Source organism: Carassius auratus, chromosome 8 (assembly GCF_003368295.1).
Source record: "Carassius auratus strain Wakin chromosome 8, ASM336829v1, whole genome shotgun sequence".
Lineage (NCBI taxonomy): Eukaryota > Metazoa > Chordata > Actinopteri > Cypriniformes > Cyprinidae > Carassius > Carassius auratus.
The window spans coordinates 28,089,398-28,233,576 of NC_039250.1; the positions used below are offsets into that span (position 1 = coordinate 28,089,398).

The 144,179-nt window shown below is 38.4% G+C and overlaps 6 protein-coding genes and 1 long non-coding RNA gene across 15 annotated transcripts; 4 read left to right on the forward strand and 3 right to left on the reverse strand.

Annotated features, from left to right (window-relative positions):
* Positions 1 to 7,898: 7,898 nt before the first annotated feature.
* On the forward strand, positions 7,899 to 16,628 carry LOC113107847 (cytosolic sulfotransferase 3-like). The gene is made up of 8 exons (XM_026270630.1): positions 7,899 to 8,161; positions 8,742 to 8,880; positions 9,824 to 9,952; positions 15,156 to 15,256; positions 15,608 to 15,734; positions 16,027 to 16,124; positions 16,203 to 16,377; positions 16,458 to 16,628. The coding sequence occupies exons 1-8, from the start codon at positions 8,138 to 8,140 to the stop codon at positions 16,568 to 16,570; spliced, it is 906 nt and encodes a 301-aa protein (XP_026126415.1). The 5' UTR covers positions 7,899 to 8,137; the 3' UTR covers positions 16,571 to 16,628.
* A 12,333-nt stretch (positions 16,629 to 28,961) lies between these two features.
* LOC113107851 (cytosolic sulfotransferase 3) lies at positions 28,962 to 44,969 on the forward strand. Its single transcript, XM_026270637.1, has 8 exons — positions 28,962 to 29,153; positions 29,515 to 29,653; positions 36,787 to 36,915; positions 39,094 to 39,194; positions 39,905 to 40,031; positions 44,193 to 44,290; positions 44,380 to 44,554; positions 44,673 to 44,969. The coding sequence occupies exons 1-8, from the start codon at positions 29,130 to 29,132 to the stop codon at positions 44,783 to 44,785; spliced, it is 906 nt and encodes a 301-aa protein (XP_026126422.1). The 5' UTR covers positions 28,962 to 29,129; the 3' UTR covers positions 44,786 to 44,969.
* An 888-nt stretch (positions 44,970 to 45,857) lies between these two features.
* Positions 45,858 to 59,851, reverse strand: LOC113107848 (proline-rich transmembrane protein 3-like). The gene is made up of 5 exons (XM_026270631.1): positions 59,480 to 59,851; positions 51,906 to 52,003; positions 50,993 to 51,814; positions 50,383 to 50,643; positions 45,858 to 49,128 (listed from the first exon to the last, which is right to left on the reverse strand). Exons 3-5 carry the CDS (start codon positions 51,738 to 51,740, stop codon positions 47,141 to 47,143), a joined length of 2,997 nt encoding a protein of 998 aa, XP_026126416.1. The 5' UTR covers positions 51,741 to 51,814; positions 51,906 to 52,003; positions 59,480 to 59,851; the 3' UTR covers positions 45,858 to 47,140.
* Positions 59,852 to 64,384: 4,533 nt separating this feature from the next.
* On the forward strand, positions 64,385 to 95,188 carry LOC113107849 (glutamine--tRNA ligase-like). The gene is made up of 24 exons (XM_026270633.1): positions 64,385 to 64,406; positions 77,064 to 77,299; positions 77,467 to 77,617; positions 78,803 to 78,912; positions 81,022 to 81,097; positions 81,177 to 81,241; positions 81,326 to 81,379; positions 83,118 to 83,172; positions 86,248 to 86,319; positions 86,413 to 86,498; positions 86,999 to 87,085; positions 87,159 to 87,258; positions 87,753 to 87,831; positions 88,896 to 89,135; positions 89,216 to 89,308; positions 91,479 to 91,616; positions 91,705 to 91,792; positions 92,374 to 92,520; positions 93,094 to 93,195; positions 93,297 to 93,389; positions 93,976 to 94,103; positions 94,187 to 94,253; positions 94,487 to 94,612; positions 94,708 to 95,188. The coding sequence occupies exons 1-24, from the start codon at positions 64,400 to 64,402 to the stop codon at positions 94,756 to 94,758; spliced, it is 2,451 nt and encodes an 816-aa protein (XP_026126418.1). The 5' UTR covers positions 64,385 to 64,399; the 3' UTR covers positions 94,759 to 95,188.
* On the reverse strand, positions 70,792 to 76,173 carry ogg1 (8-oxoguanine DNA glycosylase). Of its 3 annotated transcripts, none has more exons than XM_026270636.1 (8): positions 76,064 to 76,173; positions 75,545 to 75,700; positions 74,752 to 75,110; positions 73,645 to 73,824; positions 72,082 to 72,260; positions 71,604 to 71,751; positions 71,175 to 71,224; positions 70,792 to 71,057 (listed from the first exon to the last, which is right to left on the reverse strand). In XM_026270636.1, exons 2-8 carry the CDS (start codon positions 75,652 to 75,654, stop codon positions 70,893 to 70,895), a joined length of 1,191 nt encoding a protein of 396 aa, XP_026126421.1. In that variant the 5' UTR covers positions 75,655 to 75,700; positions 76,064 to 76,173; the 3' UTR covers positions 70,792 to 70,892. The 3 variants fall into 3 exon arrangements, with proteins under 3 accessions (XP_026126421.1, XP_026126420.1, XP_026126419.1); XM_026270635.1 differs by having other exon boundaries at positions 75,545 to 75,697; positions 75,863 to 76,146; XM_026270634.1 differs by having other exon boundaries at positions 75,863 to 76,146.
* A 1,328-nt stretch (positions 95,189 to 96,516) lies between the features above and the next one.
* On the reverse strand, positions 96,517 to 106,242 carry si:dkey-75a21.2 (uncharacterized). Of its 7 annotated transcripts, none has more exons than XM_026270645.1 (9): positions 106,102 to 106,242; positions 105,097 to 105,309; positions 104,666 to 104,784; positions 104,239 to 104,508; positions 100,472 to 100,515; positions 98,210 to 98,281; positions 98,036 to 98,098; positions 97,802 to 97,834; positions 96,517 to 97,706 (listed from the first exon to the last, which is right to left on the reverse strand). In XM_026270645.1, the coding sequence occupies exons 1-9, from the start codon at positions 106,168 to 106,170 to the stop codon at positions 97,324 to 97,326; spliced, it is 1,266 nt and encodes a 421-aa protein (XP_026126430.1). In that variant the 5' UTR covers positions 106,171 to 106,242; the 3' UTR covers positions 96,517 to 97,323. The 7 variants fall into 7 exon arrangements, with proteins under 7 accessions (XP_026126430.1, XP_026126429.1, XP_026126428.1 ...); XM_026270644.1 differs by having other exon boundaries at positions 97,802 to 97,831; positions 98,036 to 98,101; XM_026270643.1 differs by having other exon boundaries at positions 98,036 to 98,101.
* Positions 106,243 to 106,696: 454 nt separating this feature from the next.
* On the forward strand, positions 106,697 to 116,037 carry LOC113107856 (uncharacterized). Its single transcript, XR_003292715.1, has 6 exons — positions 106,697 to 107,823; positions 108,114 to 108,366; positions 108,898 to 109,069; positions 111,160 to 111,388; positions 112,117 to 112,254; positions 114,750 to 116,037. It is a non-coding gene; the product is annotated as an uncharacterized LOC113107856 (long non-coding RNA).
* The last annotated feature ends 28,142 nt before the right edge of the window (positions 116,038 to 144,179 follow it).

The following is a 144,179-nucleotide window of genomic DNA, read 5'->3' on the forward strand; positions in this document are numbered from 1 at the left end:
TTGGAAGTGTATGTCGCTGCTATCGCAGCGCATCACAATGCAGTGGACGGCTGTTCTCTCTGAAGGCATGGCCTGATAGTTACCTTTCTCAGGGGTGCCAGAAGGTTGAATCCTCCTAGGTCACACCTGAGTCCTGGATGGACTCCAGAGGGGTCCCTTTGAGCTGCTTGAGTCAGTTGAGCTGAAGTTCCTATCTCTCAGCACTCCTGATCACGCTCACTTCCATCAAGAGGGTCGAGGACCTCCAAGCATTTTCAGTAAGTGAAGAGTGCCATGTATTTAGGCCACCCTACTCTAATGTTGTCCTAACATCCCAGCCAGGATACATGTTCAAGATTCCCATCACTCCCTTCTGAGACCAGGAGATGAACCTACAAATGCTGCGCCCAGAGGTAGCAGATCCAGACTTGCTGTTGCTGTGTCCCGTAAGAGCACTATGCATATATGTGGACAACACCCAGAGCTTCAAAAGCTCTTAGCAGCTCCTTGTCTGCTTTTAAGGCTAGCAGAAAGGAATAGCTGTCTCTAAGCAGAGGTTGGCCCACTGGATAGTGGATGCCATCGCCTTGGCATACCAATCCCAGGGTGACCCATACCCCCTGGGTGTGAGAGCTTACTCAACTCAGAGAGTGGCGTCCTCTTGGGCATTGGCACATGGTGCCTCTCTGGCTGTGCGACACCTAACACCTTTGCAAGGTTTTACAACCTTTGTGTAGAGCCAGTTTCTTTCTATGTGTTGGGTAACAGATAAGTGGTGGGAAGGACTGGTTCAGTGTCATGCTTGTCAATGTCATGTAGTACTGCCCCCTGGGTCTGTCCATATCAGTATCACCACGTCACCTCCTTACGGGTAGGATGTGGTCTCCGTAGTGACCTTTTTTCTTAAGGCTGACCTTTTCACTTGCCCATCATTCTGCCAGGCTGAAAGAAAAAAAAAAGTAGGAAAGATTTGAAGCAATCTTTCACTGAAGGTTGAAATCCCTTCCAAAAAGGTTTTATGTGGATGGAACATCAGCATGGCTTTCGTCAGCAGTGATGTACTCACCCTTTGGTCCCCTTCAGTAACAAGGTCAGTGAATTTACACTCGGTCGTTGGGAAGGTTAGACCTTAGTGTAGCTTTTGTGACATGCTTGTCAAAACTTGCAGTGCAACGTTTCAGGTTTGGAGTTTTCCATGGACCCCATATGTTGTTCGACATAACTCATGGTGTATGACAAAAAGGGAATGTCTCGGTTACGTATGTAACCCTCATTTACTGATAGAGGGAATGGAGATATTATGTCCTCAGGCCACAACCTTGAACTATTCTCTGTTGTCAGGACATGTTCTTGGTTCCTCAGCATAAAACCTAATGAGTGGATGTGCGCTGTCGCCTTATATACCCGTAGGCACAGAAAGTGGCTCAGCGTATAGATAATTAAATAACAAAAAATAAATATTCAACTGTAACTATGCTTCCACTATTTGAGCTCACTGATTGGTTTAAGAATAAACCGCCAATTTATCGTATATATTTTTGCTGCATATGCTACAGAATAACAAATTCAAACATGCATAAATGGCTGTCAATATGTTCCTTCCTGACTGCTTGCTCCACTGACTGTCTACCCACTGCCGAGCTCTGCCTGGATCTGGTTCTCCAGTTTTGCTGAGCGGTGCCAACCGGAGTTATTTTCTTTTCATTGCCAGTTCATTCAATAAAGACAGTTAACAATCTAGCTTCTGAGTACTAAGTTATTAACCCAACAATAGCGGGGTCAGTTAATTATTTTTGCAGTGGGCCGTGCAAACATATGTGCTTGGTTGTGGTAAAAACCAAGCACATAGGCAGAGGCAGAATGTGAATCCATCTTTGAGAGACTCTCTGAATTCCACTGTGGCGTTTTCCCCGGACACCGCGATCTGAGGTATTGTCTGAAAATTCGCGTCGGCTTACAATGGCATTGTTAAATGTCAGATCAGTGGTAAATAAAACTGTTATTGTTAATGACTTCTTCTCTTCGCGGAAATTGGACTTCTTGTTCATTACAGAATCTTGGCTTACTACTGGGGATCTTAGCCCTTTCTCAGAACTTTTACCTCCAAAATGTTTGTTCTTAAATTCACCTCGTAAATCTGGTCGCGGTGGAGGCTTGGTTACTATTTTTAAAGACACATTTTCTTGCCGCCAAATTATGATAAATGACTATCAGAGTTTTGAGCTGCAGCTGTTTATACTGGACATGAATTTCCCACTTTTGGTTGCTCTGATATACCGCCCCCCAAAAAGCAGAACACAAACTTTTTAAACGAGTTTGCAGACTTCCTGGGGGAATTTATACCAAAATATGACAAATTGTTGATCCTTGGTGATTTTAATGTACATGTATTTGTTGTTCTACTAAATGCATTTGATCTAGAACAACATGTGAATGTCCCCACTCATAAAATGGGACATACACTTGATCTGGTGCTATCATATGGCTTTTCTCTGTCGGATCCTGAGGTGTCTGACAATGTGTTTTCTGATCATAAATCTGTCTTGTTTTCTGTTCCTTGGGTTTCTAATATTCCAAAAGTCACTCAATGTACCCGTAAATCTCGATTAATCACCTCTACCACCAGCAAAGCCTTTTCATTAGCTTTCTGTGACGCTTTTAAATCAGTAGATGTCAGTAAATGTGACTTGAGTGCAGAGGACCTCCTGTCCAGACTTAACTCCACATGTGTAGATGTCTTAGACTCAGTTGCTCCTGTAACATCCACAAAACTTAAACCTAGATCTGAGCCTTGGATCGATGAAAACATACGTTCTCTGAGGCAGTGTTGTAGGAGAGCGGAGCGAAAGTGGAAAAAGGACCGGCTCCAAATTTCATTTGAAATTTTAAGTGACTCACTATCAAAATTTCAGAAGTCAGTGAGAGCAGCTAAATCCAGGTACTCATTGAAAAGAATTACCATAGACCTAAAACACTTTTTACTATTTTTAACGCTGTTGTTAATCCAACTATTCGTGAGCACCCAGATGCGTCAAAAACTATGTGTGATGACTTTCTTAGATATTTTATAAATAAAATCAGTGATATCAGGTTAGGGATAGTCCCACCTGCGTTTGATCCTTCAATTACTACTTTTGGTTCTGCTGAGTTGAACCAGTTTGAACCTATCTCTCTTATATATCTTCAAGAAATAGTGTGTCAGTTAAAGCCGTCTGGCTCCTCTATTGATGCTCTTCCACCATATTTCTTCAAACAAGTTTTTGATGCTGTGGGTCCTTATTTTGTGACCATGATAAATCAATGTTTGGAAAGTAGTATTGTACCTGATGTGTTAAAACATGCCACAGTTTATCCCTTGCTTAAGAGGCCGAACTTAGATCCTTCTGTTTTAGCCAACTACAGACCCATTTCTAATTTGTCTTTTATTTCAAAGATCTTAGAAAAAGTAGTTCTGCAACAACTACAAAGCTTTCTGGATGAAAATAAGATCCTTGACGTTTTTCAATCAGGTTTTAGAAAACAACACTCAACTGAGACTGCACTTCTGAAGGTTTTAAATGATATTTTATTAACTGGTGACTCTGGGGATCATGCTGTGCTAGTGCTCCTAGACTTGAGTGCTGCTTTTGACACTGTGGACCATGCCATCCTGCTAGCTCGTTTGGAACACTGTGTAGGCATAAAAGGAAGTGCTCTTGAATGGTTTAACTCTTATCTTTCAAATCGAAGTTTCAGAGTTAACATAGGTGAACATTTTTCTGAGGAAGCTACCTTGTCCTGTGGTGTTCCCCAGGGCTCCATTTTAGCTCCTATTCTTTTTTCATTGTATATGCTCCCTTTGGGTTCTATTTTTAGAAAGCATGGCCTGTCATTTCATTGCTACGCAGACGATACTCAAATCTATTTGCCCTTAAAACAGAGCTCAAATGGTTTGGAAGCACTTATGTCTTGCCTGTCTGATTTGAAAGCCTGGTTGTCTTTAATTTTTTTTCATTTTAATGAGAGTAAAACAGAAATAATTGTGTTTGGTCCATCAAATTCTTTTACTGTGCCTAAAGTAACCCTAGGTGATAAAAATCTATCTGTGAAGCCTTGGGTATAAAATCTGTGTGTTATCTTCGATGATGGTCTAAAGTTTGACAAACAGATAAATTCAGTGGTTAAATCATGTTTCTTTCAGCTTCGACTACTAGCAAAAGTTAAACCCATTTTATCTACTAGAAATTTCGAAAAAATTATTCATGCTTTTATTACATCTAGATTGGACTACTGCAATTCGCTGTATCTAGGGATTAGTCAGTCAGCCCTATCTCGCTTGCAGATGCTAGGCTTTTATCGCGCTCCAAAAAATGGGAGCGTATTATACCGGTTTTACGCTCTCTACACTGGCTACCCGTGCGCTATCGAGTTAATTTTAAAATTCTACTTTTAGTGTTTAAATTATTAAATGGTCTTGCCCCTACTTATCTTTCTGATTTATTGACTGAACACCGACCCCTCTTGTCTCTCCGGTCGTCCAACCAGAGATTATTATGCATCCCCAAGTCGAGGCTGAAATGTAGGGGGGACCGCGCTTTCTCGGTAGCTGCCACTAGATTGTGGAATGCATTACCCCTTTGTATTAGATCTGCACCTTCACTATCCTTTTTTAAATCTATGTTGAAAACGTACCTCTTTGATTTAGCATTTTAAAACTGCGAATTTTCTACTGTATTGTTTTATTGTTTTTATTGTATTATGTTTTGTCTTATTGAAATGATTTTATAGTTGTTCAGCACATTGGTCAACCAGTGGTTGTGTTTAATAGTGCTATATAAATAAAACTGACATTGACATTTGCAGGAGTTTATTAAAGGAAGATCGTACATTCAGAGTCGTGTTACCAGGCAATGTGTCAATACGGGGCAGTCCGATCTTTCAACATACACAGGGGTTATCCAGTAGGCAGAGACGAGTAGGCAGGCAAACAGGTCAAACACAAACATCAGTCCAATCAAGCAATATATCCAAAGGGGCAATCAAAGAGACGTGAACGAGATAACAGGCAGAATCTTGATGTCACGGTTCATGAATCGGCTGTCTCACACTGAGGTGTCTGTGTGGGTGTGGTTACTCATTGTGTTGATTATTGTCACCAGCTGTCGTTGATTTCACCTCCCTTTATATGTCAGTAATTTCCCTCTCATGTTGTCAGATCATTGTGGTTGTTCACTGGTGTGCGTCAAGCCCTTGTGTCTCGTCAAGCCCTTGTGTCTCGTCAAGCCCTTGTGTCTCGTCAAGCCCTTGTGTCTCGTCAAGCCCTTGTGTCTCGTCAAGCCCTTGTGTCTCGTCAAGCCCTTGTGTCTCGTCAAGCCCTTGTGTCTCGTCAAGCCCTTGTGTCTCGTCAAGCCCTTGTGTCTCGTCAAGCCCTTGTGTCTCGTCAAGCCCTTGTGTCTCGTCAAGCCCTTGTGTCTCGTCAAGCCCTTGTGTCTCGTCAAGCCCAGTTCTCCGTTGGAATTCGTCAGTTCTTCAGGTTGTTTGAATTTCGTCAGTTCCTCGTGTCGTCTGGATGTTCCACGGTTCCTGGGTTTCTCTTCACGCTCTTCATCGCACTACCACCGGATGGCCATCTCGTCCCTGCTTCACCACCACCACCTGATTGTTTGTCCCCGGCCTGTGTCTTTACTCTGACTCTCATTATTATTAATCTGGTTAACTTGCATCTTGCATCCTCTCATTATTCATCACACGTGATCAAACGGGCAGTCAGAATGCTCACAAGGAAAACGCTCGGTAAGGCAGGCTAACTGGCAATACTTCGCAGTGAAGTGACATGCTAGCACATGTTAAATAGTCCCAAACAGGAAATGACTGTAGAAGCAGAGGGTGTGCTGGTGTGGCGTTACACACATGTTTTGTGAACATTTATTTTTTTCTGATTTCACAGGACCACAGTAGAAAAATAACAACATCATTGCCATTTCATGCTGAGCTAGGATGGATATATTTCCACTTGTGGCACTGTAAAATCAGAATAAAAATGTTCCCAATCATCTCCACAAAGAGTTTTTGGCAAGATGTTGGTAAAATGTCTTTAACCATTTTAATGTCAGAATATAAATGTTTACACAAATATAAAATTTACATAAACACTGGGAGAGTAAAATATTTGATTCCACTATTATGTGCAACCCCTACATTACCTGAATCAAGAAATTTGCCTCTGAAGAACATCCAAAATTTTGTTTGGTCTTTAGTACGACCATGTCAATGGATGGTGGGAGACAACAGACATATTTTAACCAACTGTACATGTTCTTTGAGAAGATGGCTGAGGTAAGTTTAGTATATAAAATAAAAATTTTAGCAAACATATTAGCATATGTTCAGTAAGGTATGTGGATGTGTATGTCTTCTTCAGGACACTGGTCATAAGGTGGCGCATTTGTAATCCTTCTTGGGTTTGTCCACTTCAGCTGTATAGTCATAGGAGAAAATAATAAAAGTGGTTCAGTTTGATGCCATGAAACAGAACAAGGTTATTCTAACTAATTTAACTGTGGCACAAAATGAACAGTTTGGTGAGGTTTACAAATAGAAGATGAAGAACATCACTTTCAATTTTCAAAGAAATTTACAAAGAATTACTTTTAAATATTAACAAATGTAATTAAACTTTGATTATTATTATTATAAATTTTTTTTTCCTTTTTTTTTTTTTTTTTTTTCATTTACAAATGTTGTGGTGGGGAAAAAAGTTTAATTAGTAACCTTAAGCACTCCACACACTATTCATGTTAACACATTATTCACATTTTGTTTGATGTATAGTGTGAATGCAGACTTCTGCTCTCTCCATTTGTTATTGTTTTTCAGTACTCATTTGTTGAAACTTTTCATCATTTGTAAATGTTAATACATGTTTACTAATCATTCAGTACCTTTATGGATATTTGACTTTTAGTCACTTTAACAAGGTCTAGTCGTGAGTCCGGGCCCTGCATTTCACCTTCTCACCCCCAGAGGTCACCATCTCCTGTCCTCCTAGAATCCATTCCCCAAACTCTCAAATATACCCTCAGCTGTTCCTCATCATCATGGACTATTTACACACAACACTCCCTCTATCCGGCTGGCTGAATTGTATTTGTATCTGTAATCGTATTTGTATGGTTATTTATTGTTTGTAGGTTGTGGATGCAAGTACCTTTGGTTGTCGTATTTGTATCCCAGTGCTCTGTAGACCCTGTCAGATTTTACTACCTCCCATTAAAACAGTGAAACGAAAAATGCTACTTGTAAATTTATGGTTTATTAACATGCTTACTGCAACCCTAAGCCTACCCTTACAGTAATGCAAATACAGTAATTATGTGCTATATTCATAGTAGAAGCTAGAAGAGATACAGCTACAGAAAACACAGTAGGTAACAAATGAATAAATAACTTTCTACCTATTAGATTGTCTTTTATTAAAGTCTACTCCAATCCTAAGCTTAGACCTACCGTTACAATAATGCAGATACATTAGATGTTGTTTAGCATGAGAAAAAGGACACAATATCGATGCGTGCATGCGCAGTAAACCCTGGTAGGAAAATCTGACGGGTAGGATAAAATGTCAGGACACTGGTCCTGTTTTTGTTTGAGTGTTTTCTAAGAACTTGTTTGATCTGTTTCTGTTTTGCTTTGTCTGTTTTTGTTTATTACATTTTCTTTCACCTGCACCCAGACTCATTTTTTTCACTGTGCTCTCTTACCAGGGGTAGTCTGTAAGTAATCTGGGACCACTGGGATAAAGGGCCCGTTCACTTCCTCCAAGTCTCCAAGATAAACACACACAGTTCCTTTCGGCTCAACACTAACTTCCTGTAACAACAAAAAGCCAGTACTTGAGGGGCCCTAGGCAGTGTCCTTTGTGTTACTTTTACTGAATGAACATGCATAACCTGTTGTTTGAGGTTGAGTACAAAGTACAGTGAGAGGGGTGGGGGAGGGATAGGCAGGGGAAGAGAGAAGAAAAAGATAAGCTGTGATTTGAAGACATGAGCATTGCACGGTGCTATGGAATGTAGTTTAACAAGGAAGAAGCTATAAGAAACATTTGAGAAGAGTAAAATCAAGGTGGATAATAAGGGGGAAAAAGATTGTAAAAAACGGTTGCAAAGGAATCAGGATAATGGAAATCCCTGACTCATCATTAGTGAGTAAAATATGTTAAATATTTAACCATTTTAAGGAAAACCACATTAACTAATCAAAAACTGTTTCTTTCGCGCTTGGGTTTGGTAATTAGGAACGGAAATTAGCTTGTTATAAATTAGATAATATGCATAAACAAAACCTGTAATGTAATGAAAACGGAATATATGGTTTAGAAGGTAGCTGCATTTAAAGGCACTTTAAAAGAATACATTTCAGATTCAGGTTGTTCTGGGCAAACAAAATATTATATTGTAATATCACCATAAGCAAACATTAAAATTGTAATATTTATTGGCCAATGATAAGCTTTATGTTGTCATTATTGCTGTTGTTGTTGTTGTCTCTGTTGTTTAAGGTTTAAATTAATCTAGAAAATAAACTGAATAAATGTAGGGTACTAAAGGTATATGCATTTGTAATCTTAAAATATGTACATATAATATATATGTATGTATTATTGTTGTTGTTTGCTTGATAATGGTTTTTAGCATTGAATGTTTATGGCCAATAATGATTCAATAATGATTATTCAGTCCTGTGAAACCTCAACAATACATTTACACTTTTTAATACTCTAGATGAAACAACTTAGTCGGCCTGAACTGTTTGATTTTGAGGGTGTTTCTATGGTCCAGTACTTCACTGACAACTGGGAAAAGGTAAAAAACTTTCAAGCAAGACCTGATGACATTCTAATCGTCACTTACCCCAAAGCAGGTGAGGGCACTGCATGTTTAACAATTTTTCCAGAATGTCATGTGACCACATAACTCATACAATATGTTCTATTTATTTATCTATTATTTTCCTCATTGTGCATTTTTTTATATCAGTAATGATTTCTCTGGACTTCATTTTCAATTACAATTTGTTATGACTTTAAATTCCCTCATTATTCACACACAAGCTTTACTGTTTGCCAGACTTCACTATATTTTACACCACTTCTGGTCCATCCATTTATTCTCCGAACTGCTTGACCAATTTAGGTTCACTGGGTGACTAAAGCATCTCAGACCAGAGCTGTTCTGGTGTTAGGAATAATAGTGAGCATATATAGTTGTGCTTACTAAGTGTGTCACTTTTTTGCTTGCTGCTTTATAATTGTTTGAAACTTAGCAAACTGGCAGCTCCACAGTTTTAAAAATGGATGAATGGACATCTGCAGACACCATCTTCTGGTGAGATGTGAGAACCCCTTTAGCATGACCCTCACAATGCATTATGGGTATTTTCTAGCCAATGAGTGCACATCACTCATTATTGCGATGCATTATGGGATTGAATAAGCCCTCTTGATAATGTCCACTATGATTTGTATGACCACTACAAATGGCTGCCCCCTCAAGTATTGCTCTATTTAGTGGTACTTAGGCCGATTTTGGACACAGTCAATGTCAAATTCATTGTCACAGTTTTACATTCCTGTTACAAAACTGTGTATCATGTACAAATGATAAAAAAAAAAAAATGAAATTTTCTAAAACCTTAGATCTAGACAGTTCCATGCAGTAAGGAAGATGCCATCCAGAAATCTTGTTATACTATAATACTGATCATCTTGATTTTTTTTTTCATGTTTTCTGGTGGTTGTTGTTTTACTAATAGAGGGTTTGGCATCACACAATAATTCCTACACTCCATTCTTCATTCATTCTAGGTACCACCTGGATTTCATATATTCTAGACCTTCTATACTTTGGTAACGATGCTCCAGAGCGTCAAACTTCCCAGCCTATCTATATGAGAGTGCCATTCCTGGAGTCATGTTTCAAAATGATGCCACCAGGTCAGAGACCACAGTATAATAAGACTTTCACATTTTCATTTTTTTTTTTTTTTTTTAGCATATTATGTTGATTATCGAGTTTGTTTGTTTGTTTGTTGTTGTAATAAATGAGCCATGCCAAGATGTTTTTTTGTTTTTGTTTTGTTTTATCTAATACACATGTACATTATGCGTATGAGAAAAAATTATTTGATAACCGTGTTCCATGAAAATATAGAAACATGTAATAAGTAAATACATAATATATATATTTATATATATTAGGAATTTTGCTGCAAAACTTTTTACTTATGGAAACAAGTTATAGATGATTTGAACAAACAAAGAGTTTTGCAGTATTCCATGAGTAGTAATAAAAGCATCTTTTATTAAAAGAATCTTCTCTTGAAGATCTAACTAAAAAAAAAAAAAAAACGCCTACCACCGCATTTATTTTTTAGTTACATTTTAAGCTGTGATCATAAAACACACTTAGATTCTTAATACATGATAAAGTGAAATGGTCAAGGAAGTCAAGGTCAATACATCTGTCCCTATAGTTCTCTTACGAGAATATTTAATTTTTGCATTTATTTAAAATACATTGCTGCACAAGCAGATCTAGGCGAGACGGCTCGTGCGCCTATTAGTTGCTCTGCAGCAGCTGCTGTAACCTATCGAGGGACCAGGTTACCACACAACGCCCGCTCCTGTCCTTCCGGAAACTCCACGAGGAGCTAACTAAAAGCTGGAAGGCACCATTTTCAGCTAGGCTGCGGTCTACTGTCTTGTTGACGCTCTCCCATGTGGATGGCAAGAAAGACAAAGGCTACCTCTCCATTCCTGCTATCGAGGAACCGGTAGCACATTTTTGTCCACCTTCTGCTGGATAGCGGTCAAAGCCCTCGCTGCCCTCAAGAGCCTGCAGGACAACTTTGGCTTGGATCGGTCGCATTTACACCGCCGCTGGTCAAGCCACGTCAGTGCTTCATACCATGGCTGTGCTACAGCCATGAGACACTTGTGGCTGACTTTGTCCGACATGAAAGAGTCTGACAGAGCCACCTTCCTCGACGCGCCTGTGTCTACAGCCAGTCTCTTTGGCCCAGCAGTCAAGGGCTTGACGGAGAGATACTCTGAAGTGCAAAAAACCTTGCAGGTCATGCGGCACTTCATACCGGAACGCTCTAATTCCACGACGGGCCGCTCCAAAAACAGCCACCCAACTGGAACACATCGCCACCACAACTCCGCCACTAGCTTCAAAGTGCTGAAAGTTTCAGCAACGCTCAAGCTCTTCGAGCCGTCACAGACCGCCTCCCCCTCGGCAACCCAAGCAGAGGATAGCGCTTATACCTGAGCCCTCAAAGTCTTCCTGACCACACTAGGAAAATGAAGATGGTCGAGTTTTGCTTTGGCCAGACCGCCATCAAAGATAGCGCATGCCGCTCTCTCAGTTCCCTCAGCAGAGGTGACTGGAGAAGTGTATTTTACAGCCAACGAGCCTCTTACACAACCCGCTCACCTGTACCCAAAAGCCGTTTTCGTGGCCACCCAGATAAATCTCAAAAAGAGCATTATCTCTGTCTTTCCGGCTCATGCCGAAGGTGTTGTAAATGTAGCAAATGTGCCCATGTCCCAGTGCTCACCCCTAAACATAAGCATGGCCCGTTCAGTGTCGCACACTCATTCATGGCCAATATCAATGAAACAGGCTCACATCGCATGTGTTTTAAATGTAGGAGATGTGCCCGCTGTACAGTGCTTACCCCACTCACAAACAAGGGTTACTCTGTAACACTCACTCACTTAGAGCCCCTATCAATAAACAAGAAACACGTTCTGTGTGCAGAAAACCCATCAGTAGACACGAAATGTTTTCTGTGTGCAGAGAGCACGCACGCCTCCCTGAGTGTACGCACATGAGCAAACACTAAATGCTATGCGCTGCACACAGCAACCAGAACATAGATACCATTCTTCCCCTACCATTAAGCATAAAAGCATGGGAAATTATCCTGGGCGTGTCATATTGGGTAATATAAAACGATATAAAATTATATAAGGATATTCACTGCAGTTCGCTCGTAGACCCCTGCCCTTTCGAGCCAGGGCCGAAACCACGGTGAAAGAAGAATAGCACATCTACTTCATGCCGAGATTACAAACTGCTGAGAAAAGGTGTTATAGAAAACATCCCGCTGATCCAGAGCGATGCAGGTTTATACAGCAGATATTTCCTCGTCCCAAAGAAGGATGGCGGTCTCAGACCCATCCTAGATCTCAGGAATTTGAACAAAGTCCTCATGCAGAGATCGATCAAAATGCTCACGGTTCTTGCACAAAGATGCCCAAGAGACTGGTTTATCTCAGTGGATCTGAAAGATGCAATGCTCAGCAGCGGTTTTCATGGCCGGCAGCATTTCTCAGCTCAAGAGGATTCAGGGTCTTATGGATTCAGCCTTGGCAGTGCTCTGGGCTTGTTTTACATGCGCCCTCTACAGCACTGAAAACACGGATTCCGCGTCGAGCGTGAACCTCTGGCACAATTCGCCTCAGTGTGACTCAGAACTGTGTGACAGCACTGGAGCCCTGGAAGGTGGCAGACTGGTATCAGTCAGGCATGGATTTGGGGATGATCTCGAAACGAAAATAATCTCGACAGATGCTTCCAACTCAGGTTAGTACACCCTCTACGAGGGTAGCCAGTATTCGGCCTGTATGCAGCCCAGGAAGGGCATTTACACATAAACTGTCTGGAGATGAAAGTAGTCGAGAATGCTTTGGGACATTTCCTCCCCTTCTTAAAAGGCCACAATGTCTTAGTCTGTATGGACAACATGGCAGTGGTATCTTACATAAACTGCCAGGTCGGTCTCAGATTACAGAGCCTCCACACACTGGCAGAATGTCTCCTCATGTGGTAGCAGCACAACCTGCGCTCGCTGAGAGCAGTGCACATGCCAGGATGTCAGAATGTGGGTCCAGACATGCTGTCCAGAGACAATGTTTCCCCAGGGGAATGGTCCCTGCACTCCCTGGTAGACCAATTATTATGGGACACCTTTGAGAGAGCGAAAATCAATCTCTTTGCGCTGCCAAAGAATGAGCACTGCCCAGCACTTTTCACGAAAGATAGGGACGCTCTGGTGATCAAGCGAATCAGGGAGAATGAATGCTCTGTGCTCGTCGTGGCGCCGCTCTGGAGGAACCAGGTTTGGTTCCCAGAGCTGATGCAGCTAGTGAACACGACCCCATGGCCCATTCTGGTGAGGAGGGATTTCCTCTCTCATGCCAGGGGATCAATTTGGCATCTGCGCCCCGACTTATGAGCCCTGCAAATCTGGGCCATCAATGGGTAGCCGCAGACATCCCAGGGGGAGTGCTGAACACTATTAAACAGGCGAGAATGCCTTCTACTAGAAGGCTTTATGCTTCAAAGTGGTCAGTGTTTTCTGGCTGGTGCTCGGGTCAAACCATAGACCCTCAATGCTGTAGCACTTCGGAGATTCTCTTCTTCCTACAGGAGCTGTTGGTCCCCATCCATGCTCAAAGTGTACGTTGCTGCCATAGCAGCGTTTGTCAAACCTATGCTTGGCCAGCCACTGGGAAGGTACGATCTCATCATTCATTTCCTGAGAGGTGCTAGGAGATTAAACCCTCTCCAGCCCCCTCTGGTTCCTCTCTGGGAACTCTCCACTGTCCTAGACGCTATGAAGGGTGGCCCCTTCGAACCGCTGCAGTCCATGGATTTGCGGTCTCTTTCATTTAAGGCCACTTTCCTTGTGGCTCTCGCCTCGGTTGTGCGAGTGGGTGACCTGCAAGCACTCTCTGTGAGTGCTATGTGTATCGAGTTTGGACCTAACGACTCAAGTCAAAGCAGCTCTTTGTTTCTCTTGGTGGCCACACTAAGGGACTAGCCATGTCGAAACAGAGCTTTTCCAGATGGATAGTTGACGCTATCGCCTATAAGTCTAAGGGTCTTTGCTGCCCACTGGGCATCAGAGCTCATTCCACAAGAGGCATGGCCTCCTCATGGGCATGGTCCAGTGGAGTTTCACTCCAGGACATTTTAATGATGGCAGGCTGGGCCTCCCCATCTACATTCACAAGGTTCTATAAGCTGGAAGTTCCTGTCTTGCATGCTAAGCTGTTGTCAGTCTAGGTGTAATATCCACTGATCTGACCGACGTGGCGTCGTGCAGACAGTGTTTCGTGAGCGTGCTACTAGCACGGGTCTAAGACTAACAGATCAGGCTGACTTAGGTCCTCCCTGACTGTAATTCTACAATCATATCTGTCCCTCTGGCTCAGATGTCCATCTGATGTTAGCCTTGCTTCTATGCAGTTCAGGCTGACTCATGTTGTTCCTGACTGTTATACTGTGATAAGCACCCATGTCCTTCGAGATGGTCATATTATATTCTCAGACCCACGTTTGTTGGTCTGGATTTACCCACTATTATGTATAACCCGGGCACATGCCCTTGGGAATATGTGTGTGGACATTACTAAGTACACACAGTGTTTTAAATTGGGTTCCCGTAGCATAAGCTAGCTTACGCAAAGTAACCTCGGTCCTCTCTAGATGAGGGAATGAGTGTTGTGAAACCCTGCCGTGCTTATAGCAAAGCTGGTAACAGAGAAAATAACTTTAGATCTATGATTACTTTTTGCAATTAATTTTGAGATAATTTAGACTTTGCAGATTTCACATTTTTGTACATTTTGTACATACGATATTTGCAGTTTTTCCTTGGCATGGGTGGTGGCATTATGACATGGCTTTTTAGTGAAGAATTTTTAGTGAAGAAGTCATACTTCACTGTCATTAGAGGTTTAGAATGACAGCACACATGAATATTAAAATCACCAAACAAAATAATATGATCATTCTTATACATCACCCACAAATGTATTCAGTTAATTCATAAAATGACAATAAAATAATGATCATACATTATTAACAACTTTAGAGTTGCTTTTCTCACAACAAGTCAAGACAAAGTACAGTATTGTGTATGCAAACACAACTGCAATTTCTCTGTCTGGAGAAATCTATCTGGAAAACACCTAAACACACAAAAGTGTCTAATATTTCACTGTTTTTATATAGGCATTCACATACCTCCTGTATTTGAAGACAATAAATCATGTCTTGACTGCACTGCAAAGAGACTAGGATACTTTTAATTTAGAGCCACACTTTATTACTAACTTTCAGGAACAGAACTGGCTGATAATCTGCCCACTTCTCCTCGTCTCATCAAAACTCATTTACCTGTCCAGCTTGTGCCCAAGTCCTTCTGGGAGCAGAACTCAAGGGTAAAGTAAATGGGATTTTTTTTTTTTTTCTGTGATGTTTTGATTTTAGGTGATAATGTCATAAATCTTCCACAACAGAATGAAAATGGTGTAAAAACTAATTTCATGTAATCATTTTATGTGATTTACTTTAGTCAAAAGTTCTATCTTTATTTAATTTAATTTCATGTTTAATAGACAGTGTTATTGAAATGCAGTTTATTTAAATGAAATGTTTGGCAGTTGTGGTTGGTAAATAAACGAATACATTCTTTAAAATACATTATTATTACATAGAAATAAATAATTTCGTACATATTAGCAGTGAGAACCTTTTTTTTTTCAACTCAATTTTTTCCCCACTCATTTTAGATTGTGTATGTAGCTCGGAATGCAAAAGACAATGCAGTTTCTTATTTTCATTTCGATCGAATGAACATGGTACAGCCTGAACCAGGAGACTGGAACACTTTTTTACAGAAATTTATGGAAGGAAAAAGTAAGTAAAATAATTGTCATATATATATATATATATATATATATATATATATATATATATATATATATATATAAATATATATATATAACCATATAAAGCTTTCTGGCCAGTTACATTCTGAAACATTTTAATATCACAGGAATATATTACTGTAAATATAATATTATCACTACAAGAACATTGAGAAAGTAAAAAAAAAAAAAAAAAAAATTCCCATTATCAGTAACCCCAACATGAATCAAGATAGCTGCCCCAGATTAAAATATTTTAACATCAGACTTTTTTATCCTAGATGTGTTCGGCCCTTGGTATGACCATGTCAGTGGATGGTGGGAGAAAAAACTGACTTATTCTAACCTACTGTACATGTTCTATGAGGATTTGGTGGAAGTAAGTTCAGTAACATTTGAGAGTAAAATCAATATATTTAATGTGTCAAAAGTGTATAATTTACTGTGACCTTTTCAGGACACAGGACGTGAGTTGGAACATTTGTGTTCTTTCTTGGGTTTGTCAACCCCAATTGAAGAGAGGGAGAAAATAACAAAAGGGGTTCAGTTTGATGCCATGAAACAGAACAAAATGACCAACTATTCCACTGTCCCAGTCATGGATTTCAAGATCTCACCCTTCATGAGAAAAGGTTAAAAAAAAACTTCTTATAAATTCTTATAAATTATGTTCTTTCACTTGCTTATATATATAATTTTATTATTCCAAAAGGTAAAGTTGGAGACTGGAAAAATCATTTCACTGTGGCACAAAATGAACAGTTTGATGAGGTCTACAAACAGAAGATGAAGAACACCACTGTCAAGTTCCGCACTGAGATCTAATATTGATGAAAAATTAAATGATATCTGATGTCTTGATGAAATAAAAATTTAGCAAAAAGTTTGTTTGTTTGTTTGATTTTGTAGGAATACAGTATTGTTCAAAATAATAGCAGTACAATGTGACTAACCAGAATAATCAAGGTTTTTCGTATATTTTTTTATTGCTACGTGGCAAACAAGTTACCAGTAGGTTCAGTAGATTCTCAGAAAACAAATGAGACCCAGCATTCATGATATGCACGCTCTTAAGGCTGAGCAATTGGGCAATTAGTTGAATTAGTTGAAAGGGGTGTGTTCAAAAAAATAGCAGTGTGGCATTCAATCACTGAGGTCATCAATTTTGTGAAGAAACAGGTGTGAATCAGGTGGCCCCTATTTAAGGATGAAGCCAACACTTGTTGAACATGCATTTGAAAGCTGAGGAAAATGGGTCGTTCAAGACATTGTTCAGAAGAACAGCGTACTTTGATTAAAAAGTTGATTAGAGAGGGGAAACCTATAAAGAGGTGCAAAAAATGATAGGCTGTTCAGCTAAAATGATCTCCAATGCCTTAAAATGGAGAGCAAAACCAGAGAGACGTGGAAGAAAACGGAAGACAACCATCAAAATGGATAGAAGAATAACCAGAATGGCAAAGGCTCAGCCAATGATCACCTCCAGGATGATCAAAGACAGTCTGGAGTTACCTGTAAGTACTGTGACAGTTAGAAGACGTCTGTGTGAACCTAATCTATTTTCAAGAATCCCCCGCAAAGTCCCTCTGTTAAAAAAAAGGCATGTGCAGAAGAGGTTACAATTTGCCAAAGAACACATCAACTGGCCTAAAGAGAAATGGAGGAACATTTTGTGGACTGATGAGAGTAAAATTGTTCTTTTTGGGTCCAAGGGCCACAGGCAGTTTGTGAGACGACCCCCAAATTCTGAATTCAAGCCACAGTACACAGTGAAGACAGTGAAGCATGGAGGTGCAAGCATCATGATATGGGCATGTTTCTCCTACTATGGTGTTATCGCATACCAGGGATCATGGATCAGTTTGCATATATTAAAATACTTGAAGAGGTCATGTTGCCCTATGCTGAAGAGGACATGCCCTTGAAATGGTTGTTTCAACAAGACAATGACCCAAAACACACTAGTAAACGGGCAAAGTCTTGGTTCCAAACCAACAAAATTAATGTTATGGAGTGGCCAGCCCAATCTCCAGACCTTAATCCAATTGAGAACTTGTGGGGTGATATCAAAAATGCTGTTTCTGAAGCAAAACCAAGAAATGTGAATGAATTGTGGAATGTTGTTAAAGAATCATGGAGTGGAATAACAGCTGAGAGGTGCCACAAGTTGGTTGACTCCATGCCACACAGATGTCAAGCAGTTTTAAAAAACTGTGGTCATACAACTAAATATTAGTTTAGTGATTCACAGGATTGCTAAATCCCAGAAAAAAAAATGTTTGTACAAAATAGTTTTGAGTTTGTACAGTCAAAGGTAGACACTGCTATTTTTTTGAACACACCCCTTTCAACTAATTGCCCAATTGCACAGCCTTAAGAGCGTGCATATCATGAATGCTGGGTCTCATTTGTTTTCTGAGAATCTACTGAACCTACTGGTAACTTGTTTGCCACGTAGCAATAAAAAATATACTAAAAACCTTGATTATTCTGGTAAGTCACATTGTACTGCTATTATTTTGAACAATACTGTATGTTAGCCTTAAGGGTGTAAGCCTTAAACTGGTGTGCTCTGAAACATTGACAAAATTCACATTTATAAGATATAAGCATTCCAAACTTACAGTCTCTATTTGGATCAATGATTTTGCTTTTATCATTCTGCACTTCATCTAATGAATAACTGGCAGGAGTGTTGGCAGTTTTTTACTGTATGGACACGAAACCACTCAGCATAACTGCAGGACTGCGGGTGTCACTGTTGGACAGTGTTTTCTCTACTTCCTGTTGAGCTGCTGGCCTTGCTGTAGCAAATCGTAGCTCTGTGTAGCTGTTTTTTTCTTTTCACGAAGGCCATTGCCCAGGAACTGTTCCTCCTCTTCAGTCGGGTCGGCATCCCCTCCCAGATTCTGACTGACCAGGGCACCCGGTTCATGTCCGGGATGATGGCAGACGTCTGTAAGCTCCTAAAAGTCCAACAGCTCCGCACCACGGTGTACCACCCCCAGGCCGAAGGGCTCATCGAGCGCTTCAACCAGTCCCTTAAGCAGATGTTGTGCCAAGTGGCGGCCAAAGATAAGCGGGACTGGGACCAGATGCTGCCCTACATGCTCTTCGGTATCCGAGAGATCCCTCAGGCCTCCACCAAGCATTACAATCAGGCGGCCCAACCACGGGAGCTCCAGTGAGGAGACCACGTCCTGTTGCTGGTCCCCACAGCCGCCTGCAAATTCTTAGCCACCTGGCAGGGGCCCTACACAGTCACCGAAAAGGTTGGTCCCGTTACGTACCGTTTGCGGCAACCAGGCAGAAGGAAGGAGGATCAGCTTTACCACGTCAATCTTCTGAAGCACTGGGTCGGGACTGGGCCCCAGCTCTCAGCATGAGACACGTGTAGCTGTTTTTACTTTTTTTTCTCTAGAATCTTTATCTTACTATCACTCTCTGTTTTTTAAAGTAATAAAATATAACTTAATTCACACCATATTACTGATATTATCGATCAATATTATCAGATTAATTTTGATGTTCACTTTTATTTTATATCCTACAGTGAAATACACCTGCAAAGCGTTAGCACTCGTTAGCTTGTCATTAGCATTTTCATTCGAACCTATCGCTGTTTTCTTTTCTCCTCTCTCTTGCTCCAGTTTTTCACAAGTTCATCAAACAACCGCAGTAAGAATATTTAATCAAGCACGGTGAGTAATGGCTTCTCCTGCTATTGTTATTTGCACCTCTTGCCACATGTACAGTTTATCTATCTCTGTTGCTGATGAGGGATTCACATGTGATAAATGCAGGGAAATAGTTAGGCTGACAGAGAAGATTTCAGAAATAGAGACACGCATCCAAACTTTAATTGAGGACAGTAAGAATGTTAGGGCTTTAGATACGGCTTTGGATGCGTCTAGCTCAGGGATTCCTGTACATTGTTCGGTTCCGGAAACAGAGTCCCTGCAGCAGGGCAACTGGGTAACAGTGAGGCAGCGTAGTCATGGGTCAAAACACCGCTCTTCTGTTCTGATCAAAACATTAAACAGGTTCTCCCCACTCAGTGATGCACCCACTGAGAAACCTGATGAAAGTGCTCTTGTTATTGGTGATTCTATTGTACGGAACATGAATATAGAGACACCAGCCACCATGGTCAAGTGTTTACCGGGAGCCAGAGCCCCTGACATCTTGGCAAATTTAAAAGTGCTGGCTAATGCTAAACGTAAATACAGTAAGATTGTTATTTGTGCTGGCGCTAATGATGTTCGACTTCGCTAGTCGGAGATCACTAAAAATAACATTAAAGAGGTGTGTGAACTTGCAAGCACGATGTCAGACACTGTAATATGCTCTGGTCCCCTGCCTGCTTACCGTGGTGACGAGATGCATAGCAGATTGTCATCACTCAATGGCTGGATGTCCAAGTGGTGCCCACAAAATAAGATAGGTTTCATAGACAATTGGACAAGCTTTTGGGGCAGACCTGACCTGTTGAAAAGAGATGGTCTACATCCATCCTGGGGTTGCGCCACTCTTCTCTCTAGAAATTTTGCAAATAGTCTTAGTGTTTATACTTGACTAACTGGGACCCAGGTCAGGAAGCTGGCTAAACCGACTGTCTGCTATCTGCTTCAAGTCACAGAGGTTAGCTAATTCTCAGCGCATAGAGACTCTTTCACTTAGATATCACACTATAGACTTCCGGTTATGGCGTGGAGATAAGCGGTAACGTTATATTGCGTCTTCTCCACTTTCATCTAATTTCATCAATAATCGCTCTTGCATTACTAATAGAAAGTATTTACTGATATTTCATATATTCTTAACAAATATGGCACCTAAACTGTAGAAAAATAAAGGAGGAAAAACGTCTAAATCAGATGAAGGGCTTTCCGCCTTCGAAGACCACAAGGAGGTGAAGTTATCGGGTGTTACACAAAGTTCGGAGGCCGAGTCTTCAGACGCAGAGACATCGAGGGAAAGTAATCCTGCTAACTTGGATAATATTTTTCAAGCAATCATCTCATTAAAGTCTGAGTTTTCTGCTAAATTTGAATCGATGTTAACCATCTTGACGGCATTAAGAATCAAATAGGTGACTGCTCCGCTAGACTGATAGAAGCAGAGGAGAGAATATCTCAGACCGAGGACAACGTTAACAAGCTACAATCTACAGCTAAACCGTTGGAAGACAAAATAAAGTCGCTGTCTGCTAAAACAGAAGATCTGGAAAATCGCAGTCGGCGTTCCAACTTACGGTTGGTGGGGCTGCCGGAGAAAGCTGAAGGCAGGGACGCGTGTGGCTTTCTGGAAAATTGGCTTCCTGACGCACTGGGGATGGAACCTCTTCGCTCTCCGCTGATCAATGAATGAGCTCACAGAATCGCAAGTGTCAGATCAGACGACTAAGCACCGCCGAGGGCATTAATAATGAAGTTCCTCAATTACAAAGACAAAGTCCGGGTATTGAATGCGGCCAGAGAAAAAAAAGAGGTTCTGTACAAAGGCAAGCGAGTGATGCTCTTTCCTGATTTTTCAGCCGAGGTCAGCAAGAAACGCCAACGCTACAACAAGGTCAAGAAAAAGCTTAGAGCAAAAGGTTTGGATTATAGATTCCTCTTCCCCTCACGGCTACAGGTGTCTTTCAATGGAACATTATATACTTTTGAGAACCCTGGAGAAGTTGAAACCTTTTTGGACAATCCACCAGAGTAGAGTCCAATAGAAATAGGGTGAGTCACTGATGTAATGAACTGGATTAAAAATATAATGCCAGAGACTTTAGACTTTGATAATGCCCACTTTAAACACTTGTTTTGATCATTTTTATTATTACTATTAGTCGACCATTCATTTATTTATTTAATTTTTGCATGGGCGTGGGTTTGAGACTGAAAGAGTGCAAACGTAATTGGACAATGTTCACACCTGTGTGGGGAAATTTATATTTTGCCCCCCATCCTGTAATTTAATTTATTTGTGAATTCTATTTGATTTTTTACTGACATTTTTTTTTTTTTTCGCATAACCTATCAGTGTAAATAGTTAGCTACATACTAAAGAGCTTAAGTACGGAAGTGATGGCGCAAGTTGACATAAGGAATACGGTTCCTCGGGAAGAGAGAGTCGGTGGACCCGTGTTGTTTCTAGTGAGGTTAAATTCAGGGAATAAGACTGGTCGAAAAGACCTGGGAAATGTGTTCATTTAGTTTAATACGTATTTTTTTTCTTCTTTTTTATGTCTAATTGTTCAACTAGGGGCTGCTTTTTATTTTTGGTCTATAATTTTACGAATCTGTTCATTTTGGTGTATTTTGGAGACATTCAAGTGTTAAATAGAAGAAAAGGGTGCATTGCATACATAATTAATAACAATGTCTAGAGAAGTAAAGCTTAAAATTACATCCTGGAACTGTAGGGGACTTAACAGTATTACAAAACTCAAGCAGGTCATGCTCCGACTCAAACAATTGCAGTGCAAAATTGTGTTCCTTCAAGAAACACATCTAAGAACAGAAGATATAATAAGGGTTAGAAGGAGATGGCCTGGACAAGTTTTTTCTGCATCTTATAGTAGCCAAGCACGAGGGGTAATTATCCTGATTCATAAATCTATACCATTTCAGGTGTCTGAGGTAAAACACGATACTATGGGGAGGTATGTCATTATAAAAGGAACCCTTTTGTCAGAAACACTAAACTTAATTAGCGTATACGGTCCCAATATAGATAATGCAGCATTCTTTACTAACCTATTCTTAACTATTTCCTCATTTCAGGGTCATTATATAATGGGAGGTGACTTTAATTGCACCCTAGATCCGGGTAAAGATCGATCTTCTGGAGTCGATCACTCACACAATCAAACAAGAAAAGTACTAAAATCTTTTATAAATGACTTAAATTTAATTGATATATGGAGAAACCAAAAGCCCACAGATATCCAATTTTCATGTTACTCAAGTACGCACAAGACTCACTCAAGAATTGACTATTTTCTTATATCAGCACCTCTCCTGTCAAAGATTCAGGACTGTTGGTATGATAGTATGGTACTATCAGATCATGCTTCCATATATCTGATATACATGGATGCCAATTTAAGAAGTGACCCACCAAATTGGAGATTACATCCAAAGTGGCTAGGAAATTCAAAGTTTATTGAATATATGAAACAACAGATTGACCTATATTTCGATATGAATACTTCAGAAACATCAGCTAGTACTAGGTGGGAAGCATTTAAAGCCTTTATTAGAGGTCAGATAATTAGTTACACTAAAGCAAAATCAAAATTATGTAATCAAAAGTTAAATCTTCTGGATTCTAAATTGAAAGACCTAGAAAAAGACAATTTCAAAATCAAATTAATGATACAAAAATTGATCAGGAAATTTTATTTCTTAGAGCCCAGTATGAAGAGATGTCCGCCTCTAGAGTGGCAAGCAGTATGATGAAACTGAAACAAAGCTATTATGATCAGGGCGAAAAGCCAGGGAAACTTTTAGCATGGAGAATCAAACAGTTGCAATCCGAAAGTGCTATCAATTCTATTCAGGAAGAGGGGGGAGATGTTATGACGGATCCTGTTAAAATAAATAATGTGTTTAAAGATTTTTTTAGCTCTTTATACAGCTCAGAATATACAGAAGATCAGAAACAACAAGATTTTTTTTTAAATGAGATTAAAATTCCTAAGATTTCTAATGAGGTAAAATACAATCTTGAAGCAGATTTATCAGAAGAAGAAGTTTTAAGTGCTATTGAGAATCTGAGAGGTGGTCGAACTCCTGGACCAGACGGAATTCCTATAGATTTTTATAAGAAGTTTAAGAAAAAATTAGCCTCTCCTATCTTAAATATGTTTAAAGAGTCATACCAACAAGGTGCACTCCCACCATCTTTAAGAAGTGCACTAATTATGCTCCTTCTTAAACCCAACAAATTAAAAACAAAGTGTGAATCTTATCGTCCAATTTCATTATTAAACTCTGATACAAAGATACTTAGTAAGATACTGGCAAAAAGACTAGAAAATGTCTTGCCAAATATAGTGGACCGTGATCAGAATGGATTTGTGAAAGGCCGTCAGGGATTTCACAATGTACGGATGTTGTTTCATATTTTACATCATAAAAAGCTTTCTCCAGATACAGCAATTTTATCTTTAGATGCAGAAAAGGCCTTTGATAGGGTGGAGTGGACTTTCCTTTGGGAGGTTCTACAAAGGTTTGGTTTTGGGGAAGTATTTTGCACATGGATTAAGCTATTGTATACACACCCTACAGCAGAGGTTCTGACCAATGGAATAATTTCAAGGCCTTTCAAAGTAAACAGAGGCACCCGGCAGGGATGTCCTCTGTCACCACTTTTGTTTCTTTTGGTAATTGAACCATTTGCTATTGCAGTACGGGATGAAAGCAACATTAGTGGAATTGAGATTGGCTCAATAACACACTGCATATCCCTATATGCAGATGATGTTTTATTATTTCTTACTGAGCTCAGCCAATCTATTCCAGCTTTACTCAATCTCATAAAAAGGTTCGGGAAATTTTCTGGCTATAAGATAAATCAGTCTAAATCCTCTATTTTATTTCTCAATCAAGAGGAAAAGTCAAAATTATCATACTTAACTTCCAATCTTAATGTTACAGATTCATTTACATACTTGGGATTCCAGATTGTGGCAGATATAGAAAAAATAACCTCATTGAACTACAATGCCCTAACACATTCAATTACTAAGTCTGTAGATAGATGGTCAGGTTTACCAATCTCATTAATCGGTCGCATTAATATATTAAAAATGAATACACTACCCAAAATAATTTACTATTTCCAAAATATCCCTTTGCCCCCCATTACCTCATTTTTCACCATTCTACGAAGAATGTTTATCAAGTTTATTTGGAATAATAAACACCCAAGAGTCCGGACATCTTTGCTTTACCTACCATATGATAGGGGAGGATTGAAACTCCCAAATATTCAAGCATACTATTGGGCATCCCAGTTAAGAGCGATAATGTTTCATTTTTCGGCAACTGCTCCTCCTAAATGGCTAGAAATAGAAAATTTATTTGTGAAATCGAAGATTCCTTTTAACCTTTATCTTTATTCAGGCAATATAAAAATTCTACAGAAAAATTGGAGTGCAATATCATTTATTTGGCCGGCAGCCATATCACCCTGGAGCCCAAGACCGGTTTCCCACTGAAGCTAAGCAGGGCTGAGCCTGGTCAGTACCTGGATGGGAGACCTCCTGAGAAAACTAGGTTGCTGCTGGAAGAGGTGCTAGTGAGGCCAGCAGGGGGTGCTCACCCTGTGGTCTGTGTGGGTCCTAGCGCCCCAGTGTAGTGATGGGGACACTATACTGTCAACAAGCACCGTCCTTCGGATGAGACATTAAACCGAGGTCCTGACTCTCTGTGGTCATTAAAAATCCCAGGATGTCTTTCGTAAAGAGTAGAGGTGTGACCTCGGCATCCTGGCTAAATTCGCCCATTGGCCTCTGACCATCATGGCCTCCTAACAGTCCCCATATCTGCTGATTGGCTTCATCACTCTGTCTCCTCTCCACCAGTAAGCTGGTGTGTGGTGGGCGTTCTGGCGCACTATGGCTGCCGTCGCATCATCCAGGTGGATGCTGCACACTGGTGGTGGATGAGGAGATACCCCTTGACTATGTAAGCGCTTTGAGTGTCTAGAAAAGCGCTATATAAATGTAAAGAATTATTATTATTATTATTATTATTATTTAATCCAATAGTACTGAACATGATTAATGTCTGGGGGAAAGTACGAATTCATCTAAAGGAAAAAGAGTCTCTATCTGTTTTTAGCCCAATATGGGGGAATGATAATTTTATACCTGGTCGAAAGGATTTAGGCTTTCGACTCTGGGCTCAGGATGGTGTGTGGAAAGTTAAAGATCTATACAAAGATGGCGTTCTAATGTCATTTACTGATATTAATGATAAGTCCAAAATCCCTAAAAAAACATTATTATAAATATTTGCAAATTAGGAATTTTATACGTACTGCCCGGGGACAAGGACTTGCTGAGCCAGAGCTAACTAATCTAGAGAAATGTGTATCTAAACCAAGCCTTGGAGGAGGACACATATCTTGTTTATACAACATGTTATTGTTAGGCTCTCAGGAGTCATCTACTTCCAGATTAGCCATGTGGGAACAAGACCTTGGATTAAAGATAGATAAGAAAAAATGGGATCAAACATGTACAAAAGCTCAAACTCAGACAGTAAACAGCAGACTAAAACTGTTACAGTACAATTGGCTTATGCGTACTTATATAACTCCGGTAAAACTAAATAAAATTTATAGCAACATACCAGATACTTGTTTTAAATGTAACAGTGCAAAAGGCACGTTGATTCATTGCATCTGGGAATGTTATCAAGTAAAAGAGTTTTGGAAAGAAATTAATAATATGATATGGCATATAGTCTCAGTGAGATTGCCACTGGATCCTGAGATTTTCATTATTGGTATTCATCCAGATAACTGGATAATTACAAAGGACACTCAAATATTGATAGATATGTGTATTCTACATGCTAAACGGCTCATTGCCATTTATTGGAAAAAGATAGAAAGGCCTACTATAAATCAATGGTTAAGAGAAATATCTTCATGCATTGCAGTGGAAAAGATAACATATATTCTTAAGGGTAAAGAAGACCAATTTAAGAGGATTTGGAGTCCCTTTTTATTATTTATTGAGCAAGGGGATATAAACAATATAATAGAGGAGGAACAAAATGCTTGATTAGGTATTATATTCATTTGAAAATACATTTTAATTTGCACTAATCCTATTTTATTTTATTTATCTTATCTGTGGCTATTATTGATTGCAGTGTACTGTTAACTTTGTCTTCTTATGAGCAGTATTATGAGCCCCGGTGTTTGTTTGTTTGTCTTTTTTTTTTTTGTTTGTTTTTGTACATTATATGTGATGTTACAGACATGTGATGTACATTGTTGTGTAAGTGTTTAAGAAAATGCAATAAAAACAGTATTACGCAAAAAAAGATATCACACTATAGAGACTGTGTCTGTTCCTCGAACTAGAAAATTACAAAAAACGTCCAAACCAAGTTAAGATTATCAATTTAATTGAAGTTCAACAAATAAAAAAATAGATGCTATATGGATAAACAAATGATAAAGCTTGGCTTATTGAATATCAGATCCATTTCTACGAAAAAAACTTTTTGTAAATAATATGATCACTAATCATAATATAGATGTGCTGTGTTTGACAGAAACCTGGCTAAAACCTGATGATTACATTATTTTAAATGAGTCCACCCCCCAAGATTACTGTTATAAACATGAGCCACATCTAAAAGGCAAAGGGGGAGGAGTTGCTTCAATTTATAACAACGTTTTCAGGATTTCTCAGAGGGCAGGCTTCAAGTATAACTCATCTGAAGTAATGGTGATTCATATAACATTATCCAGAGAAACAAATGTCAATGATAAATCCCCTGTTATGTTTGTACTGGCTACTGTATACAGGCCACCAGGCCACCATACAGACTTTATTAAAGAGTTTGGTGATTTTATATCTGAGCTAGTTCTGGCTGCAGATAAAGTTTTAATTGTTGGTGATTTTAATATCCATGTCGATAATGAAAAAGATGCATTGAGATCAGCATTTATAGACATTCTGAACTATATTGGGGTTAGACTACACGTTTCATCAGGACCTATTCATTGTCGAAATCATACTCTAGATTTAATACTGTCACATGGAATTGATGTTGATAGTGTTGAAATTACGCAGCCAAGTGATGATATCTCAGATCATTATTTAGTTTTGTGCAAACTTCATATAGCCAAAATTGTAAATTCTAGCATATCCAAAACCTCAGAACAACTTGACGATGTAACAGAAACTATGGACTCTCTCTAGCATTTTAAATACAGTTGCTCCTTTACGCTTAACCTGTTGGCCAGCACTCCCCATTATGGGACTCATGGCTGACAGTGCTCTACCTAACTTATAATTGTAACAGTTTCCTACTTCAGTGTCTTACAAACATAATTTTAGCAAAAACAATGAAATTAATCATCATTGTCTTCTGAATAAAGACGATTGAAGAGAAGACAATGCTGAATAAAGTCATAGTTTTTGCTATTTTTAAACCAAAACGTATTTTCGATATTTAAAAAAATTCTAACTGACCCTCTGATGTCACATGGACTACTTTGATGATGTTTTTCTTACCTTTCTGGACATGGACAGTAGACCGTACACACAGTTTCAATGGAGGGTTCTCTGACTAAATCTAAAATATCTTAAACTGTGTTCCAAAGATAAAATGAGGTCTTACTGGTTTGGAACGACATGAGAGTGAGTTATTAATTACATAATTTTGATTATTGGGTGAACTAAACCTTTAAGCTGTTAACTTTTTTAATGAGGCTGACACTCCCTCTGAGTTAAAACAAACCAATATCACGGAGTAATTCATTTGCTCAAACAGTAAATGACATATCATAATGAAAATTATGAATTAATAATATTCAGAAGAGGACTTCTGGAAGCACTTATTTTAGTAGTTTAGATGGAAATCCTGCATAGTTTCAGCATAAAAACACAGCATAGCTGGAACTAATCTGGAACCACTGGAGGAAAATGCCTATTCACTTCCTGGAGTCCTAAAGAAAAACACACTGATCCTCTGAGATCAACACTGACTTCCTGTAACAACCAAAACTGGTATTTGAGGGGCCCCTAAAGCCCTGGAAAATGTATTTTGTAGTATTTTTTGTAATACTTTAGTGATTGTCATAAAATTTACATGTTTACATTTACATATATGCTTTTAGAAGATGCTTTTATCCAAACTGACTTACAAAACAGACACAAAACCAATTTCTTAAGGAGCAAATTTTTATAGGTGGGAAAGAGAACAGTAAGATATAAATAATATCCTTAGCTCAGTATAATAACAATTGAAATCAATGGAATGTACCCAAAAACATAAAATATAAAAATATTACTCTTTTTGAAAATGCGAAAAGGGTGTTACAAAAGACAAAAATAAAGTTTGTACAGTATAAGGATCATTATATCTATGGACAAAAGCTTAACATGTGTTCGTGTGAGATGGAGAAAGAGAGAGAGAGAGAGAGAGAGAGAGAGAGACTGAGACTCAAGGACTCGACTTACTGTCATTATGATTGTGGAGAAGTGAATAGAGGGAAGTCTGTCTAAACTTGCATAACCGGTTGAGTTCAAAGTACAGAGAGAGAGAAGATAAGCATAGTGTTTGACACAGAAGGGCTGCAACATTTTATAAGAGCAGAAATATTACAGGATTTACAGGAACAACATTGTTTCAACATAATGGAAATCCCAGACTTGTCTTCAGTGAGTAAATACATTTCTTCTTCAAATATAGATATTTAATTAAAATTTAATGTGAATAAATAAAGGCAAGTTACAAATTATAGAAAACATAATGATTTGGAAACACAGAAATCACATGACTGCAGTGTTTAAAGGACTTATATAAAGTACCGTACTTAGAGTACTGTTATCTAAGTTTTAGTCTCTCCATTATTCAACATTAGAAATATGAGTTTTATGAAATCCGTTTTCAATATAATACTAAAGGCATGGGTTTTTTTTTCCTCCATGATTTTTTTTATCTGATTCTCTAATGATAATTCAGTGATAATTCAGCATTAAACATAAGTAAAATATAATAAAACACTTTTCAATGCTTCAGATGAAACTATCTAGCCGACCTGAGCTGTTTGATTTTGAGGGTGTTTCTATGATCCACTACTTCACTGACAACTGGGAAAAGGTGAAAAACTTTCAAGCAAGACCTGATGACGTTCTAATCGCTACTTACCCCAAAGCAGGTAAAAGCACTTCATGAAATTTTACAGGCTGCAATGTGACCAATAGGGTTCAGCGAAGTTCAACAGTTTGAGAAAGACAAATTAAATTAGTTGAAAGTGACGGACCCTCTTTCTATTAAGTGGCCTTAACTACTATGTACTTACATTTTAATTAATAATCTAGTACAATGTACTTATTGTGTACATACATGTTTTTACATTGTACTTATATTTAAAAAAAAACTACATGTAATTACATCTGTATTTAATTTCTGTAATTACATTTATAATTACACTGTTGACCCATACATTACACTTTAACCCACCCTTAAACTTACCCATACCTCCAACCCTCTCCCTAACCTTACCCCTATCCCACCTCAATAGCAGCAAAAGTGTTTTACAATACAATATGAACACAATAAGTACATTGTACTTACTTTTTTTATGCAAGTACATAGTAGTTAATGCCACCTAATATAAAGTGGGACCAAAGTGACATCAAACACATAATGTTATTAAAGGTCTTTATTTTAAATGCTGTACTTTCTATTCATCAAAGAATCCTGAAAAAAAGTTTCTAAATTTTCACAAAAATATTAGGCCAGTGCAAATACTTTCAACTGTGATACAAATAAATAAATAAATGAAAAATACACGATGCTTACTACTTTTAATTGCACTAGAGAGTGAAGTAAAAGAGGCAGCAAAAAACAAATAATAATAATATGTTTGCCATCAAAGGAATATGTAAATTTTGCATCAGTTAAAATTAAAATAACTGTTGCCATTTAGTACATAATTATTTATATTTAAACCTATTTAATCTCTCTCTCTCTCTCTCTCTCTCTCTCTCTCTCTCTCTCTCTCCCTCTCTCTCTCTCTCTTTCTCCCTTCATGTCTTTTTGTGTGTATAAGGCATGTTTCTTGCAAACTTTTTTTTTAATACTTAAATTCGTTTTTTTTGGGGTTTTTTTTTTTTTGGTAACACTTTAGAATACTGTTTCTTACTGCATAACTAATAGGGAATTATTGAAGAACTAACAAGTGACTATTCATTAACACTTAACTCACTACTGTTAACTACTAAGGAAGATGTGTTAACTAATCAACATGTAATATAATTTTATGATTGTTTTAAGTAACAGTTAGTTAATCAATAAGTAATATATTCTGTCATACCTCCTGAAGAACTACTATTAATTATCTACTAGTTAAGGTTCAAGAAAAATTACTTAAGAAATAACTATTACTGAACAGTTATACGCAAATAGTCACTGCAATAATAAGGCTGTGGCCCACAAATCAAGTATAGTAATTGAGTAAAAGTACAGATACCCTAATAAAATGTTACTTAATAATTTTAAAATTATACTAAGTAGGCCTATCCATTTTCAAAATGACTTGAGTAATAGGACAAAGTACAAAGTACTACTACAGTAGCAACTTTGTTACAGTCCACTCATTAGCCTATAATGGAAATGAAATATGCATTTTGTTTGCTTCTAAATGTTTAACTTTTGATTATAAAATGTTTGTTAAATTAGTTTAAATTTGGGATGTATACATTTAAGAGTGTTAGTTTGATGTAATGTTTTGATGAGTCAAAATTATGTAGTAATTATTATTTACTAATAGGTTCACTTCTGAATACTGTTTTAGGTTCTAAGTAATTCCTGTGGAATTATCTGATAATTATTTATTAATTACTGAAGGGTTCACTAGAATTTCACTTTAGAATAGGCCAACAAACAATATTTTTTGAACTTTAACTAATAGATAATTAGTAGTTCCCTTTCAGTCAGTCAAGTTCAATGTTACATCAGTGACTGACAAATTGGGATCTCGCTAGAGAGATGAATCGCCTTCAAGTGTTAACAAAACAAGCCAATGAATGTTGGCATGCGAGATTTGCATTTTGGAGAGCAGTCGCAGATTCAGCTTTTCACTTTGGAGCCAAGCCTTTCAGCTTCCTAAAGCGAGTGTCATCAAGACAGCCAACGAAGTTTTGGTGTTACGGCGCGTCAGCAGGAGTTGCCAGTGCTGCTTTGAGCCAGGGTGACATGAGGATACAGTGAGGGCTTCCCCGCCGAGCGAGTCTCCATGGGCCCCTCACTCTGGATGCTGGTGCCTCGGACAGGGCGGAGCCCAGCACTTCATCCGGTCCACCAGCAGATGACTTGATGTCAATCACTGCATCGGGGGATGAGCTAGGCTCAGGAGATGAGGATTCGGCTGCATTGCCCTTAGCCCGTGGTTGGACCTTGCTTTTCTACAGACAGGGGTTCCCCTAGTGCAATTGTCCAGGCATGTTGTTGTTTCAGCAGATGCCTCTGCCACCTGGACAGGGCCTCGAGTTGCTGGCAGTATGGCTTGCTCTGCGTCGCTTCAGGGTGGTCTATGCTCCCATCGCATGTCGCAACTCGCCCACCTTCTCCTCCTTTGGAGTCAGAATATATATATATATTTTTTTTTTAAATATTGAAAACGCTAATGGAAGTGAATAGAAATGTGGATAGAAACGTGAATGTCAAGCTAACCAGCTAACGAATGCGAAAGTGCTGTAGACTCACAGCACTCACGATTTAAAATATATTAGTCAAATCAGATTAGTCAAATTAGTTTGATAGATAATATCGGTTATATGGTGGGAATTAGGTTTATATTTTATCATTTTAGACAACAGAGAGTGATAGTAAGATAGAGATTCAACAGAAAAGCGGAGCTACAATCACAAGCCACTCTGCAGCATGCAAACAAATTTAAGAGTAAGAATTTTATTGATGTTCAACAAATTAAAAACAGATGTTATATGGATAAACAAATGAATTACAAAATAACTTTTTCTAAATGATATGATCACTGAACATACAGAAACCAGGCTAAAACAAAATGATTACATTATTTTAAATGAGTCTACCTCCCAAAATTACTTTTATGAACATGATACGTGTCCAAAGGGTAAAGGGGGAGGATCTGCTACAGTTTCTAAAAATATTATTTCTCAAAGGGAGGGCTTCAGGTATAAATCATTTGAAGTAAGGGTGCTTTATATAACATTATTAAGAGTTAATGATAAATCCCCCGTTATGCTTATTAGAATTTACACCATACAGAATTTATTATATTATATTTACAAGAATTTGCTGATTTTATATCCGAGTTAATGCTGGCTGCAAATAAAGTTTTAATTGTCTGTGATTTTAATATTCATGTTGGTAATGAAAAGATGCAATGGGTGTCATGCTTGGTGATACAGGAAACACAGAGCGATCCAAATGTAGGTGTGAGATTTTATTAAAGGGCAAATCCAAAAGGGTAAACAGTCCAGGCAGGGTCAAAACCAGAATATCCAATAACATAACAAACAAAAACAAGAACACACGGCAAGAGCAGACTCAGGAAAGTATCACACATAAGACAAGGACTCCGTGACACAGACTCAGACAGACCGGGTATAAATACACAGAAGGCTAAAGGGGGAACAGGAGACAGGTGGGGAAATCAATTAACTAAAACAAGGAGGAAGGTGACCAAGTAAGGGAACAGAAAGTGATAAGGTGACAGACACCGTGGAAAAGGAGGACACCTAGTGGAAACCCAGGGAACACAACCCAGACACTGTGACAGTACCCCCCCTCTATGGAGCGGCTCCCAGACGCTCCACGATAAACACAAAACAGAGAACAGGAGGGAGGCGGACAGGTGGAGGCTTAGGGGGAGGGATGGAGGGCCAGAAAAGAAAAACATGGGGAACAGGTACCAGAATGAAACACAACATAGGGAGACCAGGAGGGAGGAGGACCGGAGGAGGTTCAGGGGGAGGGACGGAGGGCCAGACTAACAGGGGAACAGGGACAGGAGTGAACACACAAAACAAACAATAACATGAGGCCCCCCCAGGGCGGAGCAGAAGACCACCATGTCCGTGTGGTCAGAGCGGAAGCCCCCCAGGGCAGAACAGAAGACCACCACGTCCTCGTGGTCGATGCCAGAGTCCCCCAGGGCAGAGCGGAAGACCACCACTGCTGTGTGGTCAAGGCGGAAGCCCTCCAGGGCAGATCAGACCTCCGTGCGGCCGGACCAGCGGAACGACGAAGCTCTGGTAATCCTCTGGTGTTCTTACTGGACTCCAGAAGATCGGTGCTGGCCTGACTCCTATCGTGAAGATCATTGGTGACTGGCACTTGTTCATGACCGGTGACTTGACTCAGTCCTTGACCATCACCGGAGACTTGACTCAGTCCTTGACCATCACCGGTGACTTGACTTGACTCTGGAAGGTCATCGGTGACTAGCCCTGACTCTGGAAGGTCATCGGTGACTAGCTCTGACTCTGAAGGGTCCACGAACACCTGACTCAACTCTGGAGAGTTCACTGGAACCTGAGTCGACTCTGGAGGGTCAACTGGAACCTGACTCGACTCTGGAGGGTCAACTGGAACCTGACTCGACTCTGGAGGGTCAACTGGAACCTGACTCGACTCTGGAGAGTTCACTGGAACTTGACTCGACTCTGGAGGGTCAACTGGAACCTGACTCGACTCTGGACTGCCCGTGGAGACGTGAGGCGCCTCGGCTTCGGGCACCGCTTCTGTAACGGCCTCGGGCACCACCTCGGTCACGGCATCGGGAGCGGCCTTGGGCACTGCCTTGGCCTCCGGTACAGCATCGGGAGCGGCATCGTGCACCGCATCAGGAACGGCCTCGGGCACCGCATCGGGAATGGCCTCGGGCACCGCCTCGGCCTCTAGAACAGCATCGGGCACCACCTCGGCCTCCGGAACAGCATCGGGCACCGCCTCGGCCTCCAGAACAGCATCGGGCACCGCCTCGGGAACGGCGGCGGCCTGCTTGGGAAAGTCCTCCTGGACGGCAGCGGCCCGCTCGGGAACGTCATCCTGGACGGCAGCAGACCGCTCGGGAATGTCCTCCTGGCTTTGAGGAACGGTAGACGCCTGTCTCTTCCTCCTCCGCCCTCTATGATGGCAAGTATACATCAACAGAGTTGCCCTATGGAGAAGGGCGGACCAGCTGCTGGTGTGCTATGGTCCCCCTAAGAGAGATATTCCAGCTACAAAACAGACCCTCAGTCGGTGGATAGTAGATGTCATCTCTATCGCTTATTTTGTGGCCTCCAAGTTCTTCTTGGCAGGTGTCTCTATGCAGGACATCTGCGATGCTGCAGGATGGTCCATGCCCCTTACCTTTGTCAGGTTCTATGGCCTAGAGACGCGAGCCATTCCTGGCTCTTCTGTTCTCTTGCCTTAGCTGTGCAGGCTTCCACAATAGGCAGAGATTTGAAAGTCTCTTGGCATGGGCATTCTCGTTCCCAAAGTGTTCGCTGACACAGCTCGAGCTCCTGAAGAGGAACGTCTCAAGTTACGAAGTGGCACACTTCCAGTATCTCTTGCTTCACTCCTGGAAGCTGATACCGGTTTCACCTCACCTGCTTTTAAGCTTCCTGGTCGCTTTCGTCACCCGCCTATGAAGTCTCGCCCATCTATTGGACTGATTACCATGGTTATATACGTAACAGATGTTTCTGCTGCACTGCTCTCTTGATTTAAACATTTTATCCATTATTATTACTGTTAGTAATTATAATTCTATTCTAACATATAGAAAAAAAGGTGTGTTTTTATGAAAATATTAAATTCTAATAAAAAAATATAATAATTTGAAAGGCCTATATTTCTTATAGACATGATATTGATTCAACATACTGTATACATCTTGTAAAAAAAATCTACTTTGATTTAAAAAAAAATTGTTAACCCTTTTCAATAATTTAGCAAACCATTTTATAACTTTGAAGGTTGGTCATGTGCTTGGACATAAAAATTGACATAAAACAGATATGCTTATGAAACTGCACTTTATCCTGTATATCCTGTATAATTTGCTGCAAATATGATTTCTGAATTTAGATTGGATTTTCCCTTCAGAAACATGAAATTCCATTCTATCTTTCTTCACTTAGGCTATTTCATCATCTAAATTGCTGTCCCTTACCTTTCCAAATTTAAAAGAATATACCTCATCTCTAGAATTCCATTGTAATTCCGACTGACCATAAAACTGGGGAATCTCCTGTAAATCAGGGCACATGACAAGTTGCTAGGGTTTTCATTTCTTCTACCCATCTCAAAGCCATTACAATCCCATTATTTAGATAGATAATTAACCATATGTAACCTATTCATCAAAGTGCACAGTTTTCTGTTTATTTTGAAGCATTTGTATGTAACTCATAAAATCAGACCACAAAAATCTAACACTTTAGATATTTAATATCCAATAACTTTCCATGTCTATTGCCCAGTTTCAGATATATAAAAAGACATGTGCTATGCAGGACATTTTTGACAACACCCAGTTATGTTTGATTAGGGTTAGAATCATATTTGGTTTGTTTATATTTTGAGTTTTATCTTGACGCACAAAGATTTCAATGGGATTTATTATAATATTATGTCTCAAAAGATTTTTCATAATATGACCTCTTAAACTTAACCAGTAACTAATAATAATATGAAATTTAAAATGGAGGTTTGCTATGGTAATACTAAATTCTTTCAAAAAAATGTGTATTATCGTGTATAGCAGAACATTTCTTAGATTAGTTACAAGTTATACATTTTAGATGTGCACTGTGCACTAAATCTAAATCTGCACTTTGATGCAGGAAGCGCTACTAATGGATTAGCAGTACTAATTATATAATTTCTTGGTCGCTGTGATTTTTCCAAGTAAGACATGTTCCTGGATCAACATTATTGTCCGAAAATATAGACTTAACCCATTCCCTACCCTTAAACGTAACCCTACCCATAATTTATTCCTAAAATCAGTGGAAAATGATAGCTGATTAACAAGGATGTAAAAGCACCTAACCCTGGTTGTAAGCCTAAAACAGATATTTTTTAAGAAAGTTTCAATTCTGATTGGTTGATTGGAATGTTGTGCTAGGATCAACAAGGATATTGATCCAGGAAAGTTTTACTTGGTGAAATCACGCTGGTCATAATTTCTTGTATGCTGGTTCTTTTTTTTTTTTTTTTATCTTCTTATATGTTTCTTGCTATCTTGCTATGTTTCTAAGGAAAGAGTCCAAAGCATGTAATATTTTCTACTCTCCACTGATTTTCTAGGTACCACCTGGGTGTCATATATTCTAGACCTTCTGTACTTTGGTAACGATTCTCCAGAGCGCCAGACTTCCCAGCCTATCTATATGAGAGTGCCGTTCCTGGAGTCGTGTTTTAAAGTGATACCATCAGGTCAGAGACCACAGCATAATAAGAGTTCACTGAATTAATTAATGCATTTTCATGTTTTTTTGTTTTTTTGTGTGTGTTATTATATTTTTAAATCATTGTTTTATAATTTAGTTTTTAATGTCTTCCACATTCCTCATTTTAAAGTCCTGCATGGATTCTGTGTTCCACATGTTCTGTAATTTATGTAGCCTGTGACAGATTGATTTTGACTGTCTGCTTTGTACTCCACAAAAGTAAAATGCCACTGCATTTCTTGCAAATCAGAACCAGTTTTCTGTATTTCTTCAGAGATATGCGAAGCACACAATAAGGTCCTCTGCTGGCTTTACTGTACAGGTGCTGCTGCATTTAATGTAAACTAAATACACAAATTTGCAGCATTGATAAAATTTTAACTCCCTAACTTCCCTAAGCACTTCCCCTCGGGGGAATTCCAGCTGCCATCTTGAAGTGCATCCACTGTGCGAAGAAGATGAGGGAAGTTCACTTCAGGCTGTTCCATTGACCACAATGCAACATGATTATGTCATCACTGATTGCGTTTCATTGATCCCCACCCCAAACAAGTCTAAAATATATAAATTAATGCATAACCAATATTCACATTCGTAAGGAAAAACATGTAAAAATTAAACCAGTTCCATTGCGGATTCTAAGTGATCAAGGGCTTAGGAAGTCAATTCAGTCCAATTCAGTATATTCCAAGGGTTCCGCCAGTAGTGGGCACTCATGCAACTTAATCAATTATGTACATCCGAGTAAAGTAGACGGAGGAAAGGTTGCAAGTGAAGGTCACAAAAAAATGGACTAGAATGGATCCATTGTTTCACCACCAGAGCAGATGGGGAGAAGAAGGTCTCTTAAGTGATTGGGGTGTTCTGTTGATGGGTGTAATAATAAACATAGCAGTAGTCATTTACTCCTGACATATGAGCTGATGAAGACGGAGTGGATTTAATTTGTTTTTGAAGGGAATGCACCCCTGATCTACCTAAATGCATCTATTGTATGCACCTTATTGTATAGTTTTATCTACATTTTATATTTGATCTAGATTTTTAGGCTCTACTGTTAATGTTATCTGTATTCACCGGGGGTCTGAGAGTAACGCAATTTCAATTCTCTGTATGTATGTACTGTACATGTGGAAGAATTGACAATAAAGCAGACTTGACTTGACTATGTTCACGCAAATCATTTGTGATCCAGCTTCACCAACAGAAGAAGTGGGTATAAGGTTTTTTAATGAATCTTTGCAAATCACCTTTCCTAATAATGTGCTAATTAGCAAGTTTCATGATTGCTAAAGTAAACAGTCCCTCAGAGAGTGGCTCAGAAATTTTAACCAAACTATGTTACATACTTTTCATAAAGACCCTAAAGAATCGTATCAGCTTGTGGAAAATGGGCATCTGATGACCCTTTTAAATACATCTATTAAGACAAACATATTTCCCTATACCAGTGTGTGTAGTTTGGTGCTCTTATTCTAGGCTTTAAAAAATCACATAATAAAATGAAAGAACATTTTACTTGAGTTAAGTTTATTTAACAATGTTAAACATAAACAAATCTTAACTCTTGACCTGAACTGTGTAACAGCATGTTGAAAACATAAATAATTGGAAAAAAGCTAACCACAATATTTGTAAACAGAAGTAATGAAGATTATGGTGTTTTTAGTGTAAGTAGTCCACTGGCTCAAAAGACTCTGTCGAAGAGCAGTAACCCTTCAAAAGGTACTAAAATACTTTTAAGGAACAATATGCACCCTTTTAAGTTTACATATGAACCCATTTAGGGATAAATACAGTAAGCTACAAAGGTGTCTGTAGTTTTATTTCTGTTATGCATGATGTAATCTGTATTGTGATTCCTTTTACCCTGCATAGTTTTGTTCATTCTTTAAATTGCTTTTACAGCAATGACTCTTTGGTATAAGACCAAATAAGATTTGGTGTCTTAATGTAGTTTCTATGAGGCACTGTCCATTATCATTTTAAACAAATTAGAATGGTGAGGCTTTTTATTGAATTGTAGGAGCCACTAGCCAGTACGCTTAAGATACACTAAATAAGTTAGAAATGCTTAAAATATTGTTTATTCACTGTATGCCTTGATCTAACCACAATGACAACTAGGACACTATTAATTAAGAACCATATTTTTGACTTTCAGGGACAGAACTAGCTGATAATCTGCCCACTTCTCCTCGCCTCATCAAAACTCATTTACCTGTTCAGCTTGTGCCCAAGTCTTTCTGGGAGCAAAACTCAAGGGTAAAGTACATGTAACTTCTTTCACGCCGTGATGTGATATAGCTGGCAACATGAAATTAATCTCTTGTAGGATGATGTCAAACTCTTACAAACACTTTTGACGATTGTGTATATGCCTCTCAGTGTTTGGTGTGGTCACTGACAATGATTTTTTAACTAAGCAGTATATTTATATATATGCAGGTGACAAATTAAAGGAAACTCCATGAGATTGAGTTGCCCTGTGCATTTTTCTGCTCTGGCTTGCCCATTTGTGGCCTTCAAATAATTACAATGTTGTTTTGAGTAATCACCTTTATCCTTTGAAACATTCCTATCCTGATGGAAGTAGTCTTTTCCAGGATGACAATGCCATCAACCATTGGGCACAAGGGCTCACCCACCGAATGGTTTGATGAATATGAAAATTATTTGAATCATGTTCTATGCCCTTCACAGTCAACCCAATTGTATACCTATGTGAGATTTGAACAGATGTGTTACACAGCGCTCCACACTTATGCCTAAACTAATTGACTGCTTAATAATAGTTAGTAAATTGTTAAGTTTAGGTATTGTGTAGGATTAGGGATGTATATGGTCATGCAGAATATGTACTTTATAAATACCAATAAACAGCCAATCTGTTAATAATAGGCTTGCTAATAAGCCATTAGTTATTAATGAGAATTGGTCTCTATAATCATATTATTTCTGTCCACTTATTTCAGATTGTATATGTAGCACGGAATGCAAAAGACAATGCAGTTTCCTATTTTCATTTTGATCGAATGAACATGGGACAACCTGAACCAGGAGACTGGAACACCTTCTTACAGAAATTTATAGAAGGAAAGAGTAAGTAAAATATTTTGTAAAGTAATTAAATTAAACTGTATAAATAAAGAACCATTTTTGATAATATATTTATATATTTATACTTACATACAATTACAACAAAAAGTAAACATTTTAAAGTTCTCTTTCAGTCTGTAAAGTTCTACGTTACATCAGAAAGAGTCTGACGAATGGGATCTCGTCTGAGAGCCAAAACACCTTCGAGTGGTAACAAAATGAGCCAATGGTACACAGAGTACCTTGGTCTGTGGAATTTGCATCACGAGCTCCGCCCGCAATGCGAGGAAGACCTTATGTTGATCGCCGCATCACAAGGCGGGCTTGAGTCCTCGGGAGATGAGGATTCGGCTGCATAGCCTCCCTAGGAGTGCCGGCATTGCCCGAGTCCGATCCCGAGCTGACAGCCGTGCTTTCCTGGACAGCTGAGAGCATCGGGCTTGAGTGGAATCCTCCACCCTGTCCCGGGCGCTCGAGGCTGGATGATTGGTTCCTGGGGGCTGCTTGTGCTGATCTTCAGCACCCCACGCTGCTTCTTCTGTGCACCAGGAAGTGACCAGTTCATGGAAGACACCTTTAACTGCCCAAAACTGTTCTGGTGCTTCCTCCGCCTTTACTGCCCTCCATGGCGGGGCGGCCAAGGGGTATGCTGGGATTCCCACAGTGGAGCGTTCTGTTGCGATGCAACTGTGTCCTCAGAGCACCTCCACATAGTGTGGTGGTCCTAAGCTTCCCACCAAGGCCTGTAAGTTCTTATCCACGCTTGTGGCCAAGGCTTATGCTTCTGCCCTGCACACCATGGCCACCCTTCAAGTCTACCAGGCCAAGCTGCTCAAAGAGCTGAACGGGGGCAATGCTGACCCAGGAGTTTACAGGAGGTGCGCACCGCTACCGACCTCGCTCCCCGGGCTATGAAGGTTACTGCGAGCTCCTTGGGTCAGGTGATGTCCACTTTTGTGGTCCAGGAGTGCCACCTATGGCTGAACCTGGCAGACATAAGGGAGTCTGATCGGATTCAGTTCCTGAACTCCCCGGCCACCCAGGCTGGCTTCTTTGGCGACACAGTAGAGAATTTTGATCAGCAGTTCTCTGTCACCCAGAAGCAGTCTGAGGCCATCAAACAGATCCTTCCCCGGCGCAGCTGCCTCAGCCACCTCAGCCTTCTCATCTCCTCCACCCCTGTGGGTACATCTGTAGTTCCCTTGACCCCACTGGATCGGTTTCTGGGAGCCTGGGTAGAGCTCCCCAGGCCATCATGCTGGCTCATCCGAATGGTTATGCGATTCAGTTGGTGGGCATGGATGCTCCTGTCATGCACGCGGAGGTCGTGACCCTGCTGGCAAAGAACACGATAGAGCAGGTCCATCCAGCCGACAAGAAGTCTGGCTTTTACAGCCCTTACTAAGAAAACAGGTGGGCTATAGTGAATCCTGGACTTGCGTGCCTTGAACCGAGCTCTTCACAGACTTCAGTTCAAGATGCTAACACCCAAGCACATTTTCGAATGCATTCATTCGTTGGATTGGTTTGCAGCAATCGACCTGAACGACGCGTACTTTCATGTCTCCATTCTTCCTCGACACAGACCGTTTTTTCAGTTTGCTTTCGAGGGGCAGGCATTTCAGTACAAGGTTCTCCCATTCGGGTTGGCCCTGTCTCCCCGTGTCTTTACGAAGGTCGCGGAGGGAGCCCCCGCTCCTCTCAGGGAACAAGCTGTCTGTATCCTCAACTACCTCGATGACTGGCTGATTCTAGCTTCTCGACATGGAAATAGACTGTCACCATGTTCACGCAGCTTACAAACGAGAGCGCACAGTCACTGTTGAATTGCCTGAGACAATTCGAGGGCAAGAGACCGGTTCCTCTGAAACTGTTTCAGAGGCTCCTGGGGCATATGGCATCTGTAGCGGCAGTCATACCATTCAGGTTACTCCATATGAGACCGCTTCAGCACTGGCTTCACGATCAAGTCCCGAGATGGGCATGGCAATAGGGCATGCTCCAAGGACCTCTCATTTCTACAGGCTGGCCTTCCCCTAGAACCTGTGTCCAGACATGTTGTGGTGTCAGCAGATGCCTCTGCCACGGGCTAGGGTGCCATGTGCAATGTGCATGCTGCGTCAGGTTCCTGGACAGGACTTCAGTGGCATGTCAATTGCCACGAGTTGCTAACAGTATGGCTTGCTCTGCACTGCTTCAGGACCCTGCTAAAGGACAAGCACGTTCTGGTCTGTACGGACAACACACAGTGACCGTAGCGTACATCAACCGTCAGGGTTATGCTCCTTCCGCATTTCGCAACTCACTCGCCTTCTTCTCTTGTGGAGTCAGAAGCATATGAAGTCGCTTCATGCCATTCACATCCTGGGCAGGCTCAATCGTGCAGCCGACGAGCTCTCACGGCAGCAGTCTCATCTTGGTGAATGGAGACTCCACTTCCAGGCGGTTCAGCTGATTTGGGAACGCTTCGGAGACGCTAAGTTAGACCTTTTTGCCTCTCCAAAAAATTCCCTCTGCCAGTTGTTTTACTCCCTGTTTTACTCCCTGCACCCTTGGCACAGACATTCTGGCACAAAGCTGGCTGCTTGGCCTGCGTAAGTATGAGTTTCCCCCAGTGAGCCTTCTTGCACAGATGTTGTGCAAGAACATCTGCTTTGAAGGGGAACCTCTTCATCACTTGGTGTTTTTCACGTCATGAGGAACTCTGGAGATGCCCGATTGGGTCAGTGCGTTTCTTTATTCAGGAAGGGTTGGAACGAAGGCTGTCTCCTTCCACCCTGAAGGTTTATGTGGCCATCATCTTGGCTCACCATGACCCTGTTGATGATAAGTCTCTTGGGAAGCATGATCTGATCATCAGGTTCCTGAGAGGGGCAAGGAGGCTCAATCCACCTCGCCCTCTTGGGACCTCGCAGTGGTTCTATCGGCACTGCAGAAGGCTCCCTTCGAACCATTGCTCTCAGTAGAGCTAAATTTTCTATCATTGAAAACTGTGCTCCTGACGGCTTTGGCTTTGTTGAAGAGGGTCGGGGACCTGCAGGCATTTTCAGTTGACGTACGTGCGCAGAACTCAGTGCCTTAGGACCTCAGACCAGCTCTTTGTTTGTTTATGGAGGCCAGCAGAAGGGAAAGGCTGTCTCCAAGCAGAGATTATCCCACTGGATAGTGGATCCTATTGTCCTGGCTTATCAGGCTCTAGACTTGCCATGCCCCCTAGGGGTGAGAGCTCACTCAACTAGGAGTGTAGCCTCCTCCTGGGCACTGGAGCATGGTGCCTCGCTAATAGACATCTGTAGAGTTGCGGGCTGGATGACACCCAACACATTTGTGATATTTCATAATCTCTGTGTAGAGCCTGTGTCCTCCCGGGTACTCGCCCCTTCGGGCCAGTAAGGACCTACTCAGTGTCAATCCGCTTGCTGCGCCATTCCACTCCACAGACTGGATGCGTGCGCTATTCCCCACAGGTGAGTTCCTCAGTCCAGAACCCTGGATTCCTCCAGCATTGTTGATGTACAGCACTTACATGCATGCCCTCGATTGGTACCTGCCTTTGTAAGTCCTCCTATGAGCAGGCGGCCTGCTAGCATTCGTCCAGCTGGAATATGCTACCCAGTGTATTCTGTGTCAGCTATAGGCCCACACTCGTGCTGGCCTCACGACAGGGTGCTATCACTCACACGGGTCACTGGAAGACAGCCATGTGGCGTTTTGTAAGTGACCCCATTCGTCAGTCTCTTTCTGATGTAACGTAGAACTTGACAGACTGAAAGGGAACGTCTAGGTTACGTATGTAACCCTCGTTCCCTGAAGGAAGGAACGGAGATGTTACATCCCTTTGCCACATCGCTGTTCTGCTGAACGGCCGGGTGACTGGGCTCAGCTCCTCAGCGAAGACTTGAATGCGAATTGCTCGTGCTGCTCCTTATATACCTGCACAGCAGGGCGGAGCCTGTGATGCAAATTCCGCAGAGCAAGGTGTGCTGTGTCCCATTGGCTTGATTTGTTACCACTCAAAGGTGATTGGGCTTTCTGTCTCTCTCTCTTTCTGACATAGCGTCTCTGTTCCCTCCTTCAGGGAATGAGGGTTACATACATAACCTAGACGTTCTTTATTATGTGCAAGAAAGTTACCACTAAATCTTTTTTAAATATTTTCTTTAGAAGTATTTGGTCCTTGGTATGACCATGTCAGTGGATGGTGGGAGAAAAAACAGACTTATTCTAACTTACTGTACATGTTCTATGAGGATTTGGTTGAAGTAAGTAGTTCTGTTCATAAAGTGACCTTTTAATGAAGCATAAAATGTATTTATATATGTTTAATGAGTATTCTCCATGTCTTACTTAGGACACAGGACGTGAGGTGGAACGTTTGAGCTCCTTCTTGGGTTTGTCAGTCTCAACTAAAGAGAGGGAGAAAATAACAAAAGGGGTTCAATTTGATGCCATGAAACAGAACAAAATGACCAACTATTCCACTATCCCAGTCATGGACTTCAAGATCTCACCCTTCATGAGGAAAGGTTAATAAATAACTGATCTAATTTAGTCTTCTGAATTGTTTTTTTTTGGGGGGGGGGGGGGGGGGTGAAAGAAACAATAGTTAAAATAATTGCTTTTATCATCTTTCTGTTCCAAAAGGTAAAGTTGGAGACTGGAAAAATCATTTCACTGTAACACAAAATGAACAGTTTGATGAAGACTACAAACAGAAGATGAAGAACACCACTGTCAAGTTCCGCACTGAGATTTGATTGTTATTTATATATCATTTTTTGATCTGGGTATGTGAAAAGTCAGGGGGGGAAATCTGGGAACGCTGAATAAAAATATCAATCTGAATATTAATATTTTATGTTAAAATATATTCCAGTTATATGTACATATTCCATATGCCAGTGTAATATGCAATAAAGAAAACTATAATTGCAGCATTAACAATTTCTGACCCCGACAATTTCTTCTAAAAGTGATAAATGTATTTTTATATAAAAGCATTGTGAAAGAGCAGGCTTATCACTAATTTCAAAGACAGTGGTGCTTATTCAGATGATTGAAATATAATTGCAAATAATAGTGTATAAACTGTCCCATCACAAGTATACTTCTCATGTTCAGTGCAGTTTGTTGGTGTCAACTCTTTTACTTGTTTTATTAAAAAGCTAACTTGACCACAGAAAAATGCATTGAGACAAAAAATAAATAATTAAATATAGATTCAGGGGGATATTTTGTAAGAATGACTAGTGTCCATGTTTTGTTTTGTTTTTAATGCACTGTCTGCTTTATTCTAAGTCCCACAAAAGAATAAATAGCAAACAAGGAAAGAGGATACTCCACTACTGCAGTCCAGGGTCCTGAATCATCTCTTTAAAATGGCCAAATTCTGCCTGACAGTTTACCATGTGTGATGGCTTGCCCATGTGCTTCTACATTATTTGAGCTTAATTTGATGATTTACTGATGCTGTGATCAATAATAGCATGCCTGCTTTCAACAATTGGCAACATCACAATGTCCATTTTACCATGCAAACAGTGCATTCTATAAAGACAAATTTTCATAGAAAGCAGACTTTAGCTGAAAATAATAATAAATAATAATAATAATAATAATAATAATAATAAATTTAAAATATGGCACAGCATAATACATGCATAGATACGGCCTGGTTAAGTCAAAGTGTTTGTTTTCTGCTATGGCACTGATTTTGATTTATTTGTTTGTTTTTAAAAGGAAACCGTATTAAAATGTTAATACAGCATGTATATATAGTTGTCAGTGATTGACAATGAATAGGCAACTGAAATCATCCTCTGACTGGAATCAATATACAACATCCTGTTTATTTCCAAACATGAAACCAATATTAAAACTGCTCCTTGCCATTGTAAAAGTGAAAGGGAGAGGAACAAAACTTTTCAACTAAACAAGAAAATGTACAAAGCATATTATCATGTTCCTTTCATGTCACACTTAAATGGTGCACATTAACATTTCTCAGGATGTGTATCTGTTGTATTGTCCTACAGACAGATAAGCTTGGATAAATGTAGTGTAACTTTAGTCCTTATTCTGCCAGTATCAGTATATTTTGTAGAAGGAATGATTCACAGTATGCATTAAATGTAATCAGAATACATAATTTACAAAAAATTAAAATAAAAAAATAATTGAGTATATACATAATCTGTTACACTCGCAGCATTTTATAATTTATTGCTCACATAAATGTTCTATATTGAATAAATTAGTGATTTGTTGTTAAAATTTTGACTAAACAGCTGAATATATAACAACCACCAAAGTCATCTATATCAAAATTATTTTACTAAACATAACTCCAGTTGTAAGAATAGCATGTTTTAGGTATGCTGCATTGCAGGAATTACCTGGAAGTACAAAGCATGGGCCAGAAAATCAACTTCCACATCCATCAACTGGCACATCCAATATAATTTCTGTTCAAATGCAGTGCAACCGAGGGGAGGGGGGGTGGGGGGTTGACAATGTCCAGACACAGCTCTCACAATGCATGCTAAGGTAGCACTTAGGTTGCACTAGGGGACAAGGCACTGCACCAGAATAAACATAAAAATACGCACACTACTGCAAAGTACAGCCACAAAACTTAAATATAACATGTAACATATAACAGGAGATACCAAAGTATTTTACGCAGAGCAACTACACCAACAGAAATTATGTTCATTCACATCTAGAGGTTATTTTGCCTAAAACAGTGGTCACACCACTAAAACGACTAGTTTACAGATCAAATGACACATTTTGTACGAAAACATTAATAATAGTTAATACAAGCTGCAGATTTCTGCCTCTGGTATGCCTTGCCCCATAGATGTCTTATAGTATGTGCACTACTGTAAAAAATACTTTTTTAAATGAAGAACTTATATTTCCAGTGCTTATTGCACTTAACATTTCAGTTCATTTAATAAAATCTGATGAAGCCACTTAACAGTATGTTTCTCCTCCGCTTTAAGTGCCATTATACAGCAATTAGACTGCAAATCAGGATTAAATGTATAATCTATACATTTTGGAGAATATGAATACGTTGTAATCTGGAGTTGCTGTGCGTCATATGTTTAAAGGTCAATAATGTCACTGCTGACACTGGCTGAGTCATCATTTCGAGCAACTTTCAAGTAGCTCTGCCCCCCTCTGGTATTTGATTGTGAACTGTCGAGGTCAGGGGTTAGAAACGGCCTTGTGTTTTGTTCACTGGGCATGAAGACATGGCTTGTGCTTGGGGAAGGGTGCAGTGAGACCGGGCAGGACAAAGAGGAAGGCACTTGTGCCTCAGAGACCCAACGGAAGCCCTGATGAGTGGGTGTGGGGGGTGCTGTGACTTGTCGGCTGGGCACAGCACTAGGAATGGAGCGATCCAGACCTGCAGAGGACTCTGTGAGCAATGTGTGTTCATCACTGCTCAATGACAGTGTGATTTGGGGGTCACTATTCCGTCGCATCCAAAGGTTTGGAGACAGAGGAGGTGATGGGGGTCGCAGTGGCTGGAACAAACTTTCACCCATGAACAGATGCTCACGATGAAGTGCCTCATCAATACTGCGGCTGAGGTCAATTGGAGTTGGTGGGCGCAGGTCAAAATCGCAGAGGGAGATGGCTGACTCCTTGTCCCTGTCCAAACTGCTGCTTAAAGAGCGTTGTAGTGGCTGAGCAAGTGCCTGAAGCCTTAGCAATGAACCTGCAGAGCCCCCTGCAAAGCCTTTCAGATTGCGCAAATGATTGCTGTCTTTGAGGGGATCACGATTTCGTATGAGGCTCTTGCTAATGTCTGCCCCTGATCGCTCCTGATCTGCCCAGTTATTAGGCAACTCTCCGGCCCCTGAACCACAATTTGACCCTCCAATCCCATTGCTTTCGGATTTCCTTTGTTGCCTTACCTTGAGGCTCTGCACAATCTTTGCCCAGCAAGTATGTCTGCTGGTAGAGTTTGATGATTGGGAGGGTGAGGGCAAGCTTCCTGTGGCAGCTCCTTCCTGTCTTGGTGCTCCTCCATTGGGTTTCCAGAAGACCCAGGAAGACATCAGAAGCAAGCAGAAAGCCCAGGCTAGCTCCAACAGTCGTACCCAGAACTGACAGAGCCACCATGCCCAACGAAAGCGCCTCCAGTCTCCTAGAAGTCCATACAGCCACAAGCAGACATAAATGTGCAACAGACAGCACAGCACCCCAAGAAGAGCACACACTGCCAGTACCCGTGCTAAAACCCGCATCTTTACTTCACCCATCCCTTTATTCCCTGCCCGAGCTGAATGTGTGTGAGAGAAGCGTGGCAATGCCAAGAAAACGTAGCCTAAACACAGTACGAGGCCTGCAGTCAGCGTGAGGCTCTGAAGGACAATGGGAACAGCAGGCGAAAGTGCAGGGGAAAGTAAGTCTGCAGCAAGTAGGAGAGTGCATTGGAAAACAGCTAACACTCCTAAAAGAGGGGGGCGCTGAAGTGATGGAGGAAGCCAGCTTACACCTGTCTCTTTTAGTACCAGTATCACTAATGCAGCCTGTGCCAGAATTAACAGCGGTAATGGCAGAGTGCATAAAGCTATTACGACAGGAGGTGGCAGAAGGAGCCGAGTCCCATATGGGTCAAGCAAGAAGTGGCCTGCTCTAACTGCACCTGCAACTAGTAAGAGACTATTGGTGAGTATCAGTTCACCACGGTGAGGGCAGCTCAAGCTGAGAGATAAAGCTAAACCGAGGGCTGAGCCAGCAGTCAGCAGAAAGAAAAGGGCAGCAGAACCAAATACATGCAGCTCCCATGCAAATGAAAGTGTGCGTTTTAAGTCTGCCCACACTAAAAAGCTCCCATTTGTTGTGCCATATTTATCATTGTTGTTTTGATCTTTGGAAAAAATACAGTGACCCACACCAGAAGCACAGGGGTCCTTGGGTAGGGTATAGGTTGGAGAGGCAGGGTTTGACTTCAGAGATGGGACTATTCCCTGTAAGACTGACTGGTCCTTCTTTGTAAATGTTCCATCATTTTCTGAGAATGGAAAATTTCCATGTCCAGTCGGATGAGGAGAGGCAGTCCTTTGAAAAGTTGTAGTGTCTGTGAAAAGCAAAAAAGGGGGATTAAATATTATTGAGATTATTGTGTAAAATGCATAACATAAACAAAGCACATAGGCCTTCCTTTGTTCAAACAATAGTGCAGTGCGCTAGCAATGCCAGTGTCATGGGGTTGATTCATACTGTATAACTTGAATGCAATGTATGTCGCTTTGGATAAAAAACGCCTGTCAAATGAATACATTTAAACATAAACTACATACAATACAATCATTTTCAGACCATTTTTTTATAAAACAATATACATTGTTCTGAATCAAAAGTTCTAAATTGTCGTCTTACACATTTTGACAAATTAAAACATCCGGTTAATGTGAATTGGTCAACTGAGTACACATATACATTTAAAGGAATGGTAGCTCGAAAACTTTTTGATTGTGTAATCTTTAATCAAAATGTTATAACTTGCTGCTCCTGTGATATGACTGAATCCTCTCTTCTTATTTTTCAATAAGCCGTTTTACTAGGTCACAATACCAGAGACATATATTCACACCTAAAGACACCTATCCTGCATGTATTTGGATTGTGTTGGGAAACCAAAGGAAACAGGAAGAACATGTGCAAAGCTGACCTCAAACATCATCCGCCCAGAGCTGCTTCCATTTATAACAGTGAGCGCAAGCTAGATTAAAGTGATTATTACGTTTTGAATATGGATATTTTTCTTACAAAAATGAATTAATTCGCTATAGGAATCCTTTGTTCATCCCCCAGAGTTGTGTGACACACTTTTTTGTAATGGATGAGCTTTTTTATTAAACTTCTCATGGACCAATGAAGTTCAACATCTGCTGAGTTGCATCAAATAGATTGAAAGATCAAAAACCATTTTTAAAATAACTCCAACTGAGTTTGTCTGAAAAAAAGAAAGTCATATACACATATGATGATTTCAAGGTGAGTAATTTATGGCTTAATTTTGCTGAACTAACCCTTTAATTCTGGTTTTGTGGGTTACATTTGTGTGGGAAAAAAGTGTTTAAAAACCAGGTATACTCAGAATACTTAATTATGCTTTTCTTAAGTATATATTGATCAAAAGATACAGTTATAGGCCAATATCTGTATACTTATCAGAGTCAGAGACCTACTTAAAATTATAATTTTAAGTATACCTGGCTTATTCTGACAAGTGCATAAATGATCTGATCACACGTGTAAACAGAGCCACAATCACATTAAAAATGTAAAAAATAAAAATAAAAATAAAAATTCTTCAGACTGATCAAACCTTTAGTGTTCTTTATATCGGTCACTGTTCCTTTCATTCCTGGCTCCTTTGACTGGTCATTTAATTTTTTTGCTGATTTTGTTGAGTGTGAAGTGATTTTTGGTTGTGAAGAGTTGGAAGTAATGATGTCCACTCCCAGTGATGGTGCCTCTAGTTGTAGATTGGTTGTGCTTGTGCTAAGAGAGGTGGCCTCAGTATGTGACTGTAAAGTGGTAAACTGCCTTGGCTGAATTTTAGCAGGAGTGGTTATCCCCAACCTAACTGATAAACAAAAGAAAATTTGAGGAATGGTGCAGTAACATCAAAATCAAAGTTTTTTTCATTATTTATTTATTTATTTTTACAGTCTTTCTTTAGTTTTCATGACAGAAGTCACAACAGAACTATTACAATTACTGTATGAGTTTACTACTAAATAAACATTTTTTTAAGTTAAAATATTTGTAATTACAATTTTACCAGAATAAAGAAGTAAAATGATTTAGTGAACTATTTCGCTCTTGTTGCTCCAGAAACAAGTGATTGAGTAAGAGAACAGAATCTCAAAGGTGCAATTTCACCTTATTTCATTTATTTAGGTGAATGCAGCATTACTACATATATACTATACCTATTTCCAGTTCAGTCATGTTGGAGTCCAATCGGCTAATCCTACTGGAAGTGGATACAGGCATTTCATTAGGTGGTGAAATTGTAGAAGGACTGGTCAAGAGTGAACGTTTGAATGTTGGATTTGTTTGTACTGTGGCCAAAATAGCCAGCACACTAGTCTGAACTTGCGGTCTGTACTGGGTGTGCTTTTTATCAAAAGATGATATTGCCTCTGTTGATGATCCAATGAAGCCAATTTCTCTGGGTGTTAACATATCACCTGACCCAGCTGTTGATAGGTCTTTCTCTTCAAATTCAGTGACTGGTCCTTCTGTCATTGACTCTGTCTCATCAGCAGTCTCCTTTTCTTTTCCAGCAGCATCTTGTAGCATTATGGCATTTTGGGTAGGACCTCTTTTGACTCTTTTGGGTGATAATAAAAATATACCTCTTAACCCAGTTATGTCAGTATGTAATGTTTTTTCTGACAGTGTTTCCTCAGTATTTCCACTTTCATTCCATTCGTTTGGATCTTCGCTTGATTTAATAACACTTTTCTGATAGAAGCCATGAAGAAACGGTCTCGCAGTTTCTAACGCAGCATTGGCTGCTGATCTGTGTTCAATTTTTCTGAAAAGCAGGTAAGTCTGAGAAAACAGACTGTGATTTGAATGAGTGGTTGGAGATGAAATAGCATTTCCATGGACATGATTTGTGATTGGCTTAATAAGAGGCAATAGAAAAAAGAGTTGGAGTAGAGGCACCATAGTGACAGTCTGTCCTATAGGCTGTGGTTGCTTTTTGAAATCATATGCTCAACCGTTCCTTATAATTTATTCTCCTGCAAAGAGAAACAAATACATTCAATTAAAATTACGAATGTATATTTTTATACATGCACTTGAGCTTTTTAATTACTTGTGCAGGTATACCTGATGGATGGATGGGTTTTGCTGTTGGATTGCATTTTATTGATTAGTCGTTACAGCTTCAGTTCTCTGCAAGGTATCCACATTTTTCTGAGATCAACCTAGTGTAAAACAAGATGTCATTATTCTCCTCACCCATCTAAGGCAAGAAGGAAACATGAAAGTCACAAATAACATTCAGTCAGCAACATCTTTACCTATTTTAATTGCATACTATCATATGCTACCCATGAACAGACTATGAATTAATCTAAAACTCAGAAGAGATGGAGATGAAATTATAAAGTTGAACCAATCTGGTGTCTTCCATTGAAATTCATCCATGCCTTTCATTTAAAGACAGGTGAAGTCTATGTACTGTTGTGCAGAGGCCTTGTATCACCAGACTTGATAGTTCTTGTGCACAGAAGGTCAGCCAGAAATGTTATACCAATGCTATAGCTTTGATGATCCAATGTAACAATCTCTGCTCAGAGACACACAAAAACTCTCGACACCATTTAAGTAAATGTGCAAAACACATAAAGGGCAGAGGGCATGTAGCCTATGATGTTACTGGGATAAAAAAGCTAAATAACATTTAAAAATTATGACCTAAATTTTACATATTTTGTACACATTTTATCAGTTCATGAATTATCTGGGAATTTAACCCAGGAAGCCAAAAGAGTAAACATAAGTTGGTGTTGAATATAAATTCCACATTCAGTCACTTAGTGACCTCTAAGCCATTCTAAGCCACACCTTGCATTGAACTATATGGAGCTCTTCTACATGCCTGACTGATACTTCAGTGGGCAAGAGAACTGTCTTATATAAGATTCTCAGATCCACTTCCAGCAATCTGCTTTTAAAGGCAGTAAATGCCTTGTCCTGCTGAAGAAGTTCCTGTCAAAATGTGTACTATTGGTCATTATACTATACTAAGACTTATACTGGATCTTTATACTGTTCTTCTTGCAACATGAAACAAATGTTTTCCACTAAATTTTGGACACAGTAACAGAATTTTTAGCTCTCTGAATAGTTTCACTTTCTGCAGCAGAATTAAAACAAAAACAAAAATCAAAGAGGTTTCTTATGCTCATCAAGGTTACATTTATTTGATAAAAATGCAAAACAAATATTGACAAATATTATTACAATTTAAAATAATTCTATTTTAATATACTTTAATTCCCGATCCTGCCACCCCACATCCCACTTCACTTCCTGTCTGCACTCCACTGTTGTATTATAATAAAGGCAAAACACCAAAAATAAATATTTTCCTCTTCACGAAATAAACATGAATGAAGGCATGAATAAAGGCATCAGAAGAATGAAAGCTTCAGAAGGCATGTTGAGAGAAACAGTAGAGCATAATGAAACAAACTGTTGTATCACTGTTTTTAATGTTAAACATAAAGAATAAAAGGTTGGATGCCACAGACTTTTTTGCAGAGTTGAATTTTCACAATAAATAACATTATTCATGTAATATACCACATTCTAAATATATTACAACCCCCCAAAATATTACAACGCAATGTCTGAACTGTTAGAACTCTCCTGAGCACATCTTCCTAAGCGCGTTCTCAGCAGCAGGGTGTCTGAGGCATCTTCTTGTTTTTTTGGCAGATCACAAACTTATACGTAAGTGCATTACTTATTGAGCTTGCAGATAGAGTGTCAATGTTCCACTTGAGAGATAGGTGGTGGTAAAGCAACTATAAGTCTGCAATCTGCCATAAAGCAAGAAGATGAGAAGAAGACGTCTCATGCGCCCTTCTGCTGAGAACATGCATTGGAAGACGCATTCAGGACAGTTCTAACAGTTCAGACATTGCGTGAATCAGAGGTAAAAAAACTATATAAATACTGTTCAGTTTCTTTCACAGACTGATCATTTTGTGTCTTTACACATCAATGTATCATCACTAGCCGCAGGTATTTTTTTTTATTGTATTGTATTACCTGTGATTCCCATCTACTTACATTATAAGAATGATATGTGCAACAGTTTGACCTTAAACAGTTTGTGAAACAGTTTGACTTTAAAATCTTGGTTTGTGTTCTACTGAAGAAACAAAGTCCCTTACATGTTGGATACTCTGGGGGTAAGCAGATAAACATCAGGAATAGTCCTCGAGCTGGGATTCGAACTGATAACCTTGTGGGCAGTACGTCAACACAGTGTCATTGCACTCCCGAGTTCGAATCCAAGCTTGAGGACTTTTCCTGATCCCACCCCCTTCTCTCTCGCACTTCGCTTTCTGTCAACACTGATCCATCCTATCACAATTAAAGTGAAAAACCCAAAAAAAATTAAATGAAATTTCCCTTTGATGTCAAAATATCATGACTTTAATCACGCAATCTTAGATTTTTTGTACTAATATTATTTTACGTATCTCTATTTTATGTATAATTCTAGACCCAAACATTAAACGTAAGTTTGGTCATGAGGTCTTGTTAAGTTGTTTCATTTTGTGCCAGTCAAATGGATTCATCCGTTACTGGATTCTGAAACAATTTTACATTTTAGTAAACTAGTAAGAAATTGTCCGCATACTGTTTTCAAAAATGTCATCAGATAATCTTAAATGTTTTTAATTTGTTTAAAAAAGAGCATATATATTATTCAATCAAGGGTCTAATATTGTAATTTTCAAGTCAAAATTTTTAAGAGCTGTTATAACATGTTTTATAATCAAGAAGCATAACAGATCAACAAAGATTTTAAAAGGTTTTCAGTAAAAAGGGGTATGTCTGTCTGCCTCTGCTGTTCCTGGAAAATGTTGATTTGATCTTTTCCTCCAGGCAGTTTCTGTTTGTTCAACGAGTGTCAATGTGTTTTAACATGTACATTGGCTCTTGCTGTCAGGAAATGAATTTTCCCTTAAAAAGTGTGTTTGTGTGTGTGTGTGTGTGTGTGTGTGTGTGCGCGCGCTCTTGTTTTTGTGACATATCAGGACACAACTCTGTATAATGACATGGGTATGACACAGGTATTACAAGGAGAGGGTGACTTATGAGGACATAACCCATGTCCCCATGTTTCAAAACACTTCTAAACCATACATAATTAGTTTTTTTTTTTTTTTTTTGAGAGAAAGTAAAAATGCAGGTGTAGGGTTGGTGTAGGGCCATAGAATATTCAGTGTGTACAGTATAAAAACCATTACACCTATGGGATGTCCCCACTTTTCACAAAAAACAAAACGTTAATGTGTGTTTGTGTGTGACACAGAGAGATAGAGAGAGAGAGAGAGAGAGAGAGAGAGAGAGAGAGAGCAGATTTTTACATTTACCATTTACAAATTGCTTCTGGCCCTTTGCTGATCTTTTGACATGCATTTTAATAATATTCTTGTTCACACTTTATTCAAGCGATATACATTTACATTACATTTACATTTACAAAGCGACTTACTTTGTTCAAATAAGAACAATGGAAGCAATCAAAATCAACAAAAGAGCAATGATATACAAGTGCTATAACAAGTCTCAGTTAGCTTAAAGCAGTACACACAGCAAGGGCTTTTTAAATAATATAATACATATAGAGGAAAAAGATAGAATAGAAAAAGACTACAGCAAGCTAGTGCTAGAGATCTTTTTTGCTTTTGTTAATTGTATAATAAATGAAAAGAAAACAGATAGAATAGAAAAACAATAGAAAGCTTGTTCTTTTTTTTAGAAAACAAGCAGCAAATGAATAGAGTTATCTTAATAAATTAGTATGTCGTGGAAAAATTATTTTATTTCAGTAATTCAACTCAAATTGTGAAATTTGTGTATTGTGTATGATTCAAATTTGAGTTGAATTACTGAAATAAATGAACTTTTCTATGACATTTTAATTAACTGAGATGCACTTATAAGTCTGAAGTAATGAATATAGGTAAAGGGTGCAGAGCCAGTCGTTGTTTTGTATGCAAACATCAATGCCTTGAATTTTAATGTGAGCAGCTATTGGGAACCATTGCAAAGGTGTGACCGCATTCTTTTCACATCATTAAAAATTAATCTTGCTTCCACGTTCTGGATTAATTGTAAAGGTTTGATAGAACTGGCCCGAAGACTTGCCTGTCACATGTCTGTATACAAAATAAAGCGCAAAACAAAGGAGTATAAACAAAGAGTTATTTTAATAATCCATAGGAGAGAATGGGCACAACCAAACACAAATAATCCAGCAAACAAAGAAATATAAGGGAAAACAGACTTAAGTAATAGAAACTTAATTAGGAGAACTCAAACAGGTGTGAAGCTAATTTAATAAAAAAACAAATAAACAAAAAAAAAAAACAAAGCAGGAGAACGGAAACACAGAAAACTAAACCAATACATGTGACACTGCCAAGAGAGCACTGCAATAGACCAGCCTGGACAGAACAAGAGCTTGAACAAGGAGTTGTGCAGCATGTTCTGTAAGAAAGGGCCTGATCTGTTTGATGTTGAATAAAGCAAATCTGCAGTTTATTCAAAACCGGACAGTTTTAGCAATGTTGTCTGAGCTGATCGTCAATCTTAACACCAAGGTTTCGGACTGTTTTTGAATTTGTATACAGGAGAGATGTGTTATTAATAGGACAGTCAATTTCTTTCTTCTTACATGGGAATCACCAAAAAGTGTGTATATCTGCTTTGTGCATAGCCTATTTTTTTTCTCTATATATAAAAAAAAAGTCTAACACCATAAAAGAATAAGCCTACACACAGTATCCAAAGGAAAAATGTAATATTCTGTCATCATGGACCAGCTTGGGATGCTAGTGCTGTTATGTTGGTCCACAGCATGAGATGCTGGCATGCTAGATGGCCAGCATATGTTATCTTTTGGATGCTGGTATAATCTCAGCAACACCCACCAAATGGTGTGTTTACAAAAGTTGCTTAAGTCTGTTTGAAATCACCATTAAGGTACACATTAGATGGGCACTTGGTCCTTGAATTTGAAAATACTATCAGCAACAAGTGCATGTTGTCAATATTGTCTACAACATGATGCTCTTGACTGCATTTACACGTGCTTTATTCTTTTTTATTAGTTTACAGTGTTTATTAGGCTGTCCACTGGATTTTGACACGCCAAACATATTTGCAATATATAAACATTAGTATTGTAAAATTGTAATTTTAATATTAATCTTGAAATCATTTTATGCACTAAATGCATTTCTTTTGGCCTACATGAAAAAAAAAGGAAAATAAATCATGTCATGGCCTTAATTATATGAAATATAATGAAATGAATATTAATTGTAAAATTAATACATGGTGTTCAAACACATTTAAAAACAGAGTGGTTGCATCAAGAAATTTTTCTGTTGAAAGGGAGTCTATTAGTGCAGCTGGCACTATATAACTCTGTATTTCCCTCTCATGCATGCTCAGATTCCATACAGTCAGACATTTCCGTGCATTTCCATGAATGTTTCCAGGCACAGACAGAGGCCCATTTGTATGCAGTAAGATCAGAACTGTGTCCTGTTTAACCATTTAACTGTGTGTATGTGTGCATGTCTGACTGAGGTAAAAATTATTTAAGAGTATTGCAGCATTCCTGTCACTTTAGAGACGTGTATGGATTAAATTATTTGTTTGAATTTGCTACATAAGGGTATACAGCAGCTGCTTTACATAAACAATTGAAACCCCAAGGAATGTCACGTACATAATTCCTGACAAGCCATGTGCAACACAGATTAAATGAAACTGCACATTTGCACGCATTTGCCTTACATCTGAATAAAGATGTACTTCTTCTAAATTAAAATTAAATTAAATTAATGCATTTAGCAGTCGCTTTTATCCAAAGCGACTTACAGTGCATTCAGGCTATAAATTTTTACCTATCATGTGTTCCCGGGGAATTGAACCCCAAACCTTGATTGTGCAATGCTCTACCAATTGAGCTACAGGAACACTAAACCAATAGTGTTTCTCTTCTACTGTTCTGAAACATGCCAGGTTTATTAAGGGGTGAGCAATGTTCCATCTTGAATTCAGTGTGTGGTCACAGTTGTGTGTATGTCTTTAAATGTGGCTCATACAATCAGTATTTGATTCACTTGATCACCAAAACAACACTAATCTCTCAAAGGGTTATCTAGTCTGTGACGTCATTATGTCTATCCAGGTTCATATGACACAAGGTCAGCGGAACTTACACTGTCTCTCATCTTTCATTCTAACTTCTTCTCTGGCAAAAACCTTTTTGAAATTAATTCTCTCCATTTGCAAAATCAAATGTGAGTAAAAGACTACATTAAATCTGTCTTTTCATAATACTTGGATTAAACTGCTTGATTCAAAACCTACAATACAAATACAAATGTCTACAATACAAATGTTTTAAAACATCTGGGTTTTTGGGTAAATAAACTTTCAGTCGATGGAACAAATCTCTAATTTAATTTAATGTATCTTAATTTGTGTTCCTTAGAAGAACAAATGTCTTACAGTTTTGCAATGACATGGGGGTAACTGATGACCAAATTTTCATTTTAGGTGAACTAATCCAAAATGAATGAGAATGTTTTTATTCGTCTCATTTCATAACAGACTCTTTTTTATATATATTATTCTCAACATGATGCCAGTTTAACAATAATAGTTTTGCCATATGCAAGTTATAATAAGTTTTAATGCATGTACAGATCGGCAAGCAGACTGTTGCAACTGTGGTTGCACTGATCAATGGTTCACTTTCTTCTGCCTTGGGATTTGACTCAGACTCAAACACATAGGCTCTGGCCACATACAGTGCTGGCCATATCCAGCATCAAAACATGTCAGGCATTGAATAGAGTGTGGATAAGTTACGATGAAGTTTTGCCAATCACAGCATTGGGAATTTTACTTGCATTTTTTAAAAAGGGAACGCCCCGTCCCCATGAGTGCAAACTTTGTAAGCTAACGTCTACAAACATAATATACAAGTACAGTAGGCATGGGTAAAGAATTGAAATTGCATTTCATGACCTCTTTAAAATATAGAAATTTGATGTATATTTGTAATTCTTGTAATCTGCTCATATTCAAAGTGAAACAAAGTGAAACTGTACAGTTGTCTCACATACTTCTACCTGATCATTTGTCTAACCTAAAATGGGTAATTTAGTCGCCCCACGTGGCCTATAGCACATATCAGGTTACTTGACAAAATATTAGATGGTGTAGACCCATGCAGCATCATATTCGTGACAAGACATGTATATGATTGACATCTTTATAATGGTGTAATCTTATGACTCTTTATGGAAAAACCCTCTACCGTCCAGGGTTGCGGTTGACGTGCTGCAGTCGCTTGCCATTTTCTGTACTATGTGTATATAACGTTACGTTCTTTACCGCAATGCTTTCCCAAACGCAACGCCGCTAAAAATAAACAGTAGCATCTCTAATCAAGCATTTGCATCTGAACACTTACGCTCCATGAGAAACGTTAAATCGAAAGAGTTTACTGCGTAAGCAGCTGTCATGGTCATGAACCATGTTATTACAGTCGCTCTCGCATACACCCGTAAGCTATTTTCATTAATATTTAACAATGTTTTCTTAGAGAGGAGTAAATGAAACATTCGTACCTGTGAGACTGTCGTTAGCGTCGTTCATTCATTTGTCTTTTGTATTTCCTTCAGCAATTCTGCCCGTGAAGACGATGCGACACAAATACTGCGCCTATGTTCATACGTTCGTTCTAGAGAGAGAAAGAGAGAGAGAGAGAGAGAGAGAGAGAGAGAGCGCGTCATATTGTTGTGGCACCTTCCTATACTATAGCTACCTTATATCTAACCATATGTTAATGTTATATAAATATCTACTAATGAGTTCAGTCTGAATCAGTTGTAAAGGCAACTATGAAAATATTAGTGCATATTGGGTTTGTTTGGGATACAGTTGCAATCAGAATAATTCAACGCTCTTGACCTGCAAGACATTCTGCTAATGTGGACAAAACTATCAATTAAACCAAACTGCTATATAAAGTGTATTATACCCCTTTGAGTTGTTCTGAATGAAAAAGTTGATGATAATTATTATTATAATTATTTATTTTTTTTTTTTACTGATTCATCTTTTATTTCCTTATAAATGTTGCTTATAATAATTATCTGAGACCTGTCTACTGATTTTTAATTTTTAAATAACCCACTCAAGAACATTGTATGACCCATCTCTGAACCAAACTTGCATATATTTGGATGTACAGTATTTGGGATAATTATCCTATTGGAGTGTCCAGTGATCATCAAGCTTTAGTCTACGCACTGAAGTTTTACTCTTAATTCAATAATCCATTATGTCCTTAATACAGTAAAGATTTCCACGTCATGAAACAGCAGATTCCCTTAACAAGACTGGTCCACCTCTGTTTGACCACGGTGATAGTATTCTCATGAGCTTTGCCTTTTTTTGTACCAGACCTCGCTGATCCATTGGTCCAATAAGTTCCAGTTTAGTCACATTTCTCATAAAACATTTTTCCAGAACTGCAGGTTATTTAAATTGCCATGTTATTTTCTCCTCAGTCTAGAGTAGTGTTCATTAAGATGTTCAAACATTATGGCCATGCCTTTTTAGTTTTTTGTCTAATACTCTGCATTGAAATATTTTGTAAGTAAACTAAGGGTTTTCTGAGTTGTTCTGATCAAACGTTTTACTACCTTTGATAATATTGTGCTTTTTCTTTAACTACTCCAAAGTTTTCTCCAACCCTAACCCTAAACCTAAATTTTCTTTACAATAACAAGGTTTCTACCCTACTATACAAATAAATCAAAAGAACAATATTGAATTTGGGTTTAAAAATTATGACATAGCCGAATTATATATATATATATATATATATATATATATATATATATATATATATATATATATATATATATATATATATATATAGTGTGTGTGTGTGTGTAATTGTGTGTGTGTGTGTGTGTGTGTGTGTGTGTGTGTGTGCGCGTGTGTGTGTGTGTGTTTGTCTGGGGGATAGAATAATTTTCATTATAACTGTACATATGGGTAAGCATTGTCAGATTATATCAGGAGCATTATGTTAATCGTTTGCAGGTTAACAGGATTACAGTAATCTGTCAAGGACATTTACTTTCTGTCTCGTTTATAGCCAGGAGTGTGACTAGGCTCTATGGTCCATTTTAGACATAAGAGTTATGTGACCGATGCTTATAACATGTTTTATGCACTGGAAAATGTGTAAACAACAAACTGTAATAAATGTTGGTAACTCTTTTTATTTTATAGTCCACTTTAGACATTCTAATTATAAGTAACTTTGCAATGATATGTCAGTTTATTCTACTGCTTTATTCTACTTATTCTACTTCTATATATCAGCAAATGAATGCGTTAGTTGACATGTAGTTTTCAAGTTACTTAATTAGCAGAATGTTACCAAAATGTTTGCAATTTGTACATAAAAAGACTGGAATTTATATATATATATATATATATATATATATATATATATATATATATATATATATATATATATATATATATATATATATTGTAATTTTATTATTTTTTATATATATTAAGATTTTGTTCAATTTTATGTTGTTTTGTTAAAACTACCCAACTGTACTTACCTGTACATACATAATGAATAATGATTCATTATTTAAGTATATATTTCATACCTAGTGTTCAAAACATAATTTTGTATTATGTGCAGTGTAGACCAAGTGCACTAGTCTGCAAACCAGCTAACTCACATTATTGTCTTGAAATATTTCTGTTAATCAGCTATGGGTCCACCATAACTTAAAACTGTTTTGATGAATGCAGATTGCCATTCTTTCTATATTCTTTGAATAATGATAAAGTATGGAGCAAGATTTTGGTACTGTCCATATCAATGTTTTTGCAAGGTACCAAAAGACCAATCACACCAGACTTGGCCATGTGACCAATCAGAGCAGAGCAGCCTCTCAGAAAGCAAGGGTTCTAAGAGATCAGGGCCCTGTTCCCCAATAACGCTCACTCTTAGCCTCGAGAAGATATATCTTACCAAAGTTGTTTATATTCCTAAGTGTGTTCCCCGAAGTGTCCCTTAGGAAGCTTGGCGCTGTCCCAAGTGAAGGTACCACCTAAGTCGTGGTATTGGAGGTGGAGAGAGCATTGTACTTACTCTTCCCCCACCTACAATTCCTGCCAGACCGAGACTCAAACTCACAACCCTTGGATTGCAAGTCCAACACTCTAACCGTTAGGCCACGACTTATGCAATGACAAAAGAGGACACGACTAGAAATTGGTTTTATGTTTATGTCTCATTGCTCCGGCCGGACAGGGCATCACAATATGTTAAGAGATGTAACATTTTCGTCATACGTCATAGGCCAAACACAACGCACTGGATAGCTGGCCAATCAGAGCACACCTCGCATTTCAGACCGATGAGCCTTTAAAAAATCGATGCGTTTCAAAAGGCGGGGCACAGAGGAGAAACAATGATTTACAGTATGTGGATAATTAAGTTTTTTTTTTTTTTTTTTTTTTTTTACCTTCATCCACATAAACACATTTTTATTACAACAAATACACCAAAATGTTCTTCTTTTTTTAGCAACATCATATGGCCCCTTTAAGCACCAAATAGTGGTTTAATGGCAAAATGATATAATATGCAATTGATAAAATATTCAATCTTGGAGCTCCTTCCACTGGGAAACTAAATAATGCATAACTTTCAAAATATGCTTTTTTTAGTTGTTGCTAAACACTGTTGCAACATTGGAGACATCCAAAATGGGCAGTGCTAGGAAGATTTCAGGAATGGTTTGAAAACCCCTGTTCTAAAAAAAGCAACCTCATCTGTCTTGCGTTGTGTCATCACAGAAATTCAGTCTGTTCTTCACATGTTTGACTGCATGTTTCTCCCCAAGGCTGCCCAGTGAGCAGTAATGACATCACACTGCACACAAGCATTGCCAAATTCATTCATGCATTCATTCATGGCAATAGCGCTGTGCGATTGCTCTCTGTGCATGCCTTTCATGGTCATAATGTTCGTGCTGGCACTTGAACATGAAAAAAACCTGATAATCCACATTATTCAGTATGATTTGACAATGTCCTAAAGAATACCTTAATAAAGATTAATAAATGTTGTCAAAATATACTGCTCTTTTTTTTTTTACTGTTAGTGATGAGACCTTATTGTTTTAGCAAGATTATTAAATTGACTGACTGGCAATAGTTGATGAGAAATGAACTGAGTTGGATGATGGCATCAATGTTTTCTACATGTTCTTAGATTAATTAATCTAATTTTAATAATTGATCAACTTTACACAGTTATTAAACTCAACTGAATCAACAATGAACTGATTTAATATGAATAATGACTAATGAATATGATGAGCTTTAATTCACTAATGTAGCATTCTGATTATGTCATGTCCTGTTTGTTGCTGCCATGTGTATTGAGTTTGAGCTCCGTCACGTTCTTTTTTTATAGACTATTTTTTATCTTAAAAATCTATTTTATGCAACATCATTTTCATTTCTATAATGTGTGAATATATTCTCTATCGTATTCTACACCAAAAACAATCAGAGCGCCTTGTTATCAATAGTTTTATTTTGATTTCCCAAATCCGCTATTTAGCTTATAGCCCGTTAGCATCGTCAGCGTGGTTGCCGCTAATACCGCTTGTATTGCTAATACTCTATTCACACACATTACCATTGTTTTACTCACTGTTACTAGCTTTAATGGTGGATGTATGTCTACCTTTGAGTGCAGGTGAGGACACGTTTGAGCTCCATTCGGTGAGCGGAGAGCCATGCTGGAAACCTCCCAGGCTGATACTCACAAGTTTGGGGTAGGTATATAGTGCACTGCTAACAGTCCCACAACTACTCCGTGTGTTTCTCTGCACAGGCCCTGTGCACCGAGGACACAATCTTCCCAGATGTCCTTCACTCCTGCGACGGGACACCACAGAACCTGGGTGCATCCACAACGAAGGACACGAGCCAGGCCCCAGGTGACGACTTCTCCCCCTCCAGTCTTTGAGATCTCCACCCAGAACGCTGTGATTTTCGGAGACTCCATCATCTGACACGTCCGTGCTAGGCTAGCCAAAGGTAAAGTGCACACTCACTGTTTCCCTGGTGCTCGTGTTCTGGATGTTTCTGCATAGATACCCGCAATCCTCAAGGCCGACAAGAGCCCCACACTACAGCAGATGGAGACATTGAAGAGGGACTTCAGGAGCCTAATCGAGATGGTGCCAACAGTGATGATCATCGTGTCAGGACCACTGCCCACATATCGATGAGGACACGAAAGGTTTATTAGACTTTTTGCTTTAAACGAATGGTTATTGTCATGGTGTAAAGAACAGAAACTACTATTTGTTAATAATTGGAATCTTTTCTGGGAATGTCCTAGGCTTTTTTGCGCTGATGGCCTGCACCCCAGCAGAGTCGGTGCAGAAGTCCTTTTGGACAGCATCTCCAGGACACTTCACTCCATGACTAGTAAGCCAATTCTCAAATAACTACTATTATGATCTACCTGCTTATATGATAGAAGTACTTGCACTGTCCAGTCTATTAAGACTGTGTCTTTTCCTGAATAGTGGGGTCAAAATATAAATCTTATCGTGATTTAACCGGGAAAAATGTCAAATAAATTCGAAATACTTCTGCTTAATGTTACACTGTCAGATATGCTAAAGAAATCTATTGTATCTCTTGCTGTGGCTACTGTGTCTAGACCACCAGGGCCGTATACAGAATTCCTAAAATAATTTGCAGATTTCCTCTCAGAACTTTTGTTTACCATTGATAAAGCACTAATCATCTGAGATTTTAATATTCACGTTGATAATACAAATGATGCATTAGGACTTGCGTTTACTGACCTAATAAATGTCAAGCAAAATGTCACCAGGTCACTCATTTTTTTAATCATACACTAAATTTAATTATATTGCATGGAATTGATCTTACTGATATAGATATCATACCTCAAAGTGATGATGTTTCCGACCATTTCATTGTATCTTGCATGCTGCGTATCATTGATATTAACTATATGGCTCAGCGTTACCGTCTGGGCAGAGCTACTGTATTGTTCCAGCCACCAAAGACAGATTCGACATATCAAGTGTTTAAGCTGAGAAAATTTATAATTTTAAGAGGAAAATATGTTGATTTTAAATTTCATGGCATCAACACATCTCGAAAAAGTTGGGACAAGGCCATGTTTACCACTGTGTGGCATTCACTCTTCTTTTTATAACAGGCTGCAAACGTCTGGGGACTAAATAAAGGTGACTTGACTTGACTTAAAAAATTTACTTAATTAAATGGCCCTAAAAAATAAGGCCCTAAAATGTTTAGCTCCTGCATACCTTACTAGCCTTATACCATGCTACAACCCATCATGCTCCCTAAGGTCACAAAATGCTAGACTTTTGGTAGTTCCTAGGATAGCAAAGTCCACTAAACGAAGTAGAGCATTTGGCTCCCAAACTCTGGAATAGCCTTCCTGATAATGTTCAGGATTCAGACACACGCTCTCTGATTAAAAACAAATCTCTTTCGCCAAGCATTCAATTAATGCATCTCATAATTTGTGACTGCAGTTGTATCTGAGCAAATGTGCATTATTATTCTTTAGCTTGGCTTAAACTAATTATTTTACTTGGTTGGAAAAGCAGCTACACTAATTATGTCTCTGTTTGTTTCTCTGTTTTGCCACAAGCTCCAGTCTGGATCCAGAAGTCAAGTCAAGTCACCTTTATTTATATAGTGCTTTAAACAAAATACATTGCGTCAAAGCAACTGAACAACATTCATTAGGAAAACAGTGTGTCAATAATGCAAAATGACAATTAAAGGCAGTTCATCATTGAATTCAGTGATGTCATCTCTGATCAGTTTAAATAGTGTCTGTGCATTTATTTGCAATCAACTCAATGATATCGCTGTAGATGAAGTGTCACCAACTAAGCAAGCCAGAGGCGGCAGCGTCAAGGAACCAAAACTCCATCGGTGACAGAATAGAGAAAAAAACCTTGGGAGAAACCAGGCTCAGTTGGGGGGCCAGTTCTCCTCTGACCAGACGAAACCAGTAGTTCAATTCCAGGCTGCAGCAAAGTCAGATTGTGCAGAAGAATCATCTGTTTCCTGTGGTCTTGTCCTAGTGGTTGTCTTGACAAGTTCTTTACAGGGGATCTGTATCTGGGGGACACATGAGAATAGATGATGCAAACCCTTCAGAGGACCTCCGATGATGCTAACACTGAAACAACATACAAAACTAACAAATATTGCTGGAAGTCTGATTGCATCATATAATAATTGCTATTAATAGTCCATCATCTGGTTGACTACATCTTGTATAAATTTTTCTGAAAATTCCTGCCATTTGCACATAAACTGACAGTCACCACTTATAAGCTACTACTAAATATTGTAGAAACGTAATTTTTCTGTAAAGTTGCTTTGCAATGATTTGTATCATAAAAGCACTATACAAATGAACTTTAATTTAATTGATGAATAATCTACTATCATCTTTTCAGAGCGGCCTTACAGAATGATTAAATTTAGTTTGGACCGTTGAATCAGTATTTCCCTGTTTATCACTGTAAAGGTGCCTTGAAACAATCTGTATTGTATAAAGCTTTAAATAAATAAAGCTGACTTGACTTGTGAAATATTAATAATATTTCTTAATTTTACATAAATACATTAACTTGCTTCTGAAAATCCTACAGCTTTTTATGTGCATGTTTCACTCATTTTTTAATTTTTTAAGTTGTTTCAACATTTGGAGCACAGTGCGCATATATGTGACCCTGGACCAAAAAAATCTGTCTTAAAGTCATTGGGGTATATTAAAAAAAAAAAAAAAAAAAATGTCAAAATTATAAAAAAAAATTTAAAGCCAAAAATCATTAGGGTTTTAAGTAAAGATCATGTTCCATGAAGATATTTTGTAAATTTCCTACTGTGAATATCAAAACTTATTTTTTTATTAGTAATATGCATTGTTAACAATTAATTTGGACAAGTTAAAAGGCTATTTTCTCAGTATTTCGATTTTTTTGCACCCTCAGATTTCAGATTTTCAAATAGTTGTATCTCAGCCAAATACTGTCCGAAACCATACATCACTGGGAAGCTAATTTGTTAAAATTGACACTTAAGACTGGTTTTGTGGTCCAGGGTCACATATAGTAACTAAAAGTCAATGCAGAGTGGGTCTTACTGGGTGCATGCCAGTGAATGGTTTAAATATGGAAAAAGCTTTTTTTGTGTAATTGAATATGTGTGAGCACTAAAAGAGAAAGGGGGACTCAGTGTAATGAAAAACAGAGATATTTACAGACCGACGAGAAAGAACAGATTTAGGCCACCGAGAGTAAGCATATGTGGTACAAAGACACATACAGTTGCATAATCATCACGGAGAAGCTCAATCCACAAACACAAACTCAATTACACAAGCACAAATATGTAGAAGGGAGCATCTTATATGGACAGACAATGCTTTATTCAATAATGTGAGGTAAACATGAGAGTAATATAACTGAAAACAAAGACTACTAATTTTTGACACCAGAATAACCATCAACCACAAACTGACATTTATTGATTTAAAATGTTAAACGCGTTAAATAAAAAAAATGTTTCCTTTAATAATTTGGCAAGTACATCTGATTCTATATGATATACAAAGAGGAACTACACTTCAATTACCATGAATACCTTTTATTTCCTAGTTAAAAAAAATCCATGCATTAATGCACGATCACTCGCCCAGAGACACAAACACTGTGACACTAAAAAAGGAAAGACTGGATTGAGTCAGTGGCTTATGTAAGTGTGACCCATGCACTGTTCTTGCTCTGAGGGGCTTACAGCATGCCAAGCAATGTCAAAATAACTTGCATAATAGAAATGTTTTATCAGAGGACCAGATATCAAACAAAAACATTTTCAGGACTGAAAGACTGTTTGGCTCCTACCTTCAAACATCATATGTCTGCGTTGATGTAAAAAAAAAAACAGTGTCACTGACAGTCCATATCATGAGTCTCATTCAAAGTCAAATTATCTCTAAATACTGTAGAAATCAAGGACATACACAATAAAATAAAATTGTGGACACTTAAGGCACCTAAATTCAAATTCTGTTTAAAAATGGTCAAAACAAGTCTGTGAATACTCAAGAGCAAATCAACTGTGCATCTGCAACCATTGTTATACGCATATATGAATATCTAAAGTTAGCTACAGCAGATGATTTTGCTAAAAAAATAAAAATAAAAACATTATTTCAAGGCGTTAGCTAACATAACTTGAGTGTTCATGGACTTGCTTTGACCATTCCAATAAGGTGGATGCTTTACTTATAGTGGCCTATAGAAATAGATACTAATCAGGCACATACTATACATAAAACGGTCACATGAACAAAATGAGAGGAGAGAAGGAAAACCGAATCCATGACAGAAAATGGAGATTATTAACCAAGATCTATACATTTCACCGAAGATCACCATTTTAAATTCAAAAAAGGTCATTTGGGTGATTCATGTAGAAACCGAATCTGAAAACTATGCTTCTTCAAACTCAAGTTCAAATCAGTGCTGAACTTTGAGAAAAGGTGATTTAAAAAAATATCTATATTATAGGGCTGCGTGATTAATTAAATGTGATTGTCATTTGCATTTAGTAAAGTCGGTTCTTTAATCATCAGTAAATCATCACCCCGTGCTTTCAGATGGAGCAGCATTTATTACACAGAGCTATAGTTCACTGATAAGTTACGCAAAACAATGGCAGGCAATATTATTGCACAATTTAGAAAACTAAGAAATCGTTAGCGATAATGAAAGCTGTTTGCGTTGCTTCTCAGTGAACTACGGCTCTGTGTAATTAAGGCTGATTTATACTTCAGTGTCCAAACTCCTCCCTCCATATGTATTTGAGTTTTGTGTGTTTTTTGCACTTTAATATATTTAAATGTTACACCTTCTATTTTACAGCAGCAGTCTGTAAATTCTGCCTCTTTTTCGCCATCTATGTTTGAAAACCTGGAATTGCAGTTCCTTTCAGAATTATACTCCATGCGTGGGTTGTGATCCAGCGTGGATTAATCTGTTTTGAGGTGAATGTGTAGCTGTCAGTCACTGCACCGGAGTACAGTAATTATTCACTGTACTTCGTGATCACAGATTGTAGCCTACGTCTTTGAATATATGACCCAAATAAAAATGTCAATAAATCACGCTACCAACGGTGATTTAATCTAACGATCGATTAGCTCATATCACAAAACAAACAGTTGTACTGCCATGGTACGTTACAAGTCCTTGTGGATATTGAAAGGATGCCATCTTCTTTTCCGTTGTCGTCTCATGCGGACAACGATGCAGAAGAATAAATGAAAACCAACGCACAGCCTACAGCATAGAGGCTATGGTGTATATCCGACACAGAAGAATAAATCAGCCTTAAATGCTGTACCACCTGAAAGCATGTGAAAATACCACATTTAATAACATGTTTTTACTCCTAACTCACTTCATAACGTCAGTCGCAACATATTTCATAGTATTCTAAGCAGTGATAAAGGCATTGCATTATAAACATACTTTATTTTAATTAAAAATATAATAACTCAGATAAACCATATATTGTCATAATCATGTTTATCAGTCATGCTGAATCAATAAAAACAGTTAAATCTTCTATTTATCCAGCTACCGCTATAGGCATTTCCTGGGTTTCTTCTGCAAGGAGCCTTTGTATGAAGATTTACTGCTGATCACAGAACCATGCTTCACTGATATGCATCACAATCGCAGCTTCTGTCTAATCGTGATTTCGATTCCATTTTCGATTTATGGTGCAGCCCTATGTTATAATACTCTACCATTTCACCACATTTACCAAAAAAAAAAAAAAAAAAAAAAAAAAAAAAATATATATATATATATATATATATATATATATATATATATATATATATATATTACATAATATAGAAGTAATTCATCCTTTGCCACAAACAAAAAACATTCAGTGTGTTTAACAGCACATTTATTATACAATAACAGGGTTACTCCATCCAAAACATTTTCTCATTATTCACTTACTACCATGTCATTCTAAACCCCCCCAAAAAATTTAATTAGTCTCCAAATTAGTGTAGCGCCATTTTGGCAAATCTGAACTGTACGCAGATGGCGAACGCTTCACACTGCACATTTGCTTTCAAACCAAAGTGTAAATACATGTAAAAAACGTATCATTGTGGCAGGGGCGCTGCACAAGATCACAGGCCCTATGCATAGGCAGTCCTGATGGAAATATCCAGGTAAAATAAAATATATTTCAGACCTTTCAAGGGCCCTCTCTTCCTTTGGGGCCCTGGTAATAAGTACTGGTTTTACCCCCAGTCCGACGCCCCTGAAGAGCTTACGCCATCTGCGTACAGCTCAGATTTGCCAAAATGGTGCTAGGCTGATTTGGAGAGACACCGAGGACAGGAATTGATGAATAAAGTCGTTATTTTTGTCTTCTTTGTGTACAAAAAGTATTCTCATTGCTTCACAATGTTACGGTTGAATCACTGATGGCAGATGGACTTTGATGATGCTTTTCATACTTTCCTGAACCTTGACACTTGTTATTTATTTGCCAGTCTAGGGGCAAGGTTTTTATCCAAATTATCCAAAAAGACAAACAAAGCTTTTACAGGTTTGGAACAACATGGGGGTAAGTGAACAATGACAAAATCTTCATTTTGGGATGGAGTATCCCTTTAAGTGTAAAATATGGTCCTTCCTTAAAAATATGGTCCTTTCTCTTACCAATAAAATTGAGCTGTCAGATTTTGTAGAGGTTTAAAATGTATTAATCTACATTTATTGAAAAAGATCACAATGGAAGCAGACTTTCTGTAGCCTGAATACAGTATGTATCCACAATGTCATTTTGACCTTATGTCCTCTGCTGCTTTTTGCCTTTTTTTCTTTTCTGTTTTTCCTCACATCTGTCAGGTCTTCTCTCCTTCATCTTTTTCTTCAGCTCTGTTTTCTCATCTTTCAGTGCAGGAATCTCTTCTTTCAGCTTCTGAAACTTCTTTAGATCAGCACAAAAAAGTACCTGAGACCCAAAAAAGACAAAAAGAATAAATAATTCTGTACTACTACTAATAATAATATTTTAAAAATACCATAATATTATTAATAATAATATCCGATTATGTGAAGCATTACTTACAGAGTGTGCCCAGCCTGCATAGGGACCCCAGAGTTTTCTAAAGAAGTCACCTGCAAAAGAGAATTTAAAAAAATCTAATTTATTTTAAAAGTAGGAAGTCATGGCCTAAATGTTAGAGTTCAATCTCGGGCCAGCAATACCAAACTGAGGTCCCCTTAAGTAATACACCAAAACCCCAACTGCATAAATTGCTGCCCACTGCTCTGGGTGTGTGTTCACAGTGTGTGTGTTCACTGCTGTGTGTGTGCACTTTGGATGGGTTAAATGCAGAGAACGAATTCTGAGTATGGGTCACCATACTTGGCCGTATGTCACGTCACGTCACTCACTTATTTATTTTTTTGTGTGTGTCAGTCCAAAACTAACAGGCACAATTGCTATGCTGTTGTGAGTGGTTTCCAGGACGGGGTATCTTTTTTGGGTACTAACCAATCTCTTTGTAGACTCTATCAGTCAAAGTCTTCTGGCTGCTCCCGCCTGCAAAGCAGTAGTCACGTTTGGCAATTTGCCACACATGGGTGTCCACAGGAAGAGCCTCAAACTTATCCAGTGACATCAGACATACACAGTCAGCCACCTAATCCCAGCAAACATAGATTTTCACAAATGTGAGACAGTTATGATAAATAAATGCATTTAATAGCTAGAATAAACAGGCTTAAATTAAAATAAAATATCTAATGGTAAGGGAAGTATGCAGTAAAAGGGCATATGCCAAAAGCATACTCTATACAAATATACAAACACAAAAGTGTTGCACTGCATTGTAAAGAAAGTTAAAAGAGAAAATCCTCCATAGAAGCAGTTGAGAATGCTACAGTACTTGTGTCGCAACTGCAAGTTTAGAAGTTCCATTCAGGTACTTGTACATTTTTATGCATAAAATGTAGACTGAATAAATAGTTACTTTGAGACCAACTCCTGGAAGAGCTCTCAGTGAATCTCTGGCCTGCAGGTAGGGTGCGCTACGGAGTGACAGGAGCCAGTCAGGGTCATGAGAGTTCACTATGATTTGTGAGCTCTGCTGCAGGAAACGAGCACGGTAGCCAAAACCCAAATCACGCAAATGCATCTCCACACTAGGATCTGTCACATACATACAAAAAAAAAAACATTAAAATATTAAACACTAGGTGCTTTATAATTTGGGATCATGATACATAAATGATTTTGAGAAACATTTATTCAGCAGCCAAATAATTTTATATAATGATGGTAAACTGTAAAACTAACTGTTATCACAGGCAACCCACTTCTTACATATAATGTATGCCATTCTCATGTCTATCATATCACAACATGCTCTTTTTTTCTCATTATTAAAACAATTTAAAGGGATGTTTCACGCAAGTATGAAAAAACTGTCAGTACTTCTCAATATCATGAGATATTATATATTATCATAATATTTATGAAATCTTAAAGGTATCTGTCCCTCCACTGAATATCCATTCTCATAAAAACTATTACACTTCAGAAAGTGAATATAACTTAAATACAACCTATATCCATATGAGACAGTTTAATACTAACTAGTTTAATGCAAGTCTTCAAAAGACATGATATTGTTGAACAGATTTAATGATGATTTGATGTACAGATTTAATTTCAGCTTTTATTAACAGCATACATGACGCTCAAGAACAAACCTCATTGGTTCTTGCAGAAGCTTAAATGTGCTTGCACAAAATGTGAGAACAAATCACTTACACAAAGCAAACAAAGATTTGGGTGCATGGACTTCCAGTGGAGGGACATACTTTTTCCAGACATTACGATATCTTTTTTTGTGTTGCAAAGATTGAACACAAGCCTTATGGATTTGAAACGCATGGGTGTGAGTAAATATTTTAAGGGGGAACTAATTTAAATTTAAATATTCAATATTTCAAGTTTATTTATGTATTTTTATTTAGTAAATACCAAAGTCCAATTTTTATTTTCTTTTTATTTGTATTTGTAATATTTTAATTTAATATACATTATATTACATTTATAGGATCAATGGATCACTTGTACTGAGCTTCATGATGTAATTATGAATTAAAATAAATGGCCAGCCTGTTTCTGGTTATTTGTAATTGATTAAATATTTGTTAAGAAGAAAATTTTACAGTCTAAAATTTCAGAAGCAGAAAATTATATATTTTAAATATTACTGTGTACATTATCTTTAAAATACAAAGGTTAAAAAAAAAAAAAAAACTTTACTTCAACCAAACTAGTACTAGAAAACAATGGCTGGTGAACACTGTAATTGTATCACTTTGAACCCAAAATAATGGAAACTTAAGATTAAGGGTGTCGTACCAGCTCGCTTTAAATAAAACAGTATGCATTACTGCAGTGCTCTATGTGTGAGAGGAGAGATGTGACAAATTTATGCACAGGATAACTAGTCATATTAAGCAGTATTGAACTTAAACATGTTTGATTAGCTACTGCATTCTATGAGCACTAATATAGCTACCTGTAAGAGCTTGCAGAGGGGGGAAATCATGATAGGCCACGTCATCAATCTTGAAGAGAAGAGCCCCAAGTGTCTGACACAGTCTGTCGACCATGCCCTGAATCCGCGAGATGTGATTATTAGAGCTACAGATGAATGAGAAAAGACACTCCACAGGGTCCTGACGCAACAAACGCACTCCTGAGATGTTCAAACAGACAGATGCAGAAAAAAAAGGTGTCTTGTATTAAGAACCACTGTTCCAAAAAGACCCTTTCTTCTACATTGTTAAAGGTGAATGCAGTGTATTTTGAATGATGTTGCACATGCAAATATGTCAGTTGTCTTGGATATAAATTATTGACACCTAGCAATGCTAATGCAGCCTCATGCAGAAGCAAATATTTTCAGTTACAGATGTTACTGTAATGTAGATGTGCACTCAGCCATGATCTGTTTCTTGAAAGTAAATATTGGATCTACATTTTTCAAAATAATTTTTCTGTTCTACATGTGCAAATATTCTTTTAATGAGAGAAAGAAAAAACACACCTGGTACCGCTTAAAAGGTGGAAATTACATATTGTCTCACCCATATGATTTTGAAAACATACAGAGCCCAGGGGGTGTCAAAGTGCTGGGCTAGATGAAGTATTAATTGTAGGGGTTCCCAATATATCTTTGTACACATACTGGTGCATCTCAAAAATTTGAATATCATGGAAAAGTTCTTTATTTTTTTGTCATTTAACTTTATTTTTTGAAATATTTAAATTTGTGTGTGCAATGAAACTATAATATAAGAAAGTTTGCTTTTTTAATTAAATTCCAAAAAATAAAGACCTTTTTTAATATATACATTTTATTTGTATTATTATTATTATTTTACTTAATGTCAACCTAAAGTCAATATTTTGCCTAAACGAAGAAAGCAGAAAAAAATTAGCAAATACATTTTTCTACAGCATGTTTTACTCTTACCAAGGGTGTCAGCATTATAAGAAAGCACAATATATGCTTTCCATTGTATGGAAGCACCATGAACATTCAGGCAAACACTGAATTTGTGTTCAGTAGAAAATCATATGACATAAGAAAATTCCTAAATAAATTTTTAATTTTATGTACCTTTGAAGATGTCTGCTGTATGTTTGAAGTGTGGATCCACAGTGCTCCAGTCCCTGTAGAGATCCCCTAATTTAACACCCAACTGGAAATAGTCCCTCAGAAGTTCCTCCTCTTTGTTGTCAGGCTCTGACATCACTGTGCAAAATCCCGCTTCGTCCTGCTTCATGTCAATCTTTCTTTTTGACATCGTCTCCAATAACTGCTCCTCCTCTTCCACCTTCCATTTCTGTTTGTTTTCTGTTCCTGGATTTATTTGATGACTGTAAACATAGTACCACAACGTATCCTCTGTTTGAGTTAGTGTCCACACTTTTCCTCGCATTACTCCCGTCCAATGACCATCTCCTGTCTCACGCCATCTAAAGGAATGGGCAATATCGTCATTCTTTATAGTGGAAAACTAAACACAGAAGTTCATATACATTATCAAAAACACAGCTTGTTTAATTCTAATGCTTTGTTCATAATGGAATACTAGTTTACTAATTACACAATACTACACAGTGCTACTGTACTGTACACTACTTAATTCACTTCTTTCTTTCTTTCTTTATTTTATTTTTTAATACTGCCCATATTTTCATATCAGTATATTAGTATTCAGCAGCTTGGTGGGGGTGTTGTTAATTATATCACACATGAGGAGGTGGACCAGTCATTTACAGGCAAATATGTTAAAGGTACAGTATCGAAAACAGCCTCAAGGAGTTAATAAAATGCAAAACATAAAATGTGACCCCTATAAGAAAAGTTTCTGTTGAAGACAGCAATGAAACAGTAATATATAGTTTACCGGAAAGTCTGACCACATCCCAGAGTGAGATCCAGCCGAAGCTCTGACCGGGGACATGATAGTGACCGCCATGCCTTACAACCCGCAGAGAGCAGAGCATGCTGGGACATTATGTAACTCTGTTCCTTACACCGTTAGGACAAGCCAAATCAGCTACTGTGATAACAAAAATACATTAAAGGAAACAATAACATAAACTAAAACAGATGTAAATGCATGCTATGGAAACACACACAAATCTATGGTTTGCGCATTACAAAAGTTGAAATGTACAATAGTCTGTAGCTATCAAAGAGACACAGATAAGTCAGACTATACCAGTATACTTAATATATCTTCATGCATGTACAAAAGTATTTTGTAATCCATTTGGTTGTTGCTAGGCTAGCTAATGTGTAACTTAATGCACATTCTTCCAAGCGACGTCCTCCATCAAGGTGCATTCAAATCGCAGTTTGTTTGTTTTTACACCAGATGTTTTATTATTTCGTATTGGAATTTAGTCAGTAAATTAATTACGTCTAATAATGAAAAGGATTGTCCTCCGAGATACAAATAGAAACCGTCTAGTAAATGACGGTGATTGATTGGTCCACCCTTCTTCTGTTGCTTCGGCAGACTAGACACATCAAAGGCGTATTGCTGCCCTCCTCAGTTCATTTGAAGAACTCCTCTTAGTGGATTACATCCTAACATAAAATCCACTTCGGTGTAAAAATGTTAATAGTGTGTGTGTGTGTGTGTGTGTGTGTGTGTGTGTGTGTGTGTGTGTGTGTGTGTGTGTGTGTGTGTGTGTGTGTGTGTGTGTTTGTGTGCTCTTGTTTTTGTGACATATCAGGACACAACTATGTATAATGACATGGTATGACCATAGACAGTAAAAGGTTATGACACAGGTATTACAAGGAGATGGTGACTTAAGAGCACATAACCCATGTCCCCATTTTTCAAAACGCTTATAAATCATACAGAAATTCTATAAATAAAGAAGATTCAATATACAAAAATATTTTATCTAGATTTTCTTTTAATAAAGAGTATTATAGTTCACAATTTCTGATCTTTATAGTATGTGTATGAATTCCGGCATTTTTACCATTAAGTGGCATCTCAACCATTTGGTAGAGGCCGATATTTAAAAAAAATATGGGATGTTCTGAAAAAACAAACAAACATTGAATGTGGAAACTAGCGACATAAGAAGGCAAGAAATGCAAACAAAATAATTTTTCAAATGCCTTTTTCTTGGTGGGGCAGTCAAAGGGTTAATACAAGCGTTCTAAATATGGAATGAAACGTTCACGGAGTTTAACTGGCCATCAGTAAACGATCCCTGGGTGACTTCCAGTCCACAGGGACTGTGGTCTTGATCTGTACACTCAACGTTACAGTGGCGAAGATAAACTGTCCTAAAGTTCCTTTACATAACTTAGATCAAAAAAATTTAAGATATTTATTTATTTACAATTTGTTGCACTTCACGTGGCAATGCTAGTCTGATGCAACGGTGTGTCAACAGAAGCGTCCCGATTATTGGTGGAAGGACGCACAAATCTGATTGGATACTTCATGGTTCGTTCCAATCCGAATGCACGCTTGCTGAGCTGTGCTCACGTGGGGCTGGAATTGTGTGCAGGAAGAGAAATGGCGGACGCGGTGTCTATCTTCATGTCAATTGGCCTCAGTGAGCAGAAAGCTAAGGAAACATTGAAAAATGAAGCACTCTCATCAACACTCAAGACGGCGATCCAACAGGTACATAGTTCATTAATACGTATAATAAACCAGTTGTTGCTGTGCTCTGTCGATCTCACCATCCTCTCTACAAAACTTACGTGTCAGTTTCTTCACTCGTTACATTTATAAGAAGTATTTGGAAAACACTTGTAATATTATTGCCGATGTTACTGTTTATTTTTCAGGCTCAAGGGCTGCTGGGTTCCGCTAGCATTGATAAGACTGCAGGCACTATGCTGTATAATATGGTGACACGACTCAAAGACTCCACTCAACTGTCTTTCCTCACAGAATACATCATTACACGAAAAATTACTTCAGAACTGCAGCTGTCAGGTTATCTGATTGTCTTTACTCTTTACTTTTCTGTAACTTTGTGTTTTTTTCCCCAGTGTCTATGTTTTTGTTTTCTATATGTACTGTAGAGATCAGTAAAATTAGTAAATACGTATTTTTTTGTTAAATGCATTTAATGTGATTATAAAAATTATGCATATGTTTTGTGCATTTCTAGTGCATTCATTTTCTAAATGTTTTTAAATGATGGTAATATTATTAATATTATTTTTATTGCAAGAAAACAAACAACACTTAATTTGAAGTAAATAATATAAAATGAAAGTGAATATGTAAAAATGCGCCTTGACTTGTACAAAAATGGGTCATAATTCTAAAGAAACTTCTTTTTTTTTATTGTTATCTGCGAGATTAAGAGGTTTTACATTAAAGCTGCAGTAGGTAACTTTTGTAAAAAATTTTTTTTTACATATTTGTTAAACCTGTCATTATGTCCTGACAGTAGAATATGAGACAGATAATCTGTGAAAAAATCAAGCTCCTCTGGCTCCTCACAGTGGTCCTATTGCCATTTGCAGAAAGTCATCCGCTCCCGGTAAAAAATAACCAATCAGAGCTGCGGTCCGTTACTTTGTTTGTATTCAAAATGTAGAAAAATGTATATAATAAGCGAGTACACCATGAATCCATTTTCCAAACCGTGTTTTTAGCTTGTCCTGAATCACTAGGGTGCACCTATAATAAGTGTTTATATTCAGACTATTTTAGATTGCTTCGGGGGTACTGCGGCGGAGTAACCCAGTACCTTTGTGATTCTTCATAGACATAAACAGAGAGAAGTAGCTCCGGCTACGATGTTCTTCCGCAAGATGCAAGCAGTTCTGTTTATTAACCACTAGAGCGTCAAAAGTTACCAACTGCAGCTTTAAAGCATCCCTCACATAAGTATAAACCAATTAAATTCAGCTGTAATTGTGTGACTTTTCAATGCACAGTGAATGTACTTACACCGTAATCATGATTACGAGAAATCGAAAACAAGACATGCAACTTGTTTACCTTGGCGAGATTGATTAGACAAAGAGATATCGACATAATTTGAAAAGAAAACTCAAATATAAATGTGAAGAGAAAACTATAAAAGAAGATTAAATTCTCAGAAATATCTGTATCTTTCAGCACTACACCACTTGCTGACATTTTTATTTCTGAAATTTATCTCAGCGGCGTTGGACTTTATAAAAAGCCACCCACAGGAGAATCTGGATCGATTTGAGTTTGAGGCTGCCTGTGGCGTGGGAGTTGTCGTTACACCTGAGCAGATAGAAGATGCGGTAAGGATACTTCATTTACCAGGGTTTTTTTACATAACATTTACATTTAGTCATTTAGCAGACACTTTTATCCAAAGTGACTTACAAATGAGGACAATGAAAGCTATCAAAATCAATCAAAAGAGCAATGATATGCAAGTGCTATAACAAGTCTCAGTTAACTTATTACAGTACACACAGCAAGGTTCTTTTCCTTATTTTTATTATTACTAATTTCAGAATGTTGTTATTGTTTTAGATGAAAACTGAGATTCTTTTAAAAGGTTCCTATTAGGTCATTGATGACGCAAAATGTTATGTGCGCTAAATATACGCGATGGCCGGATCAACATTTTGTCCAACGTTATATACCCAATCCAGGGGGTTTTCTGCATTGATCTTTTTTTTTGGCAGCTGTCAAAGCCTTATTTGATCGGTGAGTGATGTAGAATAGAATGACTGCTGCGCCTGACAGGGCGCGTACGAGAGAGAGCCCGAGCTGCGCGCCCACTCAAACAACACGAGCGCTTCTTGCTCTCTCTCTCCCTTGTGCATATTAATCAAAATCATTAAACACAATAGAAAAAGGGCGAAACACCAAAGTTTCACGCGCGCTCGCGCACTCACAGTCTTCAAACTACACGAGCTCTCTCTCTCTATCTCTCTCAATCTCTCTCTCTCTCCCTTGTGCATATTATTAACCAAAATCATTAAACACAATAGAAAAAGGGCGAAACACCAAAGTTTCAAACGCGCTCGCGCACTCACAGTCTTCAAACTACACAAGCTCTCTCTCTATCTCTTTCTATCTCTCTCTCTCTCCCTTGTGCATATTATTAACCAGAATCATTAAACACGATAGAAAAAAGGCGGAACGCCAAAATTTCATGTGGAGCATTCGGAGATTTTTTTTTTTCTCCATCACAGGCTGCTGGCTCCAACAGTTAATTTTTTTTTTTTTTTTTTTTTTTTTTTTTTTTTTTTTTTTTTTTTGGAAAAGCACTCTCTGTGTTAGCTTAAAGCCCTCAAGTTTACATTGGTTACTGTATTCTTTCAATTGCTCTAAACAAGTATTTTGGGTGACCTTTTTTATTGAATGCTAGACATCAAGTTGTTGTTATTTTCATCTAAAATAATTTTTTTTCAGTAAGCTATGTGTTTTCAAGGCTTCAAGGTTTTATTGAATGCTATCTCTATACAAGTGCAAAGTAATGCATTCTTAGTCAGTCTTTTATTTTGTAATTTTAAGAGCAATAAACATATATTGCAATGTTAAGGAATTCATGTTTTTTTTCATTCAGATATGTTAATCAACATGTATAAATTGTTAGTAGTCAATTAATTGGGAGATAATCGAATCGGTCTGAAAAAAATTAATCGTTAGATTAATCGATGCATCGAAAAAATAATCGCTAGATTAATCGTTTAAAAAATAATTGTTTATCCCAGCCCTAGTTCCTATGTATGCTGGACATTCATTGACTACTTTTTCTTCGCTGTCTGCTCCAGCTCATTCAAAAGTTTATGATGATAATGAGAAATATCAGTTTCATCTGAATGACGTGTCTTTGTTCTCATTTATTTTTTATTGTTTATATAGTGGCCAAGGATTGAATTGGCAGTGAGTTTAATTAGTTACCTCTTATGTAATTGAACTTATTACTGTGTGTACACAATATTTTTATACAATACAATAGTGAATTTAACATCAAAATTAAAAGTCTAACCTTGAAATGCATGCTTTTTATGTAACCTTCTCACTTCTCAAGTATATTGGTAACGCCTCAGTGTCCAATTCTCACTATTAACTTGTTATTAGCATATTACTGGGATATTGGCTATTTATTATTACTTAAAAAGCACATATTAATGTCTCATTCTGAAAGACCTTATTCTAAATCCTTAATCCTACCCAAAATAATTGTCAAGAACTACTTTAAATTAGTTAGTATTAATAAACAGTAAGGCAAAAGTATAGTTAGTGTAAGTTAGTGAGAATTGGAGAAATTAATTTAAGTAGTTATCCATTATTTATTTGAAAGAATTAAAAGAAATGTTAAAGAAGTTTTCAATTAGTGCTTCATGAATTCTAATCGGTCTTTGCATATTAATTATTTAATAATTCCACAGGTTGAATTGATTATCAGGAAGCACAAAGATCAGCTGTTGGCAGAGAGATATCGCTTTAACATGGGGATACTCATGGGTGAGGCAGCATAGCATATTTGTGTGAATACAGTCATGTGTGGGGCTGCTGAGGAATGGTTTCGGTTTGTGCTCTTCAGGTGAGGCCAGGACTGCTCTCAAATGGGCTGATGGGAAGATTGTCAAGAATGAAGTGGATATGCAGGTTCGTGTGACAGTTTTACTACCTTGCTCAAATCAGTCCGAATCATTGTGTGTATGAGCACTGAAACTTTGCATTGTTTCTCAGGTGCTTCACCTTCTGGGTCCAAAAACTGAGGCAGATCTGGAGAAAAAGCAGAAGGTATATTTTTACTTTCTCTGTTTTCTTGTGGCACCCACATAACCCCTTTTCTTCGGAAACACTGCTTGTGAGGATCTGTTGCAAACCATAACAAATTGAAATCTCTCATAACATTTTCTATAAATTATGTAGCAGTATATAGGCAGATTATGTTGTAACGGCCCAAAAACTGCTGCATCATTACAGTGCTTGATTGCAAGTCTTATTCCTGGTTTTAGACTTCCAAAGTAATTTGTCTTCATGCATTTATAAGCTTTGATGTAGCAGTTAGTTATGAAGTAATGTACTAATAAAAACACTTAAAATTTGAGACAGAACTAATCACACTGTTCCCCAGGTGCTTTCTGTGTGTGTTCATTTTGACAGCAAATTTTGATTGAGTTTTAGTCATAGTTATTTGAATAAAATGGCATTTTGTAGGGACCTTGTCAATCAGAACAGTTAATTCATAAAGCTCTGTTCTAAAGAGCTAGTTATCTGAATCAGGTTACATAAGAGAGGCATGAAAAATATGTAGAGCGAGGGTACGTAAGGACTGGAATTGAAAACCACTTATGTATTTAATCAACACGTATCATCATGTCGCCTTAATCTTGCATCTTACCTCCATACCATGCATATGTTTTAATCCCTGAATGAGTTGTTGTTGTTGTTGTTGAGCAAGAACAACAGAAACAGGTTTAACAGTTGTTCCTTTTGAAGCATGCACAGAGCAGGGCGAGTTTTGGCTACACCACTGTAGGGGTGTAAGAAAATATCAATACTCATGAGTATCGCTATATTTTGTTTGGCGTTACTCTATCGATTCTCAAAAACGTAAAATCGATATAAAAAAAAAATCATACAATATTCATGGCAGTTGTTTCGTTTCTAGTTTATTTTCCAACCGCTAGATGGGAGTCATCATCTCTGAACAAATCCTGAGTGACAGGAAATGCTAGCATTAGAGCACACCACTTATGTTAGTGTAAATGTAGTTCACTGCTAATAATGGATGGTGAAAGATTTGTCCCAGTTCATGTTTCGGTGTACAAAGATGAAGTGTTCTGTCATTTAGGCTTTTGTGGTAACGTCCACTGCGGGACTGTGCGCTGCTTGCTGCTCAATGGACCTTTTAGCCCAAACTAACTCCGATGCTTTGCATTGCAAAAGGCTTAATTTCTAGGGCTTAATTTCCTGTTATTGCTCAAAGTTCCGTTTTTTGAATTATTGTTTTGTGTTTTATAATAATTATACACCTTTTAATGTATGCAATAATAGAAATCCATTAAACGACAACACCATTGCATCTAAAGTACTGCATCCATATTTTTTCAACTGTTTTATATACCGTACCCACTTTTATTGGTTTCATATTGTTTTATTTTCTTAAAGTGTTACAGGGACTGATTATTACAAATGCAGATCCCACTGTGTTCTGGTTAAACAATTTTTGTTTATTTATGCTAAGGTTTGCTTATGGTGGGTTAATGACAGCTTTCCTAACAATATATATACTATTCCTAAAATAAGAAATATCCCAATATATCGCCTTGCTTACAGTATCGCAGTGTTTTGCAATATATCGTATTGCAACCCGTATCGTCATGTGTATCGTATCGCCAGATTCTTGCCAATACACAGCCCTACACCACTATCACCCGCAGCATACTGGTTTAAAGTGAGTAACAGACATTTCTGTTGCTGTTATGTGAACCATGCTGCTGTGAAATGTTTTTTTTTTTTTCTCTTATCACAGGGTGCCAAACCCAAAGCTGCAGAGAAAGATGTGAAGATTGAGCAGGTTGCAAATGGTAAGACAAAGAAACCTGAGATGTTTTTTTTTTCTCATCAATTTAATGTGACTCATGAATCTTTGGTTGTATGTAAAGTTTGGGCAGTAAGGTGATATATTGTGGCGACAATACAAATGTTCTTTTGAAGAGATTTTGCTATACCGTGGACATTGTGGTAATGTAAGTAAATATTGCCATGCAAAGCAGGGCTGTTCAATGTCAGCATAAAAACTGAAGTTGCAATAATCTATTTGCAATCTGAAGTTGCAATTAACTATTGTGATGTATATATCTGTGTGAAATGGCTGCTCAAATGAGAAAAATGTAGGGTTGGACTTGATCTAGTCCATCAGGAAATTATTGAATCATTGTAGTTTGCTAACTGTTACATTCTCATGTGACTCTCAGTTTACTGGAGGGCGGGGATTTTTACACAGCCCTTGTACCAGTGCAAATCAGAAAGATTTGAAAGAAATATTTTGGATTGAAGTGGGCATGAAATATAAATTCACATAATAATCCATCTATTTTGAAGGTGAATGTTCTACATGTTGACAGACAAATCGATGACAGTAATTAATAGAAACAAATTCTTGACCTGATCTTGAAGTGAAAGCTATAGGCTTCTCTCTGGTGACGTATGCTGGACTTCTCCAGTAATTGAGTAATGTTAACCCTGCAAGCTCACGTTCATCTGCCTCCATTCTGGAGTGCAACATCATCCATTTGACAATGGATTAAAAAATAAATGTGTAAAATAAACATACTTATACTTTAGATGACAAATAATTTTTATTTACAAATAAATAAATATTTAATAAAAAAAAATATAATTAAAAAGGAAGTAAAACACTGTAACCAACAGGGCACTCAGTATTCTAGGAAGTTTGTGTGGGTAGGGAACAATATTTTTTCAAATAAAGCCAGGGTCAAACTCATTTTACATGCAGCACTGAGAAAATTACTATTAATTAATATGACAGTTTGCAAATGCACAAAGCACAGCATAATTTGAAATCATGAGTTTAGAGTATTCAATTAACACAGACTGACCAGAGAACACTTGATCATGCTGGATAAAAATGCACACTTCAAGGTCTCACAGCTAGATGTCACTAAGTTTGCAAGGTTTGTGAAATTAAATATTCATTAGCCATTCAAAGATTTGTTTAAATGATATAAATGCGTATTTGCTTAATGCCAACGACAAATGAGAAAGTATTACAATGTTTGCCTTTCTATTACTAATAATATAAAAGCAATCGTTATCATACTTGTTGTATATATTTATTCCTTTGTTTAACCTTTCCATCTGATTATTAGACAGAACCGAGCACTGTTGCTTAGGAGCTGCCATTCTCAGCACCGTCAAAATAAAAGTCTGGCCTCTAACACATCAGCCAAAAAAAAAAAAAAAATCTATTGGCTCAGGTTACTTATGTAACCATGGTTCCCTTAGTAGGAAACAAGACACTGTGTCCTCAAGAGGTCGCTTTGGGGAACGCCTCATTGTGACCCATGTCTGAAGCATACAGTGAATAACAGCAAAAACACATTGGCCGGCTACAACCCATGACATCACTACCGGTGCGAATATAGTATAATAGGCACTGAGTGAACATATATTCGGACAATAATTCGGACAAAAATAAGACTGAAGGGGGCTAGGAGGGAGTATTAATAGAGGACGACTCGCCTTTAGAGAGATAGCTAGCCAGTCTCTTCTACAGGGGGCATCCTGCCATGCTCTCAACTTATATGCTTTAATCGATGGATTCATGAGGAAAATGGACTCATCCATTCCTTCTTGATCTCTGTATGGAGATCAGAAAGAAATGGAAAACTCACCTGGACCTGGACTTGCTTACACGGCAAGTCCAGCCTTCCTGTTGTGCGATCCATTACCTCCAACAGCTTGTCATATGCAGGGCAGAACCCAGCTAAGCACTTGCCCCCGGATTAGACTAGGTTAAGGAAATAACATCATCCTCCAGTTGCTCTCTCTTATCCACAGCCAACGAGCATGAGATGGAAAGTCCCGCTTTAAAGTCATCAGGCAGATCTGCCTGTGATTGCCACAAGCTCAATCTCATCTGTGCCTCAGCATCGGTGGGTCCTGGACCGTGGGAAGCTGGCCAACGTGTTGTTGGTGTTCTTCAATGTATTCTTCAGACACGGGTCATGACAATGCGTTCCCCATAGCGACCCCTAGAGGACCCAGTTCGAAGTTCCCTTGAAAGGGAACCAATAGTTACAATATGCATCACGACTAAACATGCATCGTTTAAAAAAAAAAAAAACTTTGTTTTTCCAGTCACTACAATGCAGAAACTTCAGATAGTATATTTGAAAAGCTCAGTTTTTGCTGGATAAAAACACAGTCTTACTGTAGAACGGAGAGAAACTTTCAAAAGTATAAAGATTAGTGCACACGTAGCCTAAGTGATGACGAAAATGTAATTTTTTGGGCAAACAGTCTTTTAAAGAGATCACCTAAAATGCATAAATTAAATCTGCTAATCATAGGCAAGGCAATGCAAGTTTATTTATATAATAAATATAAAATAAAGTATATAAAAAATACAGCGAATACACAAAATACAGTGCAATCAGTTCGGACATTGCCTAGTGCTCATTCAATAAATGCACAGCTAAACAGATGGGTTTTGAATCTAGATTTAAATGTGACTAGTGTTTTAGCACATCTGATCTCTTCTGGAAGCTCATTCCAGCTGCAGGCAGCATAGTAACTAAAGGCGGACTCCCCTTGTTTTGTGTGTACCCTTGGTATTTCTAACTGACTCAATCCTAATGATCTGAGTGCTCTGTTAAGTTTATATTCAGTGAACATATCTGCAATATATTTTGGTCCTAGGTCATTGAGTGATTTCTAAACGAGTAAAATTACTTTAAAATCAATCCTAAATATAACTGGAAAATACAATATACAGCTATTATATCTCTTCACAATACTTGGATAAAACCCTCAGATATATGGATTCATTTTAAGGTGGCTTAATATTTGATTAAAAAGCAACAGAAGCAACCTAGAACCCACATTTTTTCTTCATAAAATCTGTTTTCGCTTTATAGGTGAAGCGAACACCGAGGGGAAATCATTGATGGAGCAGCTGAGAGGAGAGGCGCTCAAGTTCCATAAGCCAGGTGAGACTTGTTGATCATTGGCAGCTTCTCTGGCACCATCAGGAGAAAACTGGCTAAAAGTAAATAATGATGCTTATTGTTATCTCTCTTTAGGGGAGAATTACAAGACTGAAGGTTATGTTGTAACACCCAACACCATGAATTTGCTGAAGAAGCACTTGGAAGAGACTGGAGGACAGGTATGACCTGAATGCAAGTTTACTAAATGATGCTTAAAAGTCTTTTGGTTAGCATCATCCATTATCCTGCATGGCCTAGGTTTCATCAGAGGTGACAGAGGTTATTGCATTCTGATGAAAGATTAAGAAGAGAAACGAGAAAAAGATTAGGATTTTTTTTTTTTTTTTTTGGTGACTTGCTGATATTTTAACAATGGAACAATTTTGTCCGATACTTAAATTTCAGTTATTGGTATTATATTTTTATTTGGCCTGTTCTGTTTGCTATAGATAATGTTTGACTAAATCTTTTTTTTTTTATCATTATTATACATATTTTTTATTGCAGTCACTGTTTAAATGCTTATTTTTCAACAACAAATTAGTGTAGAAACACAATTATTAAAAATGACATGCTGATTTTGGTATCAGGTTTTTTTTAGAAACTAAACTGAGCTAATTCATACTGACGTAATATTTAGTTTGAATCCAAATCTCACTTTTCTTCCACTTCTTTGTAGGTCCGCACCCGTTTTCCCCCTGAGCCTAATGGGATTCTGCATATTGGTCATGCCAAAGCAATCAATTTCAATTTTGGTTTTGCCAAGGTACACACAAACACAGACTCATATGAACCATGTCTAACAAGAAATTCCTTTCTGACATTGTGTCTGTTTGAAGGCCAATAATGGCATCTGTTTCCTGCGTTATGATGACACAAACCCCGAGAAAGAGGAGGAGAAGTACTTTACTGCCATCAAAGAAATGGTGGAGTGGCTTGGTGAGTATTAAGAGCTGACTTGCTTGAGCAGTCAGACTAAACCTGATTGCAGTTTACAGCTGATATTCAATGTGTAGTTCACTCAAACATGAAAAGCAGACACTTAAAGGGTTAGTTCAGCCAAAAATCGGGATGTGTTTTACTCACCATAGAGTAATCACCACTTTCTGCTTCAAACGAATCCAGTCTGAGTTATATAAAAAATTTTCTTTGATCTTTCAAGCTGTTTAATGCCACTCAGCGATTGTCAGCAGCAACAGTGAACTAATCCTTTAAGTGTCTGATGTGCCACCCTTTATAGCAGTATGTGCTTCCAATGCATTATGCATTTAAACAATTTAGAAAAAGATTTAAAAGGAAAAATAAAATGAAAGGGCTTTGTATTGGATGAAAGATATTACAGTGTTTCAAATGTGAACTTTTCTATTAAAGAGCCTTCTTCAAACATGTTGTTGATGTTGATGTTTGCTTGTTTGTTCTTCTCTCTCACTTAGGGTACAAACCATACGCTGTCACACACGCCTCTGATCACTTCCAGCTTCTCTATGATCTTGCTGTTGATCTTATTCGCAGGTGGGATTACAAATCTGACACCATATGCTTTGCATGATTTTTTTTAGACTTTCTTTCATAGTAATGAACTTGGTAAACTTTTACTTTAAAAGATAAGATAAAGGAGAATGTGAAAGTACGTGAAAACAGTGGGAAATTCAGCATTTGTGTGCGGTGTGCATGTCAGAAGATTAAATACCATCTGAAGTATGGACATGCACATAAACTAATAACTATATTCAGTGATGATGTACAGTGCCGTTCAAAAGATTGCAATCAGTAAGATTTTGAATGTTTTTTTTAAAGATGTTTCTTATGCTTATCAAGGCTGCATTTATTTAATCAAAAATACAGAAAGAAAATAATTATGTGAAATATATTATTGCAATTTAAAATAAGTTTTCTTTTTTATATATACTTTAAAATAGAATTTATTCCTGTGAAGCAAAGCTGAATTTTCAGCATGATTAGTCCAGTCTTCAGTGTCATATGATCCTACAAATTTTTTAAGAGATTTATATTTTGAATAAATGCTTTTTTATTTTTTATTTTACAGAAAAAAGTATCCCAGTTTTAAAAATAAAAAAATATCAGTTTTAACACTGATAATAAATCAGCATATTAGACTGGAGTAATGGCTGATTAAAATTGTAGTAGTGCGTCACAGAAATAAATTGTAATTTAAAGTATATTGGAAAAATATTAGTATTATAAAATATTAGTTGCAATAATATTTATATTTCACAATTTTTTTCTGTTTTTGATCAAATAAACATAGCCTTGATCTTTATTAGAGACTCCAAACATTTGAACAACAGTGTAACAGTGTAAACAGTGTAAAAAAATATATATATATTTTTGATTAAAACAAAAAGTGGCCATGTAAGTGTGGCTACTGATTCACAATCACTATGCTTTCTAACTGGATAGATCGATATCATTAAAGTTTATTTGACTTGGTGTTATACTGTGTTGCCTTATTGTTTTTACAGCAGTGGAATTACCATAGCGGTGACATTAATGTGTGCTGGATCTGAATGTGGTTTATATGATAGACTAATGATCAATTTTTGTTTGTGTGTCAGGGGTCATGCATATGTGTGCCACCAGCGTGGAGAGGAACTCAAGGGTCACAACATCCCTCCCTCCCCCTGGAGAGAGCGACCTGTGGAAGAATCTTTGCTTTTGTTTGACAGAATGAAAAAGGGCATGTTTGCAGAGGGAGAAGTCACTCTCAGAATGAAGATGGTGATGGAAGATGGAAAAATGGACCCTGTGGCATACCGAATCAAATACACGCCACATCACAGGACAGGAAACACTTGGTAAGACACTTTATTTTGCTCATGTGGTGTGATTTTTGTTTATTGTCGTAATGCCATACTTTCTTGTGTCCTGTGCACAGGTGCATATACCCAACGTATGATTACACACACTGTCTTTGTGACTCCATCGAGAACATCACACACTCACTGTGCACCAAAGAGTTTCAGGCCAGGTATGTCAACATTAATAATAATAATAATAATAATAATAATAAAATATTTTATATTTAAATTATGTTTACTTCAATTTGTTGTTGAAAAATAAACATTTTAATTGTGACCTTAATATATTTTCATGATAAATTTATTCAAACATGCATTAAATAAAACTTCACTAACAGGTTAATTAAAATCTAATGACTATGTAGTATATTTAGCTTATATTTAGGAAAATTCTCTAGCTTTTTTTCTAATTGACTAACAAGTGTTAACAACATTACATTACTAACAACATTAATTGGCTTTCTTGAGATAATCATTATGTGTAGAGATGAAACGATAAGAAACTCAATTATAGTGATCAAAATGATCGACAAATGATTCACAGAATCGTTACAGTTTTGTTTAAATGTGTGGTAAAAGGAAATGTTCAGTCACCAAAAAAAAGGATTGATTTGATACACAGAATAAAATCATTCACCATACCAACAAATACAATTAGCAGTGCTATGCACTTTGTGTTTGCATAAACTTTAAAATAATAACATTAATACTGATAGGTTAGTTTTAAATGAACAAAAGGTGTTGGTTGGGTGACTCAGAGCATAGCATGTTATCTACTCAAATGTACTTCATGTTCAAGAAAAGTTTTGACCAAAAACTTAAACCTCACATTTCAGCCTTTTATTTGTAATTTAAAAAAAAAAAAAAAAAAAACCTAAGGTACTTTATCTGTACACTATGAATTATATTTAGTGACATTTTATTCACTCATCACCTGAAAAGATCCATCTTGGAATTTAAGAATCTATATTGGTTCATCAAAGTATTCATCAATTAATAAAACTTGGTTTATCGACGTATCAGAGATGGTTCACTTTTATTTTTTAGCCGGTTTTGTTCTGGAATAATTGTTTTAAATTTTGTTTCTCCATATGGATTTCAAAATTACCTTAAATACATATTATATTTTAATACTGTGGTTTTCAACCACAACATTTTTAATCTCTCCTTTTACACACTCATTTCAGGTCATATAATATGGGCCTTGATATTCACATGAGCTTATACATTGTTTGTACTGCAGACAGTGTGCTTATAAATGTAAACTGTTATGCAGTGATATACAGATTACTGAATGATGATACTGAAGATACTGCAATGTCTACTCAGCATTCAGGGCTCCAGTGATCCATATATATTTGCAGTTAAGGACAACTTTTTTAAATAAAGCTAAAATAATATGTTTTAAACAGCAAAACTTTAGAGCACCCAGTAAGTCAGTGTTTTAATATTTGTACACTATATTGAATAATTAATTTCTTTATGAAAATGAAGTTGGATTTATAATTAGGGCCGGGACTCGATTAAAAAAATTAATCTAATTAATTAGAGGCTTTGTAATTAATTAATCGAAATTAATCGCATATAAATATTTGACCTGAGAACAGTGAGAAGTAATTTTTTTTTCACATGGATTTATAGTATACCATTGAATAATGACTGAATACATAAGCTTAAGCAACAAAATATTGTTTATCTTTGTTCAACCAAGTCTAGCAGACCAGTGCAATTTTTGCCATGAAGTGTAGCAATAGCATATTTAGAAACAATTTAGAAATATTACATTTCAGAAATTCAGGAAGCTTATAGGTGCTGGAGCCTTCTGTAAAGTGTTTTTTAAGTAAAACACAATACTGTCAATTACATTCAGAACATTGGAAACACTGACTATTAGAAAACATCTCTCTGTTGCTTCAGAGGCCATAACACACTAAGTCCAACTCTCAATAACCTTGGCCAAAACAATAAAGAGTTCAATAAAGAATAATACATAGTTCAACATAAAGTGTAAAGTCCACGCTAGCTGCTATATGTTTTGCGTTGAGGTGATCCTTGAGGTTCAATGTGCTGCGGTGATATGCGAACTGCGAAGTTTGCGAACGCTAGTTGGTGCTCCAGTATAATCGGTCCGATGAAACTCATCCAGTGAGAAACGTTCCGCGGTGCAAAAATATGTTATTAAAAATGCAGGATTTTTTTTTTCCTGTAATTCATTAATCTTAGTTAACGCGTTATTTTTTGTGTAATTAATTAATCTCAATTAACGCGTTAAAGTCCCGGCCCTATTTATAATATAACATTGCTTTACATACTAAATGCCTGTTTTTGTCTCTCTTTCAGACGATCCTCATATTTCTGGTTGTGTAACGCTTTGGATTTGTACTGCCCGGTGCAGTGGGAATATGGCAGACTCAATCTCACTTACACTGTTGTTTCCAAGAGGAAGATCATTAAACTGGTGGAAACTGGAGTTGTTAGGTAACACATACATAACATTTTTGTGTGTCATTTAATTGTTAACTGGAAATCATTGTAATGTGGTGTTCTCTTGTATTGTATTTTTCAGAGATTGGGATGATCCACGACTTTTTACCCTCACAGCTCTCAGGAGACGTGGGTTCCCTCCACAAGCTATTAACAATTTCTGTGCCCGGGTAAGATAGTTAGAAAAATGGTGTGGCATTGTATTACGTCACAAGTACTAGAATATAGTATTTGAAAGACTGAATGGTAGCTAACGATCATCACTAGTCCACTAATATTTGTTTCTGATGATACCAAAAGTAAAATGGGAAAATCCAGCTGATAACCTATTAATTAATCACTGATAGATTTTAAAATAAATTATTTAAACCAAAACTTTTTACTTTTTTTTTTTTTTTTCAAGTGGCTTGGGGTATATGTTCCACTGATCTAATAGCTAAATTTGTTGAAGTTTGCAAGGTCCTTGCAATTAAATGTTTAATAGCCATTCAAAGACTTCAAGTGATATAGCTGCTTATTTGCCAAATTTCAGCAAAATATTAAATTGTTATATTGATTAATAAAAGTTGTGTGCATCTCTGCTTGACTGTGGAAGTTTAAATGGTCTTGCTTTCAATGCTAAACTGTCTAACAGGAAAACTAAATGACTGATGCTTATAATTAAAGAATACCAGCCCTTTTATCCATCACTGATGTATTAACAACTACTAGAAACTGTTACCCTCTGTCAACATCTCTTGTTCTCTTTTAGGTGGGTGTGACGGTTGCCCAGACCACCATGGAGCCACACCTGCTTGAGGCGTGTGTTAGAGAGGTGCTCAATGACACCGCTTCTCGTGCCATGGCCATACTCGAGCCCCTCAAAGTCACCATCACCAACCTGCCAACCAATGCACAGGTGAACACATGCAGAAGTTCATAAGTGTTCATTACATGTGACAATATACAGCTAGCCAGTGATCATCAGCGTGCAGTTTAGCTGCAATGACTGACTGAAACTGAATTATTCTGCTTATTAAGTGGCTACTATATATATATATATATATATATATATATATATATATATATATATATATATATATATATATATATATATATAGCTAAAAGCTTACGTTAAAAGAATGGTCTGTTACTACACATAAAATTTCCCTTGCAAAAAGACAAACACTGAAACAATTTTAAAGTATTTATTTCTATTTCTCACCCTGGACCACAAAATTTTTCGAAAATTGAGACTTATACATCCCCTGAAAGCTGAATAAATAAGCTTTCCTTTAATGCATGGTTTTGTTAGCGCAATATTTGGCTGAGATACAGCTATTTGAAAATCTGGAATCTGAGGGTGCAAAAAAAATCAAAATATTGAGAAAATCACCTTTTAAAGTAAAATATAATTTAGGAAATTTAGATGGGTGCATAAATTTACTTTTATAACTGCAGTAGATCACTGCTTTGTTTCTCCCCTATTCAGAATGAGGTTCGAGTACCAGACTTCCCAGCCAATGAAGCCAAGTGCAGTCATGTGGTTCCCTTCTCAAAGACCATCTTTATTGAGCAGAGTGACTTCAGAGAGGTGTTCAAGATTTAAAAAAATCTAACATGGATAAGTTTTGAACTGAATTAGCATCCCATATAAATAGAGCTGACCCTGTTTTTTATGTGTATTTGCTGCAGGTGATGGAGAAGGGCTACAAGCGCCTGACTCCAGATCAGCCTGTAGGCTTGAGACATGCAGGATTCATCATCTCTGTGCAGCGCGTCATCAAGGTGAAAAACTACTAATTTTCTCGTAGTTCACATGATCTGCTAGGTTCACTTGATTAGTTAACATTAAACAGGTTTTTGTAAAATTGTTTTTAACATTCAAAGCTTTTTTACTGCAGTTCCTACATGGTTTGATGGCAAAATTAGTCATGAGTTTAGAGTGTGATGATGAAGGCATATAACAGACATTGTTCTATTCAGTGTTATTGTAATTTGTTTAATTTTTTGCCAACTTAAATTTCACAAGTTGATGTACCTTTCAAAAAATAATAAGAGGCTAGAGCCCACCATACCTATTATGAGTGAGAAGTAAGTTTACCTTTCAAGATGAAATTGGCAAATTATATATTGTGAAATTTGATAAACCTAATTTAATTGTTTTATTCCTGAATAACTCCAAGCCAAGACTAAAGGAAACTGAAGGGAGCAAATACAGACAAATGGAGTGACACGAACAGTGAAATGTTTAGTGTTTGTACATCAGCACTCTTTTTGTTCAGACAAAATCAAGGATCAACTCAGAACTACTGTAAGTTTTGAATAATGCAAAATAAATGACAATATTATTTAATATCTTCCTTTTTGTCAGGATGGCTGTGGTAAAGTGTGTGAGCTAGAGGTGACGTGTGCCAGCTCAGACTCTGTAGAAAAGCCCAAAGCATTTATTCACTGGGTGAGCGATCCACTGCGGTGTGAAGTGCGCCTGTATGAAAGACTGTAAGTCTCCTTGTGTACTGACAGACCAAGAATTTTACTTTTAATCATATTTTATGTCACATCCTCATTCTATCTGTCTGTAGGTTTCTCCATAAAAACCCAGAGGACCCAGCTGAAGTTCCTGCTGGATTCCTGAGTGACATTAACCCTGTAAGGGAATACATTATATAAAATGTTTGATCTGAACATTTGAGAAACTTCTAACCCCAAGTATATGAGTAGTGGTAGTAGTGATTCCCTAACCTCCACAAACTAATGATTTTATGCTATATTAAACTAAAGCAAGCAACTGCAGAGAATGAATCTTATAATGTAGACATTGCTCTTAACTTTTTGAAGATTTGATAGTTTTACTAATCTCTTTTTTTCCTTTTTTTACTTAGAATTCATTAACAGTGATTGAAAGTGCCTTAGTAGATCGTTCTGTGGGCAAGGCCAAAGTGTTTGATAAGTTTCAGTTTGAGAGAGTGGGTTATTTCTCACTGGACCCTGATAGCACATCTGAAAAGGTAAGTCCAGAAACACTCAATTATGTTAACAATTAAAGAGATTAACATACAGTATAGGAGACAACACTTCATCTCTGTCACTGTTTTCTCCTCAGTTGGTGTTTAACAGAACTGTTACGCTCAAGGAGGATCCAGGAAAGATATGACTGGACTGCAAGACAGAAGCTGTACTACTTTCAGCTGCACAGCCTTTATCACAACACAGCTTTTAGTAAAATCAATTAAACCAGGGAATTCAACATATTCTATCCATATTATGTAAAGCCTTTTCTAACTGTACAAGTGCTGGGCTGTTTTGTATAACCTTTTCAATCTGTTGGGGTTTAACATCTATGAAATTAACAGATTAAAGATTTTGACTGGCTTGATGGCTTGTTGGAACAGATTCTAACATCTGAAATGTAGTTCTATTTGAAATATCCTTCACATTATAAATGGCATTGCTGGCATTCTTGTGGACAACAAGCAAATCTATAAAAAAATCTATCTGAGAATCATAATTATTCTAAAAAAAGAATACCAGATTAGGGTTATGGTGTCCTAATTCATAACACATTAAAGGTTCCCTATATATGGCATCCTGCTTTTACTGAATTTTTTGGGGAAAAAATTACATATATAGAGGTGCTTCTTAATAAATTAGAATGTTGAGAAAAAGTTAATTTATTTCAGTAATTTAACTCAAATTGTGAAACTCATGTATTAAATTAAATTCAAACAAACTGAAGTAGTTTAAGGCTTTGATATGGAAGCCCAGGCTTCTTTGACAGTGGCCTTCAGCTCATCTGCCTTTTTTGGTCTCATTTCTCATTTTCCTCTTGACAATACCCCATAGATTCTCTATGGGGTTCAGGTCTGGTGAGTTTGCTGGCCAGTCTAGCACACCAACACCATGGTCATTTAACCAAATTTTTGGCAGTGTGGGCAGGTGCCAAATCCTGCTGGACAATGAAATCAGCATCTTCAAAAAGCTGATCAGCAGAAGGAAGCATGAAGATAAGAGAAATCATTACCAAGATTTCATGGTAAACGGGTGCAGTGACTTTGTTTTTCAAAAAACACAATGGACCAACACCAGCAGATGACATTGCACCCCAAATCATCAGACTGTGTAAACTTATAAATAGACTTCAAGCAACTTGGGCTATGAGCTTCCACCCTTTCTCCTGACTCTAGGAACTTGGTTTCCAAATGAAATACAAAATTTGCTCTCATCTGAAAAGAGGACTTTGGACCACTGGGCAACAGTCTAGTTCTTCTCCTTAGCCCAGGTAAGATGCCTCATAGTGGCTTAACAAGAGGAATACGCCAACTGTAGCCAAATTCTGTGGTGGCTCTTGATGCCTTGACCTCAGCTTCAGTGCATTCCTTGTGAAGTTCTCTAAAATTCTTGATTCCAGTTTGCTTGACAATCCTCACAAGGCTGCAGTTCTCTCGGTTGGTTGTGCTCTCAGCTGTGGTTGTCCTTTTCTTCCACACTTTTTCGTTACACTCAATCTTCTGTTAACATGCTTGGATACAGCACTCTGTGAACAGCCAGCTTATTGGTAATTGATTTTTGTGACTTACACTCCTTGTGAAGGGTGTCAATGATTGTCAGAGACCATTTTGAAGGCCCAGGAATCCTTTGTAGGTGTTTTGAGTTGATTAGCTTGCTAATTAACATTGTTTTTTGTTAAATGTGAGCCAAAATCATCACAATTAAAAGAACCAAAGACTTCGATTAAGTTAGTCTGAGTGCACTGAATTTATTTAATATGAGTTTCACAAATTACATTGTATTACTGAAATTAACTTTTCCATGACATTCTAATTTACTGAGAAGCACCTGTATATTTGTTTTAACTGCATTTAAAGAGATTGCAGAACTAAATGATTTTAGTCACAGCTATATAGGTACTAATCATGATTGAATAGGTTTATTGTTAAATGTACTTTACAAAAGCCAGTAGTAATCCTAAAACTACACTTTAAACAGGATTTTATTGTGTTTTTCAATGAAAATAGCGCAGGCTATTCATACATTGTTTAGTAAACACAACTACACTTTTTATTTAAACCATCCTTTTCATGGTACTCAAAATCCCTGACTTTTTGTGATGGCAAGTGGAATTTTGTCAAAACAATATTTCATAGAATTTAAACCACATTAAAATGGCCACCACAGCGAGCCCTGATAATTAATCTGGTTAAATAAAACAACTGAACTGAAGCAGTATTCAATATAAATAAACTTTGGAAATATATGACAGTAAATCACATTACATGGGTGGATGGAGATGAAGATCTAAGAAGCACATTTTCTCTTTTTCTAAGTTTGTTAAAATCAAAGGTAACAGTTACTCTGGACACCTTGAAATATATGTTGGCCAAGCATAGGTGCAGTTATTATACATAATGTGACAACACAAACTGAAACAGAACTTTCAATGAGGGGGGAAAACACAGGGTGATACTTGATTTTTGATTTATGGGTGATCCATTCCTGTATGGAGCCTGTAACATTACATTAAGATCAAAATTACAACCACAAATGCTTTCTCTTATAACATGCACTGTTGAATCTGGCACATCAAGTACACATTAAACATTAAAAGTAAATGGGGTAAACACTGATTTATTCTTGTAATGGTCAGGTTTCATGATGTTCATACCAAGCTTCTCATTCTTATTGATTTAATAGTCTCTACACAGTTTTTAGACCTCTACAGTTATTCGGTTTTCTCAAGGGTGTTATTGTCTTGCAAACAGAAAGTGAGAGTTTGGGGAGTGTTGTTGGATCTGCTGTTGCAGTATGGGTGCTCTCTTCTTGAGTTCTTCGGGGGACTGCCAACAGCTCTTCGTCCAGCCAAAGCCCCTCTCCTCCGTGGAACTGTAGCTGGTAGTACATTGATCTGATTGATTATCGGAGTGGTCTCACCAAAGGAAAAGAGTGATGCCTGAAGAGCACTATCAGTCTTTATCTGAAAGAAACTGGACACAAAAGCTCTTATAGGCGGGGTAAAACTTGCATCCTCGTTCAGCTTCTTTTTCAGCATCCCAAAGATCTCCTCAAGCTGTCCATCTAAAGAACCAACAACCTCTTCAGCTGCACCTATGCAAACAGATACAATGATAATGACAGTTGACTTTTAACAGTATTAGTCTGATTAATGTGAGATTAATGTAAGATGCTTGAAAATAACATACTTGTTCCTGGCTCGTCTTCTGTGAAATCCTCTGCTTTGAAACATAAAAGACTGTTTGTATACTTACTATAATAGCCAATGTAATAATCACATAACCAAATGTATTAATCAATATTAAATCTTGATCTCAGAAAACACTGAGACACAACTCATATACAGAGTCACAAGACCAGAGTAATAACATTTTGACTGGTCTGTTTTATATTGAAAAGTGACCAAATATGAGTCGCTTCACCTGTGGTGATGATTGGTACAGCATCAACAGAAACTCCATCTTCAATGCACGTGGTGTGTCCATCTGCTTGTTTTAGACAAAGGACAAAGTTGTGAAATCAGTATCTCTTTATAAACAATTATTGATGTGGTCTTAATTCATTTCAGCAGGTGTGTGAATTATGCTCCTATTCACCTGTTATTGCTGCTGTCTCCCATGACTGTTCCAACTCTAAGGGTTTAAAAAGCTCATCTGAAATGTCCTTCTCTGAACAGACACCCATATATTACACAAGAGAAAAAAAAAATGAAATTAAACAACAGTTTTCTGCATTTGCATTCAAATTAATGATTTAATTTAGATAAAAAAGGCAAACATTTTGAATATATATGTAACAATTTGTACATTTTAAGTATACATCCTATTTATACACTGATATTCTTTGTGTAACTGAGAGTTACAATAACGTAAAAAGGTGGGCTGGGCATTATTTTGACATTGTAAAACTTTGTAAAAAAAAAAAATAGCATAAATAGTCTTTTCAAAAACTTAAGGTGTTGCAAGCAAGTACAAAATCCAAACTGTCCTAAACATTAGACTTGCTTTATTTTAAGACTTTAATAACACTTAATTAGCATATAGTTTAAAGTGCCTTACCCTTACAATTCATTCACATTTCATTCATAACCAACATATTCTCATCTATAAGTCAGGTCAAGTCACCTTTATTTATATAGCGCTTTAAACAAAATATAATGCGTCAAAGCATCTGAACAACATTCATTAGGAAAACAGTGTGTCAATAATGCAAATTGACAGTTAAAGGTAATTCATCATTGAATTCAGTGATGTCATCTCTGTTCAGTTTAAATAGTGTCTGTGCATTTATTTGCAATCAAGTCAATGATATAATTGGTATAAAAATTTCCATTTTACATAAAGGATGCAGAGAGGATTAACAGTTTGTAGAATGGATGGATAAAGGCTCGTCCTGATAGCCAGCTATGATGGCACAGGTATTTCTGAGTAAAATGTATTATATATTTTGTTAAAACATCTGTTGTTAGACAAATGTGATGTTATAAGTAGGTCTAAAATTCTACACATGGCACAAGTCATTGAGCAGTCAGTAACTGCAAAGGAACCATTGTAATGGGAGTAAATAAAAGGTCTTCCATTTAACATTTACTATGTGCTTTGGTTTTTATTTATATTAACTTTTTAACCTCTACCTTAAAAACAGATGTTTTATGAAGAATTTAATATATAGTATAAGTTAGAATGTATCCCTTCACATAGCCTGTAACCTATAGCTCAGTCTACACTGATACATTCACTATATTTGTTTTTGTGAGTAAAAAAATAATGGAATAATTCACAAATATCATAAACTTTTATTTTATTCACAATATAATATAGATAACATATAACATGAATGGGACAACATTCCTATTCCTAAACTTGAGCAACTTGTCTCCTCAGTCCCCAGACTGTTCTAAAAAGAAAAGGGAATGCCACACAGTGGTAAAAATGGCCTTGTCCCAACTTTTTTGAGATGCGTTGATGCCATGAAATTTAAAATCAAGGTATTTTCCCCTTAAAATTATAAATTTTCTCAGTTTAAACATTTGATGTGTCATCTGTGTTGTATTCTGAATAAAATATTGAAATTTGAAACTTCCATATCTGCATTCTGTTTTTATTCACAATCTTTAGTTTCCCAATTTTTTTTCGGGTTTGTATATATATATATATATATATATATATATATATATATATATATATATATATATATTAGGGCCGGGACTCGATTAAAAAAATTAATCTTATTAATTAGAGGCTTTGTAATTAATTAATCGAAATTAATCGCATTTTAATCGCAGATAAATATTTGACCTAAGAACAGTGAGAAATATTTTTTTTTTTCACATGGATTTATAGTATACCATTGAATACTAAGCAACAAAATATTGTTTATTTTTGTTCAACCAAGTCTAGCAGACAAGTGCAATTTTCCAACTCTCAATAACCTTGGCCAAAACAATAAAGAGTTCAACATAAACTGTTGCACCAACTAAATAATAAATAGTTCAACATAAAGTGCAAAGTCCACGCTAGCTGCTATATGTTTTGCGTTGAGGTGATACTTGAGGCTCGATGTGCTGCAGTGATATGCGAACGCTAGTTGGTACTCCAGTATAATCGGTCCGCCGAAACTCATCCAGTGAGAAACGTTCCGCGGTGCAAAAATATGTTATTAAAAATGCGGGAATTTTTTTTTCTGTAATTAATTAATCTTAGTTAACGCGTTATTTTTTGTGTAATTAATTAATCTCAATTAACGCATTAAAGTCCCGGCCCTAATATATTTATATATATATATATATATATATATATTTATATGTGTGTGTGTGTGTGCGTGTGTGTGTGCTTCCATGTTTGCCAAAATTGTCTCACCTGCCGGTTCAACACATGTTTTCTGAAAAAGCTTGTGGTATAATCTGTAGAGAAATAAAATACAAATCAAGATTCAATATTCATATATAATATTCATAAAAATTTTGAATTTTTGGTCTTCTTAAAGGGATAGTTTTAACCCAAAATGAAAATTCTGTCATCATTTACTCACCCTCATGATCATCCAAATCTGAAAGAGAGTGTAAAAGAAGATAGTCTGAAGATGGCTGGTAATTAGGGCTGCACGATGTGTCATTTAAGCATCGATATCACGATGTACCAATTAGGGATGTCAACGATTAATCGATGATCGATTAATTGTCGATAAGAGATGCAATCGATTAAGGCTATCGATGGTCGGTTAACCGATCGTGCGGCTCATGCGCACTCAACACGTGCGAGCGGCTGTGAGTGACGGTGACGATATATAAAAGCATCATCATTCATTCACAATGTACAAATTAAGCTTTTAATGTGATTTAAACTTTAAAGTACATTAAAATAGAAACAACATAAAAGTTCTTCAACATTAAATGCAATAGAAATGTAGTTACTAATCATTTCATCAGATAACTGTTTTATATCGTGCGCCTTGCAGGGCTGCGGGACACAGTGACAGGACAGGTAGTCTATTCATTCCTACAACTTGTTAATTCATTCCTACGAATTATTAATGTGGCAATTGTCCATGTTTCATTAATTTTGTTCCCTAAATAACCCATGATTTAAGTAAAATAAGGGAACAAATTAATAAATCGAACGAATTCTTAATTCATGAAATCTTTAATTTCCCTTCCCATGTTTACCACAGTAAGAGATGCGAAAACAGTTATTAAAAGCGAAAGATAATAAAATAAACCTGGGAAATTAGAGGGTTAGACTATGAAGATTTAGGAAAAGAAACGATGCCTAAATATACTGAATTTGTGGAAATTCGTGACCAACCGGCAAACCAGAACAAAGCCGCGTAAATGAAGACTATGGGGTCCAAAAGCATGGTCGCGATCTAACATTTTCCAGTTAACCTATTATTCCTCTAATAAACAAAGCTTTTATACCACACTTGTCATAATCAGATCTTATCATTCCTAAATAAATAATTGCTGGATTCAAAACAGCGATTAATAGGCGCTGTGACCGACACATTCCTGGAGCATTCACTGCTGTCACTAAACGGTGACGCCGAGCATCGTTCACAAGTTTCTGCATGGACCTGACTAGGGCACAGGTTCTAAGCCCTGGGACAAAATGGGATGCTTTAAGGAAAATTTATAGCCTACTAAGTAATAGGCCCAACATAAAAATAACAAATTGTTTTCATGTTTTTTTTTTTTTTAAATAGGCTATGCGAAATATATCCGACTTAAATAGGCTAATTAAGATTAACGGATTTAAAACAGAAGTGTGGGCGCTCCATAAGTTCACAAAAAAAAAAAAAAAAAAAAAGGATGACAACGCATTCTGTTTGTTTGCTTTATTTTAAAAGAGCACAAATCTTCTGTTTTTATTGTGAGTGTGCACAAATGAAAGTAAACACTTTTGCGGAAAATATATATTTTTTTTAATGTCTCAGCTGTTTCGATCGCCCCGGAGCCTGCTGCACACGTATATTCTAGCGATTCAAACTTACATCGCAGTCTGTTCATTATCAAAATAAAATGTCAACTAAACATTAAAAGGTTACACTGGTCAGTTTAAATAGACCGTAGTATACCGGTCCACTCTGCTGTTATGCCAAGGACGTTTTTGCTCATATGAAGAGGATCATCTTTTCCGTCTGTATGCGAATGCGTGTTAAGTACAAGCCTAGTTTACATTATAAATAATAGTTTAACATTCAAATACATTGCGAATATGGAAACATTTCGATTTGTGCCGAATGAGACATGAGCAATAACCTCCAAATAAATCTAGCCAAAGCCGCGCTCGCTCATCCTCGTCTGCACGCATGCACTGTCACGATCTAATTTTTAAAAATCTGACATTTTCTAGGACAGAATCCAGCAGGATCAAATTAATGTGAGCAACAGTGTGTTTTGGTGCAGCAGCGCCGATGTAGTTCACTTAATGTGCAGTGCAGTCACACGCGCTCCACATTTCGGATAATTTTATACAATAATGTCAGTTGAAAACATTGCAATTGTGCTTTAAAATACAACAACGAGCACCACAAAACCATTTAAAGAGGCGCGTTCAGCGTTCTCCGTGCGGGATTGGAAACTGTCAACAAAGTAAAATGACCTCAAAAGTATGGCGCGCTCTCTTCATTTTATCAAATGATCATAATCGCATCTATTCATTTTATAATCCTGCTACTAGCATTTTATTCAGATTAAAACCTCTTTAATTCAAGTGAGAAAGCGTTTTGTGTGTGTGTGTGGCTTTTGCACATCCTGTCATAGGCTACCGCTGACTGCGTGCCTGCAATAGACGCATTTTGCAGTATTATGGTTAACGATTAATCGATTAATTGATCGTTAATTTAAACGACGATCGATCATGGAAATAATCGAAATTTGACATCCCTAGTACCAATCCACGATAGTCACATCGCAGGATGTGCGATGTAGGCTGTCGTAGTTGATCCGTTATTCATTAACTGTACGGGCCAGCTGCTCCCCGGCTCTTGACGAATTTGATTTGCGGATTAATTGCACAGCTTAACCATCATAGAGTGAAAGTTTATCATTTGCATGTATTTTTAAGTCCTGTCAGTTTAAGAGGGCAGAGAGAGAGAGAACGCGAGAGAGAGGGCGCGTGAGAGAGAGACAGAGGGAGAGAGAGAGAGACCGCACGCTCACCGTCTTCAAACAACATGAGCACTGTCTTGCTCTCTCTCCCTCGCGCATATTAATCAATTGACACGATGGTGTCGATGTTTTAAATCATTTAAAATGAGAATGTAAGTGTGCTCACCCCATTTTTGTTTGTAAGAAAAAATTAGATTAGATTTCATATCGCAATATATAACGCAGAAAAATAAAATATCGCAATGTCATTTTTTCCCAATATCGTGCAGCCCTAGTGGTAATCAAACAGTTTGTGGTTGCCATTGACTTCCATAGAAGGCAAACACCAACTGTTTGATTACCAGCAATCTTCAAACTATCTTATTTTATGTTCAACATAAGAAAGCACCTCATACAGGTTTAGAAAGAGATGAGGGTGAGTAAATGATAACACAATTTTAATTTTTGTCTGAACTATCCCTTTAGGCTTAATTCAGTTTGTCAAATGATGAACTTCTTAAGAGACATCACAACATTTAGGATTTAATATATTAAACTATTATTTATATTATTATGAGAAAATCTAAAAAGGCCTTTAACACTAGCTTGTTCTATTCTTTTTCCTATATCTATTTTTCTTTTTATTTATTATAATAAAAAAAGAAACCTTGGTATATGTACTGCGTTTAGCTCACTGAGACTTGTCATAGTACTTGCATATTATTGCTCTTTTGTTGATTTGGGTTCCTTCCATTGTCATCATTGTAAGTCGCTTTGGATAAAAGCGTCTGCTAAATGACGAAACGTAAATGTAAATATATAAAATATTTTGTTACTTGATCGTTTACCTCTTAAATTGTTTTAAATCATTAGAAAAATGTGAAACTTTTTCCACAATTACAAAGAGTCCTAAGAACTTGAAACTAGATTTTAAAAAATATGAAAATTATTTGTTTTGTTATTGACTCATAAACAGCTTCACTACATTAACATTACACATTTTAAATACAGATTTTACTATTTTACCGAATGGCTGACCTGTAGCAGAACGGAAGGTCTGGGCAAATGGATCGATCCGCAATAGCATAAGTGTAGTTATCACCTTCCTCTTCCTGCAGGTTGTATTTAATAGTCTTGAGTGCAGATGAAGGAGAGTGACCGCTTTTGTAGAGCTGCTGTAGCTTTTCAATGGTGTCATTCGACACATCTCTCCACCTCATGACCTCAGCTGTGTTCAGTCTATGATTATGTTCATTTCTCAAGTTCACATGAAGGAAATAGCCCTCTTCAATGTGAGGATCTCCTGATCTGTGGAAGGACAGATTAAGTATTATGTTGTAATGCAGTGAAAAAGGTGAGTTTAAAAATAGATTGCACGATTTTCTGTTAATTAAATTTATTGTAAATAAAAAAAATGTTTGGGTGTTCAAATTTCTGTTGAACTGTATTGTGTTTCTGGTCTCACCTGGACTTTCTTTCACACATAAATCTCTTGAGAATCAGAAACATGGTGGCAGGGCAGTTGGTATTTTTGCTTGTCTTGGATGATGTACTGTATGTTTTGTGCTGGCATCTCAGATCCACCTGTGGAATATACACAAACTCTTAAATTTATACTGAACATTATTTTATTTTTTTATCATCCTGCTATTATTATTACATTATTGTTCATCTTCATTTAATTTCTTTATTACAATAACTTTCACTAAAGCTTTACATTAACAAACACACTTCTTAGGCAAGGTCACCTTGTAAGTAATTTTAGAGAATGTGACTACACTTATTAATTACACACAATAAGAACAGGGATGTCTGTTGTGAAAGGTAATCAGGCTCTGTTTTGATATCATGTTGCCTTTAAAGTGTACATAATTCAATTAAAGTGTACATAAATACTCTGTATTTGTTGTAGCGTCCAGAGTCAGGGTATGTCCTAGATTTCCTCCATGTTAAAGCTGAGGATTTCTGGAAGTCCTCCAGCCACTTCTGGACTTGCTCCTCTGAAGTCATCTGCAACTTAAGAGCCGCTCTGAAGTTTTCAACATCCCCTGACATTTCCAGCAGTTCATGATGACAAAGAAGATGACTGTAGCCGGGTGGCAAGATTTTCTACAATAAAAGAAATCAGTCAATAAAACACACACACACACACACACAATATCACAAGAATATGTCCAAGTCACATTTCACCCTAAATTCTAATTATTATTTTTTTGCTCTGTCACTTTCAATTTTCATTTTTTTTTAATAATAATAATTGTTCATAATGATGATTTGCATTAAATTTTCATTACTGTAAACAATGTGTTTTTAGATATTGCAGTATAATTTTAAATGCAGTACAACAAATGCTACCAAGTATACCATTATACTTTTAAATATTTCAAATAAAGGGCAAATATTTTTCCTCCTGAAACAAACAAACAAAAAAGTCTAGTCAGGCTAGCTTTAGTAACTATTGCATGTTTTGCAGCAAGAATTATAGCACTATATAATGGATCTCATTTTGACTGGCAGCAGTGGTGACTGGTTCTGCATGTGTATAGACAACTTGCGTTTGTTTATTAACCAATTTTATAGAAAATACAATTAAACTGAGGAACCACATGGAGCCAAAGGTAATATCTAACTTACGGTTATTATACATACAATGGTATAACTATGTTATAACTATGATATAGATTTATACGGGTTAGCAAGACGTTAATTAAAGCATTAACATACTTTAATAGGTTACCGAGCCGTACAAAGTTAATGTAACGTTAATTTATAAACACAAGGGGTAAATATTATACATGAATCATGTCAGCTGTGCTAACATTAGCCAACTAGCTCACACAAACTCAGGTCGCTCTTTAATAGTGAAAACACCATCTGCTATTAATATAAATTATAACAAACCTCCACATGATCTGTATCTTCTGATGCTTTATCCTCTCCAATACAATGCTGACATTTTAATAGTGTCATTTTGAGCAGCTCAGCACTGCCGGAGAGCTAAAGTTCTCGAATCAGGTCTAAAAGGTAACCGTCCTACGCAAAACTCTCGCGAGAATTCAAGGACTTATTTGGAGTCCACAAAGCGTTCTCTTCCTGGCTTTACTTTGCCAAAGCATGGGTAACATTAAATTACAGACATGCACATTTTCTTTCATACAAAAACTATTGATACAATTACAGATTATTTATGTGTTTGGTTTATTTGTTTGTTTTTATAGTTTTTCTTTGTTGATATTGACCAATTTATGTTTATCGTTATGTTGTTTTGGGACATATGACATTCTAATTTATTTTTTGAGCTGTTGCTTCTATCCAGTGTTTTTTTTTTTTTTTTTAATAATTTATTTGGGGTTCTATAACCAACTGAATATGTTCAAATCTCTGGTTTGTATGCCAATTTGGCGTTTTTTTTTTTTTTTTTGCTGGATTTTATGTGTTCTGTAAAAAGACTAAAATAATGATATTCCATCATTATTTTAGTCTTTTTAGAGCCAGATCTAAAACAAAAGACATTTGCTTATTTCATCATTCAAACACTATCTTATTGTATTTCTACGCCATAACCGGTTTTATACGCAATCTTAGTACGTATTACCATAGACAGTAGCGTATTACTCGTATGAGAATTGGAATTTACCCCATGTTTCTTTCCGGCTTGAAATGCTTCCGTCTGTACGAATGATTGGTTAAACTCTGCAGTCAAGTGATTGTTTATTGGTGGAGGAGACATCCCTCATGTTGAGCCAGCATTCTGTGTTTTCAGTTTACGAGTGCGTTACATCTAGATGGAAACCTTTTACACAAGTACATTTTTATTACTGCTTTTCAAAATACACGTAATACATTTAAATGTTCTGTTTGATATGACGTAAGCTGTTCACAATCACTTGCTAAAATAACCCGACGATAGTTGTAGGTTGCACCTAAATAACTAACTAACCAACCTATCTGTCGATCAGAGTTGAAAACGGGTGAGCATTCATTAATGATGAAAAAATTGCCTTTGTTTGTAGAAAGTTTGTAGATTGAATCCTAGATTAAACACAACTTGGAAGTATGGATCACTAATCATTGTAAGCTACTTCATTTGTATATTTATCTATTCAATGTTAATGTTGCTGTGTAGTAGTGAAGATCTGAGCTAATAACTTTTACTGTAGCCATTTCCCTGAATGATCTTTGCTATAGTGTGAGCAGTTTATTGACTCTGTCCAATAATGACAGTGTGTAATTTCATGAATTGACACGTATTTAACGGTTTGGGGGAACATTGTCATTCAGATAGATGGAGGTGGGTCTTTAGATGCTTGGTGACAGTATTGTACATATTCTGTGTATTCTGGCTTCAGCACATTTACATGTAAAATGGTATTATCACTATTAGGTTATACAAAACAGAATAACAGAAAACTCCCACTTCACAATTTTTTTGATGGTTTGTTCTACTTTAACCCTCTATGGTATGAAGTTGCCATGACAACTGAATGTCCCTACAAAACTCCTTTTCCCACTGTCATTCTGACACAGAAGACACCTGTTGAAGTGCTTCAGAAATTGCTCTATTAGCCTAATTTAATAAACTAAACATCTTTTCTCAAGGGGGATTTTTTTGTAACATCTTTGGTAAGTAAATTAGATATTTTCATTCACAAATCAAGTTTGTCTAACATAGTTTTACTTAAAATTAAGAAAATATCAAGGCTGCCATTTGGCAACTCTGTAGCACTATGGAAAAATAGGTGCATTGCCATATGGCATCACTGTACCACAGTGGAATTGCAGTAATGTATTTCCCCACTGGGATTTTTTATAGATAGTAGCATCAATAAAATTATTACATTTATTGATTTGAAGTGTTTATTGTAGTATAGTTGCATTTATGTATAAATAAGAAAATTGTGTCTTCTTTTCAGAAAATGAATACAGCAATATTTTTATGGAAAGGCCAATCAGACGAGTGCAGAGTTGGCCTGTCATGGAGAAGAAAGACTGCAGGGGGATCGTGCATGAAGTGCAGCAAATGTGACTTGCACCTTTGCATCACATTTGAAAGGAACTGCTTTTTGCAGTTTCACGGGATGTCATGAAATGTCATGAGTTGGATTGAGACAGGTGCACATGGATGGACTGGGAAAACACACACTTTACTTCAGGGAGCTGCCTATTGTAATACCTGTATTTTATGTTTCCTACATATTAGTGCATGTTCCAAACTACCATATTTTTACTTAACTTGTATAAAGTACTTTCAAAAATATTTGTTTTTGTTGTTGGAAAGTTTTTTTTTGTTTTTGTTTTTTTTTTTTTTTTTTTTGTCCGTTTGCAAGCATTATTATAATACTTTTAAGTAACATTTATAAGGTTTATATGATAGGAACCTACTTACTTTTGGTTTGCATGAGTTCCAAGTATGAAAATATTATCAATATCTAAAATAAATTACCATTTTAATAGAAAAGAAAATCATAATTTAATAGAAAAACTACTTTTTTTTGCCATTTTCCATTGTGGTACACTGTTGCCATATTTTGTTAAATTCAAGTTTTTCTAAATAAAGGGATACTTAACAAAAAACAGTTTCTTAATTTCAGAAGTGTCACCTCAAACAGCATTGGTTAGTACAATATGTTTATTGTAGTCTGGACATTAAGATCTATTTTTTGCATCCCCTTAACAAAGTTGTTTCTCATATGACAGGGTGTTTGAATCGCAGGCATATCTACAGGCAGCTGCGTCCCAGCCGTCAGCATGTCTGGCACTGCTACAGTCCTGCAGCAGTTTGTGAGTGGCCTTAAGAGTCGAAATTAAGATACACAGGCCAAAAGCTGCCAAAGACCTCCAGCATTATGTTACCACAGAACTAAGAGAGGTAAACTGTACTACTTAGATTTTTGATACAAGGATTTGCAATTATATTAAGCTTCATTGGGAGAGTCAAAAGCATTACTTTGACAGAGTAATTTCTATATATTGATTTTTGCCTAAATTTAATATCTTGTTACCACACTTGTGTTACTACAGACGATCAAGTTATTTGTCCTGCAGTTTGTTCTAATAAAGAAAAAAGGAAACATGTTTACAGAAAAACACTAGAATAATGGAAGCGAAACCTCATGACCACACACACACTTTTGTGGATGTACTGCAAGTACTGCAAACAGGAATACTGCCTGAAGTTCATCAAACTTAGAAAAGTAGTATTTAAGTAGGATGATTTAGTACTATATGAGCACTATTCTGCTAGCCTTGTCCAGCAATTCAGATTTTTACTGTTTCAGTTGGTATTGACTTTTGTACACTCTTAATTATAAAGTTTTTTTCATTTTTTGTTCCACAAAGAACCATCTCTTTCTCACCTTTTTATGATCTGAATAACCTTCTTTCGCCACAAAAAACCTTTTGTGAAAAAGAAAGCTTCTTTATATTTTAAAGGTTCTTTATGGAATCATTTAGACAAAAAGGTTCTTCTATGGCATTGTGAAGCACCTTTATTTCCAAGAGTGTAACCTTGTATTCGGTTATGACACCAGCATTTTAGATACCAATGAAATTTCATAATCACAACTTCAGTTTTAAAACAAAACATGACTAAAGCCTAACTATATAAAGTTCAAACCTTATTAAAAACCAAAAGTAATTAAAAAACAAATAAAACAGTTTACAAAAAATAGCACGATTGAATACAGTAAGAACAAACAAAGATACAAATCAAATAAACAATTATTTTTAGGTAGATCCAAAAGTAATATTCAGGAAAGAAATACTATAGAAATTCATAGATAATGTAATTATTATCAAATGTTAAATAAAACTGCATCGACTTCACTGAATACATTAAATGAATAAATGTAAATATATTAAATATAAAATATATCAATATAAAACGTTTAACACAGATCTAAAATATTGACACTTCGTTTGCTTAGTTGGGGTCATTTCATTTACAGTGATATCGTTGACTTGATTGCAAAAATCCTATTTGAACTGAGATGATGACATCACTGAATTCAATGATGAATTACCTTTAACTGTCATTTTGCATTATTGACACACTGTTTTCCAAATGAATGTTGTTCAGTCGCTTTGACGCAATGTATTTTGTTTAAAGCGCTATATAAATAAAGGGGACTTGACTTGACTTGACACTGATGGTTTCAGTGATCTGATCACAAAATGTTTTAGATCCTGTTTCCATCTGCATTTAGTGCTGACCACTTGTGATTCGATCATTAAAAACATTATAAATACAAGGAGATGCAGAATATGTATTTGCAAGTCCGCAATCAGTCCAGGTTTACACTGCTTGTAGTGGCAACTATGTCAAGTCAAGTCACCTTTATTTATATAGCTCTTTTAACAATACAGATTGTAACAACACAACTGAATAGCATTAAATAGTAAAATAGTCAATGATGTCATCATCCATCTCAGTTCAGTTTAAATAGTATCTGCAATCAAGTCAATGAAATCACTTTAAATGAAGTGTCCCCAATTAAGCAAGCCAGAGGCGACAGCCGCAATGAACCAAAACTCCATCAGTGACAGAATGGAGAAAAAACCTTGAGAGAAACCAGGCTCAGTTGGGGGGCCAGTTCTCCTCTGACCAGACGAAACCAGTAGTTCAATTCCAGGCTGCAGCAAAGTCAGATTGTGCAGAAGAATGTGATATCAGTCTTCAAATTATCTATATTTGTGTTTTGTTTTTTTTTTCCTAGTAAAGAACAACACGTGATCATTTGTAATTGATTAGTTGTAATTGATTCATTTAGCATGTAATTTACAGTGTTTAACTGAATTTTTGTAATCACTTGAAAGCATTACATTAAAGTACACATACTGTAAATATAAACTGTTGGGAAGAGTCATGTTGAGTGTGCATTGTTTTTAACTTCTGACTTAAACTTTCACTGTTGCATTGCTTTGTTTGAATTGTTTTTTAAGTTATGACTGTTTTTCCAGTGAGCTTGATTGGTGTGGAAGGAGGAAAGGCCACCCGTATCAGCCATTTTGCCAACTACATGCAGAACCTGATTTCCACCAGTGACTGGTCATGGAGATGGCTTCTATGACAATCGGTCACCTGTCTATGGCTGGAGACACCTTCACTGCAGAGTATGTGGAGTTTGAGGTGAAGAGAGCTCTAGAATGCCTGGGAGCAGACAGGAATAAGGGCAGACGGCATGCAGCGGTGCGTAGAAAAACTGCATATTATATTATCATGGTGAACTACAAGCAAACAGATTGAAATTCCAATTAAAATTTTTTTTTTTTCTTGGGCCATATTTCCTAAAATGAAACTTTTGTCACCATTTAGTTTGTTCTAAACCTTTGTCAATTTCTTTCTTCTCTTGAACAAAAAAGAAAATATTTTGAAGAATGTTAATAACCAAACAGTGGGTGGTATCCAGCGAAATTGCATATAATTTTTTCCAAACAGTGGAACAGAAGAAAGAATGACCAGCTGTCATTACCAAAGGCTTTTGTACAAAGGATTATATAAATTTCAGTAGTTCAATACTTTTTCCCTGTGTCATTCCATTTCATTACGCAAAACTTTATTTCTAAACGTAGAAATTGAGAATTGTTTTACATAGAATTGTTTTGTTTTCTTTGTTTGTATGGATTACTTGTATTGTACATCTGGTGAAAATGTCATGTCAACAGCACATTTAGAAATATATTTAACGGGAAAAATGGTGATGTGTTCAATACTTTTTTTACCCACTGTAAACCTTGTATTAGACTGTTACACTTGACTGTCTGTTACTGGTGGCTTTTAGCTTCCTTTACAGTTCTTCAGTGTGCTCTTTGCTCTTTTCTGTCTAATGTGAACTGAACCACCTTTCCATTGTGTTTTTGTTTTCGGTGCTGGTTTTATGAGAGCTCGTTGTTAGCACACTCACATTCTTCTTCCAGCAGGTGCAGCCATTTTTTGACAACATTTTCAATGCTGTGTGGGACTCCAAACAGCCGATCCGTGAGGGAGCAGTATCTGCACTCAGAGCCGGTCTGATCCTCACTACGAAAGAGATGCAGAAACCACAGTGGTACAAGGTCAGAATTGAATCACCTTTTGAGCAAGTACATAACCAGCCAGTGTTCAAAACTATCGCCTTACTTTAGCCCGATTCACATTGATAAGCTTATAATAATATTTTCTAATTTGAGTAGTATTGGGTAGGTTTCCACAGGAAATTAAAGCATTGGCACTGCGTCATTACGTCACATCTGTAAACATAAAGAAGTTGTCCCGGTTACTAGGCTATAGTATGTGAGGATCCTGCAGGTGGAATATCATTTATAGCCTTTTCTCACAGCAGCTAGAATAATACATTTGTATCATTTTGATGGCAGATTGTAATCCAGAAAGGATTATGTGTTTATGAAACACATGTGAATGAAATTAAATGATATGGTAGTTTTTAAATGTGCTCCTGATTACATATGGCTTGGGATTACACAAGATCTGTATTTTAAAGACAACCAGTTTGAAGGGAACGTAATTTGCTTTTTGGGTTAAAAGAATTGCTTAATATGAAGGTCGAATGGTATGACAATTAGAGATTAGACTGTACAGAAACTGAAATTAAATGCTGATACACACTATACACATAGCCACATAATGCTGATGTTGTTAATGTTGAGAATAAAGTTGAACATTAATAATAATTTGCACAGTTTGATGTCTAATCGATTATCACACTTCATCTCCATTTGGTAGCATGATATATTGTAATGCTTTTTTCCTGAGTTGGTCAGAACAAATGTGGTAGACTTGTTGCTTACGTGGTTGGATGACACTATGCAGGGAAAAAATCTTATTTGCGTCATATATTTCAAGATGTAAGATAGAATCTGTGTTTATGAAGTATAGTTAATCAGGGGCAAGGCCTGAAATATTTAAATGAGTGGCCCTACATAAAACTGGGTGGGCAAAGTGTAGCATTTGAAAACTGCATATCTTATGTCAACAGAAAATACAGCACAAATATTCAATACACAATACTACTAAAGCACTGAATAAATTAATTTTAATTTCAGCATTTACTAATACATTATTAAAACTAAGTTTTATATGTTAACAGTACCTGAGCTAATAAAGAAACGTTGAAATTTTATCAGTCAACAAATGTATTTCTCATTGTTAATGTTAGTTAATGCATTGACAAATATTAACTAAAGTTTACTGTATGCAGAGCATTACCTTCTTAGATGATGTGGCTTCACAGATTATCTCATAATCAACTGTCTCTGTTCGCATTTAAAGGAGAGTAAATATCGAGAACTTTAGAAATGAGCGCAGCTGCAAATATGCAGTTTGTTGTGGAGAAGAGTATCTAGCACAATGTTTATTTTTTCTTTACTTTACACAAAGAATGCATCTGTTTAGCGAGTCAAACACTGTAACTATGGTAATATGATGCTTTAAACACGTTTGGCTCAGAAGTTTTTAATTTATAAATCCATCACCCGCTGGTCTGGTTGCATTTTTTTCACTATTTTCAAACATGCGCGTCCTCACATAGTTAACATAATTGTGGGTGGGACTAACAGAAACTGACCAATCATTATTTTGACAAGTATATGGTAAGCACCTATAGAAAGATGGAAAATTAATAAACTGCCTGTAATTGACCATGAAAACTCACGTTAAGTATATTTTAAAGCATATACAGTATACACAACCATTGCCCACCCGGGCCAACCCTTAGCTTCGCCACTGCAGTAAATATCCACACCGGTGCAGTGACTGACTGCCACACATACTCATCAAAACATTAGATTAATCCATGCTACAGCCGTGCCAGCACATAACCCAGCAAGGAAGATAATTCCGCACACAGCTGCAATTGCAGGTTTTCAAACAGAGATGGCGACAAACAGGTAAAACGTACGGACTGCAGCTTTGAATATGTGTGCCTGTGTTTATTATGGGTATGGGCCCTCACACATTACATGCGTTTTGTTGTCATAAACTACAAAAAATTGAGGAAGCCGTGAGGGGTTTTGATGAGACTCTGGCTAAAAAGAAAGGCATGAATAAGGATGGCCATGTCCTACACCAATCGGAGTGCAATTTCAAGCCGCACACACCTCTGACTGCATAACCAGGGCAGTGCAGCATATGTGTCGAACATATGAATAAATCAGTCTGTATAATGAAAATTTACCTCAGTAGAACGTATGCATGGGTTTTGCATGGGTTTGAGCCTGTTTACAAACCTGTTGTCAAACAAGGAGAACAATTGTCATGTTTTTGACAAAACTCTTAAGTTATTAAGTTATTTCATAACTTAGGTCAAGTGTTTGAAACTTTTTGTGATCTGGCATGGATTCACATCACAGAATGAGGAAAAAAAAAACTTAAATATTAAATTATTTTATGTAGTTTTCTTTACAGTCATAAAAGCTGTTGACTATCATTGCATTTTATATATATATATATATATATATATATATATATAAATATATTATTATTATTATTATTATTATTTTTATTTATTTTTTTCAATGAAAAAGCTACTTTCTCATTTGTCTCTCTTTTCAAGGAAAGAGGGGCAACCATCTGCTTCCTGCGGTTCAGAATCCGCCGCTGCTGAGGCAAGGAAGAGAATGAGCTTGTGGAGATCACAAGTGGATCTGGCTGAGGAGTTTAGAGACTTTCCCTTTCGCGCTTGTTGGCGGTGGACGAGAGACAATGATGTTATATCTTTTAACACTTTCCGATACAGAGGCTAGTGCTCTGCTGGGTTCGGCCCAGGAAGAGCAGAAGATGTCCAGTGATGGCGAAGAAGCTGAGGCTGAGCCTTCACAATCCTCTTGCCCTGCAGTATGTAGAGCTATTGGAGGTTATGGATCGAGCCAGGGCAAAGTTGGCCATGGAAGCGCGCTGGCAAGGTGATGCCGTGAGGTCATCTCGACGAGTGTTATCTTTCCGACCATAGCCCTCCAGCTCAGGTGAGTCTTCCATTTCTGCCTGATCTCCATAAAGAGATTGAAAAGGAATAGAAGAGACCGTTTTCTTCCTGCATCCATTGATTTTCAACATACAAGTTATGCCAACATCGAAACGATGCACGAAAGTGGCTAAGAGTGGATGCCCCCTGTAGAAGAGACGCTAGCTATCTCTCGTCTAGCTATCTCTCTGTGGGGTAGACGTCCTCTCTTAAATTTCCCTCCTTGCCATCTAAGCCCCTTCAGGATACATCTTGCTTAAATGGCAAGGCATATGCAGCAGCATGCACATGATGGTGGTGCTTCAAGCGTATCAGACTGACCTGCTGAAAGACCTGGATAAAGGCGAGGGCCTTTCCCCTGATCAGGTAGCTGTGCTGGGCCGCACCACATCTCTCTCTCCATGCTACAAAGCAGGCTCCCCCTGCCATGGGCAGTTCTATGGCACCCATGGTGGTAATGGAGAGACATCTGTGGGTGAACCTGGCAGATATCAGGCAGAAAGAAAGGGGCTTTCTTCTCGATGCTCTGTTTTCACCTTCCAAACTGGTCAGTACCTGCGTTGTGAGAAGGAGACTTGGTCATCAGGCCCGGCATGGCACTGCAAGGAATTTCCTGGATGTCCGGCCAGGTCACCCTGAGGTGCTTACTGGTCGCTTGGCTATCCCTCCTTGCTGACGCTATCCTAAACCTACTGCCCCGACTTGCTGCCTTCCAGACTCACACTTTTACTGGTACACTGACTTGTGATTACATTCCAGCCTTACTTCCAAAGCTGATATTTAACTATTTCAGTTATTATATAGAGCATCACAGTCCCGCCCACAGCCCGAGAGAGCTCTGGTGCCGGAAGTAAATTTCCCATTCATTTCTCCCATTGACTTTTTCCTCCAGTGAATTTTCTCATGGCAGCCATGGAGATCATGATTGCACTGATAAGTCTACCGTACAAAAACGCAACACAGGTTTTTATTTTATTTAATTTTTTTATTAATGATCTTCAGTCTTCGCGGGGTTTAACCAGACGGTTACACGAGCTCCACCAATCAGATGCATCACTGTGGGATTGTGGGATTGTGGGTAATGAAGTACTTAGCCAGGACATCGCGAATAAAAGGCATTTATCTCTAAACAAGGTTAGTGCCCCATGATCCTTTTACGTTTATATGAGCATACTATCGCTTAGTACAGCCGTAGCTGGTTTCAAGTCTACCATGTATGGTTACGTTTTTATGGCTTATACCCCAAATGTCAATGCAGAAATTGCATTGAATTTTTTCTTCCGGCACCAGGTGTGGGCGGAACTGTGATGCTCTATATGTTACCAGTTCAGTGACATTCAGATATTTTTAATTATTGCTTAAGTTTTCAAATACATCATCTGCCAATATTAGCCTCTTTTTTGGCTTCAGTTTTTGCTGTATTGATTGGCTATATATTAAACATTTTTATTTTGCCCTCAGATCAGTATTTACAGGACACCATGGGGCATCTGCTGGTCTGCCTAAAAAAGGAAAAGGAGAGAATGGCAGCATTTCAAGTGTTGGGGTTGCTGGTGTTTGCTGTTAAGGCCGAAATTCACCCCTACCTTAGCAAGATCCTGGAGATCATCAAAACTGCACTGCCACCTAAAGACTTTGAACACAAGTAAGAACCTGCAACCATTCAAATCCAAACTTTGTTAGCACACAGCTCAAGTACAAACACCATAGACCAGCAAAAATGTAAGATCTAAGCCACAAGGGGGAATTGTTTTTTTTTTTTTTACCACAGTTAAGCTGTTGACCCATACAGCTTTAAACAATTTATTGATTGTTTAAAAACTACTGAAACAGTATGAACAATGTTCAGTATATTATTATTATTATTATTAATAATTCCTACAATTCAGGTTCCCATAAGATTTTTTCAAGTATTTTCACTTGATGGCATGGGAAAAGTAATGAAGCCACTTTCATCCAGTGTAAAGTTTCCACAGTCCGTGATGGTTTGCGGTGCCATGTCATCGGCTGGTGTTGGTCTAGTGTTTTCTGAGGTCCAAGGTCAACGCAGCCAAATACCAGGAAGTTTTAGAGCACTTCATGCTTCCTGCTGCTGACCAACTTTATGGAAATGCAGATTTCATATTCCAGCAGGACTTGCACCTGCACAGAGTGCCAAAGCTTCCAGTACCTGATTAAACAGGGTGTCCGCTGGGTTGTAAAAGGTAGTAAATGAAATTAGCCGAAATTAAGGGCATTAAAAAGTAGTATAAAGTAATAAACGTCATCTGATGAGGTATGAAATTTCCACTCCCTAATATAGCCTATATATTTTTGTATTCATTAAATTATATTTAGAAATTATGAATGGCAGTAATAAAAGTAAATTTTATCAGATTTAATATATCTGATGCAATTGTAATATAATGTAATGTAAATGTAATATATTTATTACAATAACATATTTATTACATCTGTAAAGACGTCTGCTAAAGATCTAGGAATCATCTGCTGTGTAATCTGATAAACGTAGTCGAATTAGTTTTACATGGATTCTAATAAATGTCTATTTGACATCTTGACAGGAAACATCTTAGAGACGTACTGAAGATGAACAAGCACTCTTAAAAATACATCTTGCATATGTAAATGCAGACATTAAATATACATCTCCGAGATGTACATGTGCGATTAAGGTGCTTTACTTTCAGGTGCATTGACACTGGTGATGGTGTCGGCAAACATTAGTCTGGAGACCTACAGTGGTTCTCGAAGTCAGACAAAAAGAGATAAACAGAATTCCCTTAGTAAAAAAATCTGACTCTAATATGTCAAAAAATTTAACAAGAACTTGACTTCATGCAGTGTTCAGATTTTTGTACTAGACATTTATGCAAATTAGCGCATATTTCATTAAATGGTGCCTAGTTTGCATATTAACCATAAGATTTTAGAAAACTTGTAATACAAACATTTTTGCAATTATCAATGTAATCAATATTTGCTCACACATCAGGCTTACTGACTAATGATCTATGAAGAAGATGTCTCCTTCCTCTTCTGTCTTTATTTCTATTCTTATCTCTGTGGGTAGTTTTTGAGTTCAGTGTTGATGTTAAGTTATAGTGACCTCGTTAAATTTTGATGCAATATGTTATTCCATTTGGAAATATATTTAATTTTTGCCACTACAGCTGCAGCTTGAAGTTGTGCTGGTATTAAAACATATTTTGGAGGTATTAAAAAATGTAGTGAAAGGTATTAAATTCAACTTAAGATGTTCTGTATATACCCTGTTTAAGGACTATGGTTTCTCTGTTCTTAATTGGCCAGCAAACTCTCCTTACCTTAACCCCATAGAAAATCTATTGGAAAGAGGAAGATGCGATAATCCAGACCCAAGAATGCAGAAGAGGCTAGTGATAGAGTTCTTTTTTTATATAATTGTATAATAAATGAAAAGAAAATAGAATACAAAAAGATTAGAAAGGTATATATATATATATATATATATATATATATATATATATATATATATATATATATATATATATATATATATATATATTAAAAGAATAGAAATAGAATAGTGAGTGCTAGAGGTTAGAGGTAAAATTAGAGGGTCAAATAAAGATGGAAGAGATGTGTTTTAAGCTGATTCTTGAAGATGGCTAAGGACTCAGCTGCTCGGATTGAGTTGGGGAGGTCATTCCACCAGGAGGGAACATTTAATTTAAAAGTCCGTAAAAGTGACTTTGTGCTTCTTTGGGATGGCACAGTCAAGCAACGTTCACTTGCAGAATGCAAACTTCTAGAGGGCACATAAGTCTGAAGTAATGAATTTAGCTTAATGGGTGCAGAGCCAGTGGTGGTTTTGTAGGCAAACATCAATGCCTTGAAATTTATGCGAGCAGCTATTGGTAGCCAGTGCAAATTGCTAAACAGAGGTGTGACATATATTCTTTTCGGCTAATTAAACATTAACCTTGCTGCTGCGTTCTGGATTAATTGTAAAGGTTTGATAGAACTGGCTGGAAGACCTGCCAAGAGAGCATTTATTAGTCCAGCCTGGACAGAACAAGAGCTTGAACAAGGAGTTGTGCAGCATGTTCTGAAAGAAAGGGCCTGAACTTCTTGATGTTAAATAAAGTAAATCTGCAGGACCGGATAGTTTTAGCAATGTGGTCTGAGAAAGTCATCTGATCATCAATCATACTCCAAGGTTTCTGGCTGTTTTTCAAGGATTTATGGTTGATGTGCCTAACTTGTGATGAAACGATGGATTTGATGGATCCATAAGCTGTTCTGTCTTGGCAAGGTTGAGTTGAAGGTGATGGTCCTTCATCCTGGAAGAAATGTCTGTTGAGATGAGCTGAGATGCGAGTAGCTACCGTCGGATCATCAGGATGGAATGAGAGGTAGAGTAGAGTATCATCAGCATAGAAGTGGTATGAAAAGCCATGTTTCTGAATGACAGAACCTAATGATGCCATGTAGACAGAGAAGATAAGTGGTCCAAGAACTGAGCCCTGAGGCACCCCAATAGTTAGATGATGTGACTTGGACACCTCACTTCTCCAAGATACTTTGAAGGTACTTTCTGATAGGTTTTAACTTAAATACACTTTTAAATTCAGACTAAGGGAGACTATTACACAATTTGGTCAGTCCTCAATTTAGATCTCAGAACCATTAGCAATCTTTGTTGAGATGACAGATAGAGATGACAATAGATAGATAGATAGATAGATAGATAGATAGATAGATAGATAGATAGATAGATAGATAGATAGATAGATAGATAGATAGATAGATAGATCTAGATAGCAGGGCAAATTACATCAATATTTAAGTTGGAGACAAAGCTATTGCATCTTTTTTCTTTAGACAGACTATGACCATAGTAAGATACTTATTGAATCCACAAAGTTGTAGTTAAATAGGTAATAAAAAAGGTCAGATGATGCATTGTGGACTACAGCATTCCACACATTATTTTGTATGTTTATGTAGACTTCATACTGTGCATACTGTACATAATCTGTACACTGAAAAATTGTTATGAGACGCTATAGCTGTTTTTCTCAGCTACCAACAGGTGGCAGTCAATAAATATTTTTCTGCTGAAATAGCTGCTCTTTTGTTTCACTGCAGCTCTGGTCAGCCTTTTTTCTGTTGACTAGCAACGTGTACCTATGCATATTGCATGGAAACCTTTACATTGTGCTGCTACCCTATCAATAGAAGAGTTCACTTTCATTTGTTTTATTGTACAACATATATTATGTCACACATACAGTATGTTATGAATGTGTCTGAAGTTACAAAACTGACTAATATCAAATTTGTGGTACTGTCCAATACAATAAATCCCCTTCCAGATCCTTACTGAGTTGGAACATAGTGGTGTGGGCCGAAACAAAGAACAGAGTGCCCGCATGCTCGGTCACCTGGTGTCTAATGCCCCCTGACTCATCCGTCTATACATGGAGCCCATTCTCAAGATACCCTCACTTCCTCTGTTCTCTTGATGTTTTTGGGGGTGTGTATTCACATGTGTTGTAAGCTATATATTTTGTGTTTTAATTCAGATGAACTTGGATCTTGAGGTGCCCTGTAAACATTATTTTCACATATATTTAGATTGATCATGTTAAACTAACTTAAACACACAGGCTTTCATTAGAACAGAGGAAAAAAAAAAAATTTTATATATATATATATATATATATATATATATATATTAGGGCTGTAACACCAAACCCACTATTCGGTTCTTATCACGATTTTTGACCCACGGTACGACACAAACCTTGATATGGGGGGTGGGGGGGCTTTGACAAAACAATTCAAATATATTTTGAGGAAAAAAAATAGATTTTTATTAACCCTCTGGATTCTAAGGATACTTTTGGGGCCTGGAGAAGTTTTGTTATGCCCTGACATTTGTGCTTTTTTCAGTTTCTTATAAATATATAAATGGGTAAAGTCTATTCTTACTGTAATCAGCACAAACTGGGCTATAATAATATGTGATCAGCGTTTATGTACATGATTGTGTTTTTGAGAAAAAAAATGTTATGCGTGGTTAGTGATAAACTAAAAATGTTAAAACACTTGAATAAGGCAAAAAAAAAAAAAAAACACATGGGAACAATGGTTCCCGGGATTTTTGAAAACTGGAGCTTATAGCCTAGAATTTTTCTTTCTAAATGATGTGAAAATCATCTTGTTTACTCACTCACAGAAAACAATATATTGATTTAAAATTTCTAAGACACTTTTTGTTGGTAAAAGTCATATGTGAGTAGGCGTCAACTACCATGAATATCATTGTGATTTACACCTGAGAAGACAAAGGCCTGCATAATGAGCTGTATAATGAGCTGCATAATAGATACAGTCGGCATCTAGTCATAGCTGGGGGCGTAACGAGAGCGGAGTCAGCGTGGGAAACACTGCGAACATCATGTGTATTTGAATGGCAAAATGCACATATTGAGCACTCATTCCCAGAGACACGTAGAACAATTGTAGTCTCTTTTAACTTTAATATTCATATACACTAGTCCATATCGATATTTGATTCATTTTACAGCCCTAATATAGATGTATTCATTCAAAAATAGCCAAATCCCGTGACGTTCTGCTTTATACAGTGTTGTGAGGCTGGACTGCTGACGTATATTTATTTACTGAAATTAAACAAACGTTTTCAAACACCATATGGTGACTTCTATTTTGCTGCGTTCACTAGGTGCTTCAAGCGAACAGAGGGTGAACTCCCGTCCCAGGAGATAATAGCGGAGGGTGAGGACGGCCCACCTGATGGCCAGGCATTCTTTTTCAATGGTGCTGTACTTAGCCTCTCTCTTTGAGATCTTGCGGCTAATGTACAGCACCGGCCGTTCCTCCCCCTCTATCTCCTGGGACAGGACCGCCCCTAGCCCCCTGTCCGACGCGTCTGTCTGCAACAGAAAAGGGAGAGAAAAGTCAGGAGAGTGTAATAACGGCCCGCCACATAGAGCATCCTTGACCTGGGTAAAAGCCTGCTGACACGGCTCCGTCCACTGGACCGTATCTGGCACCTCCTTTTTAGTGAGGTCAGTCAAGGGGCTGGTGAGGTCCGAATAATTAGGAATAAACCGCCTATAATATCCCGCCAGCCCCAAGAACTGCCTCACCTCCTTTTTGGTCTTGGGACGTGGGCAGGTCGCAATAGCGGCTGTCTTATCAATTTGGGGACGCACCTGTCCATGCCCCAAGTGGAAGCCCAGATACCTTACTTCCACTCGCCCAATCGCACACTTCTTTGGGTTGGCCGTGAGGCCCGCTCCTCTCAGCGACCTCAGAACAGCCCTCAGATGCTGCATATGCCGCTGCCAATCATTACTGAATATAATGATATCATCCAGGTAGGCAGCCGCATATGCCGCATGGGGCCGCAAGATTCTATCCATGAGGCGCTGAAAGGTTGCAGGCGCCCCGAACAAGCCAAAGGGAAGGGTAACAAATTGGTGTAAACCAAACGGCGTTGTGAAAGCTGTTTTTTCTCGGGATAATGGAGACAAGGGGATCTGCCAATAACCCTTCGTTAAGTCCAATGTCGAATAAAAGCGAGCCGTGCCTAACCAATCAAGCAACTCGTCAACCCGCGGCATTGGATACGCGTCGAACTTCGACACAGCATTCACCTTGCTATAATCCACACAGAACCGGACTGAGCAGTCCGTTTTCGGAACTAAAACTATCGGGCTCGCCCAGTTACTGTTGGATTCTTCTATTACCCCCATGTCAAGCATAGCGCCTAATTCAGCCTGAACTACTTTTTTCTTGTGCTCAGGTAAGCGATACGGCCGGCTGCGAACTACCACGCCCGGCTCGGTCTCGATATGGTGCTGAATTAGGTTAGTGCGGCCCGGTAGGGGCGAAAAGACATCGGCAAAATCTGCCTGTAACTTTGTTAAATCAGTGAGTTGGCACGGCGAGAGATGATCTCCACCTGGAGCCAGGGCGAGGGATTGTGGTTTGAGATTCGCCTCTGGCCCGAGATCATCCTCCCCCCCAATCAACGTTGCCAACATCACTGATTCCGCCTCATTCCATTTTTTAAGGAGATTGAGATGGTAAACCTGATGCGCCCCGTTCCTATTGGACCGTATTACCTCATAATCGAGATCCCCGACTTGGCGTGCGACCTCAAATGGCCCCTGCCACTTAGCCAATAATTTAGAGCTCGACGTTGGGAGTAATACAAGTACTTTCTCTCCCGGTGCAAATTTGCGTAAGCTAGTTCCCCTGTTATACAGCCGACTCTGGCGGTCCTGGGCTTGTAACAAATTCTCCCTTGATAGCCGCCCCAATGTGTGGAGTTTTGTTCTCAAGTCCAGTACGTATTGAATTTCGTTTTGGCCCTGAGATGGTCCCTCTTCCCAAGTTTCTCTCAGAACGTCCAGCACCCCCCGGGGCTGGCGTCCATAGAGAAGCTCGAAGGGGGAAAACCCCGTGGAGGCTTGTGGGACCTCTCGCACAGCGAATAACAAGGGCTCTAGCCACCTATCCCAATTTTTGGCGTCTTCCTGAACGAACTTACGGATCATGGATTTAAGAGTGCGATTAAATCGTTCGACCAGGCCGTCCGTTTGTGGGTGATAGACGCTTGTTCGAATCGACTTAATGCCCAACAATCCGTATAGTTCGCGTAGCGTACGTGACATAAACGCCGTGCCTTGATCAGTAAGGATTTCTTTCGGAACCCCCACCCGGGAGATAAGACGAAACAGGGCATCCGCAACACTTTTAGCGGAAATGTTGCGGAGGGCCACTGCTTCAGGATATCGTGTTGCATAATCAACTATGACTAATGCAAAGCGATTTCCTCGTGCCGATCGCTCTAATGGCCCGATGAGGTCCATACCAATTCTTCCGAAGGGGGCCTGCCTTAATGGGAGAGGGCGCAACGGCGCTTTTGGGGCGGCCGGTGGGTTCACCAACTGACATTCCGGACAAGACGTGCACCACCTGCGCACGTTGTCATGAATGCCCGGCCAGAAGAATCGGGTCATGAGGCGATTTAGTGTGGCTGCCTGTCCCAAATGGCCCGCCATAGGATTAGAATGAGCCGCATGGAAAAGCATTTCCCTGCGGCTCTTTGGAACTAACAACTGGGTTGTATTTACTTTTGTCTGAGCGTCTTGGGTCACTCGATACAACCGGTCTTTTAAAATGGCAAAATAGGGATAGGAGAGCGGAAGGGCTGGTCGGAGAGGCTGGCCATCGATGGTGCGGACCTGCTGGAACGCATGTTTTAGCGTCTCATCCTGAGACTGCTCCAGGGGAAAGTCATCGTGGTCCGAGAGAATTAGTCTCCCGATTCCACTCGGTTCCCCTGAAGCCGGCCTCAGCGGTCCTGGCTCAGTTTCCCCCACCTGGACCCGCGCGGTCCCCTTCCGTGCCGTATTTCCCCAAGAGACATCCGCACATAACGACCCCAATAAGACTGTAAACGCGGGCCAATTCGTCCCCAAAATTACGTAATGCCGGAGGTGGGGACTAACCGCCACCTCCACACTATGTTTTTGTCCCCGAAATTGAATCAAAATTGGGACGACCGGATATTCCACCACATCCCCGTGTACACACCGCACCTTAACCACGCGGCTTGTATCCAATGCCCCCGGTTGAACCAGGCTTTGATGGATTGAGGTTTGGTTGCATCCTGAATCCACCAAGGCCGGGTATGTGCCCCCCTTGATACTCACGGGAATTTGGTACTCGCCAGCCTGACCGGGGGTGGCCCGTGGGTCATCCGGGACCCGGACCATCATCTCCACCTCCATCACTGGACACCTGTCCACGAAATGCTCCGGGTCCCCGCAACGCCAACAGGCCAGCCCAGACCTACCCGCCGCCCCAATGGCAGGGAGTGGAGAGGGGAATTGGCGTGGAGAGAGCAGAGAGACGGAATTACTGTCCCCTCCCGCAGCCCCGAGGCCCGCCCCCCTGGGCGGGGCCCTTGTATACGCGAAGCGGCCTTGGTCTGTCCCGCTCCGCCCCCGGGGCGGGACACGAGGAGGGCCAGGTGGACGGGACCTAGGGAGAGGGACAGGGCGAGAGAGAGAAGGGGGAGAGAGAGAAGGGGAGAGAGAGTTAGTAGGTGCTCCACGCCAATTACTAGAACAAGAAACAGGTGATAATAATTTCTGCCCAAACCACTCACTTACCGCTCGTCTCCTGATCCTCTCTCCCGCTGCAAACTTCGCTAAACCACGCCCCCCCTGCCACATACAGCAAGTTCTATTTTTGACTGGATTCCACGATTCAATCGTTTCGCAAACACAGACGGGGTGAATTTATGAATGAAAGTGTAAAAGTTCTGACACAAAACTTAAAAGTTGTTACGTGTCCACATGCTTTTTTAAGTGGGTTTATGTTCGACACTAGGCTAACGTTACATAGTTTTGCTTCAGGTAGAATGATAAGGCTAATTATATATGCATGCCACTTTCTGAAACAACCTTACACAGTTTTGATAACGTTAATAATGAACACGATGTTAATATAGCCTGCCTGTGATGATACACATGCTTAGTCTTGGGATTCCACAACTTCTCTTGATCATCCTCACAATTTATTGCTTGTAGCCATTTTGTAATTCTTTCCGGCTCTGTATGTTCATTAGGAAGGGTGTAGAACTTCAATTCATAATTTGTTAGTTTATTGGAGGTACAGAAAACGACCCAGCAACTCTTTGGCGTGATTGAACCCGTTTATTTCAATTGTCGCCAAGGCAATGTATTCCCCCACGGGCTAAATTCACATCTTGTGACGAGGCGTTCCCGGGGGCGTTCCCAGACCAACCGTCTGTATCTATGAGCCTCTCAGTCATCTGTGTCACTGAGAGGGAGGAGTTACAAGAAAGAATGTAACCCTTACATTCTTATTATTATCATAATTATCATTATTATTATTATTATTATTATTATTATTATTATTATTATTATTATTAATGTTGAAAAGAGCTGAGAATATTTTTCAGTTTTTTTAGGGGGGATAAATTAAAAGAACACCATTTTTTTGTTACATTTGTTACAGTTACATTTATTTGTTACATTTATATTCTTTACATCAAGCTTTTGAATGGTATAGTATTGCATATTGTTATTGAAACTTCATAATATTTCACTTTATTAAACATTTAGTCAGGAATTCTGGAAAGTCTAACTTGTAAAATGTTTACACTATGTGAAAACTAGTACAAGTATATAAATAAATATAAAGAGACTTACTCATGTTTATGATCTCTGCTGAATAGAGGACTTCATTCTTTTTTTTCTGAGGAAATCCATTTCTCAAATCCTCAACCACATCACATCTTTTTGGGGTGAATTATGTCTTATTCCTCTCATCGCGAAGCAAACAGTAAAATAAAAAAAAAAAACTTGAAGAACAGTCTCGCTGCTTTTTCTTCTGTGTGGGTGTATTCAAGCCGCGCACTTCAGTTTGAATCTGAATAGCGCGTTCAGCGCGGGGGCGTGGTCACATTAGATATAATGAAGGGAGACATGAAAAACAGACATTGCGTTGTTTTCATATGGATTACTTTATCACAGAATATTTGTTTTCAGCAGCACCCTATTAGTTTTAAAGTAGACATGTCAAGCTTTCTATAGATATCTCTCTCATGTCTCTTCGTTGAGTATTCACGGAGTTACAGTTCATTTTAATGACGTGTTTGTACATGACGATCATGTATATATTCTAATATATATACACTAATATATATATATATATATATATATATATATTAGTATAGAACGATTATATATATATATATATATATATATATATATTAATCTAGATTAATCTCACTGTAATCTTGGAATTAATCTATATTAATCTAGATTAAAATGGCTCATTTGAATTCTGCCGAAAACATTCAGAGTATGTATGCTACCCAGATAAAATTATGACTAAAAGTAAGTCAAATAATACTTATTGTAATTTAAAATGTGGTAGCATTGGATCTGGACAGGAAGGATAACTCTAGGAGGGGTGTCGCAATTCTGCCTTCTCACATCGCGATACAGGTTCGTGGACAATCGTATGGCAATTTCGATTTCATATCGCATATCGTTACAGCCCTTATATACGGGGTGATCGAATGTTTACGTACTGAGTAGCGGACTGCAAACGCGTCCTGTGTTAAAGTACAATGAGTATGAGTCCATGCTGCTTCTGTACCCAGGGCCGTAGCTGGGGTCAACGGGCCCCAGTGAAGGTTGTACCAATGGGCCCTGTTTGAAATTGTTTAATTTGTATGTTCATTCGTTTTTATTTATTTGTGCTGTTTACAAAGTTTTTTTTTTCAAGATTGTAGGTGTCAAGGTACAGAAACCGAATAATTAAATGTAAAATAGCACTGGATAGTCTTCAGTGTAAAAATGAAATAAACAATCAAACCAAAATTATTTAGACACCTTCAACATTTCTCACATTATTACAGTTTATTTGCTATCGCTTGTAAAATGGTTCTAAAATATGACAAGAACTTAGAGTTAAACTGTGTCAGAACAAATTTGTCTTGATAATGTCATAACTTTGATAGAAAGGTATGTAATGGATTACAATCAACCAAAACTACAGACAACTGTTATTATGACAATATTTACACTACCATCAATACTTTGTTGAACAATTACCAAGCAATGCTTAATTTGGTCCCACTTTATATTAGGTGGCCTTAATCAATCAATCAATCACCTTTATTTATATAGTGCTTTAAACAAAATACTTTGCGTCAAAGCACTGAACAACATTCATTTGGAAAACAGTGTCTCAATAATGCAAAATGATAGTTAAAGGCAGTTCATCATTGAATTCATCTATGTCATCTCTGTTCAGTTTAAATAGTGTCTGTGCATTTATTTGCAATCAAGTCAATGATATCGCTGTAGATGAAGTGACCCCAACTAAGCAAGCCAGAGGCGACAGCGGCAAGGAACCGAAACTCCATCGGTGACAGAATGGAGAAAAAAACCTTGGGAGAAACCAGGCTCAGTTGGGGGGGTCAGTTCTCCTCTGACCAGACGAAACCAGTAGTTCAATTCCAGGCTGCAGCAAAGTCAGATTGTGCAGAAGAATCATCTGTTTCCTGTGGTCTTGTCCTGGTGCTCCTCTGAGACAAGGTCTTTACAGGGGATCTGTATCTGGGGCTCTAGTTGTCCTGGTCTCCGCTGTCTTTGAGGTCAGTAGAGGTCCTTTCTAGGTGCTGATCCACCATCTGGTCTGGATACGGACTGGATCTGGTGGCTACGGTGACCTCGGAATAAGACAGAAACAGACAAATATTAGCGTAGATGCCATTCTTCTAATGATGTAGAAAGTACAGTGTTTCCGGTTCCAGTTTACCTAATTAATGCAGCCTAAAAATCCTTTAACGGATTTGGATATTAAAAGCATATTAGTATGTTATGTGTATGCCAGGTTAAAGAGATGGGTCTTTAATCTAGATTTAAACTGCAAGAGTGTGTCTGCCTCCTGAACAATGTTAGGTAGGTTATTCCATTCCAGAGTTTAGGCGCCAAATAGGAAAAGGATCTGCCGCCTGCAGTTGATTTTGATATTCTAGGTATTATCAAATTGCCTGAGTTTTGAGAACGTAGCAGACGTAGAAGAGTATAATGTAAAAGGAGCTCATTCAAATACTGAGGTGCTACACCATTCAGGGCTTTATAAGTAATAAGCAATATTTTAAAATCTATACGATGTTTGATAGGGAGCCAGTGCAGTGTGGACAGGACTGGGCTAATATGGTCATACTTCCTGGTTCTAGTAAGAACTCTTGCTGCTGCATTTTGGACTAGCTGTAGTTTGTTTACCAAGCGTGCAGAACAACCACCCAATAAAGCATTACAATAATCTAACCTTGAAGTCATAAATGCATGGATTAACATTTCTGCATTTGACATTGAGAGCATAGGCCGTAATTTAGATATATTTTTGAGATGGAAAAATGCAGTTTTAGAAATGCTAGAAACGTGGCTTTCTAAGGAAAGATTGCGATCAAGTTGCACACCTAGGTTCCTAACTGATGACGAAGAATTGACAGAGCAACCATCAAGTCTTAGACAGTGTTCTAGGTTATTATAAGCAGAGTTTTTAGGCCCTATGATTAACACCTCTGTTTTTTCTGAATTTAGCAGTAAGAAATTACTCGTCATCCAATTTTTTATATCGACTATGCATTCCATTAGTTTTTCAAATTGGTGTGTTTCACCGGGCTGCGAGGAAATATAGAGCTGAGTATCATCAGCATAACAGTGAAAGCTAACACCATGTTTCCTGATGATATCTCACAAGGGTAACATATTAACTACTATGTACTTAAATAAAAAAATAAGTACAATGTGTATGTACACAATAAGTACATTGTACTAAATTATTAATTAAAATGTAAGTGCATAGTAGTTAAGGCCACTTAATATAAAGTGAATTAATTTTGTTCAGACTGGTGTGAAAAGGTTGCATTAGCAATTCAGAAAAAAAAAACATAAGCAATACATGGTGCTTTATAAGGTGCTGAATAATGTTTGATATACATTTTTTTTATCAATTTCACTAGTAGTTCACAGTATGAAGATTCTATATAATTTGTCACAGTTCACTTAATTTTGCTATACTCACTTGTATTATGTGAGCCAAAATCATCACAATTAAAATAACCAAATACTTAAACTACTTTAGTCTGTGTCCATTGAAATTATTTAATACACGTTTCACAACTTGAGTTGAATTACTGAAATAAATGAACTTTTCCGCGACATTCTAATTTATTGAGATACAGCGCCCTATCATACACCCAGCGCAATGCGACGCAAGGCACAACACAAGTGTGCTTGCTAGTTTCAGTTTGGCGCCATTTGCATTTTCCCGTCCAGCGCCACATCATTTAATTAGCAAATACATTTGCACCCATTTGTGTGCGCATTCATGTGCTTGTCTAAAAAAGAGGTGTTTTCAGGTGCATTGCTGGTGCATTGCTATTTTAAGGAGCTTAAAATAGACTGCGCCATAAACCAATTTAAACCTGGTCTAAAGTCAATAGCGCAATTTTTATTTGTTTTTTTATTTACAGAGTGCGTTGGTAGAAAATGCGCTTCTGGGCGGGTCCATAGTGTGCTTTGACTTTTCATATTACACACAGGGATGCGGATCACACAAACATGGCAAAGGTTAAAAACAAAAGGGTTACAGTGTAAAATAATATTATTGTGTAGGCTACATAAATATACAAATGTAATGATGGATAGTCGTTGCGTGTATTACAATAAGCTACGTATTTGCAATTAAGCCTATTACTACTTATAATGATGAATGAAATTGGTTAATTAATTGAACAATTGTGCCAATACACACATACTTATTAACTGACTCATCGCACGGAGCTTTGGTGGATCCCTGCCTGTCCCGTATGATCTTTACGGGATCTTTAACTTCGCACACGAGCAGATCGGTTTCTTCGCTTGAGAAGCATTCAGCTTTTCTGCCATCAAATTCCGCCATGTAAATAGCTATCCACAAATGGCACGAGCGCATTTCGCTCCTAAAGGGAATAGGAGATGACACTCTGATTGGTGTACTGAACGTTACACCCATTAGGCTACTTATTAAGAGAATAGGGACAACCCATTCCAAAAATGTGCCTCGGCAAATGGATCGTTTTTCCGTCGTTAAAAAGGCAAAAGTGGATTTGGACACGCCCTAAGTGCACCGGCACCATGCGCTTTACATTTTAGATCGTTAAAATAGGGCCAACAATGTTTGGTATTAAAGAATGGGGAAAAAAAAAAACACCTGAATGAGCGATAATAGGAATTGTGCATTCTCAAGGACAAGAGCTGTTGCTTCCAGACTTTACATACACACACACACACACACACACACACACACACACACACACCAGCAGTTCCCTATCTGTCGGTCACTACGAGTTATGTCGACCGATAAATGGGGTCTCACTTGGGAGGCCAATCATCTCTGATTTTAAGAGAAAACGCCAATGAAATTGGCAAGTGGATTAACACACCTGAGCCACTCCCCGTGCTAGCGGGTATAAATAGGGCGACAGGTGCATCCACTCATTAGATTTTTGCTTCGGAGCCGAGTAGTTGATGAAGAAAATCACTACAAAGCCATCATCTTTGTTTTTGCTTAAACTGTTCCTGGTCGGTGTGACGGCGCGTTACAGCGGTGTCCCTGCGAGACGGCGATTCCCCTGGGCGCTTCGGCTAAAAGAGACAGTTCTAAAAGAGCAAATCACGGACGATTCGCGTCTTTTTCAAGATGCCGTTTCGTCCGTGTCCTTCTGGATGCGGTTGTTTCCTGTCTTCGGTTGACGGTCACGAGCGTTGTCTGCCGTGTCTGGGCGTCCAACACGCTGAGGCTGCGCTCGTGGATGATTCATGCGTCTACTGTGGGCGTATGAACATGGCAGCGCTGCGATCGCGTCTCTCACTCCTCAAGGGGAGTGCAGCAGACCCCTCTGTCGCCACCCGTCCCGGTCTCTCTGGCTCGAGCAGAGGGCCGCCGGCTGGCGCTCTGGGAGATCTGAGGATCACAGTGAGAGCTTCTCCGCCGGGCCACGCCCCACGGACCTCTCACTCCTCACGCAGCGACTGTCCCATGCAGCTGCCGATTGATTCTGCTGGGCCGTCTCATAGCGGTCCCAGCGTATCTTTCGGTGCGCCGCCCGAAGACCAGATGTCGATTGCTGCATCGGGGGATGGGTTATCGACCTCTGAGGATGAAGGTTCGGCGGGGCTGCCCCCCTCGGGTGTTGTCGCTGCTGCCGAATCGGACTTGGAGTTGTCGGCCATGCTTGCCCGGGCAGCCGTGAGTATCGGACTGGAGGTGACTACACCGCCCAGTCCCGAGCCCTCACGGCTGGATGATTGGTTTCTCGGCGCGGGACGCGGCTCACAACCTCGTTCTGCTCTGATGCCTTTCTTCCCGGAGGTGCATGAAGAGGTGACGAAGTCGTGGACGGCCCCTTTCACGGCCAGAAGCCGCTCTTCTCCCTCTTCCATCCTCACCACCCTCGATGGCGGGGCAGCCAGGGGGTACGTAGAGGTTCCCCAGGTGGAGAGGGCGGTTGCGGTGCACTTGTGCCCACAAAACGCCGCCACTTGGAGGAACCGACCCCCCAAGTTCAATGGCGTGCTCGAGACTTCGGTGGCAGTCCTGGACGCCCCTGTCTTGCGCGAGGAGATTGCTGTCCTCCTGGCGAAGGATGCAATCGAGCCGGTCCCTCCAGCCGAGATGAGGACGGGGTTTTACAGCCCTTACTTCATCGTGCCCAAGAAAAGCGGTGGCCTTCGACCTATCCTGGATCTGCGAGTCTTGAATCGGGCCCTACACAAGCTCCCGTTCAGGATGTTGACGCAGAAACGCATTATCAAATGCGTCCAGCCCCAGGACTGGTTTGCAGCGATCGACCTGAAAGACGCGTACTTTCATGTCTCTATCCTCCCTCGTCACAGACCGTTCCTGCGCTTTGCTTTCGAGGGTCAGACATGGCAGTACAAGGTCCTCCCCTTCGGGCTCTCCCTGTCCCCCCGTGTCTTCACGAAGGTCGCGGAGGGCGCCCTTGCCCCACTCTGGGAAGTGGGCATCAGGATCCTCAACTATCTCGACGACTGGCTCATTATGGCCCGGTCCCGAGAAGAGTTGTGCGATCACAGGGACTTCGTGCTTCGGCACCTCAGTCAGTTGGGGCTTCAGGTCAACCGGGAGAAGAGCAAGCTCTCCCCTGTGCAGAGAATCTCTTATCTCGGTATGGAGTTAGACTCGGTGAGTATGACGGCACGTCTCACCAGCGAGCGTGCCCACTCAGTGCTGAACTGCCTGAGTTCCTTCAGAGGCAGGACAGTGGTACCGCTGAAACACTTTCAGAGGCTCCTGGGGCATATGGCATCCGCAGCCGCAGTCACGCCGCTCGGGTTGCTTCATATGAGACCACTTCAGCACTGGTTACACTCCCGAGTCCCGAGATGGGCATGGCGCCGCGGTACACATCGTGTCACCATCACACTGATGTGTCGCCGCCTATTCAGTCCTTGGTCGGACCTTGCTTTTCTACGGGCCGGCGTGCCCTTAGAACAAGTGTCCCGGCACGTTGTTGTCACAACAGATGCCTCCAACTCGGGCTGGGGCGCGACATGCAACGGGCAGGCAGCTTCAGGGTCCTGGACAGGACCTCGACTGCTTTGGCACATCAGCTGCCTGGAGTTGCTGGCAGTGCATCTAGCTTTGCGATGGTTTCGTCCGCTAGTGCTGGACAAGCACGTGTTGGTCCGCACGGACAACACTGCGGCTGTTTCGTACATCAACCGACAAGGCGGTTTACGATCACGTCGCATGTCTCAACTCGCCCGTCATCTCCTCCTCTGGAGTCAGACGTGGCTCAAGTCGCTGCGCGCTGTCCACATCCCGGGGGAGCTCAATCATGCATCCGACGCGCTCACGACAGCTCACTTTCCCCGGGGAATGGCGACTCCATCCCCAGACGGTCCAGCTGATCTGGAGCCGATTCGGGGAAGCCCAGGTAGACCTGTTTGCTTCCCACGAGTCCTCCCACTGCCAGCTGTACTATTCTCTGTCCCAGGCCCCCCTGGGCACAGATGCACTGGCACACAGCTGGCCTCGGGCTTTACGCAAGTATGCGTTTCCCCCAGTGAGCCTGCTCGCACAGACACTGTGCAAGGTCAGGGAGGACGAGGAACAGGTCCTGTTGGTTGCGCCTTACTGGCCCACCCGGACCTGGTTTTCGGAACTCATGCTCCTCGTGACAGCCCCTCCCTGGCGCATCCCCCTCAGGAGAGACCTTCTCTCTCAGGGGCTTGGCACCATTTGGCACCCGCGTCCAGATCTCTGGAACCTCCACGTGTGGCTTCTAGACGGGACGCGGCAGACCTAAGTGATCTGCCCCCAGCGGTGGTAGACACTATCACTCAGGCTAGAGCCCCTTCTACGAGGCAGGCCTATGCTCTGAAGTGGAGTCTGTTCACAAATTGGTGTTCTTCTCACCGAGAAGACCCCCGGAGATGCCCGGTCAGAGTCGTGCTTTCTTTCCTGCAAGGTAGGCTGGAGCGTGGGCTGTCACCCTCCACCCTGAAGGTGTATGTAGCTGCCATTGCAGCACATCACGATGCAGTGGACGGCCGGTCCCTGGGGAGGCATGACCTGATCGTTAGGTTCCTGAGGGGTGCCAGAAGGTTACATCCTCCTAGGACACCCCTGATTCCCTCCTGGGACCTCTCTATTGTCCTGGCGGGACTTCAGAGGGGTCCCTTTGAGCCGCTGGATTCGGTTGAGCTGAAGTTCCTGTCTCTCAAGACAGCGCTCCTGATCGCGCTCACTTCCATCAAGATGGTCGGGGACCTCCAAGCATTTTCGGTAAGTGAAGAGTGCCTTGTGTTCGGGCCGGCCTACTCTCACGTTGTCCTGAGACCCCGGCCTGGATACGTGCCCAAGGTTCCCACCACTCCCTTCCGAGACCAGGTGGTGAACCTGCAAGTGCTGCCCCTGGAGGAGGCAGATCCAGCCTTGTCGTTGCTGTGTCCCGTAAGAGTGCTTCGCATATACGTGGACCGCACCCAGAGCTTCAGAAGCTCTGAGCAGCTCCTGGTCTGCTTTGGAGGTCAGCAGAAGGGGAAGGCTGTCTCTAAGCAGAGGTTGGCCCACTGGATAGTGGACGCCATCGCCTTGGCTTACCATTCCCAAGGCGAGCCGTGCCCCCTGGGGGTGAGGGCCCACTCCAGACAGAGTGTGGCCTCGTCCTATGCGTTGGTGCACGGCGCCTCTCTGGCAGATATTTGTCGAGCTGCGGGCTGGGCGACACCTAACACCTTTGCGAGGTTTTACAACCTCCGTGTAGAGCCAGTTTCCTCCCGTGTGTTGGGTAACAGGTAATTGGCGGGAAGGGCTGGCTGGGTGTCTCGCTTGCTGCGCCATTCCCCCTAACACGGGGATGTGAGCGCTTTCTTCTCCCAGTAGAGTTCCCCGGTTGGCGTACCCTGGTCGAGCATCCTCCAGCACCCTCGGCGTCAGACTTGGCGGAGCAGTCTGTCGCCAGGCCCAGTACTGGCGTTAGCATGCCCGGAGCCGGTCAGCCCCTGTACTGGGCTAGGTGTCCATATGGCTGGGTTCCCTACGGGTAATCCCATATGTGTATTCTTCCATGGTAAGGTTTCCCTCTTGGCAAACCCGTGTCTTCCCTTGACAGATTGCTCTGTCAGTCTCTTCTGGCAGCCGTTCCATCCCTACTCCAAGGTAGGACCTGCCTCAGAGACCCTTTCCATATGTAGTACTGCCCCCTGGGTCAGTCCATATCGGTATATCCACATGTCACCTCCCTACGGGTAGGATGTGGTCTCCGTAGCGGCCTTTCCTAAAGGCTTGCTTCCCCATTGTCTTGCCAGCTGAAAGAACAAATAGGGAAGATTTGAAGCAATCTTTCTCCGAAGGTTGAAATCCCTTCCATTTACTTATGTGGGCGGAACAGCAGCATGCCCTTCTCCAGCAGCGATGTACTCACCCTTTGGCCCCTTCGGTACCAAGGTCAGTGAATTTGCGCTGGGGCTTTGGGAAGGTTACGACCTTAAGCGTAGCTTTTGTGGCACGCCAAGGCTTGTCAACAATTGCAGCGCCTCAGGGTTGTGACGAGGTTCAGGTTATGGCGTTTTCCATAGGACCCCATTTGTCGGTCGACATAACTCGTAGTGACCGACAGATAGGGAACGTCTCGGTTACGTACGTAACCCTCGTTCCCTGATGGAGGGAACGGAGACGTTATGTCCCCATGCCACAACCTTGAACCATTCGCTGTTGCCGGGACACGTTCTCGGCTCCTCAGCGTAAAACCTAATGAGTGGATGCACCTGTCGCCCTATTTATACCCGCTAGCATGGGGAGTGGCTCAGGTGTGTTAATCCACTTGCCAATTTCATTGGTGTTTTCTCTTAAAGTCAGAGATGATTGGCCTCCCAAGTGAGACCCCATTTGTCGGTCGACATAACGTCTCCGTTCCCTCCATCAGGGAACGAGGGTTACGTACGTAACCGAGACGTTTCTTTCCAGACACTTGAGTTTTATTTTATTTGCATTTAAAATTACATTACACTCAAAATCAAGTCAACCCAGAAAGGTCATTTAATTTGTTCAGTTGCTGTGCTGTTGAGTGTGTCTGTTTCTTTCATTTGTACCAGGTGAGTGGACTGGAGATAAGAAAATGGGTGGATGAGCTGTTCCCCATTATTATGGACATGCTGCAGGACTCGTCTTCATTAGCTAAGAGACAGGTTTGCTGATTGCCATGTTAAACTTTTGGTCCATCGTTATTTTTCTATTTTTATTTTTATTTGGTAATGTGATCTAAGATTTGACAATATTATTAACCTTAGTGAGGTTAAACAAATGTCTTTCAATCTTGTTTCAGCAAGTTGAGTTAATGTTTTGTGTGAACATTTTGATGGTGGTTATGATCAAGAGATTTGAACATTGTATTTGTATCTATTTTCCTCCATCTGTGAAGCAGTTTTTTTTTTTTTTTTTTTGTCTTTTGCAAAGCAATAATGAAGCAATAATGAAAAGCACTCTTCTTTCCACTTTCCTCCATAACAACAGTGGAAACAATCTGATATACTTGTGTATTTCAGTAATATTTAGAGGCATTCTAGAGTGCATACTTCTAATCTGATAGGTTTTACAGTACTGTTATGAGGTGCAGTCAAATGTCCTTAACGTTTACACAACTTTGCACAATGCTTTCTTTCTTGGTATGACGTTGTCAGTTTCTGCTTTAGCAATCAGGGATGTTATAGAGTTTGGATGATTTAGGTTCGTTTTAGGTTACCCGAGGTTCACAGAAGCTCATGTAACTAAATACTTGACCTGCTATGAACTGTGTCTCGGGCTTTATTTGACTTTCTGGATCAATCTTAAAAGTCTTTTCTCAATAAAACAGCTTAAAAGTAAAGTGCACTGGTGCACACTTCCTCATTAAAAACACTATTTATTAAACCTAACAAATAGATAATGAAGCTAATTTAATGATGCAGGATTAAGGAATGTTAGAGAGAAAATACAAATACATACAAAATAAATAAAATAGCCAAAATGCACAAAAACAACTGTCCAGGTGGTGGCTGATTCCCTGACAATATTCAACTTAAAAATCTTCTGTGAACACTTAGCCACATCCTACAGAAAACAAATAAATATATAAATAAATAAAAACTAAACTATTCTTATTTCCCTCTTTTCTCAAGCTTTTCTCTATTTTCTACTATTCTGGACTGTGATTGCAACTCTTATTGCTAACACTTTATTATTGAATCTTTATAAATTGCTTGTTGTATTCCTCGTTTATAAGTCACTTTGTATAAAAGCATCTGCTAAATGCACATATTTTAATGCACACAATAACACACTGCTCATCAACTCTCCTACCAGGTGGCACTTTGGACTCTGGGTCAACAAGTTACCAGTGCTGGGTATGTGGTGGAGCCATACATGAAGTATATGTCTCTACTGGAGGTGCTACTCAACTTCCTGAATAAAGAACAGAACCAGGGGATTAGGAGAGAGGTACTGATTTCCACTCCTGCCATTAAAAACCAGTTTACATGAATGTGGACAGTTATTTGAAATGAAGTGATTCAGATAGTTCCACCTCACGTCCAGGTTTAATTATTTTCTAGCAATTATCATTAAATGACCTTAAAAACTATAAGAAAATGTGTGCAATAAAATAAAACAAATGGATATGGGTAATGTGAAATGTCTGAACCTAATGCTCATGTCATATCCTACTCATGTTGCCTTCCTAACTCCATATGCTGCCTGCTATTTATACCATAGAGCAGCGATTCCCGACCATGTTCCACTAGTATCCCAACACTGTCTGCTTAATCAAACACACCTACTGTAATTCAACTCTTCAGTAGGGATGGGCAATATATCGTACAGTATTGTTCAAAATAATAGCAGTACAATGTGACTAACCAGAATAATCAAGGTTTTTAGTATATTTTTTATTGCTACGTGGCAAACAAGTTACCAGTAGGTTCAGTAGATTGTCAGAAAACAAACAAGACCCAGCATTCATGATATGCACGCTCTTAAGGCTGTGCAATTGGGCAATTAGTTGAAAGGGGTGTGTTCAAAAAAATAGCAGTGTCTACCTTTGACTGTACAAACTCAAAACTATTTTGTACAAACATTTTTTTTTCTGGGATTTAGCAATCCTGTGAATCACTAAACTAATATTTAGTTGTATGACCACAGTTTTTTAAAACTGCTTGACATCTGTGTGGCATGGAGTCAACCAACTTGTGGCACCTCTCAGCTGTTATTCCACTCCATGATTCTTTAACAACATTCCACAATTCATTCACATTTCTTGGTTTTGCTTCAGAAACAGCATTTTTGATATCACCCCACAAGTTCTCAATTGGATTAAGGTCTGGAGATTGGGCTGGCCACTCCATAACATTAATTTTGTTGGTTTGGAACCAAGACTTTGCCCGTTTACTAGTGTGTTTTGGGTCATTGTCTTCTTCAGCATAGGGCAACATGACCTCTTCAAGTATTTTAACATATGCAAACTGATCCATGATACCTGGTATGCGATAAATAGGCCCAACACCAAAGTAGGAGAAACATGCCCATATCATGATGCTTGCACCTCCATGCTTCACTGTCTTCACTGTGTACTGTGGCTTGAATTCAGAGTTTGGGGCTCGTTTCACAAACTGCCTGTGGCCCTTGGACCCAAAAAGAACAATTTTACTCTCATCAGTCCACAAAATGTTCCTCCATTTCTCTTTAGGCCAGTTGATGTGTTCTTTGGCAAATTGTAACCTCTTCTGCACATGCCTTTTTTTTAACAGAGGGACTTTGCGGGGGATTCTTGAAAATAGATTAGCTTCACACAGACGTCTTCTAACTGTCACAGTACTTACAGGTAACTCCAGACTGTCTTTGATCATCCTGGAGGTGATCATTGGCTGAGCCTTTGCCATTCTGGTTATTCTTCTATCCATTTTGATGGTTGTCTTCCGTTTTCTTCCACGTCTCTGGTTTTGCTCTCCATTTTAAGGCATTGGAGATCATTTTAGCTCAACAGCCTATCATTTTTTGCACCTCTTTATAGGTTTTCCCCTCTCTAATCAACTTTTTAATCAAAGTACGCTGTTCTTCTGAACAATGTCTTGAACAACCCATTTTCCTCAGCTTTCAAATGCATGTTCAACAAGTGTTGGCTTCATCCTTAAATAGGGGCCACCTGATTCACACCTGTTTCTTCACAAAATTGATGACCTCAGTGATTGAATGCCACACTGCTATTTTTTTGAACACACCCCTTTCAACTAATTCAACTAATTGCCCAATAGCACAGCCTTAAGAGCGTGCATATCATGAATGCTGGGTCTCATTTGTTTTCTGAGAATCTACTGAACCTACTGGTAACTTGTTTGCCACGTAGCAATAAAAAAATATACGAAAAACCCTGATTATTCTGGTTAGTCACATTGTACTGCTATTATTTTGAACAATACTGTATGTGATTGTCATGCACATTTCGTCAGTAAAGCCGGTTCCCTGATTAGTGGTAGATCGATATCACCTGCTTTCAAATGGAGTGGCATTTAATAGACAGGGCCATAGATCACTGACAAGCTACGCAATATCGCATTCATTGCGATATATCGCCCATCCCTATTCTTCAGCTTGTTAGTTGGGAACCACTGCTCTTGAATATGAATCCTTTTGTATTTTTAAACTGGCATTGTGATTATGTTCCCTTGGTTAGGCCATACGTGTGTAAGGTCTCTGGATCCCTACAAACACAAGATGAACATCAGTATGATTGGCCAGTCTCATGATGCTTCAACTCTCAGCCTCTCAGAATCCAAAGCTAGCCAGGATTCAGGTAATTAGATGCACCTGTATACTTTTTTGAGCATGCACGCCTAGACACAGTGGGCTCTGAGTTCACATCAACACAATTAATTACAGATGCACAGAAGATTTTGCCCATCTAACACAGGCATTCTCCAGAGCAAACAGAGCACATCTTCATAGACAAATTTACCTTTCCAAAGACAGAGCCAGATCTCCTGGGTAGCTTGCTCTTACATGTTGGCTCTGATTGTTTGGCCTTTCAGAAAGCTTTGTACACATTTCATTCTTTTCTTTGTGACTTTCTCTTCAGAAATGTTTTTTGCAAGTCCATACACTGTCTGTGTACACAATGTCTTTTAAAAGTAGGATTAAAATATATCGGATTGCAGTGCTGTTTTCATTACAAGTCCCACTCGTTTCCCACCCATACAATCTTCTTTCTCATTTAATTTGCATGTGCGCAAAAGTCAGAACAAACAGTTCTCAATTACCAAATAAAGACGTTTCCTTTCCCACTGTTGTGAGCACAGTGCCCAAGTACAACGTGTCCACTATTCTTCAGTCCAAAAAAAAAAAAAAATGTTATACCAGTCAACAGCATCGTGGCATATTGTTAGTTACCACAGGAAATTATCTTGTAAAATTATATTATTAGGGGCCAAGCACCGAAGGTGCAAGGCACCTATTGTATCCGTTAGCGCATTTTTTTTTCCTTCCGCCGCAAGTCTATGGCAGCCCATAGAACCGATTGCCAGAAAGTTGTATAATCTGGCACACTGATAGAGGACAGTCCCAACATTAACTATAGTAAATTTGAAGTCTCTAACTCCAACTCTCTAGCGCTACCACTTGTCCAAAATTTCAATATTTGTATGCTAATAACTATTGAACCGTAACCCAGAAAATTTTATTTCTTTTTTCTTCTGAATCCTTGGCTCATGCCAATTCGATTTAATACCAAAATTCAAAAATCGCGAGGTTTAGTTTTTTTTTCTATTTAAAATTTTTCGAAAAAACCTACTTTTTCCAACTCGTCCTAGACGGTTAGTCCAATTTTCACGAAAATTGGCTCAGATCATCTTCAGACATGCTGGCAAAAAGTTATGGAATTCAAGTTGATTTGTCAAACTGTTCTCGAATGACATGTGAACAAATTTGACGAAAAGCACGCAAAAATGCATGTGAGGCTATATCTCGGCAACGGTTTGGCATATTGAGACCAAACTTGGTGTGTGTTATAATAAGCATGACCTGAAACTACCTGAAGTGTTTCGATATAGCGCCACCTAGTGGTCAGGAGATATGAAAAATTAATATTTTGGCTTATATCTTCTGAATGGTTTGGCCAAAAAGCACACAACTGGTCTCTTTAGATCCAGTGAGTCATGTCGAGTCGTAAGATATGCAAATTTCCCATGTCAGCATTTTAGGCGTCGGCCATTTTGAATTATGGTTTAAAATGCTGTATTTTTTTTAACGCAGCATAGTATCGTTACGAAAATAATTACAAAAATATTCGGCTTCATGCCCTGAACGTACTCAAAAAGTTTGGTGCCAGCGCCGCCTTGTGGTCAAGAGTTATAATGAAATATCACAAAAAGGCTAATAGCTTTTGAATCAATCAGACTATTGAAATGAAAAGTGTTTCACTATATCCTTTCAGTCATGCCGAGAGCATCGATACCAATTATTCAAAAATACTTCCTGTCCGCCATTTTGATAAATGTTGAAAACCTACTTTTTCGAACTCCTCCTAGACCGTTAGTCCGATTTTCACCAAATTTGACGTAGATCATCTTCAGACCATGCTGGCAAAAAGTTATGGATTTCGTGTCGATATACGAAACGGTTCTCATTTAGTGCATCAACGAATTTGCTGGAAGGGTGCCAAAATGTATTTGAGGCTGTATCTCTTCAACACTTTGACATATTTGCACCAAACATTGTATGTGTCATCGTCACCTCACACTGACCATGCCACATAAATTTAGTAACAGCGCCACCTATTTTCCAAGAGTAATAAACCATTCATTAACCTTCAATTATGAAATTTACAAAAATGATAATAACTTTTGATTGCATTAGGCTATTGTAATGAAACTGATCTCAAAATATTCCTTGGGTTTTGCCGACAATAGACATACCAATTTTTTAGTAGGATATCTGAACTCCATGTCCGCCATTTTGATTAATGTTGAAAACCTACTTTTTCAAACTCCTCCTAGACCGTTAGTGTGATTTTCACCAAATTTGAAGTGAATCATCTTCAGACCATGCTGGCAAAAAGTTATGGATTTCGTGTCGATATACGAAACGGTTCTCATTTAGCGCATCAACAAATTTGTTGGAAGGGTGCCAAAATGCATTTGAGGCTTTATCTGTGCAACGCTTTGACATATTTGCACCAAACTTTGTATGTGTCATCATCACCTCACACTGACCATGCCACAGAAATTTGGTAACAGCGCCACCTATTGGTCAGGAGTAATAAACCATTCATTGACCATGAATAATTACACTTTTAAAAATGCTAATAACTTTTTATGGCATTAGCCTATTTGAATGAAACTGGGCTCAAAATATTCCCTGGCCTATGCCGATAACATAGATACCAAATATGCCAGAGTAAGCTGAACTTCCTGTCCGCCATTTTTATTTATGTTGAAAACCTACTTTTTCGAACTCCTCATCAACCGTAGGTCCGATTTTCACCAAATTCGAATCAGATGATCTTCAGACTATGCTGACACAAAGTTATGGATTTTGTGTCGATAGACAAAACCGTTTTCGCATACCAAAGCAACAAATTTGAGGCACAATGACAAAATGAAACTGAGGCTGCATCTCTGGAATGCTTTGGCATATTGAATCCAAACTTTGTGTGTGTCATTTAAAAGTCACACAGAGTACACCAAATTGATTTTATAACAGTGCCACCTATTGGTCAAACTTGATAAGCCAAGTAATCATGCTACTAGAGGTGGTATTTATGATTGATAGCCATTTCAAAAACAATAATTCTAAAATTGCTGTTGTTGCTCATTAATGCATTTGATGTGATGCTCCATGCCATGGTTAGCTCCTACATTTGCCGTTGGAGTGCTTGGCCCCATAATGGCTGCTTGTAGCTATATTTATTATTATTATTATGAAAGTTAGTGGGATATTCTGCATTCTGGAGTATTAAAAGCTATATAAAGCTCCAATATAACTATTAATATAGAACAATTTTTTTCTGTACAAACATTTTAAATTAGTCTAAATCATCATTATTAGGGTCTTACTACTGTAGATACTACTTGTAGTTTAACCAAGGGATCATGTTTATTGAGTTTACAGCATGCTTCAAGTGAAGGGTTTGGGACTGTGCAAGATCTTGAGGTGCCATCAGCCAATTACCATGGTGTGTTTGAACTCAGCTGCAGCTGGATTTAATTGAACACTGTGATTTGTCGCTTGCAGTTGGGGTAGAAGTAAAAAAAAAAATGAAGCCATTATGTTAGTCTCATTTTTTGCTTACCATAATGATACTTGTGGTGTGTTTGCACACTTAATTACAGCTGGATTGGATGCAATATTTTTTGAAGACACAGAAATGCTTTTCCTTCAATACTTTTTTTATTCATATTATGCCATTTCCAATATTGCCTTTCATGCAGTGTATAATGTATGTGAATGTAAACGATCTGCAGATCGACTCACAGCCTAGACGAGTAATTAGTAATCTGAATCCCACATTTGCATAATGCGCGCCTATGTTCTAAGTTGGCTAACCATTAAAAACTTGACCCCGCCCACAAACATTCTGCTGACGACTGCTTCTCAGGGAGTTCAACACGGTATTCACAAAATTGCTGTTGAAAGATGGATCAGTTTCCTATTTATTTGGACCAACTGTTCCACTGAATCACAACCTAAAAGTATGATAAATAATAGATGTTTATATTTTCTATTGAGCATTCAAAATACAGAGCTATTGAAATAGGCATATCATTTCCAACACCGCTGTACGATCTAGACCAATCAGACCAATCAGAGCAGATTAGGCTCACGAAAAGTAGTGGTTTAGAGAGACTG

Bases quoted from the DNA above. Each gene is read 5' to 3' on its own strand.
- LOC113107847 (XM_026270630.1), top strand. From the start codon at position 8,138: ATGGAAATCCCTGACTCATCATTA. The intron at 8,162-8,741 runs GTGAGTAAAATA...TTAATACTCTAG, and splicing joins AAATCCCTGACTCATCATTA to ATGAAACAACTTAGTCGGCC. The intron at 15,257-15,607 runs GTAAAGTAAATG...CACTCATTTTAG, and splicing joins TCTGGGAGCAGAACTCAAGG to ATTGTGTATGTAGCTCGGAA.
- LOC113107851 (XM_026270637.1), top strand. From the start codon at position 29,130: ATGGAAATCCCAGACTTGTCTTCA. The intron at 29,154-29,514 runs GTGAGTAAATAC...TCAATGCTTCAG, and splicing joins AAATCCCAGACTTGTCTTCA to ATGAAACTATCTAGCCGACC. The intron at 36,916-39,093 runs GTCAGAGACCAC...TTTGACTTTCAG, and splicing joins TTTTAAAGTGATACCATCAG to GGACAGAACTAGCTGATAAT.
- LOC113107848 (XM_026270631.1), bottom strand. From the start codon at position 51,740: ATGGTGCCTCTACTCCAACTCTTTTTTCTATTGCCTCTTATTAAGCCA. The intron at 50,644-50,992 runs GTATAGTATATA...TTTGTTTATCAG, and splicing joins CATGACTGAACTGGAAATAG to TTAGGTTGGGGATAACCACT. The intron at 49,129-50,382 runs GTTTGATCAGTC...TGCTTTTCACAG, and splicing joins CGATATAAAGAACACTAAAG to ACACTACAACTTTTCAAAGG.
- LOC113107849 (XM_026270633.1), top strand. The intron at 92,521-93,093 runs GTGAACACATGC...TCCCCTATTCAG, and splicing joins ACCTGCCAACCAATGCACAG to AATGAGGTTCGAGTACCAGA. The intron at 94,254-94,486 runs GTAAGGGAATAC...TTTTTTACTTAG, and splicing joins TCCTGAGTGACATTAACCCT to AATTCATTAACAGTGATTGA.
- ogg1 (XM_026270636.1), bottom strand. From the start codon at position 75,654: ATGTCCCAGCATGCTCTGCTCTCTGCGGGTTGTAAGGCATGGCGGTCA. The intron at 75,111-75,544 runs GTAAACTATATA...CCATTCCTTTAG, and splicing joins GGATGTGGTCAGACTTTCCG to ATGGCGTGAGACAGGAGATG. The intron at 71,058-71,174 runs GTAAGTAATGCT...TTTGGGTCTCAG, and splicing joins ATGCAGGCTGGGCACACTCT to GTACTTTTTTGTGCTGATCT.
- si:dkey-75a21.2 (XM_026270638.1), bottom strand. From the start codon at position 106,170: ATGACACTATTAAAATGTCAGCATTGTATTGGAGAGGATAAAGCATCA. The intron at 100,516-104,226 runs GTAAAATAGTAA...ATTTCTCTACAG, and splicing joins TGCTACAGGTCAGCCATTCG to ATTATACCACAAGCTTTTTC. The intron at 97,835-98,035 runs GTGAAGCGACTC...TATGTTTCAAAG, and splicing joins TGTACCAATCATCACCACAG to CAGAGGATTTCACAGAAGAC.